Source organism: Monodelphis domestica, chromosome 1 (genome assembly GCF_027887165.1).
Source record: "Monodelphis domestica isolate mMonDom1 chromosome 1, mMonDom1.pri, whole genome shotgun sequence".
NCBI classification, from domain to species: domain Eukaryota; kingdom Metazoa; phylum Chordata; class Mammalia; order Didelphimorphia; family Didelphidae; genus Monodelphis; species Monodelphis domestica.
In genome coordinates this window covers 59701428-59823263 of record NC_077227.1, presented here as the reverse complement: position 1 = coordinate 59823263, position 121836 = coordinate 59701428, and the positions used below count along the sequence as shown (strand labels likewise).

Below are 121836 nucleotides of genomic sequence, written 5' to 3'. Positions count from 1 at the left end.
CACTTAACCCCAATTGCCTAGCCCTTGCTCCTCTTCCGTCTTAGACCTGATATTAAATCAGAAGATAAGGGTTTAGAAAAGAAAAGAAAAAGCATTGACATGAAGTGGATCCCATGTATGAGGAACAAGGGGAAACAGAGTCAAACTGGATTATGGGAAGGGAAATAATCTTTTAAAATGGCACTGTAGAGATAGGTTGGGGGTAGATTTTGAAGACCTTTAAAGGCCAGAGAAACTTTTATTCTGTCCCAAAGACATTATGGAGCTACTGAATAGAGGAATGACATGGTCAGATCTGCATGCAAAAGAAATCACTTTAGCAGCTGGGTGAAGGATGAATTGGAGGGGGAGTGACCATAAAGTAAGGAGAACAATTGGGACGTTATTGGGTTTTTTAATTGAAATTTTTATTTAATTAATTAATTTAAATTTTTCCATGGTTACATGATTCATGTTCTTTCCCTCCCCTCCTCCACCCCCCAAAGATGACACGCACAATTCCACTGGGTTTTACTTGTGTCATTGATCAAGACCTATTTCCATATTATTGATAATTGCACCAGGGCTGGGAGGTTATTGTAATAGCCTAAGAAGAGAGGTAATGAGAGCCCAACCTTAGCAGGTATTCCTCTCTCTATTCTTCCCCTCCTCCACACATCTTTGTGGCACTGCCAGGCTTCACATTCTTAATTCATAAATCTGGGCATGTCCCTTCTCTGTGCAGAATCCAGTGGCTCCCTACGTTCCATCAAATGAATTATAAATCCTTCTTTCATATATTAAAGCCTCCAAGAATCTACCATCACCCTTCCTTGTTGAGCTTAGGTCATATTCCTCCCCTTTCTATATTCTATTCTACCTTAACTGGACTATTTGCCATTCCCTATATACAGTCTGAATTTTCCTGCCTCTATTCTCCTGATTCCTTGTGTCTGAAATTCCTTTCTCTCAACCCTGACCTCTGTCATTCCTACCCATCCTGTAAGGCCCAATTCAGCCTCTACCTCCCTCGGCATAAACATGCAGCCAAAAGGACCTCAAATCCCATTTCTGCCACTTACTACCTGAGTTACCACAGGCAAGTCACTTACCCCCCTGGGGCCTGTTTTCCTCCTATATAAAATGAGAGAGTTGGACTAGATGGCCTCTAAAGTCACCTTCAGCCCCAGATCTATGATCCCAGGTCTCCAGTGGCCATTTCTAATCCTTCTGGCTCTCTTCATACTCCATCACCCATATGCCCTTCCACCTACAGCAAGGTCCTTTCCCCACAGACACCTCATTTAGCACGATTTATGCATTTATTTAGAATGTATCATTGTCTTATATTTATTGATGTCCATGTCATATCCCCCCCCCAAAACCATAAAGCACCATGAGGTCAGATACCCTGCCTTGTCCAAACTCTGCTTCATCCAGTGCTTAACAGTGTTCTGAACATACTGAGTATTTCCTATTTATTGATTTGAACCAAATTCAATATTAGAGGGCTTGATTTCCACAGGGCAGTAGAATGAAAGACATATGGCTGGTTCAGTGTGGTCTCAGGAGCTGGGGAGCAGTTGGAGAGGGGCTGGGGGCACCAATCCTTGGATGAATGAGCTCACACCACCTTCCTCTAAGGCAATCCCAGGAGGAGGGGGAAAACATCCAGCAGCGAAGAGAAGAGAAGGAGGTTGTAAATCTTTCTCCCTTCTTGGCAATGCAGAGTACAAATCCATAGATGTAAATCCTGGGCAGCTAAATAGCTGGATGTCGCGTTTAATGCTGTTGGATAGGTTCCACCTTCCCTCCTGCCATTGCACCCAGTCCCTTGGAACACGCCTCCTTAAAGGAATGCACAAGATTGATGCTTAGGCTCCTCCTGCATCCTGAGTACTTCTCAAAAGACACACAAAAGGCTCTTCTGCCGTCCTGTGGTTAGCTCCTGTCAAAGGCTTTGCTAGTGGAGAAACCTGGGTGGGATGTTTTTTTTGTGTGCTTCCTTTCAAAGTGGATGAACCAAAACATGACAGTAAAGGAAAGTAGTGAATGCTGGAGGGGATGTGGCAAAATTGGGACATTAATTCATTGTTGGTGGAGTTGTGAATTGATCCAACCATTCTGGAGGGCAATTTGGAACTATACCCAAAGGGCGCTAAAAGACTGTCTGCCCTTTGACCCAGCTATAGCACTGCTGGGTTTGTACCCCAAAGAGATAAAAGGGGAAAAGACTTGTACAAGAATATTCATAGCTGTGCTCTTTGTGGTGGCAAAAAAATTGGAAAACGAGGGGATGCCCTTCAATTGGGGAATGGCTGAACAAATTGTGGTATATGTTGGTGATGGAATACTATTGTGCTCAAAGGAATAATAAAGTGGAGGAATTCCATGGGGACTGGAATGACCTCCAGGAAGAGTGAGAGGAGAAGAACCAGGAAAACATTATACATAGAGACTGAAACACTGTGGTACAATCGAATGTAATGGACTTCTCCATTAGTGGCAATGCAGTGATCCTGCACAACCTGGAGGGATCTATGAGAAAGAACACTATCCACACCCAGAAGAAGAACTGTGGGAGTAGAAACACAGAAGAAAAACAACTGCCTGATCACATGGGTTGATGGGGATATGATTGGGGATGTAGACTGTAAATGATCAGCCTAGTGCAAACATAACAATATGGAAATAGGTTTTGATCAAGGTAACATGTAAAAGTGGAATTGCCCATCAGCTACGGGAGTGGTTGGGGGGAGGGGAGGGAAAGAGCATGAATCTTGTAACAGAAAAGAAAAGAGAAGAGAAGAGAAGAGAAGAGAAGAGAAGAGAAGAGAAGAGAAGAGAAGAGAAGAGAAGAGAAGAAAAGAAAAGAAAAGAAAAGAAAAGAAAAGAAAAGAAAAGAAAAGAAAAGAAAAGAAAAGAAAAGAAAAGAAAAGAAAGAAAAAGAACAAAGTAGATAAGCCAAAAAAGAACTAGGTAGTACAACAGAGTGACAGTAGCACTGGAGAGAAGGCAAGGGATCTAGGTTCTAGCTTTAGCTTCACCCCTGACTGGCTACAGGATGATCTTTCCAGTCTCTGACATCACTCTCCTTCCAGTTCCACCATGTTGGCCTTCTTGCTCTTTCCTCATCTACACCATACATTTCTGTGGGTTTGCTCCTAATGAACTACCCTGACCAGCAGGGTCCCACAAGGGAAGGGGCTCACCTTTGTAATGGGACCGAGGAGAGATAGGAACCGAGAACCAGGGTGGAAATGAAAGACACCGACAAATCAGTGGTTGGATAGGGCAGGCAACCCCTATGATTTTCCTTAAGGTGGAAAATGAGGATAATGAAATACAAGGTGGTTGAGGAGATTAAGATAGAGAATGCAGGCCGAGATGGTCACAGCCTCGGGGAAGGAAAGGACTTGGAGGAGAAAGAGAGAGAGAAACGGTAATCCTATCTAGGGAAAGAACCTTCCTAAAAAGAGAAAATTCCAGGGGTTGCCTTGCTTTTATTGATGAGGAGGCAGAGGGATGCCTCTAATCACGTAACAATTATATCACATATCTTAGACAATCATGATTGGGTGGTACAGTGGAGGGAACACCTTTTGGGCGTGTAGGACATAACCGCTCTTTCCCGGGCAAGTCTCCGAACATGTTAATGGACTTGTGTTGGGCAATAGGTCGCGTGATCAGGTCAAGGTTACCTTCACAAACCTTATCGGTAAAGCCTCATGCTTGGAGACATAGTAATAATACAGTCATCTATATTTCATAGATGTGAATATGCTTGGGATGCTGCAATTTCCCTACTTTCCAGCTTTCCATTAGCTGGCCCTTGTGCCTTTATTGCTCACTTTCTTTATCTTTCCCTCTTTGAATCCTTGTTTCCTTCAGAATTTTACTCCTCATTTGCACGAAGCCTTTCCTGATCCCCCAACTGCTAGCCTCCCTCCTGAACTACCTTGGATTTAACAACTTTGTACATATTTGTATTTATTAAGTTTATATTTAAGCTGTATATAAATAATTAATATTTAATTACTTACATATACTTATATTTAAGTTGTATATAAATAATCAATATTTAATTACTTATTTTATATTATATAATATTAATTACTTATATATACTTATAAAAGTCATAATAAATAAAAATAAAAATACAGATATGTATATATAAAGTATATCTTATCTATATATTTAGACAAAAAATACATTGTATATGTGTATATGTATACACATGCACCATATAATTCTTGTCTCCCCCATTCAGATGTAAGTTCTCTATAAGTATGGTTTGTCCATGCAACCTCAGTGCCTGGCAAATGGTTGAACAATTAGTAAATCCTTGATCATCGATTGATTAAATATCCATAGATAATTATAACATGAGGAAAACTGAAATGAGAGGAAATGAGGAAAGGCCCTGGTGAGGAGGTGGAACCTCATTGGAGCCTTTAGAGAGTCCAAGGACTATGAGTGGAAGGGATAAAGCATGAAGCACATTCCAGACATGGGAATTGTTTGTAAGGATGCAAGTTAGGGAATATCAAGTTGGGGGAATAGCCAATAGCCCATTTTAGCTGGAACCCAGAACTAGATAGAACTGGTGCACAGGAAAGGTAGATGTCAGACAAAATATCGAGCTAGAAATAGGGAAATAACTGAAGGTTTTCGAGCAAGAGAGTTAAGGGGTGTAAGAGTATAGAGAATGGATAAGAATTCAGTGCTTTGGGGAGGGAGTGATACCCACATCAATAGACCCAAAAGCAAGGGTAGGGGGCCATGAGAAGTAGAAGGGTATAAAAGGAATATAAAATAATCTAATGATGTTAGAATTTAGAGTACATGAAGAACCAGGCTCAGAGCCTGGAAGGAATAGACATGCAAACTCAGGTCCATTCCAAAGCTACCACTTTTGGAGGGTGGCTTATAAAATTTTAAACAATATGCATGTGTTATAATCCATCTATAGTGATCTCAAAAGGCATGGTTAGGCATGTCTACTCCTGCCCAAAATATTCCTAGAAGGGGCCCTTATACCCATGTGCACAGAGTTTCTTAGTGAGATGAAGCTCTGTCAACAAACCATCAGATCTGGTTAAATCTCTGAGAAGAAAGGACGACCTCTTGGGATGATCTGGCCTCAGCCTTTTGGGCATTTCCATGATGGCAGGGCTTGAACAAGCCTGAAGCTTGCTTGCTTTCTTTCCTTCGTTCACACTACCCCCTAGTGACAGCTCTCATTTTTCATAAGAACCCGTTGCATTTCCCTTTCCTGACGCATCACGAATTTCTGCTTGCTCTCCAAGATGCCAAGGGGATGTGACTCTGTCTTTGCCTATACTCACACCGTTCTTTGCCAGGGCGATAGGCATTGTACTTTCCCACCTCCAGAATCAGAGTCAGTAAATGTGTATTAAATGCTTACTATGTGCCAGGAACTTGTACAAAGTGCCCGGAATACAGAGAACGTCCTCCACATTTTCCCCCATCTGAAATGATCATTTGCCTCCACTGAACTCTAGCTCATCGACTCATTCAGGATCTTGCCATCATAAACCCCTTGAAAGCAGAGACTGTAATTTTTTCAGGATTTTTGGCTTCTACAGTGTGGAAACCTCCTTCACCAAGCGACCAAAATCTACAACTTAGTAGATAAGGTCAAAATTTAGAGAAGGTAAATGGACTTGCTCTTTCTCACAAAGCCTGTGTCAGGAAAATTCAGACCCAGATCCTCGTGACTACAAACCCCTACAGATAATAAAGTGGCCACACCACTTAGAATAACATGTCTTCATAACAATATTTATTGACTTTAATAATATTTCTTTTCTTATCTTTCATAGGGTTGATCTCATTTTTTTAAATGCAGCCTCAAATAAAACCTTAAAGTGCTGTATGTTGTTCAGTTGTTTTTCAGTCATGTCTGACTCTTCATGACCCTATTTGAGGTTTTCTTGGCAGTGATACTAGACTGGTTTGCCATTTCCTTCTCCAGTTCTTTGGGCAGATGAAGAAACTGAGACCGAGTGAAATGACTTGCCCAGGGTCATGCAACTAGTAAGCGTCTGAGATTAGATTTGAAATCAGAGAGAGGAGCCTTCCTGACTCCAGGTCTGACACTCTACCCATTATACCACCTAGTTAGCTATAAAATACAGCATAAGGGTATTATCATCACTATTATTATCATGTAAAGAAAATCTATGAAGTTTTTTCAGCTTTGAAAGTCCAGATGATAAGACACATTTGTGTACTTTTTAATTTTTTTTTATTCTTTCCTCCCTTCCCTGAGAGGGTAAGCAATGTGATCAAAGTTACCCATGTGCTATCTTGCAATATTTATTTCCATAGATAGCATGTTGTAGAAAAAGATACCTATCACTTTTAAAAAATCAAGTAGAAATGCAGTCATTTTTTTTCATTTGTATACTTTTAAATCCAATCTTAAGAAATCCTTCATTTTGTCATAAACAACTCAGTGGAAAGAATATTAGATTTTGAGCCAAAGGACCTGAATTTGAACTCTAGCTCTGCTTGTTTGCTATGTAACTTGACATCTTCACATCTATAAAACAAGGGGTTGGAGTTCTCTCTCCAACTTAGTCTAAGTTCCCATGATAGTGCCTGAAATATAGGATTGAAATAGACGTTCTCGGGGGCAGCTGGATGGCTCAGTGGATTGAGAGCCAGACCTATAAGATGGGAGGTCCTAGGTTCAAATATGGCCTCAGACACTTCCCAGCTGTGTGACCCTGGGCAAGTCACTTGACCCCCATTGCCTAGCCCTTACCACTCTTCTGCCTTGGAGCCAATACACAGTATTAACTCCAAGATGGAAGGTAAGGGTTTAAAAAAAATAAATAAAAATTAAAAAAAAAATAGACGTTCTCTCCCCAGGAATGTATTTGCTAGAAGCTGGGAAACGTAAGTTCTGGAGTGTCTGGCATTTGGGTGTCCTGGTACACAGGTTGTTTCAAGAAGGATCTGAATTATCACCTGCCTACATGACACTCCTTCCCCTATGGCTCAACCAGATTTCCTACAATCTGTGAGATTCTCTTTAACTTGAATCCCTTTGTAGAAATATGCCATGCAATTCTCACCCCTGGGCTAACACAGTCGTAGTTCCCCTTTCCCAGAATGTCCTTTCCTCAAAACCAATCCGACCCATTCAGTGTTCTTTTGTTGTTATTGAGTCATTTCAGTTGTGACTGAGTCTTCCTGACCTCATTGAGGGTTTTCTTGGCAAAGATCCTGGAGTGGTTTGCCATTTTCTTCTCTAGCTCATTTGACAGATGAGGAAACTGAGGCAAATAGGGTGAAGTGACATGTCTAGAGTCACCAAGCTAGTAAGTGTCTTAGGCTGGATTCAGATTCAAGAAAAGGAGTATTCCTGACTCCAACATTCTGTTCACTGTACCACCTAGCTGTCCAGATTCAAAATCTGTGGTCCCTGACTTAAGGTTAGGAAATTTCTTTTAATACCTTTTGTATCCTTGATGGCATTCTTATGCCTCCACAACCCCCAATACACCCATTTCAAGGATTCTGAAAGAAAAAAAATTCTGAAAAATATAGGTGTTAAAATCAATTTTGTTTTATTATACAATAAATATTCAACTAAGATGGTATATTTCAGTGAATCTATGATTTTATCAACTTAAACACGTCTACCCTCCCTCAGTACTCATCTTGTAATTCTTGTCCATGTAGTCTCTTAGCCCTTCAGATGATCTAAGTCATTTAGCATTCATTAAGCTATGTAAAAATGGAGGTTTGAACCCCAGACTTCAATCCCCAGAAGTCCTTGGTACTTCCCAGAATTCCCTATAATCTCACCTGAGTCCTCACCTGAGTGCGAGAACACAATTTTTATTTAAAGGGCTCTCTGCCTCCCAAGACTCTCTTCTTCAGCTTCTAAGCACACTCATCTCTCTTCCTGTACTCAGAGATTACAAGGATGTAGGCTCTGAGACATAACAGCATTTTCCCAGGACAACAAAGCCAGTAAAAGTGGTTGTATAAGCCAAAATTTGATCCCAGGTTCTGGGCCTCTAGATTCCTCCTTCTTGTCACCATCCCATGTTTTTGTCTCCATTTCATAATTACCAGCTGGAGCGCTTAGACCATCACTTTTTCTGATCATACCTATTCTAAATGTTATGCCATGGTATTATGCTGTAAGCTATTAATGCCTACGATAACAGATGAAATACTCAACATACTTTTAATTAAAACATTAGTAAACAGATGAGGCCAGCTGCATTCTTCATGGCTTAATGTACTAAAAGACAGCACCGTGTTCTCAATAACTGCTTAAGATTTAAGCGTAATTGAAACTTTTATCTGAAAATGTGTAATTTTGTGTCATAAACTTTCCAAGTCTTCACTCAAAATCATCTCCAGTTGTTTTTTTTTTAAACCATATCCCAAGTGTTAACAGGCAAACCTATTTACTTCAGTCTTCAATGCTCTCCCATTAATTGTCATCAGTCAACTATATTTTGTCAGTACATTTTATTCCTAATTTTCATCATACCCAAAATTCCTTTCCGATGTTCATTAGACTAAGGTCAAGGAAGCTAGTTTTTAGCTATGACTAATGAAAAAGATGACATGAGTTTTCATTTCCAAAAGCTAACTTACATTATTTTAAGGCTTAATTTGGAGGGGGCATGCATGATGTTGAGGGCTTTCTTTCAAGTTCTGGTGACTCTTGAATTTATTGGTAAATGCCCTAAAATGTGGTGACTGGGACGGAACACAAAACTCTAAATTTTCAATAACTTAGCCGACTGAAACTGCAAAATACCAAGAATTGTATAGTCTGTTTACTACATTAGGAACTATTTTTTGTTTGCTTTTCCTTCATATCCCAGGTGAAAATCAATTTTTTTGTAGAAAAGTTGAAACTAGGTTTTTTACATTTTTCTAATATTTTGGATGTATGGATCTTTGACAGGCATAGTTTCCCTTATCTAGAATGTCTTTTCCCCACTCTCTATCCAGTCTTTGCTATGGAGTTAGATGTCAGCCACCACTACGGAATGCTCTCTATTTGCAACTGTTAATGCTGCCAACACCAACTCTAGTCTATCAGAAAGTTACAAGGCATCAAACTTGGCTAAGAAAAACAGCTAACAGAAGGTCACCAAAGTACTCAAGGCTTGATTAAACTGTTTTTTTTTTTCCCTTTAAATCCTTACCTTCCATCTTAAAATCAATACTGTGTATTGGTTCCAAGGCAGAAGAATGGCAAGAGCAAGGCAATGGGGGTTAAGTGACTTGCACAGGGTCACACAGCTTGGAAGTGACTGAGGTCACATTGGGACCGAGCACCTCCTGTCTCTAAATCCATTGAGCCACTTAGCTGTCGCCAAACTAATGCTTTTTACTGTCTGATGTTCCATTGGTTCCAGACTTAAGATTAACCTGTATCATCTAACTTCTGCTCTAACCTTGTTTTGTACACTTTTGAATCTTTTAAATGTATTTTAGATGTATTTATGTATTTTGTATTTTTAAATGTATTATGTATAATTGGTAACATAGGCAAAATAAAGTTGAAGCTTTATTGTTCAATTGTGTCCAATTCTTGGTGATCTCATTTGGAGTTTCTTGGCAAATAATGGTTTGCCTTTTCCTTCTCCAGGTCATTTGACAAATGAAAAAAACTGAGGAAAACAGGGTGAAGTAACTGGCCCAGGTTACACAGCTAAGTCTCCGAGGCTACATTTGAATTCAGGAAGATAAATCTTCTTGAGTCAGGCCTGGCACTCTATCCACTGCACAACCTAGCTACCAAAACTTGAACAACAAAAAATTGAACAAGGAGGAATTGTATGAAAACAATATTGGTCAAAAGAACTTGAATTCTGCTATTCACTTCCACTGTGAAATATTTTCTTCTCCAATACTTTTCTAATTTTGTTATGCCGGGATTTTGGGTGAGGAAAAAACAAGAGGGAACATATAAAGAAATTCAGATTTATTGGTTGGGAAGGGTAGGAAGGAACAGGGGTTTTAGGAGTAAACTATACTAAATATCTTAAAAACTAATATCTATAAACTATCTAAACTATTTTATTAAGCTAAGCATTAAGCAATATCCAAGTCTCACACCAGGACTCCAATCAAATGCACCAGGATCTTCAGTTGGTTGGTATCCAAACAGGTCCAGAGATCTTCTTTACTGTTGCTGCCAGCAGACTGATCCAAAAGATTTCTTTTCTTCTCTTGGTCTCAGAAGAAAACCTTTTTCAAGCTTCAAACTCAAGTCCTTCCAGGAGAGAAGACAGTTGGGCATAGAATCTTTTCCAGATCCCCTGCCTCAGGCTCCCATGTGAGCCTTAGTCACATGCTCCTGTCAATCACTCATTCTGAGGCTTGCACCTCTCAATTTTTGCAAACCTTTCATCCTTTATCAAAATTTTAATTCAATTGTAAATATTTTTCCAGTCTCAACGCAGATGGTAGGTTTTTTTTTTATTTTAGAAGACAAAATTACCAATTTTTTAAAAAAATCAATGGATTTATCAAGGGCAGTCTTAAGCATGATATATGCTGGGAAAGCATGTCAGCCCTTGCCATTAAGAAACATTCTAATGGAGGAAGACAAAATGAGAGACAGAAAGAATAAACAGGTGATAACACTTTTTAGGAAATCATCATTAAATGACTTGAAGTAGTGATCCCCAACCTCAAACATCTCAATTAGTGTTACAGTAAAGAATGCTGGATTACTACTGTGAATTTCAAAACTACTCAACTCTGTTCAAACCATTCTTTAGAGGATGGGATTTGGCTATTTCCTGATCAATAATAATAGATACTTGGAATGACAGAATCAGGTCTTGGAAACTACAATCTCCACCCTACTCGGGGTAACAAGATTTAGGAAGGGCTGCAGCAAAGCTCAAGATTTAATTATTTGAGAATATGACCTTCAACAGACATGTGCAAAGGGGACAGACCTCTGGGCAGTCCTGGGTGAAGCTAGAGCCACCATTGGCACAGGTGAAACACAGGAAGTGAGGTAGAGGACAGCTGAGGAGTCTGGGGACTTCCTGTGTGGGAGAAAGGAGGTAGTTGGAGCCTGGTGCTTGGGAGTGGAGGCCCTCAGACTGTTTCTCCATTTTGGTCATGCGAGTGATAGGGACTGATCTCTTTTCTTTGCCTCAGCTATCCAAGGCCTTGGGCCTTTGACCCAGCCTAAGCAGAGTCGGTATTTAAGACCTATTCCCTTCTCTCCCCTTTCTCTCCCTCTCTAATACCTTTCTTCCTCCTGTTAGTAATTAAAAACTACATAAAAGGTTGACTGCTGACATGAGTTTTCATTTTAGGAATTACATAGCTGAATTCCTTGGCGACCTTAAATATATATCAGCCTTTTAATGTGATTTCCATATCACACTACCACTAAATCCCATGGGGATTTGAGCAAGTTCATTTGTAAAATGAGGAATTTATCTAGATTATTCTGGACCTTGAAATCAAATTCTATTTTATTAACTATTTATCTGATGGGAGGGCAGTTTTACTATATGAAAAGAGAACCCAAGATCCCAAATGGCCTTCCAAATATCTTGTGAAAATTATTTTATCTGTGAATCATGGGGAAATTCAAGTTTAAAACTGACTTAGTACATTGATGAAGACAATTCTACCTTTAATTACAGGAGGAAAATCACTTCCATACAAGCAAATTTCCATATACCTAAAACATCTTACACCACAAAATTTCTCATGTATTTTAAAACAAAAAATACTGAACACAACTGTGACCTCTGAAATCTGGCTCTACTATAAACTCCTTAAGGGCATGTATTATTTTTCATCTTGTTTCTAGTATCTAACATTTACATAGTGCAGCCACTCATATTTGCTGACCATCCATTGTTTATATCACCCCCAATTCAGGGTAGGGACTCTTATTTCCTTTATAGACTCTAAAAGTACACAAGAGTCTCAGTGAATATTTATAAAAATGTCTAAGCACACCAAACCCTTACCTTGTCTTGAAGTCAAGACAAGGTAAGGGTTTAAAAAAAAAAAGTTGGTTCCAAGGCAGAAGAGTGGTAAGGGCTAGGCAATGGGGGTTAAGTGACTTGCCCAGGGTCACACAGCTAGGAAGTGTGAGGTCAAATTTGAACCCAGGACCTCCCATCTCTAGGCCTGGCTCTCAACCCACTAAGCTACCCAGCTGCCCTCATCTAAGCACTTGACAAAACATCTGCCCTAAATTATACCTAGCTTAGATGAACACATTACAAATCTCTACCATATTGAAAAGGAAGCCAAAGGTTTATCATCCAGAAGATTTGAAAAGTTAACTGATGTTCAAACAACTTAAATGCTTTTCCAAAAGTGTGGCTAGACATAGCACTACTGGGTTTGTACCCCAAAGAGATAATAAGGAAAAAGACTTGTACAAGAATATTCATAGCTGCGCTTTGTGGTGGCCAAAAATTGGAAAATGAGGGGATGCCCTTCAATTGGGGAATGGCTGAACAAATTGTAGTATATGTTGGTGATGGAATACTATTGTGCTCAAAGGAATAATAAAGTGGAGGTATTCCATGGAGACTGAAACAACCTCCAGGAAGTGATGCAAAGTGAAAGGAGCAGAACCAAGAACATTGTACACAGAGACTGATACACTGTGGTACAATGGAATGTAATGGACTTCTCCATTAGTGGCAATGCAATGTCCCTGAACAATCTGCAGGAATCTAGGAGAAAAACACTATCCACAAGCAGAGGACAAACTGTGGGAGTAAAAACACCGAGGAAAAGCAACTGCTTGACTACAGGGGTTGAGGGGATATGACTGAGGACTCTAAATGAACACTCTAATGTAAATACCAACAACATGGAAATGGGTTCGAATCAAGAACACATGTGATACCCAGTGGAATCGCACGTCAGCTATGGGAGAGTTGGGGGGGGGAAAGAATATGATCTTTGTCTCCAATGAATAATGTTTGGAAATGATCAAATAAAATATTGCTCAAAAAATAAATGAATGAAAACAAAAGTGTGGCTAGAACTGAAATTCAAACTTAAGTACACACTAAGGTGTACTTAAAGGGAGCTAAACTCGTTTCTAATAAGCAAACCAATTTTTAAATGATACACCAGCAATAAAAAAAAACTTTTCCCCAGATGCTTAGCTCAAGAGGAACTTGAGATCCCTCCTGTCAATTACCAGTGTGGGGGAGGCAGGGTGATGCTTGCCTGCCTGCACCTCTCTTCCAGACCACCATTTCAGTAAGCTCCCTGGCTGTGCTAAATACTTCTTCCCTTCACTCCCACTCCCACCACATAGAAACTGGAATCAGACTTGCAAGCTGCCGAGCCTTTGCTCAGTTCTATAGCCATAATGGTTATCAACTGTTCATAGTTCCAGGATGGGGTGTAGATCTACCGCCACTCACCATCCCTGTAATTTTTCTGGTCCAAAGTCAATTTCCCCTGGACCTCAATCATTTGTCTCCATTAGAATATAAGCTCATTAGTAGACTTTCATTCTTTCTATTCAAATCCCCTAATACAATGATGGTGAACCAATGGCATGGGTGCCAGAGATGGGACACAATATGCTCTGAGCACATGGTCACCCTCCCCAGTTTGTTAGAGAGAGGGACTGGGATGGAATTGTTCCCCTCCCCATCTTCTCCATTTTTTTTCACATCCTCTGCCCAGCAGCAGCCCACAGGGGTAAGTTGGGTGGCCCACAGGCTGCTGAGAGCTGTAGTCACTCCCTTCACATGTGCTGAGGACATTCCTCACCTCACCCATCCCTACTGCCTCTGCCCAGCAGCCCAACACAGGGGCACTTTTCTCCCTCCCCAGTATGGGTGTAAGGAGTGGACAGGGCACTCTGTACAAAGGGGTACTACATGGGTTAGGCCAGGGGTGGGGCAAAACACTCCATCTCTAAAAGGTTTCGCATCACAGCCCTAGTGTCTGGTAGGCCCCTGCTTGCTCTTTAATTCATATCCTTGGTGCTTGGGACAATTGGCACTTTAAATGTTGACACTACTCTATCATCTTGTGAGTAAAAATTGAAAAATCATTGGTTTTAAGATTGTATTAGTTGATATCAATTGGATGTTTCTAGAAATACAGTATTCTAGACACAAACCTAATCTAATGCCTGCTTTTTACAGATGGGATATGGGTAGGAGGCACCTTTCTAAATTAATTTATGTGCTATTTTAAAGATCAACATTTGAGTTAGTAGTGTATATATTATTTGTTAGTATATCAAAATTTGTGAGAAGTAGACTAACAGATTCTACCCAATTTCAAATTATATAAAATTACCAAGCTGTCAAACAACTGAAGTTTTTACAAGGTTTATTTGTACCCTGATGAAAAAATCCATATTATCTTCACGGATAAACACCATCCATAGTGTGTGCCATTTATTCCTTCTGTAAATAAAAAGTAAAATATACTAAAGTCAGTTACTAAGATTTCAAGCTGACAATCAAATCAAATATCCATGCAAAACATGATTTATTAGTAAATCAAGAACATGGTTATTTTGGTCAATGTTCAATGTATAACAGTTAAATAAATGTTAATTTTAATAAGCTACAATCTATGGTTTTTATTTTTTAACTATAAAGGTTTAGTTTTGAATGTTAAGATCCAAAAAAAAAAAGATGCTATGATAAAAAAAATGCTATAAGGGTGCTTAAAAAAAAAACATTTCTATATCTACTTCCTAATGCACATGCTTCTCTAAACTGGCATATCAGTTACTAAAAAGACTACTCATCTAAACAAAAAGCTTGAATTATACCTGTTATGAAATCTCCAGCTCACTGAATCAGTGGCAGCAGGAGGGAGAAAGATAAAGGAAAGAAAAGTGTCATTAATAGTTACTTTCAAACTCCAAAAACAAAATGATTTGCATGTAAGTGCATGCAATCAAATACCTTAATTTTCTTTAGCTTTTCATATAGCACTCACATCAGTTAATACTTCTAGACAATGATTTTAATCTTACCACTTGTGGGAAGACAGTACCAATCACCACTCGATTCTACATAAATAGGGTAGTGATTGATCATCTCAAATGAAAGCTCATTCATTATACCTAGAAACCATGATAACCTGGACTACTAAATCCGATGCTGGTTTAGACCAAGTGCAAGTACTCTAGGCAACATTCTATGGCCAACAATACAAACTGACTTGAGGACCAGAACAATAAATTATAGCACACTGAACTTGGAGTTACATTTACATTCTCATGCAATTTCCCTTCAAAAGATTTTAACTGACATACCTAGAGGGAAAAAACAGCAAAAACAGAATTTAGCTGTTCAAGGTAAAATTCTAGGACTACTCTTTTAAAAATTGGTATAGGTGCTTTCTAAAGTCTTTCATATTGAGTTCACTAATAACTGAGTTGTCCCTGATCTCTAACTTCTCTATCAATGTAAACAAATGGACACTGATAGCAGAAATCATGTAATCTTTCTGACAAAATGTTAGCACAATTGAGCTAGCCATCTGAATGGGAAAGATAAACCAACGTGTTAAATCTTTCAATCTTATTAATTAAAGGAGCTAATTATGACTTAATGTTTTTCCATTCCTGGCTTTTATCTTTTTTGAAGAAAATGAAGCACTAGGAACTGTATTTCAAAATGCTCATTGTTCCTTATTCGATGTCACCAAGAAATTAAACACAAAGGCATCCTTAATGTTGAGGATTGTCTATAGGATTGATTTTTAAATTTTATCAACAACCAAGGATGTACAAATATTTGCCAAACTCCAACTTATATTGGAGTAAGAACACTTTCACAATAAACTTTAAAAAAAACCTTCTATGTACTAGATTTCTCTTTCCATAAGAGACACCTGAAATTAACTGGACAAGGTGAGAAAGGTTGGTAAGATACAAGAAAAAACATTATTGACAAAAAGTTGCTTTTCTATTTGGAAAGCAACTCAAAAATAATCACTATATATTTCCTTTGTGGTAGGCCACTTAAAATGTTGACAACTTAAATGGACAAAAAAATAATTCTTTAACACATTTCCCCAAGTGAAAATTAAAAAGCAGTCATCCTGAGGCACCACCCCATCCTCCACTGGATTATTCCCAAAATAACATGCATTTCAGGAACAAAGATAATCAGTTCCTATTTCTTTGGTCATTAACTGTTCTTGTTCTAAAGCATGGTATTCTGCACTACAGAATACCATACAACTCCAAAGTCCAAAGCAGACATGCAAAGCAGAAACAAAATTTAAGTGTGATGCAGTCTCTACAATCATCACGCTGTGTTCAAATTCAGTACCTGCCAGACACTTCATTTCTGATGAACAAGAAATCCAAGAAAGTATGAAAGGAAGGCAAAAGAAAAGGTTACCACTAAATGTTGCAGAAGCACTTGTTTAACCCTTTAACAACCCACCATTATCACTTGGACTTTGCTTAGGGAAATATTATAAAGCTATCAGCAAGAGACATTATGATTTCATGGGGAACTGAAAAGTAACCTAGCAAACTAAATACAAGGACTATTTCTCCAGCCCTTCTAAGGAGGTAGGCATCACGCTGATTCAAATATATTGTTTCTTGGGCAGGCAGCAATTTTAAAGACCTGATTAAGTCCTAAAGAACAAGTGCTGCCAGCCCTTGATGATCACTGCATAAACAGGACATAAATGAGGAAGGCTTTTTTGATTCAAATTTCAATATAAGTGAACCAACGTAGAATCCAAACCACCAATTTATAACGTAGCAAAGCTAAGCTACCAAAAGGCATTCTACTGTGTAGCTTCTTAAAAAATATTACCTTCTGTTATCCAGAAAAAGTAGGAGGAAAATAGTAAAAAAGATTATTCAATGAAAAAAACCCTCCCTTCTAAAATTCAATTTTTTACATTAGAGTTCTTCCCTCAATATACTCTACCTTTTTGCCAGCACCGACGTTTGCCTTTGCAGTACCCCTGACTTTCTTCATTCTGTTTTTTCGTTCCTTTCGCTGCTTTCTTGATGTCTTTTTCTTCTCATACAGACCATGCTAAGAAAAGATTAAATACCCAAATGAACATACTATCCAATAATGCTAAATAATCTGAACTGTCTACTTCCAGACAGCAAGTTCCTTAAAGGTGCTCTTATTCCATCTCACCCACAACCAGACCCCAGTCTTAGGCCAACCAGAATTCAAATACTTAAGTGTGCTTCATTCTGTGGAATGAATGCATGACTGTCCTATGGGTCACTACTTCCATTAAAAAAACCAGAATCTTGACACTCTTGGAAGTTAAAAGGAATACATAACCCCACTATTCTATGCAAAGTCATGAAATTTTACTTCGAGTATTGATACTGATCATCTAGACTTCATAACCTTCTTTGGGAGACTATCTCTAGTACCACCTGCCATTTTTATTCATCTCCTAGGTATCTTCATAACATCTGGCTAGCAAAATTATGAGACACTGATATTAAATGGTTTCTTGCATAAGGTGTGATTTTAGCTAAGATTTGAAGCCCAGAAGGCAGAAATGAAGAATTTTATAGACAAGATCAATGAAAATTTAGTTGAGACATAGTATTTGTAGAAGTTTCAACTGAATGACAATGTAGAAAGAGTTGAGATCAAGAAGAAAGGAAAGAGGCACTGACTATAATTACAGATAGCCTTCTAGAGGAGTTTAGTGGCAAGAAGATAGGTCAAATTAGTTTTTGGAGAGTGGAGATATGAGCATATTTGTAGGCAACAAGTAGTCAAGAGACAAAGAAATTGAAGATTAATGAGGGGAGATGATAGAACAGAGCAACCTGCTAGAAAAGATAGGATAGAATGGGATCACTTATGGATAGGAATTTGCCTTTACCAGGAACTCCTTTATATGGTGGAAATGTTTTGTAGTTCCACTGCCACTCAGCCAGGCTGGGGGGATGAATTGGGGGGGGGGGGAGGGGGGGGGAGGTGGACCAATTAAGTAGCTCAGTGGATAGAGCCAGGTCAAGAGACAAAGCTTCCTAGCCCATGTAGAGGTTTAAAAAATTATAATACCACTAAATCACAAAATACCTACCCTTGCAAGTCTGTGCTTTGGTTCATTTTTCTTTGCATAGTCAAGGGAATCATAAATCATGCCAAAGCCTGTTGTTTTGCCACCACCAAAATGGGTTCTGAATCCAAAGACAAAAATGACATCTGGAGTTGTTTTGTACATCTTGGCCAATTTTTCTCTAATTTCAGTCTTGGGTACTGTGGCCTTTCCAGGATGAAGAACATCTATGACCTTAAAAAGGAGTTTATTCATTAATTAGATTTTCATATAAAGTTCAGCATAAGCTATGAAGGTAACAATAAAGCCTGACTGATATTCTTACCATCTGTTTACGTTGCAGAAGTCTGTTTGTCATAAACTTCCTGGTTCTGATGGTTACAGTGTCATTCTGCAAATGTAATTTGAACAATTAAGAAAAATTAGGGAAAGTTCAATGTAATAAAAACTTCAGAATCAAGACCTAAGTTCAAGACCAATCTGACATGTGTCACACACAAATTGGCTGTGATAAAAGTTGTCAGTTAGTCTCTCAGGGCCCCATAAAAGTCTAAGAGGAAGTTAAGATTGAAGGAGTCTCCTCAGTGGGAGCTCCCAACATCAAAATCACAGACCAAACTAAAAATCTGAATGATTTCTTAGTTCTGCAGCCCAGCCCCTAGCTTTCTCCCTTCACAGATTACAGTGGAGAATGTTATTCTGAGTGGAAATTCTTTCCTAAAAGTAACATTACAAAAGCATCATCAGTAAGCTAGAATTTAAAGTGTGCTCCTTAGAATTGAGAGCATCAAGCCAATGGGGGGAGAAAAAGTTAAATCCAGTTGCCATATCATCTGGGGTCTTTGCAATAGTGTTCCATGATTTTAAAATTGTGGGACTTTCCCCTTTGAACCCATGGAGTTTCTCATATTCAAGAGTTATGGGCCATGGGGCAGCTGGTGGCTGATTGAGAAACAGGCCTAGAGATGGAAGGTTCAAAACTGGCCTCAAGACAACTACTGAGATGACCAGGGCAAGTTACTTAACCCAGCTGCACCCTTTACTGATCTTTTGCCTTAGAGATTCAATACCTTAGAGATTCAATACACAGTAGAGTGTTTCTAAGACTAAAAATAAGGGTTGGGTTTTGTTTGTTAATAGGCCCCATAAAAACTTTCAAAAAATGTGTTAAATTAAAAACCGTTTTAGATCATTAGTTCTATGACAACAGGAGTTTTTAAATTCTTTTTTAAAGGCTAGTTGCCTAGGAAGAACAAGGGAATGGAAGTATATATACATAATGTGAAAATTTACCAAAAAAATCACTTTGTATTTGCATGTCAGTACAGTAGCAAAAACAAATGAAGCGAGGCTAATTTCTTCAGGCTTTGAGATACTGACTCTCAAACACCATTCTAATGGCAGTGTACAAAGTTTAAATAAAAGAAATGCAAAATGTCTAGCCAATTGATTGCATTGCTTAGTGCGACTTACCTCCAAGGCTCTATGCTAGGCACTAAGGATACAAAAGTGGAAAATGTTTACGGTGCAGGAAGAGTAATAATAGACAGCATAACGAAATAAGCATTTATTTCACTGGGAGTCAAGAGTTCAAATCACTTTGCATTACATGTGTCCAGGAGTCCCTTCTAACTTTCAAATTCGTAGAGCAAGGGAGCCTAATGGCGCGACCAGGAATCCAAAGAAAACCCGGCCACGAGGAATTCCCTTCATATTCCCCGTGTAGCTTTTAGAATATTGCTGGCTCTAAAGGATCAGGAAAAACCCGGGTTTGGCCTCATCCAGTGGAGACAGCACGGTGCTCCCGTACCTATGCGGCAGGTATCCCATTAAAGAAGCGACTAATTGCAATTGTCATCCATGCGGAACTTTACTCCTGTTTATTCGAGACTCACTCTCACCCACCCTCGCAGAAAAGGCTGTCCCCATTTTATGCATAAAACAACTGAGGAGCGCGCACAACAGTGTAAAGACTAGGTTGAAGGCCCCGGCCTCCCTTTCCCATCCTTCCCTCCCGCTCCCTAGGCCCCAAACCAGCCCGGCCCGGCCCCGCGCCCCTTCTGCCCACAACTCGCCGCTCTTGGAGCGCGGTTCCCGGCTAGTTTCAACATCGGAGCGGACAAGAGGCTTCCAGAAGACGGGCTGAGAAGAGAGTCGAGAGCCGAGCCGAGGGATGGCGCGGATGCGAGACGGATGGCGTCTAGAACCCAGGAAGACTCACCATGGTGGCGGCCGGCTCCTCGAGCAGCAGGAGAGAGAAAGGGCCGCGAGAAGGAAGAACCAATCATATCAAAGCTCGCCCAAGGACCCCGGCGGAAAAGGAGGGTCTTGGACTTTGGGGACTTCCCATAGAACTGCCTGATTGAAAATGGCCAAAGGCAACCCCTGTTCTTCCCTCCCCGTTTCCTTTTTTGAATCCCAATGAAAGCTCCTTCCTCTTTTTTTTTCTGAGGCCAAGTTAAGGGAACACTTCCTGTCTTTATGAAGCTCCGGGGAGGTGAGGATCCCAGGCACTGAAGCTGCCCAAGATAAAGCCTGACTGAAAATGCCAAAAGCTCCGCCTCCTTAATCCCTATGAGCTCAGGTCCCTTCAATCAAACCATGTGAACTTCTCCATATATTCGCCTATTAATTTACATGATAGAGCACATCTAGATGGGGGATCTCTCCACTAATGCACAAAGCCCAGTTTTATTTATTACAGGTAGAGGGGAAGTAATATGATAATGGACCTTAAAGTGTAGGTTGGAGTCTATGCCTGTCATTCAACAGTAAAAAAGCATTAATTAAGTTTATTAACTAGAGCACTGTCAACATGGAATCTAGAAACCCCAAACTTGTAGCTTAGAGTTAATGATCCCCAATTTACTTAGCTTAAAGGTTTGACTTTGTCATAAGAAAGTTCCTCCCTGAGGGAAAGTCCTACTTCTCTGGTCTCAGACTAATACTAGACCTTAAAGTTAGTTTGGGTAGGAGTAGCTAATCCCATCAGATGTTAAATATCTCTTTTGTCCCATTGGTTTCTCCCCTTAGATCAAGGTTCTTTGCTGGGTCCTCCACTTTTGTGTCTATTGTAAAGCATCAGCCCCTCACTGTTATTCCTGTCTGGAACTCCTCACTTTCCTTTGTTACCACTATAAAGTCCCCTTCATCCTCAGCCCCATGTTTCACCTAGAAAGGTATTTAAGCTTCCCAACTTTAATGGCTCCTGGGAATTGTCCAAACTATGGTGGTTGGCTTTCCCAGGGGTCAGTGTCTAGAGCAGTGGTTCTCAACCTTTCTAATGCCATGACCCCGCAATACAGTTCCTGATGTTGCGGTGACCCCAAACCAAAAAATTATTTTGATGACTACTTCAAAACTGTAATTTTGCTACAGTTATGATTCGGGAATATAAATACCTGATATGCATTATGTATTCTCATTACCACAAATCAAATAGAATTTAAACATAGTGATTAATCACAAAAACAATATTTAATTATATGTTGAGAAATATTAATCCAGCAGGAGGCCACCTGAGCGTTGGGGCAGGAGGTAAGTCGTGCCTGGGGAGGGGGTCGGCAGATGCTGCCTTCTTCCTGTCGTCTCCCTCCAGCTCAAGCTGAGGCTTCACTTTGCTGGGGTTACTCGGCTCCGTTATCCACTCCAGGAGTTGTTCTTAACCCCTCCAGAGCCAGCGCCCAGTTGCTCTCTCTGGTTCTCTGTTTGAGTCCGGTCTCCAGGCAACAGGGTAAATCCATGCCCCTCATAGGGGAGGGTTGCTGATAGGTAACTAATATTTGTACAATATGGGGGCAGCAGGGTCCCCGTTCTTTCCGAGATCTTGCTGTAAAGTAGCTTAAAATCTCAGCAGCTAAAGCCATCAGAAATATGTATTTTCCCATGGCTTTAGGCGACCTCTGTGTTTTGGTCATTCAAACCCCCTCCAGGGTCTTGACCCACAGGTTGAGAACCGCTGGTCTAGAGCAACCAGAGTTCACTCTTCATATTCTGCATAGGTGTGTGGCAGGCAGCTCTATGTAGAGGCCTACTGTCACACTGAACCCCTTTTCCTTGATTAGAGTGATTTTTTTCTGACTGTTTAGTAATTCTGTGTTTTTCTAAGTCAAGAGCACTATGCCTGGAGCCCAGAGAACCTAGGGTCATATATGGCAGCAGACATTTACTAGCCATATGACCCTGGGCAAGTCACTTAATCCCCATTGTCCAGCCCTTAATATTCTTCTGGCTTGGAACCAATACTTGAAACAATTTTAAGACAGAAAATAAGTGTTTTGTTTTATTTTTTTAATTAACAGTTTGGTAAAAGAGCCAAAAAAATGTTTTTCAATGAAGAAAAGAACTGCTTTTTTTTTTTAATTTATTGGAAGTAGCTGGATGTTTCAGTGGATAAAGAACCAAGCCTAGAGATGGAAGGTCCTGGCTTCAAATGGGATCTCAGACACTTCCTGACTATGTGACCAGGGGCAAATCACTTAAGTCCTTACCCATCTTCTCCTTTGGAAACAATACACAGTATCAATTCTAAGACATGGTGTGGCTTTAAAAAAAAAATTATTGTGTGATAGACACTGTGCTCAATATATCCCAAGAATTCAAAGAAAGTCAAAATATAATCCTTGCCCTCAAGAAGCTCGCATTCTAGTGGGGAAGGCAAGCATGAAAATAACTGGGTATATACAAGATATATACAAAATATCAGAAAGCAACTGAAAGGAAGACCAGGAAAGGCCTTCAACAGAGGGGCAGTCTGAGTTAGGTCTTTGTTCTTTACCCAGAAAGACTAGGAAGCAGGGTGGAAAAGGGTGAGCATTCCAGGCATAGGAGCCTAGCCCATGCAAAAGAGATGGAGGACCACATCTACATCAAGAAGACCAGTGTAGCTGGATTTTAAAGGGTTTTAAAAGGGAACAAAGGATGAGAATATCCAAGAAATCCTCATTTGATCTGAGGTAAGAGGGAACCACTTGTTTATTGAGCAGGGAAATGCATGTTCAAAACTGGGCGTTAGGAATATCAGACAGAATTGTAGAAAGGGGAGAGAGAGAGAGAGAGAGAGAGAGAGAGAGAGAGAGAGAGAGAGAGAGAGAGAGAGAGAGAGAGAGAGAGAGAGAAGCTGGGGAAACAACCTTTAGAGTAAATAGAAGGGAATGGATGCTAGAAGCAACTTGGAGGTAGAATGAGCTAGCCTCAGTGATTGATTGGACAGGAAGGACAGGAGAGGGAAGAATCAAGGATGACTGAGGTTGAAAGCTTGAGTGACTAGAAGGATGGCAGTACATTCAACAGAAATAGGGAAATTCAGAAAGTAAGAAGGTTCAGTTCAGTTTTTAGAGAAAGATGATGAGTTCTGCTTTGGAGGCATAAATCAAATTCAAGAAGTGGCATGGAAATTTACTTGCTTAAGTACATATTTGTTATAGAATTTGCTTCTTTTATTCCTTTTAAAAGAAGAAAATAAATTTTTTCTTAATAAAAAATGAAGCATTTTTAAAGATGAAGTGAATGTGGAAGAATGAGGATAGAATTGGAATTTTTTAAATTGGTGCTTGAAGGAAAGGAAAAAAAGGTTTGAAACAGACAGAATGGGAAAAGGAAAAGGACCCATATACACAAAAACATTTATAGCAGTTCTTTTTGTGGTGGCAAATACTTGAACATTGAAAGGATATTCATCAAATGGGAAATGACTGAACAAGGGGATTGTTTCAAAAAAACCTGGAAAGACATATAAACTGATGCAAAGTAAAATGAGCAGAACCAGGAGAACATTGTATACAAAAAACAGCAATATTGTAATGATAATCAACTGTGAAAGCTGTTCTGATCAATACGATGATCCAAGATAATTCCAAAGAACTCATAATAAAAAATGCTATCTACCTCCAGAAAGAAAACTAGTAAATTCTGAAGACAGACTGAAGTATGTTTTTAAAATTATTTTTTTGTGGCAACATTTAATTTTATTAAAATTTTTTAAATTAAATAAATAAAAAGGTTTGCAAGACTCCACATGTATAAAATGTATCATATGGCTTGCTTTCTTAGTGGGCTGGAGGGAGGGAGAGAATTTGGAATTCAAAATTTTAAAGGACTATTAATAATAACAATCATAATCAAAATGACAACAAAGAAACAGGCATAGTACTGAACAAAATAAATCGAGACAGACCTTTGGACAACAGCTGAAATTCTGTAGCATCAATTTGTTGTGGATGAAATAACTTAATTTAATGATTTTCTCCAAGGTTACTCAGAAGCCCTAGATAGAGCAAGAGTAGGAAAGCCAGATGATAGAAGTAACTGAGGGCAACTAGGGTAGAGTTTTAAACCTGGAGTTTGGAAAACCTGACATTAGCTATGTGACTCTGGGCAAAACATTGAACCCAATTGCCTCAGTTTCCTCATCTGGAAAATGAACAGGAGAAGGAAATGGCAAACCATTCCAGTATCTTTGCCAAGAAAATCCCAAATAGGTCATGAAGGGTCAGAAAGGACTGAAATAACTGAACAACACTAAGGGATGACGGTTCACCAGTGGTTTGAAAGCTGCAAGAGGGCAATGGATTCCAGAAGACATTAAAGTGGAATATGGGGATCTGAGCTGGGTACAGAGCAAAGCAAAAACAGATTGGAAGAAATCAATTGGTGTGATAGGGTTAGGTCTTTGAAAAGGACAAAAAAATGGGAAACAAGGAATCATTTATGCCTACCCCTCCTCCTGGATCTGTGTATGTGGCGATAGGGAAAATGAGAGAAGAAAATGTTCACAAGTGGAGAAAGTTTACAAGGCATACGAGTCCTCAGCAGAAGAGCTAGGTCAGAAAGCAGATGGAACATCTGTTGCAGAGTTTGAGGATATGAGGGAGTTGGTGACTAACAGAAAGAGGAAACACAGTGGAATTCCTTGGGAGAGGGAAATGAGAAAATCAGGATGGATGGAGAGCCAAGAAGAGTAGGTAATTAATTACAGGAGGAAGGATTTGGTGATTTGAATGAGGGACAAGAATGAGACTCTGAATAATGGTGGTTAAACAGCATTTCTGTCAGAAGGTAAATGACTGGAGCACATTCTCTTAAAAGAGTTAAACCAGAGCTAAGAGCTACTCTGATCCTGAAATCCAAAGAGAAGGTAGAACCTTCCATTTTGGGAATATGCCTTAAACCTTTACCTTTTGTCTTAGAATAAATATTGTTTATGCCCTTGGGCAAGTCACTTAAGTCCCACTGCCTAGCCCTTATTGCTCTAAGCCCAAAAGGAAGGATTTATAAAAAAACAAACAAACAAAAAAACAAACAAGAAAAAAAAACAGCTATTCCAAGAGAACAGTGCCTAGTTTGCTCAGTAGACCAGAAAGCCCTTCATATACTTGATAAAAAAAGCTAATGAAGATTTTTTAATTCTAATTCAAATTCTAGTTTGCTTGAATCTTGACTTCCTAATGGAATTGGGTTCCACTTTCTTTTCTTTTTTCTGGTTTAAATTTTTTTTTTTAATTCTAGCAATAGGAATAGCCATAGGAAAGCAATGCTATGGAACCTGGAAGATCTAGGTCTGAATCCCACCCTCAGCCTTTTCCTGGCAGTGTTACTACAGGCTACTGAGAAGCTACTTCTCTAAAGGGTTTCATCAGCATGATCAATTAGTCAGTAAATTGATTGACCCAAGAATATTAGAGATAATTTGCAAAGTATTTAGTTAAACTTGGCAGGCTGGCTATTATTATCAGGAAAATGGCATAAAAATACCTATTTCTACCACAGCACAAAGATAAAATGCTTTGCTAAATTAAGATTAGATTATTTTATCTTGCTGGGTGCCAGGTATTATCAAAAGCCTTCCAATACACAAATAAGAATAAATAATTGAAAGGGCAAAGTTCTAGTATTTACAGTTTGTGAGGGAAAGTGCATTTTGAGGAGGAAACTGTCTTTTATTTTTTTAATTGTATCCCCAGCACTTGGCACTGGGCTGGCATATACTAGAAGCTCGATAAATGTTGATTGGATTGACTTGAGTTGAGTTGGTTGGCTTCCCCTTTCTCCCCTCTTGGGGTGGCTGCATCAGGAGAAGCCTGGTTTCTCAGAGAACCAGGGAGTGCTATGACTGCGCTTCCTCTGAGGCGCCACCAAGTGGCGCTGCAAAGGAGGAGCCGCCAGGTGGCCCCCAACGTCTCTCGCTCTGCTACCGGAAGAGGAAGTGGTCTCTGGGCCGTCGCCGCTACGGAAGCCGAGTTGGTTCGGTGGCTACGATGGCATCGGAGTGAGCGAGGCTGAGCCGAGCCGGATCTCCGCGTGCGGCCGACCCGCCCTCCCTACCTTCCTACCTCCCCCAGCTCCAGCATCCCCGGCCCAAGGAGTTTCCCGGAGCAGTCGCCGGGCGGCCGCCACCATGGTGAAGGAGCAGTTTCGCGAGACGGATGTGGCCAAGAAAATGTGAGGAGGGGGCGGGGACCGTAGGTCACGGTGATGGGACGGGGGTCAGAGGTTACGCCCAGAGGCGTGTCACTAGCGATCACCCCTCCCCCATTTTCTGTTACCCTTTTAGACCTCCTGGGCGCTTTCCCGCTCTGTGACCGAATGAGCCCTGGTTGGATTGCGTTATGCCCATTTTACAGATTGGGGAAATTGAGACCCAGAGGAAATACTCCCTAGCATGGGCATGGTCTCAACCGCCCCACTCCTTTGCCCTGTGAACAGCGGACCAGCCTCCCCAAAGGCTCAGGGATATAGAAAACTGCACTAGGTGCTGGCGGGGAGACCCGAGTTCGAATCCTAGCTCGGACAAGCCCTGTGCCTTAGTTTCCTCTGCTCTAAAATGGCACTAATAGTCACCGCGCCAGACCTCCCAGCGTTGTTGTCAATCAACAATCAATCTATTATCCTTATTAGGCTCCTGCTATGTTGTGTAGATCCAGTGCAGGTGTTTGTAAAGCTCCCTGGAAGTGCTTGGGGTTTGTGTGCTTGTGTCCTGACACCCTGATTTCTGATGCATGAAAATAAATACGTAGCATCACCTAGGAAACCAGGAAGCCCAAGTAGAGTTTGCCCCTGCTGGAGAATCCGCTATTGCTTCCCTTATTAGAGTTTTAGCTTTTCCAGGACAGGAACCAGATTCGATTCAAGAAGCATTTATTAAGCGCCAGCTGTGTGCCAGGCTAAGTGCTGATACCAAGAGAAGCTCACAGGCTAGTGGGTGAGACAACTTGCAGACAACTGGCACAAATATATAATAAATGGGGAAACAGGAAGAAATGAACAGAGGAGGGCTCTGGAATTAAGAGGGCCTGGGGAAGCAGGGCTTTATTTGGGTCTTGATAGAGGCCAGGAGGGTCCGTGGGGAAGCAGAGGAGAAAGGGGAGGGGACAGACTGAGGAAACCCAAGGTTTTGTTCATGGAACAGCAAGAGGCCAGTTCCCTGGATTGGGGGATTGAGAAGGGTTTTGAAGGCAGGAGGTGCTAGAGAATCACTGGAGTGAAGTGGTCTGGCCTGTACTAGGAAGATCAGTTCAGCAGCTGAGTGGAGAATGGACTGGAGACAAGGCTCCAATTTTATATTGTGCTTCAGAGTCTAGGGTCTTGCACTCAATAGAAGCGTAATAAATGCTTATTGGTTAGTTCATCTTCAGAGGCTAAAAGGGAATAGCCCAGGTCTGGCCCTTGTCCCACCCAGCTGTGCTACTGAGTCCTGATGTTTGTATATTGATCAAGTTCTGCTATTTAGCAGGCCCTTTTGAAGGCCCTTTGCTGGGAACTGGGGATACTGGGGGGCTGCGGGGTTGATGGGGGAGCTTGTACACAAAGGTAGTCATGCACATGAACAGAGACACTCTTTATGACCTCGGACAAGTCACTTACCCTCAGTTCCTCAGCTGTAAAATGCAAGTAACTGACAGCTTTACAAGACTGCTTCTAGATCCCCTGCTTCTATGACAGTTTCAGGCTCCAAGGCCTTATGATTTAGGAGGAATCGCAGTCACAGTCATCCATGTCTACACAAGTAAGCCACAGGGAGGTTAGAATAGGATAGGAGAGATCGAGTGGAGATGGCCAAGAGATCAGTGGGGAGGATGGGGGATAGGGAAGCTCCTTAGAGTAATCTCTTCCTTCAGGGAAATGAATGAATGCAGTGGGCAAAACCAAACCGTGGAGCAGTGGGGAAGAGTGCCCAAATGCTTGAAGGCAGGGACAACAAGGCACAACGTAATCATGTAATGACTACTAGTCTTGTCTGTCTTGAGCAGAGTAGGAGAAAGGGAGTGAATGGTGCCCATCACACAGCGGGAGCTCAGCTCCTGGTATCTGACCTTTGGTGCTAAATATTCAGGGGAATCTTTTGACTATTAAGATGCTTAATGTGATTTAAAGTATTCTAATTTTTTTTTTCTATAAGAGCTGCTCATGCCATTAACTATTGTAGATTGAAATATTGAACTAAGATTTTCATAATGTCCATCATCTTACTGTTTGTTGACAGATGTATCTGTTTCCTGGATTTCACTGGGGCTTGCTTTAATCATCTAAGTTAGTTGCCTTGATCAAAGAGCATTTTTGAGTAACATTTGTTTCTTATGAGAGAATTATGCAGGAATGTGTTTTTACTAGTGTCTGTCACATTGAAAATATAATTGTTATTTCACTTTTTTTTAAGTCTCCTGAAGGGAATTTGAATGTTCAGTCTCAACAAAGCATGCTTTTTTTTTTTTTGGCAAATGATTCTGATATAATTTCTCACCTCCTTTCTATTTTAGAAGCCACATCTGTTTTGGAATGAAGTCACCTGAAGAAATGCGGCAGCAGGCTCACATCCAAGTTGTTAGTAAAAATTTGTACAGTCAAGACAATCACCACTCTCCCCTACTCTATGGAGTTCTTGATCATAGGATGGTAAGACTTCCTCTCTATTCCCTGCGCTCGCTCGCTCTCTCTCTCTCTCTCTCTCTCTCTCTCTCTCTCTCTCTCACACACACACACACACACACACACACACACACACACACACGAGAGACTAAATTTGCTTAGGAAAAATGGTTAGTCCAAGTGTTTAGTGTCTCTTCGGAGAATGGCACTTGTAGTGTGAACCTCTGTCTAGTCAGTATGTGGTTAAGAATTCCACTGTCAGAACATCCTCTAGGAATTTCCCTACTCAGAATATTGCCTATCTGCTTGTTTCATAGTTGGTGTGTTGATCCCCCGGTTATCAGTAAGACTTGTATTGATTTATCTCATCTAACTACTTTCCTTGAAGCTTTGGTGGGTTCCTTTCTTGAAAATGGGCAATATTGTGTCCCTGTCACGTGTCTCATCAGCCCCTGGACTTTCCATCATGATTATAAATTTGAACCCATTTTGGAGTTGATCTTACTAAGACTGATGGTCTCTAATTCCTCATCTGAATTTCTTTTTAAGACCCAAAGACCAATATTGCTGATTTTCTGAAAATATTTCCTTCCTTTTCTTCTCTCTTGAATAAAAATCAAATGTTGTCCCTTCAAGGGCCCTGTTTGCCTTCTAAAACAGTAGAGGTCTCCCTTCATCTTCACATCACACACATACCAATTTTACTTAATATGCAAAGGGACCCTCTGAACTTCCATGGGCCATCACAGTGCAAAAATGTAGAAATTTTAATTGAGCTTAGGCTCCCTTAGGCTGGGAGGCACAGATATCATTATGGAATGTCATAGTTTTTCCATTGAATAGAGCTAGAGCAGTCATCAAAGATATTTTCATATTCTGTGCTATTGCTGGCTGTATTCTGTTGTATCTTCCATAACACCTAGTATAGTAATGAACACATTGTAATTGAATCAGTGAAAAAAATTTTTTATTAAATCCCACATGGCAAGTACTTTATATGTGGAAAAAGAAATCAATCTCTGTTTTTAAAGAGCTCACCTTCTAATGAGGAAAGACTATATATGGAACAGTTTGACTAGAGGATCAATGAAAAGGAAGTTCTAAAGGTATAGCACAAGGCAGGAGGTCAGACCCAGGATTCCTTAAGACCAAGGGGATATCTGCTCCACGGGCTGTGGAATCAAGAGAGGGCTGGCCTTCCTCATTGATGACAGAGAAGTAGATCTAAGGAGCAGAAGAGAGAGGGATAAGTTATGGAAATGTCCAGCCAAGATGGGGAAGGAAAATGGGTATATTTGATTACTATGTTAACTGACATGAGATGCATACCAGTTTTATTTTTCACTTGTCACCTTTGGTTCATATGTATCTGTGTTTTTATTCAAAGGGTACGAGTGAGAAGGATCGTCCTTGTGAAACCTGTGGGAAGAACTTAGCAGAATGTTTGGGACACTATGGATACATTGATTTGGAATTGCCATGTTTTCATGTGGGATATTTCAAAGCTGTTATAGGTGTTCTACAGGTAAATTTCTGCATATTCTGTGGCATAGGTCTCTGAGATGTAAACTCTAGAGACATTGAAAGAGTCACAAGGGATGATTAGATAAGTTTTGACTGACTACTTCTCTGTTTTTATGTTTTATACTAAGATATTCTGATAGAATTTATTATTTGAAGGATAACTTTATCTTTTGGGAAATTATATTCTATCTTTGTTTTAATTTCCTTTTGTTTTAATTTTTAAAGATGATCTGTAAAACTTGCTGCCACATTATGCTGTCCCAGGAGGAAAGAAAGCAATTTTTAGATTACCTGAAAAGGCCTGGTCTCACCTATCTCCAAAAAAGAGGACTCAAAAAGAAAATCTCTGACAAATGCAAGAAAAAAAACACTTGTCATTATTGTGGAGCTTTTAATGGTAAGTGTTCTGCATTGATTACAACTGCTCCCTCTTTTCTTTAGAATTATAACATTTTATATTTAAAGATTGCTTGTTTTAGATAAAGACCAAAATAGCAAAGCCTTCCTTTTTTTTTTTAAAGGGTTAGACTCTTACCTTCCTCCTATCTCTAGCTATCCTGGCTCTCAATCCTTTGAGTCACCTACCTACCAAAAGCCTTACTTTCAGAACTGAAACATGACTGAGAACTTTCTCAGAACATAGAGAAAATAGCATAATTCCTCACCATTTTTGTGAGGAAAATCCACTTACCAAACTTACCCAAACTTACCCAAAGTCTAATAAATACCACCCACCCCCAAGAGATGTGGGGTTGCCAAAAGCATAGGTTGTCATTTTGGTTGGTGGCTAGACCCAGGGGGAGGAGGAGACTGCTGCTATCCTTTGTTAGATATTCCTAAGGTCTCTGAGGAAGGGAACATGGCCCCAACAGCCAAGTTAGAGATGAAACAGGTAAAGGTTCCATATTAGCTAGTAAAATAGTGCAAGATAATATCACATACAATATTCCAGAATCTCAGAGTTTCAAGGGGCCTCATCCATGTCCAGTCTAGGCCATACCTAAATCAGAATCCTTTCTTCATTGTATTAGACAAATGGTCATTTTGTACTTAAAGGCCTCTAGTGAGGTAGATCCCCTCAAATTTTTGAATGCTTATAATTTATCACCCTTCTAGTTGGCCTCCTTGACAGCCTTCACTTTTATCAGTCTTTCTTTAGCTGAGATCCAGAGCTGATCCCCATACTCCTCCAAAGCGATACAGAGAGGGGCTATCTCCTCCTTATTCTTCTCTTAAGGCACCCCAAGAAACACAGTGGGCTTTTTGACTACCAAAACACATTATTGATTGACAAGGAACTTGCAGTTCACCAAAACCCTCAGATCCTTCCCAAACAAACTGCATTCCCTCAGTTTTCTGCCTTCACTTGTGAAGTAGAATTTTGGAGCCCAAGTTTAAGATTTTTGTATTCCATTTCATCTTGCTGCCTTTGACCCTCAGCTCCAGCTTGTGGAGGTCTTGTTGAATCCTGACTCTGCCATCTGATGTCTTAGCTTTTCAACCTGTTTGCTGTCCTCTTCAGAGCTGTTCATTTTGCTATCTGAGATGTTATCAAGTCTTTAATAAAAATGTTTAGTAGAATAAAGCCATAAGAATTCTGTGCACTAGAAACCTCCTTTCAAATTTACACCAAACTACTCTTTGAGACTAGTCATTGAGCTAATTTTAAATCAAGCATATAGTCATCTAGCCTAACTCTCTGCCTTCTCTTCTTAAAAGGTAGCTACTCTTTCTGGTTTCCAGATTGGTGAATATCTGTGGGCACTTTCTTCTTTTCCTTTCCTTATTTTTTTTTCAGTGAGCAAAAACTGTTTTCTTTCTCCTCCCTACCCCTAATTGAAAGGAGAAAAGCTAAATGCTTGTAACAGATATGGATAGTTAAGCAAAACAAACTCTCACATTGGCCATGTCCCCAAAACATGCCTTCATCTATGCCCTAAGACTATCACCTTTGAGGAAGTGGGTAGTGTTTCATCCTCTAGAATTGTGGTTGCCATCAACTTGATCAAAATTCTTTACTTTATTTTTACAGTGATTTTTTCTGTATAAATTGTTCTCCTGGGTTCACTTCACTCTGCATCAGTTCATCTGAGTCTTCCCAGGTTTCTCTGAAACTGTCTCCTTTATCATGTCTTACAGTACAATGATCAATTATTATAGATCCACATTCCACAATTCATTCAGCCAATTGATGGACACCCCTTCAGTTTCCAGTTACTTGCCACCACAAATATTCTTATACTTATAGGGTCTTTTCTTCTTTGTCTCTTTTGTGATGTAGACCTAGCAACAGATTGTCAAGTCAAAGGACATGCATAATATGATAGTTTTGGGGACATTGTTCCAGAATCCTCTCCAGAATGGCTGGCCTAGGTCACAGCTCTGCCAGCAGTGAGTGAAAGTACTTGTTTTCCCACAGAACCTCCAACATCTATCTTTTCCTTGTTCATCATGTATGCCAATCTCATGGGTGCCAGGTGAACCCCACAGTTGCTTTAATTCTAGCTTTGTTGTAGGATTTCAGATCTGGTACTATTAGGCCCTCCATCCTTCCCACTTTTTTAAATTATTTCCCCTAATTTCCTGACCTCTTTCTATCTCTTCCTGCTTTGTTGTTAACATACAGAAAGGTGGATATATTTTGTATCTTCAACTTCCTTGAAAATAATCATTGGATGAGTTAATTCCCTTTTCCTTTGAAAGCCCTTTTGATTAGGTTTTCATAACCGCAACATGTACATCTTCCCCAGCCTTTGTTAATTAAGTACAGTCTGTTCTTGGTTCAGGAATGTTACTCATTTTTTAACATATTTCCCAGTAATTAGGCTCCTACTTGTAGGGAGCTAACTTCTTTGACAAATGTTCACTTCCTAGATCCACTTTTGTCCTATTCATCCTTTGCCTTGACGAAAATACTACTCAAATCCCATTTTGCCCAAGACTATCATCTTTGACTGCCCTGTCTAGGTTTCTTCTAGCAGTATCAGAAGGTAGTAGTTGTCTAGCTGGATAGACCTCTTCTCTGGAGAGAAATTAGGCAACAGCCTCAGTGCCCTTTATCAGGGGAGTACCCAGGCTGCCTTTCTCCTCTGTGACCTCTCAGCTGCCTGGCCCTTCTCCAAAGGGCACTTTGCTTCCTCCCTGCATCTAAAAGGCTACCTCTCCCCTCCCCCCTCTTTTTTTTTTAATTTCTTACCTTCTGTCTTAGAATCAATACTGTGTATTCGTTCCAAGGCAGAAGAGCGGTAAGAAATAGGCAATAGGAGTTAAGGACTTGCCCAGGGTCACATAGCTGGGAAGTGTCTGAGGCCCAATTTGAACATAGGGCCTCCCATCTCTAGAACTGGCTTTCTGAATCACTGAATAACCCACCTGCATCCTAAAGGACCTTCTTCAGAAATAACCTCAGGTTTATTTTGGAGTTTCACTTATGTCAATACCTTTCCATTGTTCTTGGTGATCCCAAGTCGTGTTTCCACACTGGCTCTTAAAAGTTCCTCTGCTTTATCTTCCTCCCTCCTCTCCCCCCAAAGCATGGCCTCTCCTTATACTGGTGACTTTAGATGTGGAAAGATGCTTTTCATATTCCTTTGACTTCTCCTCAGGGAGGCCAATCAGCAGTCATTTGGACCTGGCTTCTAGAAATACCAGTGGTGCACACTTGCTCTTCATCACCTCATGATTCTTCTTGGGCTCCCTTGTCACTCACTGTTAGGAAAGCACTAGACTGCTTGAAAGTGGTATCTGCAGATGCCTTCACCCTCAGGTGACGGCATCTTCTTGTCTTACCTGCTTTGGTCTTCTGACAAGGTCTTGTTGGGTCCCTAAAAAGCTGACAGCTAAGGAAAGGAGTATCACTAATAGTCAGCTATAATATGCAGTAGCTACATGGTGAGTGTATTTGTTGTGAAGGAAATACTGGGGAAGGTATCAAGAAGCAACATTTTTTACTGCCTTGGAGGGACACATTCCTATTTTAGGTTTTTAAAAAGATGACTAAGAATGCAGCTAGTGAGGTGAGGGAGAGAGATCTTTCCAGACTTGGGGGACAAGCAGGAAATATGGGTTGTTAATAGTACAGTTGGATAGATTTGAGCCAGTTGAACTACCATAGCAAAAGTATTAATAAATGGATTAAAAAGTGTAGTATCCAAAAAACGGAAAGTAATAAATAGTCCCTCTGTTCTTTGTCTTGTCAGGACATGAATCCTATGTTGAATTTTTAAATGTCCAGGATAATGTCATATGAATAATATTAGAACTAAATAGGGATGTTTATGAAAATATAACCTGGAGATTAAAATTGGAGTGGAGACAGGGTGGAATAGATGTCCTCAAATATTTGAAAGAGTGTTATCCACAGGAGGGATTAGACTTATTCTTTGAGAATTCATTAAGACTCATAGGTAAAGGTTACAAGAAAGTTTATTTTGGCCGAGTAAAAGGAAGAACTTTCCTACAATTAGAGCTCTCAGAAAGTGAAGTAGACAACCTTGAAAGCAAATACTTAGGGTAGATATTCCTCAAGAATATCTCTATAGTGGAATGAGAGCCAGACCTAGAGACCAGAGACCCTAGGTTCAAATCTGGCCTCAGACACTTCCTACCTGTGTGACCCTGGGCAAGTCACTTAACCCCCATTGCCTAGCCCTTACTATTCTGCCTTGGACCCAATACATAGTATTCATTCTAAGGTGGAAGGTAAAGGTTTAAAATATATATATATATATATATATATATATATATATATATATCACCACCGTCACTTTGAACTCTGCAATTCTATTATTTCTGTCATAAGACTCACTGACTTCACCTTTGCAGTTGTTGGGTTTGGGAACTTTATTTCATTCATTTGTTTATTTTCATAAAAATGTAAAGACTTTAACTGTCAAAATCAAACTTCTTCCCAAGTTTTCTGGTTACCTGTTTTATATTCATGACTTATTTGATGAATAATGTGAGAATAGCAAACAAATCTGCACATGAATGCAGGTACTAAATGTATTTTCTCCAAGGTTCCATTTTAATCAGTTTCTTATTTGCCACCTATGGTGAAATTACATTGTCTAAATTAGTATGATAACCACTCAGATTCTTCACTTATTATTCAAGGTTTCTCTAACAGTATAGCCTTTAATATAATTTGACCTTTGATCATTGAAACATTTTGATATTTTTATTTTTTTTCCTTTTATTATTCATGTGAATTCAGCCAGAAAAGCACAACTTAATAGAGTTTTAAAAAACAAAATTCATTTTGTAGGCACTGTGAAGAAATGTGGCTTGTTGAAGATAATTCATGAGAAGTACAAAACCAATAAAAAAGTAGTGGATCCTGTCGTATCCAATTTCCTTCAGTCATTTGAAACCGCCATTGAATATAACAAAGAAGTTGAGCCCCTCCTAGGGAGGGCACAGGTGAGCCTGGTGCTGCAGCACTGTCTTGGGATGTGAGCATCTAGAGCATCTTTTGATGTCCCAATGTCTTACTCGCTGATACTTGGGCAGTGAGTAAGAACGTTAAATGAATTTATTCTCTAACTAGTGTATTTAGTACTTCGTAGAGAATAGGCTGAGGACAAGGGTGAAGTGGAAGATAGAGACTGGGCCATGGAGTCAGAAGGCCTTCAGTGTCTCTTAGAGAGTCCCATGGTCTCTCAATGCCAAGGCAAGGTTCTTTGAAGACTCTGAGTTGCTGATGGTTTCAGTGGAAGAACTTTCCACATAGAACATTCTAAAACCAATGAAATCTCAGACTGAACCCTCTTGTGAACTGTCCCAGTTGCCATCATGCACTCCTGTTCCCACCCCCTTTATTTTCTATTCCTTTCTGATAAGGATGCTACTGAATAAGGTGTTTATAACTTAGCAACCTTGGAGCACATAATTCACAGGTTTCAACAGAAAAAGTAAGGTTCCCTCAGATATAGAGAGTTTTACTCTAGAGCAGTGAAGTGTTTGTCATTGCCTCATACCAGCATCTGGAGAGGGTCTATATGCATTTTACTCTGGGCCAGACAGACTTTTTGTTACAAGCCTTTAGAACTTGAGGGAACAACAGAGAGTATCTAGACCAGTGGTGGCAAACCTTTTAGAGACTGAGTGCCCAAACTGTATGGGGTGGGGAGGGGAAAAGCCCTGCCCGGTATCTGTCTGACTTTCTAATAATGAACTCTGGTGAATTCTGTGCTGGGGTGATGGCACATGTACCCACAGAGAGGACTCTGAGTGCACCCTCTGGTATGTGTGCCATAGGTTCACCACCATGGTTCTAGCCCATTCCTCTCATGAAGTTGTGGGCCACAGGAGCAAAGAGATTTGTCTTAATTATTTCCTCTTTGCCAGGTTCCAGAATGGGTAAGCAACAGGGCTGTGATCTGAATCCATGTTCCATCATCCTTTCCAAAATCATCTCAGGACATTTTCTTTCCTCGTCAAATGAATCTTTCTAAAATAGCCCATAACTTTTGTGACTCCTAGGCTTAAGCAAGAACAGTAGGGCTCTATTGCCTAATTTATCAAATTTATAATCCCTTTCCTTTTAAAGTGCTCTGTAATCTAGCTTTCCCCTTATACCCTTCTGTCCCCTTATTCCAAACACAGACCTGCCTTTCTAGTCAGTCTCCCTTGAGTGCCATGTCAACTCTTCCCTCTTTGGCTTTGCTTAAACAAAAACTCATGTCCTTCAGTCTCAGATTCTTGCTTTCCTTCCCTTTGCCAGTCAGATTCCCACCCCTCCTTTAGTCATACCTTTTTGACCAGATTGAAAGGTCTTAAAAGACAGAGACTATATCTTCTGTCCTGTTCACATACTCTCTAGCTCCTGGCACTGTCCCAGGTATATATGCGGTACTTTCAAAAACACTTGTAATGGATGAATTTGCCTTTCCTTACTTAATGGATTCTGTGAGAGGGATATCATTTCACCACAGCTCTGTGACTGATGTGATAGTACTTAATATTGAGCAACATTATAAGTTCATCAACTTCTCTGTGAAAGGATAAGTAACTGTTTTCTCCATGCTACAAGACTGAGAAGATTAAGCTTGATAGAAAACTTTGAACTCCTTGAAGAAATGTTCCATACAGAGGTATCATTATCACCCTGATATTAGTTAAATTTATCCAGTAAACATTTAGATATGTCTTGAAGCCTATACTCAACACTAATTCCCTATTTTTCTATCCATTATGCTCATATCCTAAATGTACAAATATATGGTCTATTCACAGTATTGCATACTTCACTGGATTAAAAACTACATCTACTTCTTTTGCTTCTTTCTCCCTGTACTGTGTCTAGTATTTGGTTCTATTTCTAGTAGACACTCTAAATATTTTCACATCATTAAACCAAGACCCCAAAGTTCATATATCATAAATATCTTCTCCCTCACAGTCATATATTTATAGAAAACAAAAAGTGGAATATTTTTCACAGTCTAAGACATATTTCTGAGACTATGGTCACATGATGATTTGTGAAGCTGTTACACCTTAAAATAAGTTCTCATTGCTTTCCAAAAAAAATTTATAATTTGCAACTTAGTACTTTCTAATTAGGGAAGCTCACATCTAGTTTCTTACTGATTTTTTTTTCTTTAAATAAGTGATATAAGAGATGGATAAGAGAAGAAATGAAGTAGTCAGAGTTGAGAGGCTGTGGCATATTGGTTGATACAGGTGCTTCTGATAATTGCCCCTTAACACATGTTCATTTTTCTTTTGTAGGAAAATTTGAATCCCTTGGTAGTCTTGAACTTATTTAAAAGAATCCCAGCTGAAGATATTCCTCTCCTTCTAATGAACCCAGAAGCAGGGAAACCTTCTGACTTGATTCTCACACGCCTTTTGGTGCCTCCTTTGTGCATCAGGCCCTCTGTTGTGAGCGATCTGAAGTCTGGCACAAATGAAGACGACTTGACCATGAAACTGACAGAAATCATCTTCCTTAATGATGTTATCAAAAAGGTTTGTGCTGCACATTTGTATTCAGAGAGAGAGAGAGTGTGTGTTCCTGTGTTACTTGAACAATCTGGCAGGATTAGAACATGTTTATTTAACACTAGAAATTACTGTACTTTTTTTTTAACCCCTACCTTTGCTCTCAGTATCTATTCTAAGACAAAAGAGCAAGGGTTAGGCAATCAGGGTAAAGTGATTCACCCAGGGGAGCACAGCTAGGAAGTTTCTGAGATAAGAAACCAAGCGTTCTATCCACTGTGGGCCCTGAAATCATTGTACTTTTACTTAAGCTCTTCTGATTTTTAGCATCGGATATCAGGTGCCAAAACACAAATGATCATGGAAGATTGGGACTTCCTGCAGCTCCAATGTGCCCTCTACATCAATAGTGAACTCTCAGGTATACCTCTCAATATGGCACCCAAGAAATGGACCAGAGGTTTTGTTCAGCGTTTGAAAGGAAAGCAGGGTAGGTCTTATTTTTTCTTCTCTTTCCCAGTTCGATAACATGTACATTTATTATGAGCTTGCCATGTGTCAGGCACCAAGCAGGGAATTCAAATCCAAATAAAAAAGGCAATCCCGCAGGGGCAGCTGAGTGGCTCAGTGGATTGAGAATTAGGCCTAGAGATGGGAGGTCCTAGGTTCAAATCTGACCTCAAGCACTTCCCAACTGTGTGACCCTGGGCAAGTCACTTAACCCCCGGTGCCTAACCCTTACCACTCTTCTGCCTTGGAGCCAATATACAGTATTGACTCCAAGATGGAAGCTAAGGGTTTAAAAAAAAAGAAAAAAGGCAATCCCTACTCTCAAGGAACTTATATCCAAATAGGGGAAGGCATCACCTCTAAGGGAATTGGAAAATGGCGAGTGGTAGTGTCGTAGGTACCTGGGCAAGGCATGGTGACTGGGGAGCTAGTGTTATAGTCCAGAGCAAAGAGTGGAACTAAGAGGGGCAGAGGCATTTGCAGGAAATGTAAGCTGTTGGAGAAGTGGTAGTACAGCACTTTTAGTTCTGGGTGGGGGACCAAGTCTGGGAACTAGGAGAATGTAAGTGCTTTATTAAATAGTATTTGCCATTTCTATAAGAGCCAGGTTGGATATGTGAACATATACCAGATAGTAATTATAGTTGGAAAAAAAGAAACTACTACATAAACTTGAGCCTTTCCTCTATTTTTATTTAAGGTCGTTTTAGAGGAAATCTCTCTGGAAAAAGAGTAGACTTTTCTGGCAGGACAGTCATCTCACCTGACCCCAATCTCCGAATAGATGAAGTAGCCGTGCCAGTTCATGTGGCCAAAATATTAACTTTTCCTGAGAAGGTGAGTGCTGTCAAACTACTTACTTCACTTGTTTTTCTTTTAAAAAGTCATTCACTGTTTTGTGCTTAAGGGAAATATCTGGTGGGTTTCAGAATGACATGTATTATTGTTAACTCTATATTATGGTCATAATAGAGTACTTTTAATAATGAACTAAATAATATCTGTGGAATAATCCTGGGAAAATGTAATGCACTTCTTCCCTGGTGGTTCACAATTAGCCCCAGACCTAGAAACATGTTTGAAAGAGCCTACTAAGAATCCTTATCACTTAGTTCTCCATTAAAATTGCTAGGGTTTTCTTTGGTACCAGTCTTCATGTCATGCAAAAAAAAAAAATTGAATTTGTGATGCTGGAGCCATGCATTTAATACTTTTTAGTAAGAAATATATTGTAAAGATTAAAATTTAGGGGAGATGGGGAGACTGAGGCAGGTAGAAATTAGTTTCTCTCTGCAAGGAGTATTATATTTTTTTAGAGGTTTATTGGAAGATTAAGGATTAAAGAAAATACAGGGTAAGAAACACGTGTCCAGGCCATAGAGTGGCCTAGACACAACCTCACCTACATTATGAAAAAAAGCCAGGCCTGCCCCAAAACGGAAGTCCAAGAGCGAGAAAAGAGCCCTCAAAAGCCTTTGAATCAGCTTAAATACCTTCTCGATCTCGGCCCAGGTGAGATTACAAGGCATTCTGGGGAAGTGGAGCAAAGGCTTGTGGGGATTGTAGTCCTGTATTCAAGTCTATTTTTTACAATATACAATAAACTTTTCACTAGACAACTTGGCCCACTTTTCAACGAGTTCAGGTAGTGAACTGCCTGGGGGATTCTTTTTTTTCTAATTATTATTTCCTTAGACCATTCATAAAAAAAAACTCAGAATTTCTTTGTTTCCCCCCACGTTGTCCTTCAGGTAAATAAAGCGAACATTAATTTTATGAGGAAACTTGTTAGAAATGGTCCTGAAGTTCACCCAGGAGCCAACTTCATTCAGCAACGACACATGCAAATGAAAAGGTACTGCCTTTTGGATTAGATTTTTCTGCCTTTTGATGGCTAAAGTTTTATAACTGAAGTGTTATAATATTCAGCCATAGAACTTAATTTTAGAAATTGGAATTTTCCATTTCCTCATTGGGTCTCATGAAATTTGTGCTATATTTGCACTTAAGAATTTTTTAATATTGAAATATGATGTTAGTGCTTTATTTGCCCTGTGACAAAAAGTGTAACATTTACCATCTTTGGCCTTTGAATATATATATGTAGCTCAGTTATTCATTTGTGAATTTTTTTTTTAATTCAAACAGTGAAAATATAATAGTGTACTACCAGTACACAAAAGCTAATTCTTCTGAATTCTTATATAGTCAGAGCATGTTTCATTTGCTTTGCTTTTCCAAAGTGGGTGCACTCCAGGCTACTTGTACTTTCCTCTTGGTAGACTTCATATGCAAAAAAAATCAAGGGATAGGCCATTCTTGGTTCTCTCTTAAGCTTTGATATTGTGGGGGGAAAGGGTCTTTCTCAGAAATCTTGATTTTTGTCCCAAGGTTTCTAAAGTATGGAAATCGGGAGAAGATGGCTCAGGAGCTCAAGTTTGGTGACATCGTAGAGAGACATCTCATAGATGGTGACGTTGTGTTATTTAATCGGCAGCCATCACTACACAAATTGAGCATCATGGCTCACTTAGTGAGTATAGGGTTACTCTCAATTTTCTTTTCATTGGAATCTCAACACATTTTCAAAACTTTTCCCTTCCCTTCCCTCTTAGTTTTCTGAAGCTTCAGTTTCTCTTCAGTTCTGTGAATCTTGACAGCACAGTGTTATTTTTAGGCCGTAAATACAGAGACTAGTTAAAAAATGTAATTGGAATGATCTCATGGACCAAAGGGCACAAAGAAACTATGTATGAAATACCAGAAAATTTACTTTACTTCCTGAAATTTTTAAATTTTAATAAGCTCAGAAGCCATGGTTCTTGAAATGATTTCTCTTAGTACTCCATTAACTAAGGCATTGGCTTCCTTATTTATTATAATTGGTTTCAGAATGACAGTGGTAATTTTTTAAAAAAGATTTAAAGGGGAAAATTTAAAGTGCAACTTTTAATTCATAAGATATTCACAAACTCTTATGTCTTCGAAGAAGTTAAATTTATAAACTGCACATATTCTGTAAAGGGTTGCATAAGCAGCCTTTTAAAGCCTTTGGGGGAGAATTGGGTTTTTGAAGTAGATGATACAAAACCACAAAAAAACAGTTTTAATATATGTGTAGACTTATGGTTTAGTGGGTGGGGTGGGGCTGTTGGGATTTTTAAAAACCCTTACCTTACATCATAGAATAAAATGTGTATTAGTTCTAAGGCAGAAGAGTAGCAAGGGCTAGGCAATGGGGCAATGGGGGTTAAGTGACAGGGTCTCATAGCTAGGAAGTGTCCGAGTCAGATTTGAACCCAGGACCTTCTTTTCTCCAGACCTGGCTTTCTATCCACAGAGCCACCTACCTGCCCCCCAGGGTGGAAGTGTTTTAATTTTTTTGTGAGCATTTCAATTATCATACCAAATAATGGCAAATTCACATTCTATTTGAATTTAATAGACTTCCTTAGACCTTGAAAATTGTTATTGGGAATTGTGGTTTAATGGGAAGAAAGCTAGATTTGGAATAGGAGGATCCAAGTTTGTGCTTCTCACTCCTCATGTGTCTTGGAGCAATGCCAGGTCAAGCTCTTTGAGTGAACCTCCATCTCCTGTAAATCTCCTGTATCACTGTAAAGTGATAGGAGTTGGACTAAATGAACTTCCAGGTCCATTCCAGCTTTGAACTTTTATTAGAGTTCTACAAATGAAAATGTTATCTAACTAACCTCTGTGACTTCATAAAATAGCCAGAAATCCAATTCTGAGAGCAAAGCATCCCATTTTTTAGGAAATCATTTGAAGATGAACTCATTTAGTCCAAAAGAAAAATATCATTCACACAGAACCTCCTTTCTTTTTTGTAGGCAAGAGTAAAACCACACCGAACCTTCAGATTTAATGAATGTGTCTGTACACCCTACAATGCTGATTTTGATGGAGATGAAATGAACCTTCATTTGCCTCAAACTGAAGAAGCTAAAGCAGAGGCTCTTGTTCTGATGGGGGTAAATGGATGCCAATATTTGTCCAGAAGTGAAGGGATGAAGAGTAGGGCATCTTACCTGGAAGACCATGACTTTTTGGCATGGACTCCTTGAAAGGTTTTCTTTGGAAGCAGACATTAATCCAGGGGATCCACATAGTTTCTCTTCCTACTTTACCTATTAATTGGTTTTAACCTTTAATTCTCCTCATTTCTTCTCCCTATGTAAAATTGGTTGGTTATTTTCATTGTAAACCATGGCCCACACTTGGTTAGGATTTGGAGGTTTATCAGAAATAGCGTTCTTCTTCCTCACCACCATCATTACAGATGGATTTCTCCAAGAAAATATAGCAAAATGGCAATAAAGATAATAAAACCTAAATTTTTCTTTGTTGTAGTTCAGATCTATGATTTTATTGAGATAGGAATTCCTAGTGAGAAAACTCTCTCCCAGTGTAGATCATCTACTCATAGTCTTAAGAGACTTACCTGGGACTCTTAAGAGGTTAAGTCATTTGCCCAGAGTCACAGTCACACACCCACATCTTCCTTTCTGATGCTGGCTCTTTGTCTGTTGGGCTGTGCCTACTGCCTCTCCTCATTTGTATATCTTCATTTATAGAGTATTATTAGGGAATAAGATGTCCCATATGAATTAACTCTCCATATAACTTAAATATGTTCTTCTAACCTCTAATATTGTTTTATTTGAATTGTTAGAACTTATTCTACAATACATTCTTTGCTTCTCTGCCTTCTAAAAGAATCTACTATGATAAGAACTTTTTTGATGATAGTTTAATTACATTGTCATTGAGCATTATTTATTATCTAGTGATGCCCTCAGAAGTCATTAATGTATATAGATTTTTTTAAACCTTCACAAAATGGCTCCAACCTATGAAGGTGTTTAGTTCTTAAGCCTTTTTTTCCTAGTGTTAACTGCTTCCTCCTCTCTGCCCTTTGTTACCCTATGCACTTGCCTTTAACAGCACCCTCTTATCCTGTCATGTTCTGAACTTTTAGTCGCACTTTCCCACTAATGGACATTACATGATTCTAACTGACTGCTTCTCATTCACTGTGGTTTGGAGAATGAAATAATTAAGCTTGTTAGTCTTGTGTATAAAAAGAATTAAGTAGACTCTGAGTGAAGACCTTAGGGACTTGTCTATGTTTAAAAAGCACATCATGTCTTTGTGTTCGCTTTTGGAGTTCTTAGTGGCGGCCTAACCCCAACCCAAATTAAGGTTAGAGGCAAATGGACCTTGAGATAAACGAGCTAGATAGGCGTTACTATTTGGAAAACTGGACATTTACTGTGCTTTTCCAATAGGGAATGTAACATGGATTTTAAGCAATTCCAGTAACTAAGACTGATGCCTTTGTTGCAGGAATATTCCTTGCTAACAGTACTGTAGATAGCAGTATTTCATTATTCAAAGAATTGATTTGGGGGGATGTTGCCTAAGGAGTAGATGACAAGTAGTTAAGCAATATGGGAAAAAGAAAGTGTTCCTTTTGTAAACCCTTTGAGGAATTGTTGCAGATGATTCTAACATTGGGTGAATTATGATGTGCTTGATCTTTGACTCTTTTAGACAAAAGCAAACCTGGTAACACCAAGAAATGGGGAACCACTCATTGCTGCTATTCAGGATTTCTTAACAGGTGTGTCAGGTGCAGTACATTTGGGGAAGAAGGGGGAACTATACCTAAGCATGTGATATTGTAAGCTGTTCAAAGGGATTCATTTTTGTAAAAACTATTTTCAAAATAATAAGAGCCACCAAATGTTTGAGCTAAAACAAACCATACAGATTATTCTCATTCCCTCATTTTACAGACTGGGAAACTGGCCAAGAGAGGGAAAGTGATTTGCCCAGTGTCACAAAACTAGAGAATGGGTGAACTGCTGCTGAAACCCAAGTCCTATGACTCCTGCTTGAGTGTCTTAGTGGTAGGAATAGTTATTAAGTATATCCAGAAACAATCTTTGCTAAAGTTTTGCATTTGTTTTTCTTCACTTATTAGGAAAGTATTTCATAAAATGTAAAGTAGAGGCAGCTTGGTGGCTCAGTGGATTGAGAGCCCAAGCCTAGAAATGGCAAGTCCTAGGTTCAAATCTGTCTTCAGATTCTTCCTAGCTGTGTGACTCTGGGCAAGTCACTTAACTCCCATTGCTTAGCTCTTACCACTCTTCTGCCTTAGAACCAGTACACATTTTACTCTAAGATGGAAGATACGGGTTTAAAAAAAAAATACATATATATATATATATATATATAAATAGGGGGCAGCTGGGTAGCACAGTGGATTGAGAACCAGTCCTAGAGACGGGAGGTCCTAGGTTCAAATCTGGCTTCAGCCACTTCCCAGATGTGTGACCCTGGGCAAGTCACTTGACCCCCATTGCCTAGCCCTTACCACTCTTCTGCCTTGGAGCCAATATACAGTATTGACTCCAAGACGGAAGGTAAGGGTTTATAAAAAAAAAAAAAATATATATATATATATATATATATATATATATATATATATATATATATATATAAAAATGAAATGAAATGTAAAGCACCACATAAATATCAGCTGTTAATTAGTAGGTTTATCAGTACAGATGCCTCCAGCATTTTTTCTTTTAATCACTTCCAAAATTTATCTTTAAATATGATCAGTGTGGGTTGCTTTGGGGTTGTTGTTGGTTTTTGTTTTTTTGCTAACTACTATCTTTTATATTTTAAATTCTTCTAGGTGCCTATCTTCTTACATCTTTTATATTTTAAATTCTTCTAGGTGCCTATCTTCTTACACTTAAAGATACTTTCTTTGATCGAGCTAAAGCTTGTCAGATCATTGCTTCCATTCTAGTTGGCAAGGATGAGAAGATTAAAGTTCGCCTTCCACCCCCAACAATTCTAAAGGTTGGTTTCTAGAACTGTTGACTCTTGTATGCATTTATTGTTAGATTGTATATAGCCTAAACCTGTAAAGTAGATCTGAGCTGAGCTGTAACTGAGGGATTTAAACTTGAAGCCAACTTGACTGGTGTAATAAATTCATGATTACTTTATTTGACAAATGTGATAAACTCTTTAAGTCGATGATTCTTTATCCTGATGTTTCCTATTTTCAGCCTGTTACCCTGTGGACTGGGAAACAAGTCTTCAGTCTCATCCTTCAGCCCAGTGATGAGAATCCTGTGAGAGCCAACCTTCGAACAAAGGGCAAGCAGTACTGCGGCCGTGGAGAGGATCTCTGTGTTAATGACTCCTGTGAGTTAAGCTAACACTTGCATTTTAATATGCACAGACTAGGGAGGGGAAAGGGTCAGTGTTCTTTCATTTAGAAAATTAGTTTGAAAGGGAGATATTTGAAAGTTTTTCTGAGTCCTTAGACATTTTTTTTTTGCATTCCTGCTGTTAGACCACCATCCTGCAAATCTTAGAGAAGACTACCGAATTACATCTCACAGTTAATGTATTTTCCACAAAATACACAATTGTCATAAACATCAACAACTTCTTAATGCTCACCCACCTATAGTCTGGAATTGACAGGACAGTATAGTTTATAATATTTGTGTTTAATAGTTTTTTGTTATTGCCTAAAAACAGAAATTGACAAAGATTACTCTGTGTTTTCCCATGATTTTCATGGACTTTAGTTCAAATGAAATTATAAACCTTAAAAGTAAGGCTTGAGCTCAAGGTGCATATTGTTAGCACACATGACTAATTAAAAAGAAAAAGAGGACTAGGAAGAATCCTGGGTTTGGAGTCAGGATCTGGATTTTAAATCTGCTTATTACATGTATGGCCTGTGTCTCTGGGAGTCATTTTCTTCGACTGTAAGATGGAGGTGTAATAGAGTCTATAAAGCAGCTGCCATAGAAATGAAGAAAACTTGAGTCAAAATCTGCCATAGTATAGTTTCAGTCTGAAATGGCAACTGGATTATAAACATGGTGGTGTTGCCAATGTAATCCAGAGAATCAAAAATCATGCTGGTCATTTTGCTATAGAGGATGTCATATACCCAGAATCCAATAATGGCTGCAAGTACATCTGCTCCACAGACTATTTGCTTAAACATTTTTTCTGCTTTTTCTTAGGGATTGTAAAGTTCAGTCTTTTAGGGTGCCAATCTGTAATAGATGATATTTTGAGGGTATATTTGATGGATACTAGATAACTAATGGATCAGATAATTATCTTCTTTTTGCCTAACCTCCTCCCTTTTGTACCTCCCTCTTCAGAAGCCTTTCAGCCTCCCGTCCCCCTTTCTTCAGTCTTCTTCAAGTCACTCAGTGGGAGCTGTGAGGTTTCAATGAAATAGTTCTTAATCTTCTTTGTCAAGTAAGGGTTTATTGGGGAAAACAGGAAAGGTGGAAGATAAGGTAAGAGGGTTGGAGGTTTCCCTATTGTCTACAGTGAGTCTTAGAGAAATGGCAATTCAGTCACTAGCATGAAACAGAACCAGTCAGAAAGAGATATAAGGATTACTGTTCTTCTTCCTTCAAATCAGCCAGGCCACCTCCAGCTTGATTATCCCAAGTCCCAGAGATAAACCCAGCTTCTTCCTTCACATCAGCCAGAAAGCCAAAGACCTAGAAAAAGTCCAGCCGTTGGACTCCAAACTGCTTTTCCTGGTCACATTCCAAAATGGAATCTTCATTTGACTGACAGATGACCCATCTCCAGCTTCAGTCCTTTGCATACATTTTCTTATAATTTCTCTCTTCTCACCCTACACCAAGATAAATTCAAAATGGGTGAATGACTTGAACATAAAGAAGGAAACTATAAGAAAATTAGGTGAACACAGAATAGTATACATGTCAGACCTTTGGGAAGGGAAAGACTTCAAAACCAAGCAAGAATTAGAAAGAGTTACAAAATGCAAAATAAATAATCTGGATTACATCAAATTAAAAAGTTTTTGTACAAACAAAACCAATGTAACCAAAATCAAAAGGGTAGCAACAAATTGGGAAACAATCTTCATAAAAACCTCTGACAAAGGTTTAATTACTCAAATTTATAAAGAGCTACATCAATTGTACAAAAAATCAAGCCATTCTCCAATTGACAAATGGGCAAGGGACATGAACAGGCAGTTCGCAGCCAAAGAAATCAAAACTATTAATAAGCACATGAAAAAGTGCTCTACATTTCTTATAATCAGAGAGATGCAAATCAAAACAACTCTGAGTTTTCACCTCACACCTAGCAGATTGGCTAACATGACAGCTATGGAAAGTAATGAATGCTGGAGGGGATGTGGCAAAGTAGGGACATTAATTCATTGCTGGTGGAGTTGTGAATTGATCCAACCATTCTGGAGGGCAATTTGGAACTATGCCCAAAGGGCGATAAAAGACTGTCTGCCCTTTGATCCAGCCATAGCACTGCTGGGTTTGTACCCCAAAGAGATAATAAGGAAAAAGACTTGTAGAAGAATATTCATAGCTGTGCTCTTTGTGGTGGCCAAAAATTGGAAAACGAGGGGATGCCCGTCAATTGGGGAATGGCTGAACAAATTGTGGTATATGTTGGTGATGGAATACTATTGTGCTCAAAGGAATAATAAAGTGGAGGAGTTCCATGGTGACTGGAACAACCTCCAGGAAGTGATGCAGAGCGAAAGGAGCAGAACCAAAAAAACATTGTACACAGAGACTGATACATTGTGGTACAATTGAAGGTGATGGACTTCTCCATTAGTATCAATGCAATGTCCCTGAACAATCTGCAGGGATCTAAAAAAAATACTACCCACAAGCAGAGGATAAACTGTGGGAGTAAAAACACCGATGAAAAGCAACTGCTTGACTATAGGGTTGGAGGGGATAAGACTGAGGAGAGACTCTAAATGAACACTATAATGCAAATTCCAACAACAGGGAAATGGGTTCGAGTCAAGAACACATGTGATAACCAGTGGAATTGTGTGTCGGCTATGGGAGAGGGAAAGGTGGGGGGGGGAGGAAAAGAAAATGATCTTTGTGTTTCCCGTGAATAATGTATGGAAACGACCAAATAAAATAATGTTTAAAAAAATTTAAAAAAATAATTTCTCTCTTCTCCACAGAGGGTTAAACAAGATGTCTCACTCTAAATCCATTATTCTCTGTGGCCTTCTTCATTAAAGCCACATTCTGCTTTTTCCAGGATTTGAATTTCAGGATTTTTCCAAGGATTTGAATTTCATGTCCTGGAAGGTTGTCTGAGAGTCACCTGCCCTCTCCTCGTTTTAAAGTAATAATTAATATTTTGAAGGCTCCTGGAGAAATCACACTGTGTGATCTTTGAAATGTTGGACTCTCTCCTTATCTGTTTGTAGTTCCTTTTTCCAAGGTTGGACAGTAGAATTGCTTTTAGTTTTTAACAAACTGGTCAGACCATAAAATCCTTTTCTTCCTCCCCACCCCAAAGACAACCTCTGAGAACACTCTGGTCTTCTTGCAGATGTGACCATCCAGAACAGTGAATTAATGAGTGGCAGCATGGACAAAGGAACTTTAGGATCAGGATCCAAGAATAACATCTTTTACATTTTGCTGAGAGATTGGGGGCAGACTGAAGCTGCCGATGCAATGTCCCGGCTCGCGAGGCTGGCACCTGTTTATCTGTGTGAGTATTTAAAAATTCCTCATAGGAATCAATGTGAATAACAAATAATTCACACATTAAACCTTCACACTGGAAAGCTAAACAAAGTGACAAATGGAAAGCTGCCATGCTCACAGTTTTAGTAGTGTTGCTTTCTTCAAAAGTGAATTTGGATAAATTATTCTTGTCTATCACTAGAATCAGCTGAACATTCACTTATTTCCCTCTAAATTTGGATTTACCTTTTTTAAAATTGCAAGATATTTGGTGAATTGATGACTGCATAGTATTCAATAAATAAGATTCATGGCATCTTTACCATCTTTTCTGCACTGTAGCTAACCGAGGCTTCTCGATTGGGATTGGTGATGTCACACCAGGTCAGGGACTGCTTAAGGCCAAGTATGAATTACTGAATGCTGGCTACAAAAAATGCGATGAATATATTGAGGCCTTGAATACAGGCAAACTGCAGCAGCAGCCTGGGTGCACTGCAGAGGAGACATTAGAGGTAAGTGGGTTGAGGATTCATCTCTGCTTCTATTTGGTACATTGTAGACCTCTGATTAGTGAATGTAGTGGCTAGGAAGGAGGTCTTTTAGGTTAATGATTCTGAAGAGACATGGTACAACCAAAGAAGCACTGTTCTCCAGTGGTCATTAGACCTGGATTCTAGTCCTAACTCTCAGTTATAGCTTTGGGCTATTCACTTTACCTGTTAAAGATCTCAATTTCCTGATGTGGACAAAGGGAACTAAATTTATTTCTAAGTTAGGATTTATGTCCCTTCAGTTTCTAACATCCAAGGTCAAGAGACCTTAGATATTTGTTCATTTGGCCACTTGGTATTGCTTATGTTTCATCTGAGTTTGGGTGGGGGGGGTCCATTCTGAAATTCTTTCTTAGCATTTGTGGTCCATCTTCAGCTTGGACACATCAGCTTATCATGACTGTAGAAGCAGACACTACTGCTTTTGGAAATGGACAGTTTTTGAAAGACTGGAAAACAACCTGTTTTTTCTAATCACATTACCAGCTATCACCTAGATTTGGTTAACTGGCAGGTGTTAACATTCTGATGAAATGTTCTTTAAATATAGCATAGCTTTTGGTTTTCCTCTCTCCCTCCCCCCTTTTCGGACAATATTTTACACTAGAAAAGCACTTGATGGCTTCCACTGTGGAAGAATTTCCCCAAATCACAAATACTTGATTAATTCATCTTAATTGTCCATTTCTGGAGCATATTTATGCACTAGATATCCACTAGATCTTTTTTAAAGGTTGGATTAAAATATATAGAGATAATTCACTGTTTCAGTTTGGTTTCTGTAAAGGTCAGTTTTAGAATTTTTCACACTCATAGCTTATATGTTATACCCAATATCCATAGCTTAGTGTTATATCCAAATCCATATGTGTCTCTTTTTGTGGAAATCCTAGGCTTTAATCCTTAAGGAACTCTCTGTAATCCGAGACCATGCTGGCAGTGCTTGCCTCCGAGAGCTGGATAAAAGCAACAGCCCCCTGATCATGGCCCTTTGTGGTTCAAAAGGTAAGTCCACCAGGAAAAGGGCTTCTTGGCAATTCTCTTGAAGTGATTCCCATTTTTGGTGCTTTACAGTTTGAAGACAAAATATACAACTTTCTTAAGTATTAATTTTTAAGAATGGAGTAGGGGAAGATTAGCTACTTTGCTTGTAAGGAATTTAAGATAATATCCAAGTATTACTGTAGTTATAAGTATTAAAAAAGTCTCTTTAAACAAAATTTTGCTCAGAAACCTGAAGGTGGTGTATCTTTTTTAAAATTCAATTTTATTTTCCATTCTGAATTCTCTTCCTCCTTTCCCTCCCCTACCCACTGAGAAAATAAGAAAAACAAAGCCCATTACAAATATTTATTGTCATGCAAAAGAAATTCCTGCATTAGTCATTTCCCCTCCAAAATTTTTTTAATTTGCTTCATTTTCCCCTCTCAGTCTGTCAGCTATCTGGAAGTGAATAGCATGTTTCATCATGAGACCTTTGGAATTATGATTGGTCGTTGTGTCAATCAGAGTTACAAACTTTCAGAGTTGTTTTTCTTTTTCATTATTGGTGACTTTTTTATAAATTGTCCTCCTGGTTCTGCTCACTTCTCTTTGCACCAGCTCCCTTTGCACCCAGTTTTCTCAGAAACCATCCCTTGCATCATTTGTAGCACAAGAGTATTCCATCACAATCAAAACCACAACTTGTTCAGCCATTCCCCAGTTGATGGACACCTTCTCAGTTTCTAGTTTTTTTGTCATCATAAAAAGATCGACTATTAATATTTTTCTAGTGAGCCCTTTTCTCCTTTTATTTCTTTGAGTATAATAATATCAAATAACTGTCTCAGTTGGGCTAAAGGATATTCATAGTGTTGATAGCTTTTTGCACATAGTTCCAAATCTGCAGATATATCTTAACTTTAACTTGAGTGTTTTTAAAAATACAGAATTAAAATATCTTTTTTAATCAGAGATTACCTAGGCTTCATATTGGATTCCTAACTTGTTTTCTCTAGGTTCTTTCATTAATATATCACAAATGATTGCTTGTGTGGGACAGCAAGCCATCAGTGGTTCTCGAGTGCCAGATGGTTTTGAGAATAGGTCCTTACCTCACTTTGAGAAGCATTCCAAGGTAAGCATGAATAGACCAGCTGAGGTTCAAGAAAACCCATCAGGAACTTAGACTGAGGTCTGTGATAGGTGACAGTGGTTTAAATATATCAGCTATTCATAAGTTCTGTTCCTAGCCATAAATCTGATAGGTTATGTGTTCCCTCTCCTGTCTCTAGGCCTGGCTCTCAATCTACTGAGCTACCCAGCTGCCCCCACCCTGTTCTTTTAATTTGCTAATATCATCTCCATTTATACCTAGCTCATGTATCCCTTTTGGTCTTATCTTGGTAAATAGTGTAAGATAATTGGTCTGTACCTAGTTTCTGCCAGACTGCTTTCTAGTTTTCCCAACAACTTTTACCAAATAGTGAATTCTTATCCCAAAAGCTTAGACCTTTACTTTTGTCAAACACAAGATTACTATAAACTTTTACTACTATTTGTTGTGTCCATTGTTCCACTGATCTACTTTTCCATTTCTTAGCCAGTACCAAATACTTTTGATGCAAAAAAAAACCAAACCCACAAAATTTTATGCATTTCCAAGTTTCTAAATTTTTTCCTTGTGGTCTACTGGCCTTCATATATTGCCTGTGTTTTCTGCCAAAGTCCCCCCAAATCAATCTATCCAAATAGCAGTGGGAAAAGTCATGATACAGAAGGAGTACTTGTATTCACAATTATAAACCTTAGAAGGGGAATTTGGAATATTGGTAACTAAGCTTGGCTGAGAATCAGGAGACCCGAGTTCTAGTCTTGGGTATGTCACTAACTGTGGGACATTGGGTAAAATCTGTTTATGAGCCTCAGTTTCTTCATCTACAAAATGAGAGGGTTCATGTGAGTTTGAGCTGGAATGAACATTGCAAAGCATCTGTTCTGTCTCCCTTAATCAGAGAGGAGGGGAGTGGCAGAAGCACCTGGACTCCAGGCCTCTGACTATAAGTTAGGTCTTTTTCCCTGCTCTTAGAGTATCTCCTGGACAATATTGAAGGTCTCTTCCAATGCCAAAATTCTGTGTTTGTGTTTCTCTTTATTTCTTTTTCTCCTCTTCTTTATAGCTTCCAGCTGCCAAGGGTTTTGTTGCGAACAGCTTTTATTCTGGTTTAACACCAACGGAGTTTTTTTTCCATACAATGGCTGGCCGGGAAGGGCTAGTTGATACTGCTGTCAAGACAGCTGAGACGGGATACATGCAGGTAACTGGAAAAAGGACAGATCCTTCAAGCATTTGTGTATCTACCATGTGTGCGCCAATTTGTCTAGTCTTGGCTTATAAAAGAAAATTTGTTAGCGCAGTAGGTCCTTTAATACCAACTGTTTCATCCAGACTGATGGGGATCAGGCGTGATGCAAACACAAGGGCATAGGAACAGTGTGTGGCCAGCCTCCAGCCACCCTCCACACAGCAACTAAATGAACAGCTTGGGCTATAAGCTCTTTGAGTCCCCTCCAGGATGCATCCTGTTCCAGTGGGACAAACCTCTCATGGGAGAGTGAGAGATTTGTGCAAGTCAGGCTGTGTGTTCTAACAAAGCAGACATCTGATCAGCAGAGCCTGACAGCAGAGCCTGAGCTTAAGGGACTTACCGAGAGAGCAGTCTCCTTAAACCCTGCTTGCTTGGGTGTTCTGCAGATATCTTGTTTTTACTGCATTGATGTTTCACAGAGTATCCGCATATCCTGACCTCCTCCAAGAGAACCTTCCTTTAAAACAAAGAATGTAAGAGATGACAAAAGAGTTCAGAAAAAGGAGACCACCTAGGAACAGTCTGGTGTGCTGTGTGTCATTCTAACTCCACATTCCTCTACCCTGCAGAGAAACAGCTCAAGGTTCTTCTTGGGGACAGTTTGGTCATTGTTGGTGTCTGTTGCTCTGTTACTTTTTTTTCCCCAAAAGCCTTCCATTTTTTGACAGAAGGGCAAGAGCTAGGCAAATGGGGTGAAGTGACTTGCCCAGGGCCACACAGCCAGGAAGCGTCTGAAGCCAGATTGGAACCTAGGTTCTCCTTTCTCCAGACCTGGCTATCCCATCATTGTGTTTCAGTATTCTTCGTTGTTGTGCTTCCTGTTTATATTGCTATTGTGTGGGTTGTTCTTTCTGAGCTTATGTTAGCTCCTGTAAGCCTCTCCATGTTTTGATCTCATGCATTTTCTTATTGCACAGTCCTGTTCCATTGCATAGTCATGCCACTTGTAACAGTTAAAATTTAGGGGAGACGGGGAGACTGAGGCAGGTAGAAATTAGTTTCTCTCTGCAAGGAGTACTATATTTTTTAGAGGTTTATTGAAGATTAAGGATTAAAGAAAATACAGAATAAGAAACACGTGTCCAGGCCATAGAGTGGCCTAGACACAACCTCACCTACATTATGAAAAAAACCAGGCCTGCCCCAAAACGGAAGTCCAAGAGTCCCTCAAAAGCCTTTGAATCAGCTTAAATACCTTCTCGATCTCGGCCCAGGTGAGATTACAAGGCATTCTGGGGAAGTGGAGCAAAGGCTTGTGGGGATTGTAGTCCTGTATTTGAGTCTATTTTTTACACACTGAAAATAATTTTTAGGAAATTGTTCCTAGTTTTGATGCTGGTTGGATCTGACAGAACCCTGAGGGGCTATGAAATGTATTTGCTACTGTTGCATTAATGTTTTTTTTTTATCATTACCTCTTTGATGTAGAAAAGGTACATTTCTAAGAGCAATGTGTCAGTGTACAACAAATGAATTCTAGTACATGATTTTTTTTATCCTGAAGTTTCCTGGCAATAGTTGCTGTATGCTTTTCCAAATACAATACTGTCCCTATTCTCCTCTTCTGTCCCCAAAAAGGGCCCTAGTCCCAGTCCTTGGTAATTCATGTAGGAGCATACAAGAGATCTGGCTCAACTTTTTTATTGTTTATTTTTTTATTAATGCAAAACCATTGCATTAATTTAAAACCTAGAAAATGAAGCAAAGTTCAGGCTGGCTCAGACAGAACTCTGGGCTTAAGGAGTGCATTCCAAAATTTGTCATCTCCATACACCTTTGCAAACCTAGAGTAATATAGGTTGTGGCATATTTGAAATCTCAACATGTCCATAGTGAGAACTCTTCTTGTTGCCTCTAATTTGGGGAGGTTGGAGACACTTCAATGCATTTGCCAAGAACAGCCTGTTTATTCTGTGAGTGGATATGTGATTGGGATATTGTGAAATTTTGAATGAATTCACTTTAGAAACAAATATTTCTTTCATAACAGCTGTGTTCTTGTTCTTCTTCCCCCTTTCTTTAGAGAAGGCTTGTGAAATCCCTCGAAGATCTCTGCTCACAATATGATCTAACTGTCCGAAGCTCTACTGGTGATATTATTCAATTTATTTATGGTGGAGATGGTTTGGATCCTGCAGCGATGGAGGGGAAAGATGAGCCCTTGGAGTTCAAAAGAGTCCTTGATAACATCAAAGTAAGATTTCACACTACCTGTGGAGTTGGAGCTGGGATTTGGAGCAAGAACAAAGCTTTAACATGCAGGTGCTGATATAGAGCAAAGAGCAACTAGGTGAAAAACTTAGTGCCTGACCATTCCATTGGGATTTTCTGTCATGCTCTTTTGAGGCACGAGTTCAGATTTTGTCAAAAATAGATTTTATCCATGTGAATTACACTTAGCACTTGCCTAGAACCACTGACAATTTGTTAAAAGTCAGTTGCAAAAACAAAATCCTCTTATGAATTGGGGAGCTAGCTGGTTTAAAAGAATAATGGCTGTGTAAACTTTTAGGTCTGTGTAAGCTGGCAGGCTAATTTTCTTGTTTCTCTGTGAAATTTTCTTTCATTTAATGCTACTCCTGTTTTATTCCCTTTTAATATTGAGGCAGTCTTCCCATGCCAGAGTGAACCAGCCCTCAGTAAAAACGAATTGGTGCTAACAACCGAATCAATCATGAAGAGAAATGAGTTCCTCTGCTGCCAGGAAAGCTTTCTTCAGGTAAATGCAATTTTGGATGCTGTGGTTTTCCCAAACATGACTGTCATTCAGAAATTCTTTAGTCGAGAACACTAATAGGTAGATTTTGGGGTTTTTTTCCCTTTTAAATATTTATATATTTGTCCTTTGTCAAATATTCATGAATGTCTGGTTTACCAGGGCAGAGTTTTTCTATCCAACATCAATTATTTCATCTCTTGGCTTTTTTTTGTTTATAACTTTCACTTAAGCTATAAATGTTCTTGAATTATTTCCTTTACCAATTAGAGAAAAATGCTGCAAGTAAAACAAATGACTTAAAAAGCCCTTTGACTCTTCCCTTTTTTCTTTGAGTAATTCTGCATCCAAAGGAATCTGTAGGCCCCTCCTTATGGGATGACTATCTTTATGACTATGCTATGCATTCATAACACTGACTAGCCTCATTTTTTCCAGATGTTACCTATACACAGAAAGATGTTACCTTGAGATGTTACCTTCTGTTCTTATTACATCGATATGCTCCAAAACATAAAATAACAAGGATCTCCTTGTAAAGAGTTTTTTTCTTACCTTATATGCAATCAACTCAAATAATGACATGGGACCAGCAGGCAAGTGGATGTTCAAAGTACAGTGATACATAGCTCAAAAACTCACACCTCTCTGTAAACTAAGAACATACACAGAGTGGTAAATCTTAACAGATAATGTCTCCTTTTGATTTCACTGATTAGTGGTAGGGTGGAAGAAGAAAAGGAAATTCTCCTGAATTCTGAAGGAGTGTAAAACCAGGAGCATTTCCTAGCCTTTGCCAGTGGATCTAGCTCACACTTGCAAATTATAGTTGCACTATCACATTAGTTTCTCTCATCTTTCTAGTTACTTTTTTCTATTTGTCCTTAAAGACATTAACCCAGACTGGTTATAAAGCACATAGTGAAGTAATGCTATTAGCATGCTTTTTTTATTTTTAAGAACAATGTATTAACTTGGGAGCTATAATTATTTACAAGAAATTGAAATTTAATTGATTTCTCTACTGTTTTTTATGCTTTCTTTGGAATCTGGGAAATCTGATTTACTTTTCTCTCTTTGGTCTTGATTGCTTTCTTATTTTTGGAAAGAATTGATGAGATTTTCTGTTAAAGCTAACATTGAGGGGCAGCTATGTGACTCTCAGAAAGAGAGAGCTGGGTCTGGAGATGGGAGGTCTTGGGTTTAAATCTGGCCTTGGACACTTCCTAGTTGTGTGACCCTGGGCAAATAGCTTAACCCTGATTACCTAGCCCTTACCACTTTTCTTCTTTGGAACCAACCCAAGTGTTGATTCTAAGACAGAAGGTAAAGTTTAAATTAAAAAAAAAAAAGATAATGTTGAATTAGTCGAATGCCATGAGTTCCTGGTCTGGCCAGGTCATCCCTGTTTGACAAGACATCTTCCAGTCCTGCCCAGTGTTACCAGGGCTTTTGCATGGGCTGACAGCATGGGCCTAGTGAAGATCGTATCTAGTCACATTGGCAATCTTCTGGCTGCCTCAAAGTCCTCTCATTGATTTAGCTACTTCAACCAACATGTTTCTGGTTTCATTGCACAGATCTCAAACTCTTTTTTTCTAGAAATTTGTTCCTTTTAACAGATTTATTAGGAATATATCCATTTAGGTAGTCATCAAAAGTCTTTGTTTCTGTTGTCAATGCCTTGCCTGTTAAAAATACAGTATATGTGCTCTGTTTCCTTATAGGTGAAATAAAACGTGCTCCATTTTACCTTGTTTCTCATTTCCACCCCCAACATGGGCACCCAGCTCTCATTCAGCACCTAGAGAGCCCCTTCAGGAAACTGATACAGAAAAATCCCTCCAAACCCTTAAATAGACTTGGTACAAAGACCACCTGAGGGAAGATGAAAGGTCATCAATACCAGTTTCTCGACAGTGTCACCAGGGAGAAAGGCCTGTTGAATGGGAGGAGAAGCCAAGTATTTACCTTGTCCCAGCTTGTAATTCAGTGAGAATAATTAAGCTTATTCCAATTCAAACAAGTTTCAAATGGGGAGGAAAGGAAGGGGATGTTGTTCTTCTCAAATTTTATACTGACTAGCAAACATAATAACTTTAAAGATGTGTACTTTAATGATGATTAAAAGGAGCCTTTCCACGGTTTGGATTTGTTTGAGTGGGGTTCTGAAAAGATGGTGCCTTTCTGAAAGGTAGGCCCCCTCTTATGTGTTACAACCCTGCAGAGGAAGTAGGTATAAAGCTAGCTCTGGGTTTGTAATATTTAAATTGGCTTCTAATAAAGTCAGCTTCAGTGACCAAAACAGGAAGCAGTAGCCACCATCAATGTCAATATGAAATCACTTTATTTTTCTATATTAAAAGAAACATTAAAATGTTAAGTTTATAGAATAGATGGTTTAGTTTGTACTTCTTTATGGCTAATCTTCCACTGAGAACATTGGCCCTAATGAGCCTGACCTGTGTACACATCTAAGAAAGCAGAAGGGGTAGTCACAGTTGTGAAGCTGTGACATTCTCCCAGGGCAAATTTCCAAACTATCTGAAAAATTCATTTGTATAATTAATATATTGCTTGCCTTCTCAAGGATTGGAGGAGGGGTGGGAAAGAGGATGAGGATATGGACCTCAAATTTTTTTTTATTAAAAATTTTTTTTCAAAATTATAATTAGGAAATCTTCAACAATATAAGTAAAAATATATTTAAAGAACAAAAAAGACATTTCTAGCAGCACAGCCATAGCTGTGTAGTCATAACATGGAAGAAATTGTCAATGGTTTTTAGAAGATGGTAAATACATGTTTAAGACAACATCGAGGCCAGGTTTGTCTCAACAGGCATTTATTGCTGCTCTGTGCTGCTAGGCTCATAAAACAGGACTGTTCAGTATGGTTTGGAATTGACAGATTTTCTTTAAAAACTTGACTAATACATTCCACTTAAGTTGATTCTTTAAGGACCTGTGGTTTTCAGAATGTTTTGGTTACTCCCTCTACCAATGCAGATCACAGCTCCTCAGTGACTTATGAGATAATCACCTTGTGGCACCCGGCACTGAGGAAACTTATAGCCAAGGGCATTGCAGTGCTCCTAAGATAGACTTGGAGTTTCTCACCATACCTGTTTGTGTAGCCTTTCTGCCTCTGTGGCACCCCAAGACTATTGTTCCACTGGCAAAGCCTTTGAGAACCCAGGATCACCTATGCACTACAAAAAAAAAAGAAATCAATAAAGAAAGTCTTCCATAGAGATTGCCTATCATAGTTACTTTTCACCCTTCAAAAATGGCTTTGGAAATCACTTTGTAGTAAAAACATTGGCCTTAAATCACATCTTTCATTAAATTCATAACTACATAGTATATATTAGAGTGAAATTGAAATAGTTTCCCAAATTATTGGAAAACATGCTATTTGATATTTGTTATTCATACCATTTTAATTCTGATTTTCTAGGAAATAAAAAAATTTATTAAAATTGTTTCTGAGAAGATCAAGAAAACCAGAGATAAATATGGCATCAATGACAATGGAACAACAGAGGTAATGTCTTGTCTTGACAGTTTAGTCAGTTGTTTTTTTAAGTGTGTTGCTCCTATTTCAAGTTCTCCTTCTGATTTTTATTCTTGTAGCCACGTGTTTTGTACCAATTGGATCGGATCACTCCTACCCAGATAGAAAAGTTTCTTGAGACCTGTAGAGACAAATACATGAGGTAAGATGACTGGTTCTGTTTTAAGTAAGGAGATAATTAATTTAGAAGCATCTTGATGTCAGTGCCGATCCACAGAGTCTGAGTTGGAAGAAAGGCCTTACCTTAGAAGCCATGAATCCAGACTTTTTACTTGGCTAAGAACACTGCAGTATCTCCTGCATGATTTTAATGTGTTGCTGTATTAATTAAAAAAGAAATAGGAGAGTGTAATGTAAGGGTTAAAATTAATGGCTTGACTAAAATATGAGAGAATATGGTCACTGAAATTATAACTCAAGTCAAAAATGACTTAGCTTTATTTACAAAATAGAAGGATAGAGTAAAGTAGAGAAATGTGAAAGAGGGTAGAGTAAGAAGTCTAGCTAATCACCCTAAATGTTTCTCCTCTGGAAACTAATCTCTCTAGAAGCCAGGAAAAAGAGTCAGCTTTTCACTCACCCAGGTCCACACTGAGGAAGATGATCTTCCACCAGTCTCCAACAGCCTCAAAATAGCTAGAAAAATTCACTCACAGGAAGTTGTAGCCACTTTTAAAGACCCTTTTCGTCACTTCCTGTGACTTCCCCCTACTTTATGGGGACCAATTGCAGTCTATAACTTTGCCACGGATTGCAGGGGCAGGTGGGCAGTCAGTCCTTTCTGAGTTGTCGCCTACTTTAGCATGTGGGTTATGGACTTCCCCCACTTAGACGTTAAGTATTGGCTTTTGCTGATTAATTCAAATGTAGACAAAGGGAAAGTTAATCCTTTCTTCACAGTAGCTGGTTCAGTGGATAGGGAGCTGAACCTGCAAATGGGAAGTCCTAGATTTAGATCTGACCTCAGACACTTCCTAGCTATGTGACTCTGGACAAGTCACTTAAACATTTACTGCTCTTCTGCCTTGGAACTAATACTTAGTATTAATTCTAAAACAGAAAGTAAAGGGTAGTAGTTCCAATTTCTATTGAGCTTGACTTCCCTGGCCTAGAATCAGCCAAAGGTAGGAGGTGAAACAGAAAAGAGTAGTGTCCTGAAAACCAAAGCAAAGATGGAGGATGAGAGGATGGTCATCAGTGTCCAATGCAACAGTGTGAGAAGGATGAGAACTGAGAAAAAATTACCACCTTTGGCAGTTAAGACATGACGAGTAACTTCAGAGAGAGTAGCAACATATTCAAAAGGCAGATCCCCTCCCCTCTGAGGCAGCCCAATCCATTTCTATGCATCTGGAACTCTTGGAAAGTTTTTCCTTATCTGAAGTTAGAGTCAGCCCCAGGTCCTTTAAAGTATTTGAAGATAGCTCTCATGTTCTCATGTCTGCACCTCCCAACTCTTCTCTTTTCCAGGGTCAACCCTGCCAGTCCCTTCAACCAATTACGCTCCTGACAACTTGGCCCTGCTCTGTTCCAATATTATTACATCCTTTCACACACACACACACACACACACACACACACACACACACACACACACACACACCCTCATGTGCTACAGTCTGACATTGTATTCTTCTGCCTTTCCTCCCAAGACAGTGCCATCTTCTAGCTCCTACCTTCTCAAAGTCTAAATGTTTTTCCTCCCAATCTCTAACTCTTTGAACCTCCAGCCTCCTTTAAGACTCAGCCCCTTCTCTCCCTGCCTCTTGCTCTCCCCTCCTCCATATTTCTCTTGGATAGACTTATCCAGACTTAATATATTTGTCTCTCCCATTAATAGGAATGCCATCTTCTTGACAGTAGAAATTGTTTTTGCTTTTTCTTTGTATTCCCAGCACTTAACAGAGTCTGGCACATGGTGAACACTTCATAATCGGCATTTTGCTGATTGATCAGGTGATGGCTAACATTTGGATGCTGGTTATTAGAGGGGTGATATAAATATTTATTTCACCAGTCTTGTTCCCTTCCTCTGGATGCCCCTCAGCTTAGTATTCTTCCTCAGAGTTGACAACAAGAACTGAACATGATGCCCCAAATGCAGTCTGAATTCCACCTCATTACACACCTCAGCCTGCTCTCTCTGAGTTACCAGTCATAGTTTAATGGCCAAAGGTAATGGTCTTTTCCTCAGTCCCTCTTCCTGTTGGACTGGACACTTTTGACCACCCTAACATCTTCTATATTTGTTCAGGGTTTGGGAGACATTCCTCTCTGCTGGTTCACTTCCTACCTATATAATCACCCTTTTTCAGCCTCTTTGGCCAGTAATATCAAGCTCAAATAGTGTTATGTTGGGATTTGGGGTGAGGAAAGAACAAGAGGGAACATATAGTTAAGATTTATTGGTTGGGAAGGGGAGAAAGGAACAGGGATTTAGGAGAAACATACTTGTTATCTAAAATTTAATATCTACAAACTATTTAAACTATCTTATTAAGCTAAACAGTAAAATCCCCAATAGCCAAGTCTCACACCTGGAGTCCAATCAAATGGGCCAGGATCTTTAGTTGGTTAGTCTATCTTCAATCTTCTTGATTCAAAGTTGCCAGCAGCCAGATCCAAAAGATTTCTTTCCTTCTTGGTCTTGGGAGAAAGCCTTTCTAAGCCTCAACCTCAGGTCCTTCCTGGAGAGTGATCTGAAGAAGTCCGTTGGGCATAGAATCTTTCCCAGATCTCAAGCCTCAGGCTCCCATGTGACCCTTAGTCACATACTCCTGTCAATCACTCCCTCTGATGTTTGCATCTCTCAGTTTCTGCAAACCATTCATTCTTTATCACAGTAGGGACTGCAACCCTGTACCTGGGACTCCTGTGGGACTTGGAAAATTGTGTTTGTGTGTGTGTGTGTATACACAAATTTATATATTATTTTATATGATTTTTATAAGTATGTATGTATGCATATATATAAACTCTACATACATATTGTAATTAATATATCAACACATTGAATTCAGAAGGAAATATATATATATATATATATATATTTTTTTTTTTTTTAAACCGTTCTGTGTTGGAATCAACACTGTATTGATTCCAAGGTAGAAGAGTGGTAAGGGCTAGACAATGGGGGTTAAGTGACTTGCCCAGGGTCACACATCTAGGAAATGTCAGATTTGAACCTATGACCTCCCATCTCTAGGTCTGGCTCTCAATCTACTGAGCTTCCAGGCTCTCCCCTCTCAGGATAATTTTAATTGGAACACCCAACACCTTGCAGCCAAAACCATTTTCTTTCAACACAAACATGAACTCCCTAACCCAGTGGCCTTCCTCTAAATGCAAATAAACATTTCTTTGTTTAGCTTTTAAAGCCCTGTACCATGTGACCTGTGACAAGGAAATCACTTTTAAAAGACTGATATATATTAATTTAAGGTCGCCAAGGAATTCAGCTATGTAATTCCTAAATGAAAACTCAAGTCAGCCGTCAACCTTTTATGGAGTTTTAATTACAAACAGGAGGAAGAAAGGAATTAGAGATAGAGAGATAGAGGTAGAGAGAAAGGGGAGAGAAGGGAATAGGGCTTAATTACCCCTTCTGTTTAGGCTGGGCCAAAAGGCCCAAGCCCTTAGATAGCGGGGGCAAAGAAAGGAGATCAGTCCCTATTACTCACGTGACCAAAATGGAGAAACAGTCCCAGAGCCCCCACCTTCAGCTTCCTTCAGAGCAAGCTTCTCAGAGCACACTGCAACCACTCCGACAAACTCCTAAAACACCACCCTTTGAGTCTTCAGATCCCTCTCTCTTTAAGGAAACCATCCAAGTTGCCTCCCCTCAGTTCTCACATCTACCAATCACTGTCCATCAATTTCCCTGTGCCAATGGAGGCTCTAGCTTAACCCAGGACTGCCCAGAGGTCTCTGGCTTTGCACATGTCTGTTGAAGGTCATATTTTCAAATAATTAAATCTTTGATCCTTTGCTACAGCCCTTCCTAAATCCTGTTAACCTGAGTAGGGTAGAGATTGGAATAATTAAATTTTGATCTATGCTGCAGCCCTTTCTCAATCCTGTTAGGACTGAGTAGGGTGGAGATTGATTCCAAGTATCTCCATTGTATCAATTCCAAAATCAATCATGACTCAAAGAAATTCCTGTTCTATGCTTAAGCATAGGTCAAAGTCCTTTCCATTGTTCAGCAAAAGGTTTCTGTCCTAAAGTAATCTTAAGAAGGGAGGAGGGGGAAACTCTCATGCCAATGGGGTTCACATTCCAATAGCCAAGACCCACTATCAATAGGAAATTTTTCAAGTATGAAATTTCCCATTGGTGAAATTTCCAACATTTATAAGTCTAAGAAATTTTGAGGTTTACATACCTCTGCTTCATTAGATAGTATTCTATATCCTGCATTGATCACTCCTTTCAAACTGGCTGTCTCTCTTTTCTTCATGTAATCACATCTACTGATTCCATACCCTTGCAATGGCCATTCCCTGTGCTTGGACTTAATTCCCTCCTTAATTCTGCCTCAGAGTATACCTTTCTTCCTTTAAGATGCAGCACAGGAACTCTCTCAGGCTATTTTGAATTTATCTACTTTTTATGTATTTATATTTTATATTTGTGCAGGATTTTTATGTATACTTGTCACCTTTTAGAATTTAAAAATAGGGACTCTTTTTGTTCATATCACCAGGGCCTAACACAGTGCCTGGTATAGTAAATGTTTAATAAAATGCATACTAATTGATTGGCCAGGGCAGAATACAATGAAAGAGTCACCTTGCTCATTGTAGACACCTTTCCCCTGAATATTAGCTTATCATATTAACTTTTTTAACTGTAATAAAATATGATTGATTCATATATAGTTCTGTTTACAAATCCACCAGCTCTTTTTTTTTCAGTTGACCTATATAATCATTGCCTACTATACTTTATATTTAAAATTTTTTCCATTAAATTTCATATTATTAGATAGGGCCCATCATCCTTACTTGCCAGGGATCTTTTTAGATTCTGACATTCATGTCTAATATCTTAATCATAACAGTGTGCCCACTACAGATTGGATGAGAATGCCATCTCTGTCCTTGTACAAGTCATTGAAAATAATATCAAATAAACAGTATAAAGCTAAGAACAGATTTCTCAGACACTCTACTAGGTTTTTCCAACCTAGTAGTTAGCAACTTAACTGAATAAAATTACTCTTTTGGCCTGATCATTGTTTATTTAGAAGGTCATAGCAAAACTTTTGTTTCACAAACTATTTTTCTTCCCTTATTTTTGTCCCAGGGCTTCATTACGTTTCTCCAAAATTTGGATATTAGAAATGAAAGATAGATAATTTCTATCTCTTGTGGAATATGTAATTTAGTTGGTACTATACAAGGAATATGTATAATTTGCTGAAACAAAATATATCAGCATAAATCGTTTAGAAGTCAGGTGCATTCTGTATACGCAAAAATATATCACAACTTTTTGTATTCTCTAGGGGTGTCCATCAACTATGAAATCACTGAATGCATTGATACTATTTTGCTCTAAGAAATTAAGAAATACGATTTCAGAGAAACCTTAAACGCCTTGTATGAATTGATACAGAGTAAAGTGAGAAGAACCAGGAGAATAATTTCTATGATAGCAACAACATTGTATGGCAAACAACTTTGAAGTTGTTTTTTAAAAGCTGAACTTTAAAAACTCTAATTCTTAATGACTTAACAGTCTCTAAGCATCTTTGTTAAGGTGTGATACCTCCCAGCAGAGAGGAGATGAACTCAAGGGGCAGGCAGAGAGAACTGACCCAACTAGTGTGAGAATTTGTCTGTCTTGCCAATGCATATTTGTCTCAGGGGTTTGATTTTCCCTTTATTTCCCTTAATGGTGGGAAGGAAAGAAAGTAAATTATTATGAATTGAAATTTTAAGAAATCAATGTCAGGATATCATGAAGATATATCATGAAGGATATCATCAGTTGATTGGGTTTTCCTAAAATGTTTTATTGAGACCTGATTTAAACATGACAATCATTTCCTGAGGTGTCACCCCTTCCTCATACCAAACTGCTTTTGTACTTTAAAAAAAAAATAGCTAAGCAAAGCTGACCAAGAAAATGATCCAGTCTAATAGTACATCTGTCCTTTTGCTCCCTACCAGGAGGATGGAAATCTATTTCATCATCTATTCTTGATCTATTCAGCCAAGATTAGTCCTTGCAGTTCCTTTGAGTTGAGCGGCCTTTTGTGATTATTTTCATTTATAACATTATAGTCATGGTGAATATGATTCTTCTGTTTCCAGTTTCTTCACCCTATATCTGTTCATACAGATCTTCCCATTTTTTTTAGAAGTTCTCATGTCTGGCATTTCTTAAAGTGTAGGAGTGTCATGATTTCCTTTTGCAGTTCAGCCATTCTCTAGAGACTAGGAAGATTGCAGGTAAATTGTGTGTGTGTGTGTGAAATAAATAAATTTTTAAAAATAGAGAATAGGTAGGTAGATATCTATTACCTTTGTGTAATTTTGTGGCTCTATTTCCACATTCAGAAGATAGAGATATATATCTGACTCATGTTTGCTCTACTTGCCAGAAACCTTACCAAAGTGATCTGTCAAAACTAGATTTTTTTAAGCTTAGAAGCTATTCCCCCAGAGCCTCATAACCTTTCAGTTGCTACAGATTAAGGTGTGTATCTGATTTAGTTTCAGGACAGCATAAGAAAGATGTCATCCTAGTGTGCTGTCCCATCATTCTGGAGTCTTCACATGCCATGCCTATGCCCAGCCTCATCCTCTATTGCAGGTGCACCACCTGGCCCATTACTGTCTCCTTCTTGACCCTCTTAGATAGAAATCTGAGCTTTTCTGCTGTATCTGAAGTGAGAAGGCTATCCCAGGAGGCAAGAAGGTTCTCCCAGGAGGCATTTGAGCAGCATGTTCTTTTCTTGACTGGCATTTCCATGTTTTTTCTGCCTGTATCTTTTCTGCAGAGCACAGATGGAGCCTGGTTCTGCAGTAGGCGCACTCTGTGCTCAGAGCATTGGTGAGCCTGGCACACAGATGACCCTGAAGACCTTCCACTTTGCAGGGGTTGCCTCCATGAACATCACTCTAGGAGTGCCCCGTATCAAAGAAATCATCAATGCTTCCAAAGCCATCAGGTGCTTCATTTGTTTCTTTGCTTCCTTAGTGTACGATCTGACTCAACGGGAAAGTCTGAATTTATGTATCTTCATCCCTAGTTTTCACAAGAGAGCCTGAGAGACCTCAGAGGCCCCAAGAATGTGAATAAATGACACTGCTGGAGGGGACAGTCTATCAGGAATCCCCTGGAGCCCTTTAAAATGCTACCTTATCTTGACCAAAGACACATGTAAAACCCAGTGGAATTGTGCATCAGATATGGGAGGGGATTGGGGAGAGGGAAGGGAAGGGAAAGAACATGTTTTTTGTAATCCTGGAAAAATGCTCTAAATCAATTAAACAAAAATTTTAAAATAAAATAAAATGCTACCTTACCCTTAAGGTGGTACCTGGGTGTGACCAATCTTCTTGTTGGTGAACACAGGATCTAGGGCCTAGGCTGTCACCCTCACTCCTGGCTCTCCCGCTTCGTTGGTCTGGAAGCAGGCCTGACTTCTAATCCCTCCTCAGACACCTGCTAGTTGGACACTGACCCTCCTGGGCTTTCATAAAATGAACAGTTTTCCTCCACAATCCCTAAGGGCCTTTTAAATCTTCAGTCTTGTGATTATCTGATTATTTTTCAGTTGCCTTTGTGTCAAAATGCAGTTTAAAAAATGTGAGTTGCCAGCTGGAGAAGAGGTCCTCAAGGGAGCCTCCTTTTCCAGAGGAAGTCTTTTGGTTTTGCTTCACTTAATACCCACTGAAAAAGTGGCAGATGTGAGCACTGGTCCTTATCTACTGGTGCAAGAATTCCTCAAGGCCCCTGGCCAGGTGAGAGGTAGGGAAGGATCACCAAGATAGATGCCTTCCAGCCAGGGCTGCAGAATAGCGCCAGGCACTCCCATTTACTCCCATCCTTACTTACATCCTTACCCCTAGCCTGGTGCAGCCACTGACAGAGTCCTGCCTGAGCTGTAAGTGCAAGTCCCTGTGCTATGTAGAAGGAATCAGGTCTTTTCGGTCTTACCTACCTAGTTTGACTTGTGGAGGCTGGGGCACACTGCCCTTGAAAATAACAAGCATAGAAAGCAAAGCCCGTTTTTTTCTTAATAACTGAATGATATTTTTCCGTTTTTACTATAGCACTCCAATCATCACAGCCCAACTAGACCAGGATGATGATGCTGACTATGCCCGGCTTGTAAAAGGACGAATTGAGAAAACTCTCTTGGGAGAGGTAGGAAGAAATTCTCCATTGCACTGATCCATTTCTACAAGGAGTCTAAGAGCCATTGCAATTAATTTACTGTTCTGTGGCCTTCACCCTAATGTATTGCCTAAAAAAGCAACTAGGATATATAATAAATAACCCTTAGTAATTAAAGATGTTAACATGTAACTTTTTGATGCCGCAGATTTCTGAATACATCGAAGAAGTATTTCTTCCTGATGATTGTTTTATTCTTGTCAAGCTGTCATTGGAACGAATTAGACTTCTGAGACTAGAAGTAAGTCTTTCCTCATGAAGCTCTGAATGAGTAAGTACTTTCTGGGATTTAAGGCAAAGACAAGAACTAGATGGACCCTCAGGAGGTTCTTTTCCACTAATTGAACATAGTCCAAGTCCAAGAAGGTACAGGATCATATCGGGAAGGAGAGAGTGCCAACTCTGGGGGACCTGGACCTGGTGAAGGAAGTGGCTCTGATCTAAGCCCTGAAAGAGGCAAAGTTCTGTGAAGCAAGGCTGAAGAGGACCTGTTTTCCAGGCCTGGAGGACCTTCAGGGATAAGATAGAAGCATGCAGTTAAGAAATTGGCTAAGAGGTAGGGTAGGTGAAAGGGAGTAAGAGTAAAGTGCTCTGGAATCAAGAAACAGATAGAAATCCTGCCTAAGAGACAGCTAAATGGTACACTGGGTGGATCACTAGATTTGGATTCAGAAAGACTAAATCTAGTCTTAGACAATGCTTGTGTGACCTTGGGCAAGTCATTAAACCTCAGTTTGCCAAAATGTAAAAGAAAATAACAATATCTCTCATGATTGTGAGGACCAAATGAGGTAATCTATAAAGCACTGAGCACAGTACCTGGCACATAGTGGGCACCTAATAAGTCCTTGTTTCCTTCCTCCCTCCCCTCTCTTCTTCCCTCCTATCCTCCCTTAGACTTTCTAGTCATGTGTCCCAGAGCAAGTCAGAGCCTCAGCTTCCTCATCTATAAAATGAAAATATCCTTAGACTGCCTGCCTCACCTATACAGTTGTGAGCCTTTTATTTCTTTAGGTTAGCATATTAATATTTTAGCCTAAGTCCTGCTTATGATAAATGAGAATAAAAATTAATTTGATCTGTATAAATCAGAAGACAGGTTTAGTCAGCAGGACATAGGCTAAAATTGTGGACATCTTTGCTTCTGATGAAATGGATACTCTATTTCCATTCTCTTATTCTAAAAATGTGTTCTGAAAGTGGTGAACTGATGTTGCTGGTGATGAAGGAGGAATTAATTTTATGCTGTAGACTTCCTTATGCCAGTAGGATTCTGACTTACCTTTCCTTGGAAGTGCCTTCCATTTCTCATTCTCATCTGGTTCAAATCCTTCTCAATTTGGTCAGTAGGCCTCTGGGTCACTCTATCCTTTCTCAAAGAATTCATTATGTGATTCAGTCTTTTAGCCCCTGCTTCCATACTTAAGGCATAAAGAGATATGCTGATATGCTTTCAGATATACTGTGCTCCCTTGTGGCCTACCTTTCGTTCTAACTCATTAACTCACAGAAGTGGTCAGATCTTAACATCTTGCCATCATCACTAATTGTTTTTCTTCCATAATTCCATAATTTTGAACTCAGAAATCCCTCTCTCATTCATCTCATAGCATCAGTCACAGAATCAGACCCAGAAGAGACTTTTAAGATCTCTTAGCCCTGAAATCCCAGATCTAGTCTCTATGTGCTTTTAAGACTCCCAGATCCACTGCTTTTACGGTGAAGAAACTTGGAGGTTAGGATTGGCCTATAGGTTATAAATATCAAGGGAAGAATTCACACCCAGACCTCTGATCTTGTGTTCTTCTCATCACATCACTCTGCCATCCCATTTGGGGAGAACATTTGTTCTTTTAATTTTAGCAGTATTTTTCTCAATAATAATAATGTCTCCTTCTGCCTCATTCCTCCCTCCAAAACTTGATGAAGAAACTCAGTTTCTTCATCAACTCCTGTTCTCCCATTCTTTCACTTCTGCCATGCTCTAGCTTCAGTTTCTTTTCTTCACTCTTTTGACCCTGGTTTACCAGATCAGTTATGTGTAGTCCTTCTCTCCTGAAATTTTTGTACCCTTGTTCTGGTATCTTTCTCATTTTTTTTGCCAGGCTCTGCTGGAAGAAGTCACATCACTCTGCTGCTAGATACACTACAAATCTATGTTATTGAATCTCAAATGGGTCCTCACTACCATGTGGAAAACTTAATTTTTCATTGATTAACTCCATCTCCTCCCCTCAAAAGCTATTTCAGATCTTTTTTGAGTCTCCCAATACCTTCCTTACCCTTTCTTTCTCAGCAGATCTGCTTTACTGAGGAAAAAAAAAGTCCTCTTCCATACTATTCTTCATCTCTACAAAACCCCTTGGTACCTTTATTCACCTCTTCTTTACTTCTCAATCTGAGGAAGGAAGAAATGGGCCTTTTCCTTCCCTTCCACTACTTATAACTCCCTTCTCACCTTCTCCAAAAGTTTGACCTTATGACTATTTCCCATCAGCCCTCATCTTCAGTCTCCCCTTCATTCCCTGTTTTCTCCACTACTCACAAATACTCAGATCTCCTCCATCCTTAAATCTTCACTGGCCTTCCGCCTCTTCAGGCTTTCATCCAACATTTCTCTTTTCACTATCCAGCTATTAGAAAGGAAGCCCTAGCTGTCCTTGCTGCCTGCCTTTCCTTACCTCCTATCCATTTCTTTCAAATTGGACATGTTGCTCTATCTTTGCCCAAGGTAGTAGCAAAATCTTACCAGCTCAGCCCAAGGGCGTCTTGTCAGTTCTCAACCTCCTTGATTGCTCTAGTTTCTGATTCTTTGGCCATCCTTCTTGGGCACTTTCTTCCTTTGGCATCCATTACACCTTCTCAGAGAAGATAAGGGAAGGAATAGTAAAGGAAGACCTAGGGATAGGGAGGGAGCAGCGATAAAGAACATTCTCTTATTCTCAATCTCCTTCATTTGAATTATCCTCTGCCCATTTACTTCTCTTCCTGTGGGTATGGCTTAGCTCCCAATTGGGTCTTTTGTCTTCTCTCTTGAGATCTTCTCAACTCCCTTGGATTCAAGTAAGTTGTTTATGCAGATGACTTCTGGCCTTGATCTCTCTAGAATTCGATTCATATATCAGCTGCCCAGTAAATGTATCTCCTATATGTCCTCTAGCCATTTAGATTCAGCTTGAATAAAACTAATTAACAGGGATTTACAAATAAAAGTACCAGGCAGTGTGCTGATGCAAAAACAATGAAACTATCTCTGTTCTCAAGGAGTTTACACCCTAATGGGAGAGACAACCAGCACATATATACACAAGGTACAGTTAAAGAAGAAGGCCTCAAGGAAATAGGAAGTTCAAGAAGAAGGGCAGTGCATAAGCCACATCTAAAAGGAAGAGAGGGACTCTGGAAGAAAGAAATCCACAGTCAGCCAGTGCAGAAGGTTGGAGACAAGAGATGAGGGCTTATGTGAGGGACAGGAAGAGGGTTCATTTGGCCAGGTAGCAGAAAGAAGGGAGGATAGTGGAAGGTATGATAAGACTGGAAAGGTAAGATTGGGACCTAGTTTTCTAGGCTTTTAGAGCCTAACGGGAGTTTCTTATATTTTGTCCTAGAGGCAGTAGGGAGCTCTTGGAACCTCCTGAGGAGAAGAATGTCATCATCTTCTCTTCACTTATGGCCAGTTACTTTGGCAGTTGTGTGGAAGATGAACTGGGATAGAGAAAGTCTTGGAGTACTTAGCTTCTCCAATAAACCTCCTCCTACAAATTCTCCCTCTTTCTTTTCAGAGGACTCCCATCTTCCCTATTACCCCTGTTCACAGCTTTAAAGCCATCCTTAAGTCCTTTCCCTATCAGTCAGTTGCCAAGTTATATCTCCTCTGCCTCCCTAGCATCTCCCACATTTGTCTGGCCCCTTCTCTTCACCTATTTAGCAACAACCTTAGTGCAGCTCCTCAACTACTGCAATAACCACAGAACTGCTCTCATTCTAGTCTTAGCCCTCTCCCGTTCATCCCCTTTATAGCCACCCAGAAAAATAAAGGTTGGTCCTGTGACTTCTCTACTCAAGAAACTGTGAGTCACCTCCCACTGCCTGTATACCAAAGTACCAGTTTCTTCTCTTGACATGTGAGACATTTCACATCTTCATTTCCTCCTGTCCCTCTTCTCCAAGTCTGCATTCCAGCCACAGTGAACCACCAGCTATTCTTATGTATTACTCTTCTTCTCCTGCCTTTGGGCTCTGGTCTCAAAAGTCCTGTCTTTCTTTTGGGCTCATAGCAGTCATCACCTCCCCAGCTGTTAATGCTGTCTCCCTCCTTAATTAGCATGGCCCATCACTTAGTTACACAGATATTGTCTCTTGGCCTAAGAATGTTTAGCTTCATGAGGCCAGAGGCAGGCTTGTTTTCATCTTCCTATTCCCAGCACATGACACAGAGTCTTTCTGGGAATAGGAATAGAGACTAGATCTGGGATTTCAGGGCTAAGAGAGAACTCTCCTTGTCACTGCAGGACAGCACCTGCTCCCTAGTTTCTAGTGTTGGAAAGTTACCAAGAGGGTGGTCTGAAGTCACAGCTTTTGGGGCACAGGTGGGATCTGATGCCTCCTAGATTTGCTGACTATGGGGCCATCCCTCAATCTTCTATGCCCCATTAAGTGGTAGATCTTTAATAAATGTTTGGGGAGAAATCCGAGAGCCAGTTATCCAATTTATGACTTATCTAAGCTCCTTGTTTCTTTTCCTCATTTCTTTTTCTGCTTGTCTTGTGGTTTTTCTAAGAGATAGAGCAGGGAGAAGTACAAATCAGCCTAACAGTGTATTTATTAGCAGCTCTGAGATCCTCCACTTAAAAGGGAAGTGGTTGACCTCTTGGGTAAAATGGGGTTTGGAGATATCTCAGCCTTATTTCAAATAACCTATAGTTAACACTAATAATTTTATTGGCTACAATGGGATGCACGAGCTAATGGAATGGAGATCATTTGCAAAGCCACAGCTGCTTCTCTTGGCATGAAAGATGCTGTCAGAACTTTGTTTCTATTCCATTCTCATGTGCTATGTCATAGGTGAATGCTGAAACTGTGCGTTACTCCATTTGCACATCAAAACTTCGCGTAAAGCCTGGAGATGTGGCTGTCCATGGGGAGGCTGTACTCTGTGTTACCCCAAGAGAGAATAGCAAGAGCTCCATGTACTATGTGCTGCAGTTTCTGAAAGAAGATTTGCCAAAGGTGAGACCCCAGCCCTGGGCCCTTCCTGCCTGTCCTGTCTCAGATGTTTTTATGTAAAAGAGCACAAAGGACTCCCTGGTAAGAGACCCAGCTGTTCTCTCTGCCAGACACAGTCTCATCTAGAGACTGAAAAGCATCTCAGCCCTTCTATTCTGTCTGCATGCAGGTTGTGGTACAAGGTATCCCAGAGGTGGCAAGAGCTGTGATACACATTGATGAGCAGAGTGGAAAGGAGAAGTACAAGCTGCTGGTGGAAGGTGACAACCTCAGAGCTGTCATGGCAACTCACGGCGTCCAAGGCACCAAGACAACATCAAATAATACATATGAGGTACACACAGCTAACTCCTCTCATCCTCAGCATGTGGTGGCTTCCCCTTTACTGCCCTAGGAGCCTTGATCAGAGGGTTCTCCACACATGCCATTCACAAAAACTCAGAGATCTTCATCTCTGCCTTCTTGGTTTTGCTGTCTGTGTACCTTCAGTGCTTTAATGGAATGGTGGGTTTATTGTGTAGGTGCAACCTCTGGCCGCTCATATCCCTTCATCATCCTCCCTCTTGTGGACATCATCTTCTAATTTTCCACATACTGTCTGCACTAGTGACTAATATTTACTGGAATTCATCCCCCCCATCAAAAGGCAAAGTGTATATTTTTAAATTGGACCACAATTTGCTCAGACCACTTAATGATCTGATTGCCACTTCATGATAGACTCTTAACATTTAGAGCTGGAGTTTAAGATGGGGCATTGACGAGCTAAACTTTATTCATGAAGGGCAAACAGTGCTGCAGGGCTTAGAAACTCAGTCAGACAAAAGTCATTTTAATAAACTGAGGCTGGTTAACTGTAGGATATAAAACTTAGTTGTAGGCTATAGAAGATATCTTCAAGAGTATGAAAGGCTGTCATGTGAAAGAGGTATCAGAATTCTTCTAGGTCTCCAAAGGTTGAACCAAGCCCCAAATAAGTGGAAATGACAGATAGACCATTGCTCAGTAGGAGGAAGTTTTCTAAAAGTCAAAGCTGGGTAAAAATGGTATGCACAAGACTGTGAAGGTGTGAATTCCCATCACAAGGGGAGGGTCTCCCATGAGCTGAGATGAATCATGCTTTAGAGAGTGTTGGGCTAGAGGACCATTAAGCTCCCTCCCAACTCTTGTATTCTAACTCTGTGACTTCTTTTGTTTTCTTCTGTGACTTATTCTAAAGGAAGAACATGAGTGGTCATTGTACAGAAATGGGCTCACTGCTTTTCTTCATCTTTGACATTCCTAGGTAGAGAAAACTCTGGGCATTGAAGCTGCACGATCTACTATTATTAATGAAATCCAGTACACAATGGTCAACCATGGTATGAGCATTGATAGGAGACACGTCATGCTGCTTTCAGATTTAATGACCTACAAGGTTTGTAAGGAAGGTCTTTTTCAATTGGCAGAGGGCAGATAGGGGTTTCACTTCTGAAAATATTGGGTCAAATTGACCTTAAAGCAAAAATATTGTCAGTGAATTCTTGGTGTAAAAATCATGATCTCTTTTGATAGAAAACCTCTCTCTCTCTGTCTCTCTCTCTGTCTCTGTCTCTGTCTGTCTCTGTCTCTGTCTCTCTCTCTCTCTCTCTCTCTCTCTCTCTCTCTCTCCCTCCCTCTCCCTCTCTCCCTCTCTCCCTTTTCCCCCTTTCTCCCTTAATTTCCTTCTCTCTATATTAATTAAAATCTCCATAATTCCCAGCTGACTTGGGTATTTTATTATTTGGGAAGCATCTCTGGCAACCAATTATTTAGATTTAAGTCAAAACACTAAATTTATCTTTACACTTTGCAGAAGAATCTGCCCTGAAAACTTGTCATAACTGCTCACATTTCTTTTCAGTTGGGATAACGAACTTAATCATTGGTATCTATCATTAAAGATTTTTTTTCAACGTTAGAAACTTTAGACTGATGTGTAGTAGGAAAAGACATCTTAGATTGAGACTATAAATTTGTTTCCAAGTTACTCCTGACTGACCATCTGCTGTTGGAGCAAGTAATGAAGAGAAGGTTTGTTATTGAGTGTTTGTGTATTTTGAAAATCCCAGAGCTCTAATTTCCACTTCCTCTCCTATAGGGTGAAGTTCTGGGCATTACTAGATTTGGCCTGGCCAAAATGAAGGAAAGTGTGCTTATGCTTGCTTCCTTTGAAAAGACTGCTGACCATCTCTTTGATGCCGCCTACTTTGGGCAGAAGGATTCTGTGTGCGGTAGGTATTTAAGAAGTGCCATTAGGTGCTTTTCTTTTTAATGTTCTTTACAACCCTTTTCAGTCATTGTGGAGGTTTGGGAGGGAGGACACTGTTATAAAATCAGAGCCACGGACCATATAATTAGAGTTGGAGGGTCTTTTGGGCTCCTAAAGCCCAATTGGTTCCTCTTCCTGTATGTCTTTGAAAATCTGTGGAGTTATTAAAAAATTATTGATTGAAAAGTTTTTGGGGTCTATGCTCCAACAGAACTGAGGCCAAACTGAAAAGAATTCAGGCAGTGGATTATAGGAACTTCTGTGACTCTTAAATTACAACCCAGCAGATATAGCAGATATAGACTAAATGAACATCCTAGTACAGACATCAACAACATGGAAATAGGTTCTGTTCAAGGACACATGTAATGCCCAGTGGAATTGCACATTGGCTCTGGGAAGGGCAGAGGGGAGGGGAGGGAGGGAAAGAATATGATTCTTGTAACCAAGGAATAATGTTCTAAATTGACTAAATAAAATTTAAAAAAAATTACAACCCAGCACAGTCATATTGGACTAACACTGTGATTTTCCTGAGACAGCGATTTGGGGGGATGTTGTGAGGAAAAGAAAAAGGAGAGAGACTAAGAGAGAACCCTTCTGCACATCTGTGGATTTTGTTGTCTATTTTGTTTTCTAATTAAACCAAAGATCATCAAGTCGGATTAATGTTCATGTTTCCTCCTTTGTTACAGCTGCTTAGCTAAATGTTATTGCTGTCAGTAAAATAGCCAGATGCCAAAGTAGGGTCACTACTTTAAAAAGACAAAAGTGAGACAGAATGCCAAACATTTTCCCTGCATAGAGGCTTTGTTACTAAAAAATGATAATACACAAGTCAACTCCCAGATTCCAGGGTTGGAATGAACGAAGACTTAATATCTTGTTGAAAATATTAGGTTTATACCAAATCAGAGCCTACTTCCTGCTGGAAATCATGGCTTGTTTTATGGCATCAGTTATGTCCTGTTGGGGAGCAATGAGCCACCAAGAGATTGGACGTGCCCACCTTAGTACCCCCAAGGCAAGTGGGAAAGCTAAGGCAAGTCACTGATAGGATACTGTATTTGAGATGGTCAGTCCATTTTTCACAGTCTGTGATTGCCTTTAATCCTTCTTACCCTTTAGAATTCAAAAGAGCACTCCTCTCTGGTCCTGTGCCACTACCAAAGAGCTTAACATTCCACCTTGAGGACCAAGTGCCACATGTACATAAATTATTAGATATATGATAATTTCAGATGAAACAACACTTAACTCAGGAAACCAGGAAAATCTTTTGAGGAAGTGGGCACATGAACTGAGCCTTAAAAGAACCTGGTAGTTGTATAGATTGAGGTGAGGAGGCCAAACCTTCTAGCTCTGTGGAGGTAGGAGATGGAATGCCAAGTCCATGAAGTAGCATGTAGGCTACCTGGCCTGGACCATAGAACACTGAATGGAATAGCCAGGGTGTAAGTCAGCCCAGAAGGATTGGTTTCAGTGGTACCAAGTGGTGAAAAGCTTTAACATTTAAGTCGATGAGTCTGTCTCTTATCCTAGATGCAGTAGGAGACCACTCCAAGTTAACAGAAGACAGGGTTCTGCTTGTGTTTTAGGAAGATGCTTTGGGCAGCTTTGTGAGGTCTGGATAAGGGAAGTGAGAGTGCATGAGCTGGGATTCCAAGGCAGAAGGTTTTTGCAATGGACCAAGGGAGAGGATTAGAACACTCTCAGTACAGCCTTAATCAAGGGATATAAGGGAATGACATGAGGTAGACTGTGGAGGTAGAATCAACAAAACTTATTGGATATCAGGAGAAGAAAGAGCAAAGGATGACTGACATTGTGGAGTCTTAACAAAAGCAAAGAAGTTGGAGGGAGAAAGAAAGTGAATTCATGTTTTGGACACATCAGGTTTGAGAGGTCTATAGGACATCCAGAAGAAGGTAATTGTGTGGCTGGGGTTTGGCCAAAAGACAAGCTAAAATCAGTCGTCTGCATAGAGATCTGTCATTGAACCCATGTAAACTGATGAGCAACTTGGAAAGAGGGTGAGGAGAAAAGAGTTCAGCTTAGGGTCTCCGGGAAGGATCACTGCTGGAGCAACTGAGCACAGGTGACTTGAGAGGGAAGCAGTCAAGCAAGAAAAGAGGAAATCCAGTAGAGAGCAGTGTCCAGAAAATGCAGGGAGTAGAGAGCATCTAGGAGCAGTCAGTATTGTTGAAAGATCCTGAAAGTCCAAGAAGGCTAAGAAAAGGTCATTGGATTTAGCAATTAAGAGAGTATTTATATTGAAGAGAGCTGTTTCAGTTGAGTGATGAGAGCCAGGAAACCATATTGTATCATTTCTTCACATCCAAGTCCCCATTAAGTGAGTGATGAATTTCCCTGGTATGGTCACATGTATTCAAATATAATTATGGCAGAAGTGGTAACTAATTCCAACCCTTTGGAAATATGCAATATAAAGTCTAATTAATCATGCAATCACTTCCAAGAAATTCACTATTCGTGCTAATAAAGAGCTTGGCAGTGAAAGAAAAAGGAAGGGTAGAGGGACCTGGGCTTGCATACAGGCAGCAGGAAAGGAGCTAGTAAATAGGGACTGGGGACCAGTAAGTAGAGAGGCAGCTCCCAGGGGGGGATGAAGAAGGATGGGATCAAGGACACAAGTATGGGGACTGACTTTAGCAAGGAGAAAGTTCCACTACTTCATCACAACCAGAAGCAAAAGAGAAAAGAATGGGGTCCTTAGTATAGATTTCAGAATTCATAGCCTTTTCTGAGGAAATCTTAAAAGAGCTTGTTTAGAGGAAGGAGGAAACAGGAATGAGAAGCAAAGAGGGAAAAGATGGGAGAGAGAAGGAAAGGAGAGATGAAAGGGATGCTGACAGCAGTCCTCCTGGCATCTGGACCAGGATGTGGAAGGCCAGAGATAGAAGTGAAAGGCATTCCTGGGCTGTTGGCCAAAGGGTCCATTGTCCCTAATCCTTGATCTCTGCCCCTGATTGTAGCCCTCTGACCTTTTGCCTTGACAAAAGCACAATCTCACCCTCCCAAAGTAGAGGCCAGAACCTAATCGATTTATAAGTCTAGAAGCCACAAGGAATTGTCTTCCTAAATCAGCCATTCTTGGAGAAGCAGCACTCTCTTCTCTCAGCCCCTTCCTTCTTTCCTTCCTCCCTCATGAGTTTCTCATTTCACCTGTGTATGTTAGATGCACAGGTGCTGATCATAGTCTTTATTTTTTGTGAACCAGACTTGTCTTTTCTTTGGTGGATGCAGAAACTCCTTCAATCAACACTAATCAGCAAATGCTTCGCAATTTGTAGTCTTAGAGAGATCAGCCATTTTGCCCAGGGTCTCATGGCCAGCCAGTACCAAAGGCTGTCTGTCTCTGAATGCAGTTTTAATTAGGAAAGTGCTCCTTGGGTTTGGCCTAAGGTATTGTGTGTGCTCTTTCTTTAGTAGTAAAGGAGCAGGGCTCAACAGGTCCAAAGTCCATATACTACAAGAACCTTGGGGGTTTACTTCCATCAAAGGATCTGGGTTCAAAGAGCAATGTTCTGCAAGCACATTGTCTTCTGAAAGCATTTATAAGACATTTTTGCTAGCTGAGTTCTCAAAGGCAAAAGCCCCGCTGAATGCCATTGGTCTGGCAGCCCCTCAAGGAGCCATCTAATTTGGACACAGATGGAAGAGCAGAACTTTCTGGTCTGTCTCAGTTGCCAGCAAATATCCAGGTTCATGGGGTAGAACCAAACTGACCCTGAAGGCTCCCACACTCATTTGAGCCCAGGTACATCTTGGAGTAAGAACATAATATTGATAGACTTCCTATGCATACAGAGCAGGAGCAGTGTGGAAGCCCTCCAAAGGACATTGCAAGTAACTGATTCTGTATGGGGAAGACTGAAACACTTCTTGATTCTCTTCTTTATTAGTTTGTTTTCATCACCATCAAAACATCGTGTTGTATCCACTCACTGGGTCATAGATGGAGCCCAGGACAGGAAACAAAAGATGTAGATTCTCCTCTCAGCACTGTCAGTGGTGTACTTGGTAGCGTTAAGCAAGTCATTGACAATCTTGGCTTCAGCTTTCTAATCTCTGGTGGTGACTTTTGAATCCCGTTCCAGATCTACTATCCTCTTATAACAAAGCTCCTGATTTTAGGTAAAAAATGTTTTCATGGAGATTGGTTTATCTCCAACTGACTTTTAGGGTCTAACCTAAAATATCAGGGGTCAGATCCATTGTTGAAAACGTAAATTTGGAAGGCTTTTGAACCTCTACCCTTGTTTGTTTTAGGTGTTTCTGAGTGCATTATCATGGGAATCCCAATGAACATTGGAACTGGACTCTTCAAGCTGCTGCATAAAGCCGACAGGGACCCAAACCCTCCCAGAAGGCCACTCATCTTCGATACAAATGAATTTCATATTCCTCTCGTCACATAGCATATGCTAGAGAGTGGAGCAGAGACAGTCCTGACCTCGAGCTCCCTTTCTGTGCCACCCATATAGAAAGGAAGGAGCTTGGAGGCTGTTGCCATGTTAAGACAGTATTGTCCTCCCCAGAGCCAAGCAGAGAGCTGCCTGATGTCAACAATGACAGGATGTGTGCACTGAGGAGCAGCTCCTCACAGACACTGGATTTCAGCAGATCATTTTGGGGACTTGAAACATGCCAACATTTTTGAGAGCCAATGACCTGGAAACTCACTGCTCTGAAGAACCTGCTCTTTTGAGGTCTCTTTCTTTGGGCATCTCAATGCCTGGTCCTTCCCATCCTAATTCTAGTAGACATTTGCCATAAAGTCTGTAAAGTCTTATTTGAGGACCTGTTAGACATGCCACTTGGTTTTCTTTATGGCAAGCCTCTCCTCTAATGATGTCCATAGTTCTTAGCTCAAAACGTCTTCCTGCTGGTGCTGTAGATGTCAAGTAACCAAAGCAGCCACTGCCAGAGGGACCCTTCTCCAGCCTTTTGTTTCTTTGGATGGAGGGATTTCCCAATGGGATATACTTGGGTAAAAATAATTATTGTTATTTATTTGATTGGTTTCGAGGGTTCAGTTTTTTTTGGAGGGTTTGGTTTTTGAGTACAAGGAACTACAAAACCAGGATTGAAGTAGTACTGGAAAAACTGGTTAAAGAGACTGCAGTATAGGCTCTATAACAGAGCTTGGATTTTCTGGAAACGTGGAGTTGCTCATGGGAACCTTTTGCTGCCCCAGAAGGACCTAGGTTTACTCTTCTCCCCTTCTCCCACTTAGCATTGCCCCTGGCCACAAGGTGTTTTGAGTGACTCCCACTTGAAGCAGATGACCCTTCAGACTCTCAGAAAGGTCTTTGCAGAGTTCAGGACCTTTGGAGGTAGAGACTAGGCCCTTTGGGGGAACTTTTGTGTACCAAGAACAGGAAATCAAGGCACAATAGGTAGACTATTCCCCTGCTGGCTTTCCTGCTCTCCTGAGCTGACTGTAGCACAAGTCAGGAAAATAGGAGGGAAAACTTTGATCCAACCAAGGTGAACCCTTGGAAAGGAAAGGCCAATAGCCTGTTGGCTATTGAGAAGTTGTCCCAAAGAAAGAGGTCTGGGGAAGGGAAAATTCAGAGAAAAAGCACTGGCTTTTTTTTTTTTCTTAAAAAGAAAGTTTCATTTCTTGATATGAAAATGACTAGTTTTATCAAGCTCACAAATTAAATATTATAGGTTAAATTAAATGTTTAAATAGTGAAGTATATGTATACATGTATTATATTTCTCACCATGGAGTTAGACATATCCCTGAAAGTATGCTTATGCCTTTGGATGTATAAACAGAGTTGCTTAGTGGGGACAGGGCAGTTTGGGGGTCACAAAGTCCTAGATCTAAGTCTCACTTTAACACATAATGCTGTATGACAAAGGATGAGTCATCTAACTTTCCAATATCCCCAGGCAACTGCCTATTACTGTAAATGAAAGAATTGCCAAATCTGATTGGGAGAAGGAGCTACCATGTTGGTAGTTTCTCACACTGATAAAATCACCAGTCTAAGCCACCAGAAAGCAGTGTATCTGAACACAGGCAGATGTACATCCATGCATAGACATAGGTGGGTGGTTTGGATGGATGGGGGTGGGGGTGGGGGGGAGCATGCATGGGATTTGGAGACAAGGTCAGGCATCAAATCCTGGCTTTGCCTGTCTAACTTTGAGGGAATCCCATTTCTCTCGGCCTTCACTTCCTCCCCTAAAAAGGAAGGGACTAAACTAGATATTTAGGCCTCCTCGCTCTAAGCCCTGTGATCCTTTGTGAGAGAAGCAGTCTTGCCTTGGAGGGGTTAGAGGGGGCCACCCCAAGAGAGGGAGGCAAGAAAGGGGAGTGGTGACATACCACATTTGGCAGCATCAGGCTTCTTGTGGAGGGGGTGGGGGGTATGTAAATGTACTGTTACAAGAAGTACACATCAGGGCTTTGTACAAATGAAGCAGCAGGGTACCCCAGGAAAACCCATTCTTAATCATCTGCTTAGATTGCTGCACAATGACTGCATAATTGCTAGTGGAGTTTTCAAGGCTTTTGAGGGGGTTTTGTGCCATATATGAAAGAAGGGTAAGTAGCCTGCCATCAAGAGAGGAGACTGGATTTTGCTCCAGGAGACAATGTGTTCTTTGTACAGAATTTGCTCATTAAGACTGGCAAAGAGCCAGAGAGAAGAAGTGAAAAATGGAGATGGCAGCAGCTCAGCCCCTCCCTCCCTAGAACCTTCTGTGCGGGCCCCTCCTTTGTTCTTCCCTGAAGAGATGTGTCTCATACCCCAGAAATATGCCCCAAGGTCCAATGCCCTCCCCATGGCAGGGCCTCAGGACCATCCTTGAAGCCAGAGCTTTGGCCAGGGCTACAGGGCACAGTCTTCCCCATTTTCTCCCATAATCTTTTATGTGAGGGGGAAGGGGCTGAGACCTATCTATGAAATTACTTGATTTGATGTTAAGTATCTTAAAGGTCACAGGCATTTGGATAGGTAAGAAAAATGGAAGACCAAAAGGTCCAGGGAAAATCTAGGGAAGGCCCAAAGAATTGTAGGGTTGAATGGTCAGACCTGAGTATAGTTTGGGGGGGGGGAGGGTATTGTGGGAGGCCTTAAGAAATGCTTAATAAAAATTAAAGAATCATAGAGGTAAGAAGCAGAAGGAATGGATATTTGAAATCATCTTGTCCAGCCTTATTTTTCAGGCAAGGAAAGCCTGTTGATGCTAAATAACATGTGCAAAATGACAGGAAGTAAATGACCACACAAGGTTTTGAAATCCATCCCTTTCAGTCTGAATTTAGTATTCTTTTCACTGTGTACCATGCTAGTTCTGTAGATTCCCATAATTATTTAAAAGTTGAATATATTGAGTTAGCTCTTCCCTACATGCAGCTGAAAAGAAATGGGATTATGAATTCCTAGCATGAGTTGAAATTGTTTCTTGTCAGTGAAATGATCAGATTAAAATTTCTATTACAAAAGTTTTCCCAAATCTGCCATTTCATCCTTTGAACTTTCTCAGAAACTTAGAGGATGACCATCTAGTGTGAATTTTTAACATTCGGCTCAACTATTTTTGTGATTAAGACAACTTTAACCAAGTGTTAGTTTGATTCAAACATTAGCCAGTGGACATTGGATTGGGAGTGACCTGTACCTATTGATCAATCCTGTTCTCAGGAAAAGAAAAGATGCCCATTAATTGTATGCCAATGGTTGATAAAGTGGAGGGAGAATTATTTTGTTGCTGTAAAGAAAATTATAAAAACCAGTCAAAGGTTTCAAATCGGCCAATCTGCTGAGTTTACCTTAGGTCAGTGATGGCAAACCTTTTAGAGACCAAGTACCCAAACTGCAGCCCTCATGCCACATGGGATACTCTGGCCTTACCCCAGACAGGGAAGGGAGGAAGTGTTCCCACTGGGCTGCTGGACAAAGGGGTGGAGAATGGGAGAAATATCTTCAGGTGCACATGGAGAAGGGAAGGAAGCAGTCCCCTCTGGCACACTCCAGCACAAGTGCCATAGGTTTACCAGCATGGCCTTGGTCAACTAGCTGGGGCTGGCAAAAAATGCTTCTAGTTTCTAGGTTAAATATAGAGCTCTCATTTGAGTTCTAGAGGTGTCAGCCTTTACCTTTCCTGTTTGTCCTGTAGAATGAGGAATTTCCAGTAATATATTTCTGTGAATAATAAAGTGACTTTACATTGCAAATCAAGAAAGGTATTTTAATTGGCTACTCAGGATTGAGAGCTGTAAGACTATTATAATTATGATCAATGAATGTAGTCTAGACAGTGATAGAAGCCAGGATATAATATGGAACTCTTAATTTAGAAAATTATTCTTGTTTGCATGCTTTAACACAAAAACAACTAGAAAATAGGGACTGAATGGCATGTAGCCTTCAATCAGCTCCATTCAGAAGACAAGAAATATGGGAATATAATGAGACCCGAGACTCCTTACTAGGGGCTATCACAGTGTTGGTAGCCCTGGCTTCCTCTCCTTTTTTTTTTTTTAAACCCATAACTTCCATCTTAGAATCAGTACTGTGTATTGGTTCCAAAGCAGAAGAGCAATAAGAGCTAGTAAGGGATAGGGTGTTAAATGACTTGCCCAGGGTCACCTAGCTAGGAATTTCTCCCCCTTTCTTGCCCTAAAGCACCACTCTGAATTGAACAAGAAGCCCTAGTTTGAAAAGTCTTTTAATGTCTCCATTCCTCAATTTATCTCATCCATCAAGGCTCAAAAATGCTAAGACTAAATGGACAATCAAACTCAATGATTACAGGCAGACACTTAAAATTCCTTCATCTACAATTGTCCTGAACTATTAACCCAAGACAAGCCTCACAACAACATGTCTACCTATTCTGAAATCAGAAAATTGTGACGTGCTGCAGGGGAGCTTCTCAGTGCATTTTGTGTGCACAGTTTTTTACTTTAAAGTTTTATTTTCTCCCAGATGTGACTATTGTGAAAATTGAGTGGAGCATTTGCTTTTGTGCAACCTTAGGTCAAAATTAAATGTGAATTCTATTTCATGTATTCTATACTGGACCAAATAGTTTTAAATTTCTGGAATTATTTGAAGGAAAAGAAATGCTCTAAATTCCATCTCACATTAAAGTATATTTATTCTTGAGAAGTGATTCTTTATTCAGTCCTTTGCCCTTTCAATATGCTTTCATATGAGTGAATTAAGAGTAATTACTTGTTTTCTTTTAAACTCTACTGCTTTATAAAGTACTGTGGGATTGGAAATGGGGAGAAATCATGTTGAATCTTTGAATATAAATTGTCAGAGTTAAAATGATGATGCTTTGCTTCTATTTCAGGGTTTCTGGGTTTCCATTGATTGTTTCTGACTGAACTTGGCATTTCATGAAGATCATTTTTATTTATGAGTGTCTTCCATTTTTGGTAGCCCTTTAATGCTCTAAAAAGAGAGAACAAAGCATGGGGCCTTTACACACCCTTTTTAAAATTAAATTTTCTTTTTTTCAGTGAACAGAAGTAGGCTTTTCCCTCTACAACCCCCATATTGTAGGGAAGAAAATCTCTAATGAATATGCATAGTTAAGCAAAGTCCTGCACTGGTCATGTCTCATTCCTTGATAGGAACCAGATTGCCATGAGTTTTAGAACAGGAGGAAGGGGATGTAAATTACACTAATTCAAAATTCTGAAATAAGGAACATCACCGTGTATGTGTGTGTATGTCCACAAAGTCAATTACTTTAGGAAGATTCTATGAATCAAATGTTTTCTGTCTCATTAAGATAAGTCCATTTTTCCATGGTGCCTGACTGAAAGTAGACTACATATAGCACAGTAGAGTATTTACTGGGAGCATTTCATAAGAGCCCAACCCTTTTCTAGTGACTCAGGAGGATGCAAGGAGGTAAGACAGTGGGGTATCCACTCTGCTCAGTCTGGCACCCAAACCTAGACCTGTATTTCTAAAACATCTAACCTTTCATATATGTGTAACAATAGATGTTACAAAATTGTCCGATTTTTTATATTTGTGTGTCATGAGGATTCTGAGATACCACCTCAAACCTATCAGAATGAACATTATGACAATAAAGGAAAATGATAAATTTGGAAAAGTTGGAAAGGATGTGTCAAAATTGGAACACTAATGCATGGCTGGTGGAGCTGCAAACTTATCCAAACATTCTGGAGGGCAATTTGGAACTATACCAAAAGGGCTATAAAACTGTGGATACCCTTTGATCCAGTAATACCACTACTGCATCTGTATCCCAAAGGGATATATATATATTTTTTTTTTTTGTGGTGACAAAGAATTGGAAACTAAAGGGATGTTCATCCATTGGGAAATGGCTAAACAAATTGGAATATGATGGTGGTGGAATATTATTGTGCTGTGATGAACAGGATGATTTAAAAAAGAACTGAAAGACCTGCATGAACTGATGCAAAATGAAATAAAGCAGAATCAGGAGAACACTGTACACAGTAACAGCATTATCATACAATGATCAGCTGTGAAAGACTTAGCTACTAACAACAATACAATGATCCAGGAAAATTCTGAGGGACTTAGGACAAAGGATGCTCTCCACCTCCAGAGAAAGAACTGTTGGAATCAGAATGCAGATGAAAGCATATAATTTTTCACCTATTTATTTGGGTATATGTTTGGGGGGGTTTGGTTTTATAAGATTATATACTTATAAAAATGAATAATATAGAACTATGTTTTCCATGACAATACATGTATATCCCAGATTGAATTGCTTGCCAGGTCTGAGAGGAAGGATGGAAGGAGGGAGGGAGACAATCATATTTGGATCATATAACTTTGGAAACTTATGTGGACATTTGTTATATATAATTTGTAAAAAAAAATTAAAAATAAGTGTTGTGAGGGAATGGAATTCGGAGCTTTTACACAAAATTTCACAGAGATGGGCAGAGATGAACTGAGTGGATGGGATTTGAATAGGAAGAGAGGAGGGGCAAAGGCACTGGAGAGGGAAAAGGTAAAGGAAAACAATGAGAAGATAAATGGAGGATGGTGAGAGGAGGCTGAATGAGGTAGAATCATTTGAACAACTAAAAGAAATGGTGGTAGTTGTTGGCCTTCATCATTGAAGAGGACCAAAATGGCGCCACTGGCAATGTCTTTCGACTCTTGTATAAATTGGACTTAAGTGAGGCAGGGTTGCAAAGTTTCAGCCTCCTGCCTCCCAGAGTCATCAAAGTCCAGTGGCGAAGCTCCAGAAGTGGGGAGTGAAGAAAAGAGGGACACAATTTGAATCATGTAACTCTGGGAAACTTAGTGGAAATGTGTTCTTACAATCAAAAATAAATAAATAGTTTAAAAGTCCAACGGCAAGACAGAAGTCAGGACGACCACTGGTGATGGCCCAGGATGCAGCGAATGACCTTGACTTCTTCCATGTCTAACCAGACTCTAAGCATTCCACAAAGCCAAATCCATAACCCAGTCCGCTGCAGTCCCCTCCTCAGGGAGAAGGCAGGACAGCCCCAGGGGTCACGCGGGACAGGTCTGGGCGGCTCTCCTTGATGGCGCCCCCATCAGTACCAGGATCAATCCGGGGACTCGAGGCTGTTAATGGCTGGTGACAGTCTAATGACAGGCTGCCCCTGGGAAGCTCCATTTCAAAAGAGGACGTTCCAAGCTCTAAATACACTAATGGGCTTCCATGCCCACTGGCAGACTTCGGAGAGCCTCGCTGGGATTTAATAATGCGGTTGAAAGAACGGCAGTTGCCTAGGACGCGTCCGTCAGGATTCTAGACCCAGCTTTACCCCTACCTCCGCTGCGCGGCCTCGTCCGACCTCCCGCGAGAAACACGAAATCTCGGTGAGCCTCGGTTTCTCCTCTGTGAAACGAGAGGGTTGAATGAATGGGCGTGCCAAGCTCCACCCATCTCTGGTCAGTCTACAGGCAGAGCGTTAGAGCTCAGAAGCCTTCCAGCCCGCACTTGAGAGAGAAGCTGGAAGCCCAAACGGATGTGGTGATCCTCCCGTCCAGGGCTACGTCCCACCAGAGTCCAGCGATTCTTCCGTTGCCTCTTTGTGGGCCAATGTACGAATGCGCGCGCTTTTCCCTTCCTGGAAGGGGTCGGGGATGACATCGTGCGTCATCCCCCACGCCAAGGGAAGACGGTTCAGCGGTTTGAGGGTCAGTCTTGGAGTCAGAATTCAAATGACTCCTCGGACACAGACTGGTTCTGTGAGCCTGGGCAGCTCAGCACTCCATCCATCTTCCAAGCAACGAAGGCTATACGTTGTTTTTTTAAGACAATTTAATTTAATTCGTTTATTAATTAATAATACATTTATTATATATCAATTTTACTTGAATATTTATTATAAATAAGTTAAGTTAATTAAATAAATTAATAGTGATTTAAGACAATTTAATTATTTCTTGGAATCACTTCTAAGTATATACTATGTATTATAACCTATGGGACATGATGTGATATATGGACACACACCTTTCTCTAGCCAGGGCTGTTTCCCACATGGTGGTGTCATGAAGGGAGGCAGAAGAGACATCTTTTTTTTTTCCTCCCTTAAAAACCTTTGCCTTCCATCTTAGAATCAATACTGGGTATTAGTTCTGAGGCAGAAGAGCAGTAAGGGCTGGGCCATGGGGCTGAAGTGACTTGTTGAGGGTCACACAGCTAGGAAGTATCTGAAATCAGATTTGAACCCAGAATAGCAGGTCTTTAGGCCTGGCTCTTATCCACCAAGCCACCCAGCTGCCCTTTGATGATCTGAATTGGTAGAAGGCATTTCCTGGAGGGACATTTCCTAAACCAAAGAAATCTCAAGTTGGCAAAATAAAAAAAGACCCAGTTGTGACTTTGCCCAGCTACACTGAAGTGGCAAGACTAATAGGCCACTCAGTCTATCTCTTACTCCTAAGAGGAGACCAGGGCCTTGGGCTCCAGTCCAGCCTCCTCAACACTACACCCGGAGAGCCAAGGGTGGTTTATTATGTATTTTATTATCATTTATTTATATATTATATGTATATATTATCATTATATAATTATTTATGTAGTATTACAGGGTGATTTAGTTATTTTATTATCATTTGTTTATATTTATATAATCATTTCTTATCACAGGGTGATTTATTATTACTTTTATTATCATTTATATATCATATATTATAATTATTCATATAATTATTTATTATCACCAGATGATTTATTATTTATTTTATTATCATTTATATATTATCTATCATAATTATTTATATAATTATTTATGTATTATTACAGGATAGTTTATTTAGTTATTTTATTATCATTTATTTCTATATATTTATTTATATATAATCATTTATTATCACAGGGTAATTTATTATTTATTTTATTAGCATTTATTTATATATTATATATTATCATATAATTATTAATTATTGCAGGGTAATTTATTTTTTATTTTATTTGTTTTATTGTCATTTATTTATATTATATATATATATATATAATCATTATTTTTATAATTATTTATTATCAAAGGGTGATTTATTTACTTAAAGGTCTCATAAAAAATCACTCTTGTCTCCCTGGAGACCTAAAGTGTTGCCATGGAGACCCTGGTATAAAGCATCACCATGGAGACTCCTTAGAAACCCTATCTAGGAAATCATTTCCAGGTGGGCTGGGGTTTCTGAAGGGAACAGGATAAATAGGAAGGGAGGCCCCCCTGAAGTCTCTGAGCTGAACTTCCTTCGTGTGGGAGGGGAAAAGAAGAAATAAGGAAACAGGGAGGATGGAGGAGCCAAAGGGGAATGAGATGTGTTCCACAAGTTCGGGACTTCCAAAGTTTGGAGCTCTGACTAGAAGGATCCCAAGGAGGCACTTTACTTCGGTGGGCCTCTGTTTGCCTATAAAGAACTGCGTTTGGCCTAGATGATCACTGAGTCTTGTTCCAGCTCTGATGTTCAGATCATTGACTTAAAAAATAAAATTGTCCCTCTGAGATTCTGTGAGTTTTCTTGAATATTGCTGTGTCTTCAAGGAGTCTGGAAGACTCTGGCCAGGCTAAGCTCAGGGAATTACCTTTAAGAACCTTTTCCCTCTGTACCTCGGCACACGCTTGTTTAGCCCAGGAGGAAGGCAGGGACGTTGGGCGCTCTGGCTTGGATCACTGTCAATGTTCAGCTGTGACCTGTGGCTCCCAGCTTACTTCTAAGAGCCCAGGGCCCTCAAAGGCCTCTTTCCCTAGATGCTCTGAGCACCTGGGCCCCAGACTCCTGAAAAGGAGGAACTGAGGCCGAAGGAACCCAAAACTGTCCTTTCTGATATTATCCAGGCTCTCTTGCCCAGGACTGGGCCGAGGGTTCCTGGGTGTGATGAAGGCCCATCAGCCATCAGTTGAAGGAACACAGTAATGATGCCCTTCCTTCCTTCCTTCCTTCCTTCCTTCCTTCCTTCCTTCCTTCCTTCCTTCCTTCCTTCCTTCCTTCCTTCCTTCCTTCCTTCCTTCCTTCCTTCCTTCCTTCCTTCCTTCCTTCCTTCCTCCCTCCCTCCCTCCCTCCCTCCCTCCCTCCCTCCCTCCCTCCCTCCCTCTCTCTCTCTCTCTCTCTCTCTCTCTCTCTCTCTCTCTCTCTCTCTCTCTCTTTCTTTCTTTCTTTCTTTCTTTCTTTCTTTCTTTCTTTCTTTCTTTCTTTCTTTCTTTCTTTCTTTCTTTCTTTCTTTCTTTCTTTCTTTCTTTCTTTCTTTCTTTCTTTCTTTCTTCTTTTTAAAACTCTTACCTTATATATTGGCTCCAAGGCAGAAGAGTGGTAAGGGCTAGGCAATGGGGGTGAAGTGACTTGCCCAGGGTCACCTAGCTAGGAAGTATCTGAGGCCAGATTTGAACCATCTCTCTGTCTGACTCAATCCACAGAGCCACCTTGCTGCCACCTTGTAATTGTGTCTTGATATTACTTTTGATTTCTACTTTTGATTTCAGTATCTAGATGGATAGAGTACTCCTAGAGACCCTGAGAAAATCATTTCTGACTGCCTGGTTTCCTCATCTGTTAAATAGGGTAATAATACCCCAGGGTTATCGTGAGGATAAAATGAAATAATATTTGTAAAGTCCTTTACGACCTCAAAGTCCTATAAACACTATTGTTATTTTATTTTCAGAGAGCTCAAAGCACTCTTTTTTTTTTAAACCCTTACCTTCCATCTTGGAGTCAATACTGTGTATTGACTCCAAGGCAGAAGAGTGGTAAGGGCGGAGTCAAGTGACTTGCCCAGGGTCACACAGCTGGGAAGTGTCTGAGGTCATATTTGAACCTAGGACCTCCCATCTCTAGGACTGGCTCTCAATCCACTGAGATACCCAGCTGTCCCCTCAAAGCACTCTTGCAGAGATGTGTTTGGTATTCATCATCTTAGTTCTTTACAATTTTTATTATTTATTTTCAACATTCATTTTTAAAATTTTGGGGCTCTGAATTTTCTCCCTTCCTCCTCTCCCACTTTTCTTGTCTTTCTCAATGGGGAGGGGAGGAAGGGATAGAATTCAGAGCTCAAAAAAATGAATGTTGAAAATAAAGAATAAAAATTATATCTATGAAATCATGTCATTTTGCTTCTGCAGCCCCCACTGGCTTTCATTTCCCCAGTACTGTTCCATGGGCTGCTTCATTTCCCCTGTGCTTTCCTCCTCTACTCTAATCCCCAGCTTTCAAACCCTTCCCTCCTCTTTAATTATGACCCTTTTGTTGCCCTCTGCTCAGATCCAATTTAAGGAGACAGAGCTTGGGGAAGGAAATTGCCTCTATAAAGATTTGGTTTTCCTTTTGTAGCCGTGGGCATCACGGAAACATCTGCTTTTTCAGACTGAGACACTTTTTAAAAAGACTTTACTCTGCCTTAGAATTAATACTAAGCAGCTATTCTAAGACAGAAGAGCAGGAAAGTCTAGGCAATGGGGGGTTAAGTGACTTGCCCAGAAGAATCATCTGAAGCCAGATTTGAACCCGTAAATGTTCTTGGTCATCTATAAAAGGAATGTTCTGGACCACTAACTGAGGGACATGAGCTTTAATGGGAACACTATCAAACGGTGCCATTCATGAATTCTTTCATCAACCCTCCTCCCTTCCTCTCCCCAGCCCCAGGCACTCCTCCTATAATCAATCACAAGCTGGAATTCCCATCCAAGTTTACTGGTCATTTTTGTGGCCAAGGTGGAGGGACCCAACGTCAACATGCTGCCTGGCCAGAGACTGGCCTCTCCATTCTACCTGCAGCAAGAGCTCTCTCTTAGCATTATACTCCCCGTGGCAGAGACAATTGGCAGCTGAAAACAAGATGGACTCGGGACCTTTCTCTTGGCATCTTTTTTTGCAGTGCCCATTTATGTGGTCAGTGATATAGAAGTATATGTTTATGTTTTTATATATATATAAATATATATTATATATATATATATATATATATATATATATATATATAAAGTTAAGCTTCTGAACTTGGATCTGAATTCTCCTCTTTTTCCTTCCCCCATTCCCATTTAAACAACAACAAAAATAACCCCAGCCTCTTTTCTCTTTTCCAAACCTCTCTAAATAATTTACCAACAAGAGCATGAAGGAAGTCAACCGATGTCAATCGCTTGGCTGAATGGTGAGATGGGTATTAGACCTGCCATGGCTGCCATTAATTAGCAAACCCCTTGCTCCTCTTCTACTCTATCTGGGAGTCCACTTGAGTTCCATGATGTCTTCTTAGCCTCTGTATCCAACGGTCATTTATAATCAATCAATCTTGGGGTTTAAATTTATGGTTGGATATTTATTGATTAATTATAATTTTTTAATTGGCGACCACATTCTCTTCTATTTAATCCAACCATAAATTGAATCTTGACACAGTTACACATTTATGAGATGCCTCATCCAAATTTGTTCTAGTGGCCATCACCAGTTGTCCTTCCTTTTGTCTTGGCACTTGTCTTGGATGACTCAGGAAGAGAGAATGAAGCTGATATCTTTGTATAAGACTGCCTCACTTCAATCCAATTCACATTTAAGTTAAGACATAACCCAGTCATGACATTGGTCCCTTCCAAAAACAAAGGACAAGGACAGCTACATAGCACAGTGGATAGAGCGCTGGACCTGAGGTCAGGAGGACCTAGATTCGAGTCTGGCCTTAGTCACTTTCTAGCTGTGTGACCCTGGGCAAGTCACTTAACCCCCATTGCCTAGCCTTCATCGAAGGGGAAGACGCCAATATCTCTAGTGCAGCAAGGTAGATATAGAGACACAGTGGAGACAGCCAATGCGTCTCTTGTCAGCTTCTTCCCAGAGTCTTTTCCTTCAGCAGCCTGAAGTGAGGTTAGAATTGTCCATCTTCCCTCATTGTTGGAAGCCAGAAGCATCCAAAGCCCAAAGAGAAGTGAAGAGCCTAGAGAACTCTCTTCTCGTCCTCTCTCCATAACTCTGTTCCACCTGCCATGTAGGTTGGGCCAATGACAAGAGAGTCCCATGCCAATAGCCTTTGGGACTGGAATTACATGTCTTCTATACATACAGAACTATCACTCTGGAGCCTCCCCACTAGACCTCCTACGATCCTGCAATCTGGTTCTTTTTTTTAACCCTTCCTTTCTATAGGATCCACCAGCAGCTCCTATATAATGAACCTGTGGGGGGTGACCTGAGAAGGAAACTGAAGGCTAGAGGACTGTGGATGTAAGAAAAATAAGGCGGTCAGAGGAAGAGACGCAGGAATAAATGTAGTCTGAGCCCAGCCCAGGCACTGTGGCTGTCAATGCCCAGCCCAGGAATTTGCTAGTCCTTTGCGCTAGTCCTTTGGATTGCCCCTTTCCATACAATGAACATTAAGGGATCTGACCATTTGTCCAGTAAATGAATATATAGGATACAATATCAATACATCAATCATACTTCCAAGATGCTAACATGCCTGGTATGCTACACTTTCCATCTTAGAATCAATACTGTGTATTGGCTCCAAGGCAGAAGAGTGGTGAGGACTAGGCAATGGGGGACAAGTGACTTGCCCAGGGTCACACAGGAAGTGTCTGAGACCATATTTGAACCCAGAACCTCTCATCTCTGGGGCTGTATCTCTATCCATGGAGGCACCCAGCTGCCCCCAACAGCACTTTTTGTAGTAGCAAAGAACTGGAAACAAAATTGATGTCCATAGATCAAGGAATGGCTAAACAAATTGCTTTGCGAGAATGGAATAAAATAGTCCTATGCTATAAAAATGATGAATATGATGAATACAGAGAAGATTTATGCAAATGAATATAGAGTGAAGAGCCAAGAAAACAATATATACAGTGACTACAACTTGTTAAGGTAAAGAATCACACTATTGAATAATTGAAAGGGAATGTTGCCAAATTGCAAAGAACAAGCATGGCCCCAGAAAAGAGACGCGACACAACACCTCCCCTGCTTCCTTTGCAGAGGTGGCAGATCCACAGAGTGGAACATTGCATATATTTTCAGATTTCCTTTGTATGTATTGATCAGTCTTGATGATTCTTTTCTTTTTCCTTTTTTTCTGCTCTTCAAAAAAATTCTTGGTTGTACAGAGACACATATAACAATTATAGGAATACATATAACAAATATATTACAATATAAAAATTCTATTTGTTACATAGCTCTCTGGGAAAGGGCAGGGAAAGAGGCAAAGGGAGAAATTTAGGTGATGTAAGCCTCAAATATATAAAGAAAAACATATCAAAATACACAAGATTGCAATTAATCAGTAATTCTAACAAGCAGATACAATCAGATTTTGTTATGGAATCAAGCAGGAATGAAAACTGGGATGTCGCATTTTAAATGATTATGGGAGCTTACAAGTATGTTTCACACCCAGCCTGTCCCTTTGAATGCACCCCTGAAGTTACCCAGCTGTCAAAGGAGAGCTAAAAGCTTCTTGAGAGGATTGCAGGCCATTCTATCAGCCACCAGGACACTACTAACCAAGGCACAGACAGTTGCTGGGCACCATGTTTGATAAGTAAGATGATGGGTAAGGGAGAGACTAGATGGAGGGGGCCAAGGAATGGCAAACATGAAAGAGGCGGGTAAGTGCCAGAGAATGGGTGATTGGTGGGGGGTGAGTGTGCCCTCGTGCCCATGTTCATGGGTGTTGGGGAGAAGTGTGGTTAGCCAGAATCCAGAACATGGGTCATCCCTGAACAAATTGGATGAAGGTGGGACATTGCAGTTGTGGGGTGAGGGACACTGAACACCCAATGGGTAGCATGAGAATACTGGATGCTAGCACAGGAGGAGGGAAAGACACTGAGGATAAGGCAGTCTTCAAACCAAAAAAGCAGAATTTTGAGTACCACCCCCAAGAAGTTTTCCCCAACCACTACAGCCATGTGGCTTCTCTGAAGCTCCATTTTTACTAGTTCTTTTTTGTCAAACCTGGGCATTATTAAAGTGCCTTTGAATGGCACATAGGTTGTGGGTTCCCTGGCATTGGACAGGGAAAAGGTTCTGAGACCTCAGAGGTCATTTAGTCCAACGTCCTTATTTTACAGATAATGAAAGTGACTTGTCCCAGGTCACACAGACTGTTGGAAATGGGATTTGAACCCAGGTCCTTTGATTCCAGGACCAGTAGCCTTTCTACCACACCACTGTACCATTGCCCAGTTGTAAGGGGTTGCAATAGAGGGCATTTATGCATCAGTTTGGTGTGGGAGTATAATTTGAAAAACTCTGAGCTTTCTTTGGGCTCAGATTCTAAGATTCCTAAATCAATCAGGCAATTCCTTCCTTCCTTCCTTCCTTCCTTCCTTCCTTCCTTCCTTCCTTCCTTCCTTCCTTCCTTCCTTCCTTCCTTCCTTCCTTCCTTCCTTCCCTCCTTCCTTCCCTCCTTCCTTCCCTCCTTCCTTCCTTCCTTCCTTCCTTCCTTCCTTCCTTCCTTCCTTCCTTCCTTCCTTCCTTCCTTCCTTCCCTCCTTCCTTCCCTCCTCCTTCCTTCCTTCCTTCCTTCCTTCCTTCCTTCCTTCCTTCCTTCCTTCCTTCCTTCCTTCCTTCCTTCCTTCCTTCCTTCCTTCCTTCCTTCCTTCCTTCCTTCCCTCCTTCCTTCCTTCCTTCCTTCCTTTCTTCTTCCTTCCTTCCTTCCTTCCTTCCTTCCTTCCTTCCTTCCTTCCTTCCTTCCTTCTTTCCTTCCTTCCTTCCTTCCTTCCTTCCTTCCCTCCTTCCTTCCCTCCTTCCTTCCTTCCCTCCTTCCTTCCCTCCTTCCTTCCCTCCCTCCCTCCTTCCTTCCTTCCTTCCCTCCTTCCTTCCTTCCTTCCTTCCTTCCTTCCTTCCTTCCTTCCTTCCTTCCTTCCTTCCTTCCTTCCTTCCTTCCCTCCTTCCTTCCTTCCTTCCTTCCTTCCTTCCTTCCTTCCTTCCTTCCCTCCTTCCTTCCCTCCTTCCTTCCCTCCTTCCTTCCTTCCTTCCTTCCTTCCTTCCTTCCTTCCTTCCTTCCTTCCTTCCTTCCTTCCTTCCTTCCTTCCTTCCTTCCTTCCTTCCTTCCCTCCTTCCCTCCTCTCAAATTCAAGTTGATTGATGATACTTGTTTTCTATATCACAGTCACTACTTTATATACCACCCTGCCCTCACCCATATCTTCCCCATAACTTAAAAAAATCAGCACAAAGATGACACCTGCCATTCCAGGTTATTTTCTTTGCCTAGAGTTCCCACTTTTCCAAGAAAAGAAGAGAGGAGAATCAGGGAAGAGGATTTCTTGAGCCTGAGGAACCTTCCCAGCCTCCCTAACATCCTATTACTTGGGCAGCTGCCCATTCTGGTAGAGTTAAACATTAGTGTGGTGGGCTGTCTTGTGCCTGGTCCAAGGTTTGAGAGGAGACCCAAGTAATGATTCTCCTTGATCCCCTTGAACCTCTCCTCAAATAAAGTGTTGTCCTCTGGAGGTCTCTGAATAAAATGCTAGAATAAATACAAGGAGGCCAGGGAGCTGGAGGCATAAATCAGAGCAGGCCAGCAAAGCCCAGAGCAGCTTCATGGCTTTTTTCTTGGCATTTAAGCTTTTCTCTCAAACCTCCTCCCTCTTCCCCCACCTTATCTTTCAAATACACGGCCAGTCAGCTCAGGCAATTGACCTGCACAGACCACATGCTTTATGCTAAGATGCTGGGGAGAAAGGAAGGTATTAAGGAGAGATTTAAGGAGAAGAAATGACTCATAACTATTGTGCATCTGCTGCACATATCACTGAATTACAAAGAAATTGACTGACGACTTAACTATTTTCAAGTCTGTGTTAAAAATAAATGCCAGCAATGAGGTAAAGGAAGATAGCCCAGTGCCTGGCACATAGTAATAAATGCTCTCTCGCTCTCTCTCTCTCTCTCTCTCTCTCTCTCTCTCTCTCTCTCTCTCTCTCTCTCTCTGTCTCTCTCTGTCTCTCTCTGTCTCTCTCTCTCTGTCTCTGTCTGTCTCTCTCTCTCTGTCTCTCTCTGTCTCTCTGTCTCTGTCTCTGTCTGTCTGTCTGTCTCTCTCTGTCTCTCTGTCTCTGTCTCTCTCTCTTTCCATTAAAACTCAAACTTTCCATCTTAGAATCAATGCTAAATATGGGTTCCAAGGCAGAAGAGAGGTAAAGGCTAGACAAACAGGCTTATGTGACTTGCCCAGGGTCACAAAGCTCAGAAGTGTCTGAAGCTAGATTTGAACCCAAGACTTCCTATCTCTAGACCTGGGTCTCAATCTACTGAGCCATCCAGCTACCCCCTAGACAATCACTTAAAATTCCTTCCAGTCCTCTATTCCATGAATCTATTGGCTTTCACATTGGTGATCTGGCTTCCATCTAAGTCTCTGCAAGTTTCCATTGAGCAACATGGTAGATTCCTTCAATGGGAAGGTCCTAGAAGAAAAGAAACAAGGGAATCCTTTGATTTGTGGCATTGGATACTCTCTCCTTGCCTCCTGCTTCTCCAAGTCAAGGTGACTCTGCTTGAAGGGCTCCATTAAGCCTCGATCTGGGAAACAATGTCTTTTCCCAGCATTTTTCAGGGAAGCCAAGATCCCAGGTGGGATTGTGTTGCCCATGTGAGAGGGGCTCAAGGCTCTGTCCTCAGTGGCTCCAATTAGAAGTTGTTCTGGATGAGAAAGAGACTAAACAGGTTTAGCCCTTACTAGATCATGTAAGCTCCTAGGCACCCCCTATCCCTATTTTAGCAGTAGTATATAACAATCCAGGGAGAAGTCAGGGGGCAAGTTTTCTCCCTCTTTTTGCTGGATGCTTTGTGCTTTTGGATAAGAAGATTTTTCTCCTGTCTCTGGTGCCTGGGGTTCTCTGTTGCACGTGATGGAATCAAGTGCGCTGACCGGAATAATGGGATTTTGGTGAATCTTTCTCTCTGGAGAAAGGAGAAAAAACAAAGTAAGTCTTGAAGATGGTGGCTGGCTGACAATGGGGACTAAGCTAGGCAAGGACCACAGGAGAGAACAAGGTAACTAGGCATGACTCAATAATGCTGTGCTAGAGCTTTAAAAAGAGTGTAGGAACAATGCTACCAATTTATTGTCAAGGACTGAAGGAGCATCATTTTCTCACTTTCCTCTGAGATCGCACATTTCTAGAGTGCTTTGGAGCTATTAACTGCTGCTAAGAAAGCAGATTATTAACATTTATGTAGATCTTTAAGGAAACAAAGCCCTTTAATATCTCACATTTGGTTTAAGGCTTACAAAGCACTTTCTTCTTTCTCCATAACCCTAGGAAATAGGTGGTCCAAATGCTATTATTTACAGGTGAAGAAACTGAGGCTCTTCACGATGGAGTGATTTGCCATGATTACTTTGCCACCAAGGACATTTCTAAGGTTTGATTTGAACTCAAGTTCCTCAAAGCTAATTCTAGCCCTTTACATCATTCTTACTTATTATCACTCTGTCCCAGTGCCTGTTTTCTTCTCCAACCCATTTTATGCTTGGGAACTAGAAATAAGGTGTTGTGGATGCTATTAAGTAATAATAGTCTACTTAGCCTGTCCTGAGGCAGCTAACCATTCCTAGCACTCAATTTTTTGGTACCTCCCTTTTGCCAAAACACCAAAACAGATTAATTAGGTCCTGGGGGAGGGGAAATACACAGACAAGTCATGGTTATCCCATCCAAACCCAAGAGGTGGATTCTTTGGCAAACTCATTATCAGATAAAGGGGAAGGGCAGAGGCAAGACCCCCGAGAATTTGTGGGCCAAGGGATCTTGGATGCAGTTCAACTGCAAAATGAGATCAGATTTTACTGTAGTTAAAAGACACAATAATAGTTGTCTTACCTAATTAGAGACAACTGGCTAGACTCAGATCAGCAGCCCTAGAGGAATCCTGATGCTGCTTCTTATAGAATGAGTTGGTGACTTTCAATGGGAGAGACGTGTGTGTGTGTGTGTGTGTGTGTGTGTGTGTGTGTGTATGTGGGGGTGACACACATCATCTGATGAGAATACATCTCAGCTATGTTATCCCCAAAAGTCACTCTTGCACCATCTTTGTGTGTGGTGTCGTTTTTTCAATTCCAATGTATTCATTTTATTTTTTTAATTACACAACATATGTTTTCTGAAATTATAAGATCCAAATTGTCTCCCTCTCTCCCTTCCTTCCTCCCTCCTCGAGATGATAAGCAATTTGGTCTGGATTATTATCAGGGTATTATCATGCAAAATTATTTTCATATTGGTCATTGTTGTAAGAGAGAACTCATGTAAAACCAAAATCCCTACATAAAAACATAAATAAACCAATGGGAAAGACAGTATGTTTTCATCTGCATTCTGACTCCAGCAGTTCTTTCTCTGGAGGTGGAGAGCATTCTTTGTCAAGTCCTTCAGAATTGTCCTGGACCATTGCATTGCTGAGAGTAGCTAAGCCTTTCACAGTTGATCTTTGTAAATTCCAAACATAATTTTTAGCATTTCTTTGTAGTTTTTAGTCAAGATCTTTGTAAATTCCAAACATAATTTTTAGTCATTTCTTTATAGTTTTTAGTCAAGATCTTTGTAAATTCCAAACATAATTTTTAGCATTTCTTTGTAGTTTTTAGTCAAGATCTTTGTAAATTCCAAACATAATTTTTAGTCATTTCTTTATAGTTTTTAGTCAAGATCTTTGTAAATTCCAAACATAATTTTTAGTCATTTCTTTGTAGTTTTTAGTCAAGATCTTTGTAAATTCCAAACATAATTTTTAGTCATTTCTTTGTAGTTTTTAGTCAAGATCTTTGTAAATTCCAAACATAATTTTTAGTCATTTCTTTGTAGTTTTTAGTCAAGATCTTTGTAAATTCCAAACATAATTTTTAGTCATTTCTTTGTAGTTTTTAGTCAAGATCTTTGTAAATTCCAAATATAGTTTTTAGTCATTTCTCTTGCTCATAAATCAAAAAAGCTCAGGGCTAGAAGGAACATCAATCTGACCATACCCCAAACCTAAACTTTATTTTTAAAAAGATCTTATTTTTCTTAATTACACAAAATCACAATGTTCAACATACATTTTCTGAAATGATAAGATCCAAATCGTCTCCCTCTCTCCCTGGTAAGTGGTTATCCAGCTCTTAAGGCTCTCCAGTGACAAGGATGCGGACTGGAGTTCCCCATCTCCAAATCTAGCTGTTTTCCCGCTGCACCCTGTTCGTCCCCCCCAAAACCAAGGCTGATCCCTCTGCTGTCTGGCAGCCCATTAAATTCATGAAAGCATCTGTCCTATCATCTCTAAGACATTTTTTTCCTACACACGAAACTTCTCCAGTTCTTTCAACCAATTTTCATATGCCATAATTAAATGGAGTTGGAGATTCCTCACCACCCTGGTTGATAACATGCTCCAGGATGCCAATATCCTTTCTAAACTACCCAGCATTCCAGAGGAGGTCTGCCCAGGCCAGGCACAGGGGGGCTTTTATCTCCCAAGTTCTGGACTCTCTGGTTCCATTAAGAGCGGAAACCCTGGACTTGACTTTTACTCAATGGCTGTCAGATCTTTTCCTTCATTCAACAATTTAATTCAACTCAGTAAACCCAGGAGTTTTGTGGAGAGCCCTAAAATGTAAAAGGTTACAATAAAGAACACCTGCATTCATTCAGCTGCTTACACACGCCTGATTAAAAGCATCTTCTTAGCAATGGGAAGCCATCAGCCCATCCTCATTGTTAATAACACTCCTCGGTAAGCTGCCATAGTAACTAATTCCTTTTTTCACTTGACAGATTTTTTTTCTCATATTGTTCTTTGTATTTTTTTTTCATATCATGAAATTCAGGTTTTTTTTTTATTAGTACATTTTCATACCTTTTTTTTTTTAAACTTTACATAGTTTAGTACAAGAAAGAAGGATGGAGGAGTCTGGGATGGAGATTCCCTTAGGGAAGGGAGAGGAAACCAGGGATTAGGCTAGAAAGATAGAGGGTTAGGGATCTTTTACTGAGAGACCCCTTTCTCTTCCAAGTGTAGAAGGAAGATGAGGTGGTTTCCTAGGCTTTCCCTTAGGAGAGATTAAGCAGCATCTTAATTATATTCTAATTGACACCAAACATGTATCTTTCCCCATATTTTGTTATGTTGACCATCTGTCTGTTTCCTTGAAGTTACTAGCAATACAAACCCTTCGAAAATCTAATAAGATCTACATGCTTGCTTCAAGTCAAGGTGGTCTAGGGGAAAGTACAATGACCTGGAAGGGGGAAAACATTGGTTCTAATTCTTCTCCTGCCATTAATTTGCTGTGTGACCTTGGGCAAATCATTTCTCTAAGCACCAGTTATGTCTTCTCTAAAAAGAGAATGGCTTCAGGGGCAGCTGGGTAGCTTAGTGGATTGAGAGTCAGGCCTAGAGAAGGGAGGTCCTGAGTTCAAATTTGGCCTCAGACACTTCCCAGCTATGTGACCCTGGACAAGTCACTTAACTCCCAGTGCCTAGCTCTTACCACTTTTCTGCCTTGGAGCCAATTCACAGCATTGATTCCAAGACGGAAGGTAAGGGTTAAAAAAAAGAGAGAGAGAGAATGGCTTCAATTAGATAATCTCAAAGGATTCCTTCCCATTCTGTTAAGGACTTTTAGCAAATATTGTTGTTCCTACTTTGATTTCCAAGGAGACTAATGACATCACAGACTGATGTCTTGACTTGCTCACGAACTGAATTTAAGTGAGGCAGAGCTGCACAAAGTCATCAACCTCACTCTCTTTTCCAGAGTCATCCAAGTCCAGTGGCAAGACAAAAGTCTAGACAACTGGTTAGGACCCTGGGATGTAAACACTTATTGAGGGAATGAGTGGCTAATGTTCTCTAATTAGGAGCTGGGAGGTGGCACCTTGGTCTTCACTGGACAAAGGAGAGAAAACCCAGGTGAAAGAATGGGAGAACCAATAGATAGCCTAGCCCAGGGAGTTCTCAAAAAAAAAAAAAGACAAGTCACCCAGAAACCCAAAAGAGATCTCAGGAATCCCCCAGGAATGTTTACTCCTTTCCTTTCATTAAAGTCTAGTTTTCAAATCACTCATTCATTTATCTTATGCAATTTTCATTAATATCCTTGTGACGTGGGTGATGAAGTAGGTATTCCCATTTGATAAATGAATAAAACAGACAAAAATAAATTCTGCTGCCAGAGGTGGGGCAGGGAGAGATCAGGGACTCTGGAAAAGCCTTTTCTCCCCAGTCTAAAAATATCACATTTGGGCAACGTCTACCTATTCTACAAGTCAAGCCAACCCCAGGAGTTCATGGCTTCATTTGGAATTGTTGGTGTTTGTGATGCTCCAGTCTTGTAACTGAAATGTTTTTAAACTGTGGGAACATCCTTCTGAAACTACTTCTTTTTTTTCTTAATTACATAGTAGGCAGAGCTGAATTGTTCTCCTGTGAGAAAATAAAGCTTTGCTTTTGTTCAGTTTTGTCAGCTGTTTTCTTCTCCTGCCTGAATGCTTCACGTGGAATGGAGAAGTCCTCTTCAGTGAGAATAAAGGTTTCTTCTAAAAGGGATCCTACTGGATAGATACCCTTACTGACCCTCAGGCTAGTAAATGGGATCTCCACCACCTCAAAATGCTCTGGAATCATGTCGTCTCTACTCTATGCCCAGTCCTCTCTTTTTTTTTTTAATTGAAAATTTGTATTTAATTAATTAATTTAGAATATTTTCCCATGGTTACATGATTCATGTTCTTTCCCTCCCCTCCTCCCAACCCCAGATGGGACCTATTCTTCTTAACATTCTGTTTTTAAAAAAAATAAAAGAGAGACAAGACCATGAACCCCAGTAAGTGTAGATGAGAAATATCCAAGATGCTATTGGAATATCGAAATAGAATAATTCCCAAGACAGATAATATAAATTTGGGTTAGTTAGATCAGGGAGGATTAGTGTAGCCTGTGAAACACAGGAGAAGCAGTTCCTTGCGAAACCTGGGAGTTTATTTAGGTGGATTTAGAATCCCTTAGAATTATTGAACCAGGGGGCAGCCGGGTAGCTCAGTGGATTGAGAGCCAGGCCTAGAGACGGGAGGTCCTAGGTTCAAATCTGGCCTCAGACACTTCCCAACTGTGTGACCCTGGGCAAGTCACTTGACCCCCATTGCCTAGCCCTTACCACTCTTCTGCTTTGGAGCCAATACACAGTATTGACTCCAAAATGGAAGGTAAGGGTTTAAAAAAAAAAAAGAATTATTGAACCTATATACAAATTTCAATCTCAAGTCTAGACTAAAATATCATTAACCTCTACAATCAACCACATAGGAATAGAATTATTGCCTCACATTCACACATTAAGAAAGTTACCTACATTCATTACATGGAAAAAAAAATCTCACTTGCACACATGAGGATGGCACAAACATCCTATATAAAGTTTCACTCACATGCATCAAACTATTCACTCTTACATGCACGCACATGTTAATCTTACACACATGCATGATCCTGTAGTTCCGGATACCTGAGATCATCTTTCAAGGTGAGACGACAGGCAATTATGTATCCTGTAAAGGAGAAGGCACCCTGGACCTGTGACAAACTTCAAGCAATACCAAAGGATGGAATATATATAGACAATTGGAAAGAACTTTGAATCAAAGACATTATGGGAAATGAACTTTGGGGAAATGGGTCATGTAAGATTAATTGCTGATCATATTAACTTCACCTATAGGGAAGTACATATACATATACATTGGAATAAATATGCATCCACTACAACATAACTAGAACATGAACAAATTTCACATTGACATTAGCGGCTGTGCCGTAAATAAGGACAACCCATAAATTGTATATCTATAAATAAATATCTACTACCTGAATGTATATATGTATTTAAATACATGTGACATATGTAAATGTGTACAAAAAATAGCAGACATATATATATATGTATATACATATATGCACATATATATATATATGATGATCTGTTCCTGTAATTTAGATAGAAAGGAGAGTTAAAATATTGACTGTTAATAGACAGAGACAGAGTAGTTTAGGATGGAAAAGGGAATATTGTAACTAGAGAGGTAACATAAGGACAGAATAAATCAGATTTCATTTAGATACAAGTTAATATATATGTATATATATACCTACAAATGTTATGAATTATTACATTGTGATTAGCATTATATAAGGCATAGGAAACTTCAATTTTACTTAAGATTTAAATTTTATATTGATTGCTATAGGAATGACTTTTGTATTAAGAAATTGTTATGTTGTAAAAATTTTGTTGACACATAATCCTAACCCTCTTCCCACAACTCAGTCTTAGCATAAGATAGGAATTTAGATTAGCAAATAGACAGATTAGGATGAGATTTATTATTTTGGAAGGGGAGAGGTTAGATGGGAACAATAAGTAGCATAGATAGATTAGAATAGACATAAAAGATAAGTGACTGGCGTGGGCCAGGGTGGCACCACGTGAACAACAGGAAATAGAGGATTTGTGATAGCGGCTGGAACTAAAGAAAAAGTGCCAGACTGAAGCGTATATGAAATTGATCACCTCAACGGGGGTGGGGCCCCAGGAGTGAATTTCCAGAGGAGAAAAGACTCTGGCTTGGAGAAGAGTGAGCGTCTCTCCGAGATGTGGAATAGAGAAGGTAGACAAAGACTTTCTCCCAAGGGTTATCCATTTTTCCTGCTGGTGACTGGAAATCTTACCCCCTAACACTTCCCAATTGAAGGGACTTTCTGAGGAGAAACTGAGAAGGCTTTACTTCAACTCCTGTTGCCCAGGGGTGAGTCAACCTGATTTTCTCTCAGGGAGTTCAGGCTGCCAAGGCCTGAGTTCCCCCCAAACTCGAGGAGGGAGGAAAAGGATTTAGATAGAGACAGGGACCCCCTTTTCCCACTTTCCTTTTCCCATTCATCCCTGCCCATTATTCCTTTTGTATTACCTGATGGAGTTAACATTAAAAATTATATTTTCCCCAAGCTGAGTGTGAGTGAATGGATCTAGGGGAGACCTTTGGGTCACAAGTAGTGGAGCGGGGACAAGAGGGACAAGAGCGAATTGGGGAGAGCAGCTTTAGTTAAGGAGGGAAGGCAGAAGGGGGAAAAATCTTCAAACCCCCTCTCCTCTCTCTGAGCCAACTCATTACATCTTCTGTCTCCCCTGAACCCTGCTTTGTGGAAAGGGGGGGGTTCTCCTCTCTTTCCCTTCCTCTCTATACCTTGGGGTCCAAGCCTCCTTCCTAGGGTACATTCCCTTCTCTCTTTTATTTTTTTAAAACAATCACCAACAGATACCACAATTTGTTCAGTCACTCCCCAATCAAAGGGCATCCCCTCATTTTCCAATTTTTTTGCCACCACAAAGAGCAAGGCTATGAATATTTTTGTACAAGTCTTTTCCCTTATGATCCCTTTGGGGTATAAACCCAGCAGTGGTATACCAGCCCTCTATTTCTTAACTAAGCTTTTTAAAATCAGATTCAAGACCAATCACAAAGTCTGCAGGTAAGGGTAACTGAATGAGAGGTGGTCATGCCATTTTTCCTAACTCATTCCTAAATGACTTAGTAACCACATAATCTTATAGTTAATTACTCAAAACTTGTTATTTGTTATTTTATTATTTATTATTTTATAATATTATAATGCCATGTAATAAAATATTCATTATTTTATATTGGTTCTGGATCTGATAAAACTGAAAAATCCAAAATGATACATAATAAAAACACATTAATATTTGACCTAGATGCTTTGGAATGAATTTGTTTTTAGTGAGTAAAGAAGAATTTTGGTTCCTAGGGTGAGAAGGAGAAAATAATTCAAAGGTTACCAGCTTCACAAATTTCAACCAGACTTTTAAAATTTTGCTCCTACATTGATTTATGTGGAAACCAGACAGCATTATTGGGTTTGAGAAGAATCTCCTAACCCTAACTTTACCAGTACATTTATAGTTTTGCCAAGTAGAGGCTCTACTGTGATTCAAGGGGGAAGTAACAAAAAGGTAGGATATGAGTTAATGGGAATTTAAGAAAAGAATTTAAATTGAAAGAAAACAAATTCAAAAGATAGACTTAAAATGCCAAACTAAAGGTTTCTTTATCCAGCTGGCTAAGTGTGGCTGGCTGGGGTCTGCATCATGAAAGAGCTAACATCCAACAGATGGCAGCAGAGAGCAGTAGCATTTTGGCAAAGATGGATAAAAAAAAAACCCAGCAGAAAATTATTTAATGTGAAGAAAAACAGAGGGGAGCATGATCTCAACAGAGAAAGTTGGAGGCCTTGTAATATTGAAAAGATGGATTGTACTGGTCATGCACATGCCCTTCCATTTAGGGTCTTTGGCCATATATTTCCTATATGTGTGACCTATCTATGTTTCCTAATCATATATATTCCCATGAAATTGTCTTTTGCTCTGTATGATTGTTCTAGAAAAGAAACTTCATCAATAGAGGCATCTTAGATGATTTTTAGTAGATACTGAACCATAAAATAGCTTGAATGGGTAGCTTTATGGGAGTTTGAAGAGCTATACTTATGTTTAAATATCACAATAGTTGACATTTATATATTCTCTTTTTCAGAGGAGTAAACTGAAATTCAGAGATTCAGTGTATATATAAGTGATTTGTCCAGGGTCACACAGCTAGGAAGTGTCTACATCCAGATTTGAACCCAGGACCTCTCATCTCCAGGCCTAGTTGAGGATAGCTATTCTTTTTTTTTGGGGGGGGGGAGTAAAGATAACTTTAATTTTTATTTAATTGATTAATTAAGAGAAATTTTCCATGGTTTCATGATTCATGTTCTTTCCCTACCCTCCTCCCACCACCACCCCCCAGCCAACACACAATTCCTTTGGGTTTTACATGTATCATTGATCAAGACCTATTTCCATATTATTCATATTTGCACTAGGATGATTGTTTAGAGTTTATATCCCCAATCATATTTCCTTCAACTCATGTGATCAAGCAATAGTTTTTCTTCTGTGTTTCTGCTCCCACAGTTCTTTCTTGGGATGTGGATAGCATCTTTCTCATAAGTCCCTCAGAATTGTCCTGGATCATTGCATTGCTGCTAGTAGAGAAGTCCATTATGTTCATTTGTATCACAGTGTATCCATCTCCATATATAATGTTCTCCTGGTTCTGCTCCTCTTACTTTGCATCACTTCCTGGAGGTTGTTCCAGTCTCCATGGAATTCCTCCACTTTATTATTCCTTTGAGCACAATAGTATTCCATCACCAACATATACCACAATTTGTTCAGCCATTCCCCAATTGAAGGGCATCCCCTCATTTTCCAATTTTTTGTCACCACAAAGAGCGCAGCTATGAATATTTTTGTACAAGTCTTTTTTAAGGCTAGCTATCCTTAAGAGAGTACTTTGCACCAGACTGAGAAGTCTGGTGAATCTTCAGCATAAAGTGGCTAGGAGGGCAGAACTAAATAAGTGTAAGGAAGTAGTAATAAAAAGTTTTCTGTATGTGTTTATGTGAGAACCTCTTCTGTTTCTGAGCTAGACTCTACGCTTCCCAAAGGCATAAACTATGTTTCTGCCTTTGTAGGTCTTCTTCTTCTACCATGCCTGGTATAGCACTAGATCCTTGGTAGAAATTTGATTCATGGTATTGATTGATCAGTGTCTGATGAAAACCTGAAGGTTGTCCTCTGAGGAGTCATTAAAACTGAAATCAGTTGTTATTCTTGAGGACAAAAAAAAAATCCATAAACTAGGAAATTGGGTTTGAGTTCTAATCTCTGGAAGAAGTTTTATATAGCACTCACTACAATGCCAAACCCTATGCTCAACGATTTTGAAATGTTATCTTATTTTACAGAGAAACCAGAAACTCCTCCTTATTCCAGGTTATCGGGGAGAAAATGTTCCTTGAGATAATGAAAGAAGCGCCTAAAAGATAAAACATAGCTTTCCAAAAAGGACTTTTAAAAAAGGAAACAATTTGAAGAGGCTGAGACCTAACCTTCATTACGATGTAAGAAGAAAAGAAGAAAGAAGAACCATTAAACCTTCTGAATGAAATAATAGAAATGGAGCCTCTGAAGATAAAGCAATTTTTCCAGTTAAAAGGAATTATGGGGAGGGTTCACAGAAGCCAGAAGGGAAGAGTTCATTAGGGGGCAACTCAGTGGCTCAGTGGATAGAGAGCCAGCCTCTGATATGAGAAGTCCTGGGTTCAAATGTGATCTCAGACACTTCCTCACTGTATGACCCTCCGTAAGTCATTTAAACCCAATTGCCTAGCCCTTTCCAATCTTCTGCCATTGAAACTGATACTTAGCATTGATTTTAAGACAGAAGGTAAGGGTTTCTTTAAAAAGGAGCTCCTAATAGGGATGAGATGTGATGTTTGGTGACTGTCTACTGTAGAGTAGTGAGATGCCATTTGTTGATATGCCATGAACAATAGGGAGGTATTCTGTCTTCCCAAGTTGAGACTCTGGGATAAGATACTCTGGATTTTTCAGCATTTTTAATATGTTAGTCATTTTAAAGTCTTTTTTATAAGGCTTTGCCAGAAATATTTGTTTTCCTAATTCCATTGATTTTGCTCATGCAAAAGTTGTTGTTTTTTTAAATTTTGTACAACTAAATCACACAATTATCCTTTTAAAATCTTCTCTTGCTCTTGTTTGGGTAAGAATTCTCCCTTTTGTCATAGCTTTGAAAGATACCTAATCCTAATTCTCTTCTTTTTCTTTTTTATGGTACAACCTTCAATATTCAGTCCTGTATCCATTTTGATCTTATTGAGTTATCTGATATAAGTTAGTGGTCTAAACACAATTTCTGGCATATCCCCAGAACTAGAAAAGCTGAACACCACTACCAACTTCTTGAGAATTCCCATGGAGACAATTGATATCTAGAAGAAACCTGTAAAGCATTGCTAATGACTGCAAAGTTCTAAGCAAGAAATTGAAGTCATTAAGGACAAAAATGGCATTTTGGAAATCAATGTTGCTCAATTGAAGATGGATTTTAGAAATAGGTTGGTTAAGAAGATGGTGTCTGAGGAGAGGATTTGAATATTTAGTTTATGGGCATAAGGTATAGCAATGGTGAACTCTTGGAGAGAGATGAAGTACATATGAGAGCAAGAAAAAAATAACTTTCCCCCAAACTCTTATAATTCTGATCAAGGATTTGAAAGGGAAAACAGAAAGAGAAAATATCCATATTTATATACCAAATCTGATAATACAGAGAGTTATATCATGACATGGAAAGAATAGTAGAAGATGATCAATAATTTTCAGAGATCAGTCAGTCAATGAACATTCTTCAAGGAGCTACTACCAAGAACTATACGATCACAACTACAAAGCACTTGTCATACAAAGAAAGTCAGATCTAAACAATTGGAAAACCTTCAATTACTCATGGATAGAGTCGAGCCAATATAATCAAAATTTAAAAATAAAAATGACAATTCTATCTGAACTAATTGACCTATTCAATACCATACCAAACAGACTACCCCAAAATTATTTCATTGAGCTAGAAAAAAAGTAATAAAACTCATTTGAAAGAAGAAAAGGCCAAGAATATCATGGGAATTAAAGAAAAAAAAAACATGAAGGAAGGTGATTTAGCTGTAACCAGATATTAAACTGTACTATAAAGCAGCAACCAACAAAATAATCTGGTACTGCCTAAAAAATAGAGTAGTGCATCAGTGTAATAGATTAGGGACTCAATATGCAGTAGTAAATGATCATAGTAACATAGGACTTTACAAATCTAAAGATTCAAGTTTTGGAAGAATTCACTATTTGACAAAAATTGCTGGGAAAACTAGAAAAGATTATGGCAGAATCTAGGCATAGAACAACGTCATGACACATACCAAAATAAAGTCAAAATGGATACATGATTTAGAAATAAAAGGTAAAACTGTAAATAAATTAGAGGAGCACAGAGTATTTTACCTGTCAGATCTATAGTTAAGGGAAGAATTTATGTCCAAACAAGACATTGAGAATATTATGAGAATAATTTAAAAAATAATCTCAAAAAATTGAGAATATTTTAATTTAATGGAGTCAAAAAATAGATAACTTTGACTCCATTAAATTAAAAGGTTTTTGTATAAACAAACCAAGCACAGAATATTTTACCTGTCAGATCTATAGTTAAGGGAAGAATTTATGTCCAAACAAGACATTGAGAATATTATGAGAATAATTTAAAAAATAATCTCAAAAAATTGAGAATATTTTAATTTAATGGAGTCAAAAAATAGATAACTTGGACTCCATTAAATTAAAAGGTTTTTGTACAAACAAACCAATGCAATCAAGATAAGAAGAGAAACAACAATTGAGAAAAAATATTTTTATAACAACTATCTCCCTCGTTTCCCAAATATGAAGAGAACTGAGTCAAATGTATTAGAATACAAAGCATTCTCTAATTGAAATAGGTCATTTGGCCATCTCAGATGAAGAAATTAAAACTATCTTTAGTCATATGACAAAATGCTTCAAATAACTATTAATTAGAGAAATGCAACTTAAAACAACTCTGAGACATTACCTCAGACCTATCAGACTGGCTAATATGACAAAATTGAAAATAATAAATGTTGGAGTAGTTGTGGAAAAATTTGCCTACTAATACACTGTTGGTGGAGCTGTGAAATGAAACAACCATTCTAAAGAACAATTAGGAACCATGCTCAAAGGGTCATAAAACTTTGAACACACTTTGATCCAGCAAAATTCTTACTAGGTCTGTATCCCAAAGAGGTCAAACATAGGGTGAAAGGATTTGTACAAAAAAATATTTATAGTGGTTCTTTTTTGCAACGGCAAAGAGTTAGAAACTGAAGGGATGTCCATCATTTGGGGAATGATTGAACCAATTGTGGCATATGATTATAAAGAAATAACAAACAAGATCACAACAAAAACCTGGAAAGACATATGAAGTGAGGCAAAGAGAAATGAGAGAACAAGGAGAACCTCATAATGTATGATGATCAACTGTGAATACTTAACAATTATCAACAAGACAATTCCAAGAGAGTCATCATGAAAAAGGCTATCCACTGCTGTCGAAGGAACTGACAAGTCTGAATGCAGAATGAAGCGTACCAGTCTTCACTTGTATTTCCTCCATAATTTTTTTCCAGTGTAAGCAATATGTGTCTTCTTTCACAACATGATGAACATGGAAATATATATTGTATGATAACACAAATACAACTATATCATATTATCTGCTTTTTTAGGGAGGGTTAGGAGAGACCAGGATGGCAAAATATCAAGAAATTATTATTTAAAATTGTATCGATGTAATCTGGAAGAAGAAAAAAAAACTTTAGGCTAGGAACAGTGCTAAACACTATTCAAGAAGACAATTTCCAAGAAGGACAGGAATAAAACCTCTGACTTTAGATGTTTTCCCAGAGAATTGGTAGTAGACTTTTGTGACTGGAAGAGTCTTATGGAAGGCTATAACAGATTAGATAAAATAACTAATGGGGCAACATTGTATATACCAAGAAGATAAGCTTGTGTGATGAAATTTGTGTGATGAAATCCAAGGACCAGAGGGGAAAAACAGAGAAGACTGCATTTTGGTGAGAATCTGTTGAGGGAGAATCAATAGTATTATATTCATGGGAGTGTACAACAGACTTATTGATCATAAAAAAGAGAGAGAATTGACAAGTTTATAATAAAATACTGAAGGACCTCGGATGTCCTTGTCTGCTGGAAGTTTGTGTGCTATAAGCAAAGCAATGACTTATTCTTGGTTAACTTTAAAGGCAACACAAACCTATAAAAAAGTAGAGGGAGTGATGAAAATCGCAATTTGAGATCATGCGTCAGATCAATAAGGCAAAACTTAATTCCAAAGAAGAAATGATGAGAAACTGAATAAGCTCTAAATCTGTGAATTTATAATCCTTGGAAAGTGATTGTTCATTCTTAGGGTTAGTGATAGAGGAGGAGAGATTAGAATATGGTCCAAAATTCCCCTTAAATATTGGGAAAGAGGATTTAAAAGAGGTCAGAGAAAGAATAAAGTTCTGTGGACATTGTTCCAAGAGGGATGGGAAACTCTCAAAGATGAAACTTTGATGACAAACAATTCCAATGGAAGAAAAGGTGGATCAATTTTTTTTTAATTAGAAAAAAAAGAAAAGGAGGATTTATATTAAAAGCTAGATGTATATTTACAAGAAACTAGATTAAATGTAAAGGAAGTAGGGAGAAGCTTCCATTCCAGAAAGGAATGGAATAACCAGGATGCAATCCATGTAAACCAACAGATGGTTCTCTGAGCTCAAGCTGTTCAAGTTTTCTTTCTCTTAGTAGATCCTTGCAAGAACTATCCTCTTTAAGTCTTGAGTCTCCTCGACGTTCCCCTGAATATGTGCAGTTAGGATTTACCTAACTCCCTGTGCCTTCCATTTTATCCTATTAGCATCCTAGCACAGGTTCATTCCAGGTTAGTTAGTCTAAGGGATATGAATACATTCCCAACAACACAAATAATAACTTAGATGTTCACCCCTATCCCACTGAAACCCTAATCTCCTTTCTTTATAAACAGAATTCATTTTATTGAAGTAGATAAAAAAAAAGTAAAGGGAATTCGGAGAAAGAGGGCTATAATTGGGCAATGTTGCAAACCTCAATTCCCCAGGATTCTTTTAAAAGTGAAAATGAATTGAATAGCATAGTTGGATGGCTCAGTGACTAGAGAGCCAGACCTAGAGACAGGAAGGTGGTCCTGGGTTCAAATTTGACCTCAGATACTTCCTAGATGTTTGACTTTGGGCAAGTTGCTTAACACCAAGTTGCCTAGCCATTACCACTCTTCTGCCATACAACCAATCTATTCTAAGATAGAAGATGGGCTTTTTAAAAAATGAATTGAATATGTTGGCTTCAAAACCCCTCAAATGGGATATTTTGCTGCTCCCTGTTAGACTGTAAGCTTCTTGAGGGTAGGGGTTGTTTTTGTATTTCCTTTGGTGCTTGTTGTTGTTAGCTCTTTGTTTTTGGAAAAAGATCAATTGCATCATGATAAATGATGTGCCAACTTGCCTGTGAATTGGATTTTAATGAGGCAGAATTGGTAGTCTCAGACAAAATTGTTAGTCTCATTCTTTCTTCTAGTCATCACAGTCTAGTGGCAAGACAAAAGTCAGGATGGCTGACGATGTCCCGGGATGCATTGGATGACGTTGGCCTCTTCAGTGTCTACCCGAGCTCTAAATACTCCACAGTGCCCATTTCAGCTCCCTTCATGGAGTGGGAACAAATTGTTCTCTTTGGCCCATTCGCCCATGCTTTCGGTAGACATCTCCCTAATTCACCCATGAGTTTGAGACCTGTGAGTTACCCTCCACCTGATTTAGAAGGGTTTGAAGCCTGCTGGGTATCCTTAACCTGGTCTTGATCATCTGTCCAGACAGTTCTATAGGAGTGTGGCTGCTGCACATGCTACAGCTTCTTGGAGCCACAAGTGAGAGCTGGGTGACAAATGGACACCAAGAGGTGGGGGAACAACCCTGAACACCCCATAGCATAGTAGGATTCACTATGCTGATCTCAGTTTCCTGTATCCTAGGTTCTCTACTTTCACAACAGGAACAGACACAGCCAAAATCTATTTGTAGAGGAGTGTTTTCAACCCTGTCTCACAGCTTTCTGGTTGGGAAGTCAGGTGAAAGCTCTTTACCTCTGACTTTTCCTCCTGACTGTTCTCCACATCTTAACCACTGTCTAGCAAAACTGGCCTGTCACAGGAAACTTTGACTAGCTGGGATCACAGCATCTGGCATATTTTTCATTTGTCCTCTCTGGTGTCTTCCATTGTCTTCCTGGAAAGTACAGCTCAGCTCTTTTTCAAATATCACCCTCATAGTGTAACAACCTAAGGCCATTGCCTTTATGTTACATGCCTGGGGCAATTCGCTCTGTTCTTCCTGCTTTTATCTGGTGCCAAGAGAAGTCAGGAAAAGGCAGAAGAGGAAAAAAGAATCCAATATCTTATCCAATCGGGGTTACAGAATTCAAAAAGACATGTAAAGGAAACAGAAAAAACAGATAGATAAAAGGATAAATGCAGAAGAGTGTCACAGACATAGTCATGTAAGAGTGAACAGGCTGGTGGGGAATTATAAAGATAACATAAAAGTATGTGTGAGGGCTGTTGTTTTAGCTGCCTTAGGGGTATGGGAATGATCAAAGAATTTTGTGGGAATCAGGAACCCTAAAATGTTTAGAGCTGTCTAGCCAAATTAGTATCCTTTTATTAGCCACCTCTGAACTGGGAGGCACTGTGCTAGACACTGGGGCTACAAAGTCAGAAATAAAACAATTAGTCTCTGCCCTCAAGGAGTTTATATTCTATGAACTATTAGGACTTGAGAAGGGCTAATGGTGGTGTAGAGGTTTCTAGTCCCAGGCAACATGAGGCTACAGCCCTCTCCTGACTCTAGCAGTATCCAAGTCAGAGCAAAGGGGACAGCGGAGAGTTAGACTGAGAGTAGATACATCATGTACATAAGCTTCTTCTTTATTTTTACTTTAATTTTATTTTTTCCTCAATTACATATAAACAAAAAATTTTAACATTTGTTTTTTTTTAAATTTTGAGTTCCAAATTCTCTCCCTCTCATCCTTCCCTCTTTCCTTCAGAAAATAAACAATTTCATATAGATTATATATGTGTAGCCATTCAATACATTTTCATATTAACCATGTTGCAAAAGAAAATCCAGATTAAAAAACTCAAGAATAATAAAGAAAGTTTAAAAAGTATGTTTCAATCTGTACTCAGATTCCATCAGTTCTCTTTCTGGAGCTAACTAGCATTTTTCATCATATCTTTTTGAATGTTCTTAGATTGTGGTATGGCTAAAAATACTTAAGTCACAAGCACGTATTATGAAACAATATTGCTGTTACTTTGTGTAATGTTCTCCCGGTTCTTCTCATTTTGCATATCATCAGTTCATGTAAGTCTTCCCAGGATTTTCTGAAAGCATCCTGCTCATCATTTCTTATAACACAATAATACTCCATAACAATCATATATCACAATCTGTTCAGCCATTCCCTGGCTGATAGCCATTTTTTCTATTTCTAATTCTTTGCCATCACAAAATAAACTGCTATGAATATTTTTTGGCATATATATATCCTTTTTCTTTTCCTTTTATCTTTTCAGGGTATTTATTGTCTTAGTCATGGTGTTGCTAGATCAAAGGATATGCAGTTTTATAGTCTTTGGGATATAGTTCCAAATTATTCTCCAGAATAGTTGGATCAGTTCACAACTCCACCAACAATGCAATAGTGTCCCTATTTCTCATCATTTACAAATGCTTCTAGTGATGGTAACCTTCAGCATGTTGTAGGGATGGTTTGTGAACCTCCCCTACTTGATGTGAAGTAAGGATGTCTTTGCTTTTGGTTGATTATATTTAAAACTAGGCAAGGGGAGAGTCAATCCCATCTTCACAATGTGTAACCAGGGGACCAACCCCATTGTAAAGTCATTTAGAAAAATAAAGGGCTGTTCATGAGGCAATATACTGTGGAAACTCAGGATAGCACCCCCCCAAAAAAAAACCCATGGCTTAAAAACTTCATCAATTTATTGCAAAAATAAACAACTATGGGATTGATGGGGATATGATTGGAGTTGTAGACTCTAAATGATCACTCTGTTACAAATGTTAATAATAAGGAAATAGGTTTTGATCAACAATACATATAAAACCTAGTGGAATTGCTCTTTGGCTACGGGTATGAAAAGGAAAACAATCAAACTTTGGCATTTCTGCCACTGAGGTGGAACAGATAGCAGTTGAAATGTTGGAGTGAAGAGATTGACAGTGAAGTTAGTTGGAGGGGGGAGGGGGACTTGGAGAGTGATAGTTGCTCTTGAGTTACTCTTTCTTGGCCCTCAGAATGGAAAGAGCATTCCCTCTCTGTCTCTGGATAGAAGTACCTCTATTCCTGGATTTTTCCTAACATGTGCTCTACCTGGATTCCTGTGATCATGTCATTGAACAAAGGAATTTAAGGGGAGCGGTTTGAACTGTAGCCCTGGTCTTTAAGGGCATTAGTCTAAAGAGACAGGCCCAACCAGCTCTGAAAGTCAGAACCTTTTCTTCCTCTTGCTGTCACTGCTAAAGACTTTAAACTTAAGAAAGCTAGCACAGATATAGCATAGACAGGAATTAAAAAAAAACAAAACCCTTCCCCAGTCTGTGAGGCCTGGCCTCAGTTTAAAAGCTAAGAAAGACTCAAACCCACTCTGTGGCAAAGTATAGGACAATCCCTACTCCCTTTACCCTCATACCTTCCCAATCTAAACTTGTTATTAAATTCATTTTTAGTTAAATAATGCAGTCAGATATCTTTAAAAGGGTGAAGGGACCCTGAAGGGAGTAAAGGTTTTTTAGGGGAGAAGGTTCTTTGTAACCTCAAGCACCCCAAATCTTGAGATGTTCATCCATACCTCTCACCCCTTTCGCCAATGATATATCTGTCTGCAGAGTATTTTCTAACATGGGTGGGGGGCAGGGACGGGAGGAGGTTGGGAAAAAACATGAATCATGTAGCCATGGAAAAAATTTAAAATTAATTAAATAAATAAATGAAAACAGCCATGCATAGGCAGGGTGTTTGGATAGTGGCTTAGCAGGTTTTATGTATCCACATGGGCTTGTCTACATATGGTTCAGAGGGAAGTATGAATAGATGTCTCTAGAAACTCCTCTGCCTACCTTTCTCCCACAGAGACTTGGATTTTGCTAATGATGGAGCATAAGCAGGAACAACAAAAGACTTGAACCCTGGAATGTATGTTTTCTGAATTTGTACTTTCTCTCTTACCTTATAAATCAATCCTAGGGAATTCTCTCTTGATCTTGAATGGGAAAAGGATAAGTGTGTGTATGTGTGTGTACAATATTAAGGAGTGAAAAGAGGAAGTGAAAAAACAAACCAATGAGTACTAGAAAAGGCTATCAGGAGATGGTGATAATGGTCCCAGGGAATTAGACTTTTAATACTATATATCTTTTATTTTAAAGATACAAATAGGTAGGCTCAAAGGACATTAGGTAAGGTCTAGGTAAATAGGTAAGGGAGCTGGAGACCTTGCATTGAATGTTAAAGATCAGGGAAGTTGTACCGAGTGCAAGAGACCTTGTCAAAGATGTCTCCAGGATCTGAGACCTCAGACCCAAGGGGCATCCTTTAAATAAAGGGGAATACAAAAAGTTCAGGGCAGCTGGTCATGCCATTAAATGAACACATGAACTAGTTGGGGAGATAAAATATACTCCAAGGGAAAGGTTATTAACAATACTAGACAGTGTATGGTTATTTGCTAAAGGAGTTTGGTGGTCTGTGATATAGGAGTTAAAAGAGAATCCCATGAGATGATCCAAAGGGGCTGAGTGATTTAGAAAGTTTTCATGGAGAAGGTGTGCCTTTAAGGATAGGTAGACTTGACCGAGGTGAAGTAGAGGGCAGAAGGCTTTTTCAGTAGGGGGAAATTGTGTGAATAAAAGCATAAACAGAAAAGTAGAAGATCTATTTGGGGCTCTGGGGGTGGGGTGGGGAGGGATTGAATTGTCTTAAGCATGGGACTGATACAGTGAAAGAGGTGTTTGAGAAATGTTCATTTGGCAGAGATGTGCATGAAACCCAGCTCCTGTGCCTGTTGAAGCGGGATAGACCTCTGAGTGGTCCCTACAAATCCAAACTGGTTAAGGTAGAGAGACTTAGTCCTTAAAAACAAATCTTTTCACTCATCTGATTTCTTCCACTAAGTCCTCCTCCAGGGTTTTCCTTCAGTGGCATGGAATTTAATATGGGGCTCTCAAAGGTTATGCTGGTGGAGTGCCATTTCCAGCAGATTTCAATAGAAACCAATGACATAACTATGCTTTTGTTATCTGACGACCAAAATGGAAGAAACTCATTGCCAAACAGTGAGGAACAAGAGGATGAATATTGGTTTGGGCCACAGCAATTCAGAGAGACACTCTTCTGTTCAGAGGTTGTAATCTACCATCTGTGTGAGCAGGGAGATTGGCCCCATTGATGAAATCAAAGAACTCTGGACATTTAAAGTGAAAGAAACTAAGGATCAGAGGTGGGAAACTGCCATTTGCTAAGATTAAACTGGCAGTCCCACAGCAGTAAACCCTCTACACTCAAGAGAGCCTGAAAAGTGTGTAAAGCACATTTTTGTAAATTGAAACCTGTATTCAATGTCCTGGGGGAGGAGGACAGAGGGAAGGGAAATCTCACAATTTTTGGGGACCTCCTTGGTAATTCCTTTTGTTATATAAATCACCACCCCTTTATCATATCTTTTTGCTAAGTGGGAATTTTCTTTTCTTCCTTTCCTCCTTTCCTCCTTTCCTCCTTTCCTCTTTCCTTCCTTTTCTTTCTTTCTTTCTTTCTTTCTTTCTTTCTTTCTTTCTTTCTTTCTTTCTTTCTTTCTTTCTTTCTTTCTTTCTTTCTTTCTTTCTTTCTTTCTTTCTTTCTTTCTTTCTTTCTTTCTTTCTTTCTTTCTTTCTTTCTTTCTTTCTTTCTTTCTTTCTTTCTTTCTTTCTTTCTTTCTTTCTTTCTTTCTTTCTTTCTTTCTTTCTTTCTCTCTCTCTCTCCCTTCCTTCCTTCCTTTCTCTCTCTCTCTCTCTCTCTCTCTCCCTCCCTCCCTCCCTTCCTTTCTTCCTTCCTTCCTTCCTTCCTTCCTTCCTTCCTTCCTTCCTTTCTTTCTTTCTTTCTTTCTTTCTTTCTTTCTTTCTTTCTTTCTTTCTTTCTTTCTTTCTTTCTTTCTTTCTTTCTTTCTTTCTTTCTTTCTTTCTTTCTTTCTTTCTTTCTTTCTTTCTTTCTTTCTTTCTTTCTTTCTTTCTTTCTTTCTTTCTTTCTTTCTTTCTTTCTTTCTTTCTTCTTCCTTTCTCTTTTTCCCATGATTACATGATTCATATTCTTCCCCCCCCATAGCTGTGTAAAAAAATATCATTATTTAAATTGCAAAGTTTAAACTCCTTTTGAGAAGAATTTTAGGTAAAGAAAATGCTGCCTCTCTGAATCCAGAACTGAACTGTTGGAGAAGCCACCATGAAGAAGCCTCCAGACCACAAGCTGCACAAAATTGAACTTTGGGTGTGGTTGATTGAACATTTATTTGTATGTATACTTTCATGCCAAAGGGGACTGCCCCCTAACTGGCTTTTTGTCAATGCGTTCAGCAATTATTGTTTTTTTTTCTTATCATCAAATTATTGTAATCTTTAAATTGATTATGTTTTTATGATCCTTTAGGGAAGGACTTCTTCCCAGAGGATCAAACGGAGGAATGTAAAATTGAGATTTGAACTCTGGACTTCAATCCCCACAAGCCCTTGCTCCATTTCCCCAAAATGCCTTGTAATCTCATGGGAATTCTGAGGTGGGCTGAGATTGAGAAAGGATTTAAGCTGGTAGAAAAGGTTTTTGGGTCTCTTTTGGATTTCCATTTTGGAACAGATGCATCTCTTCCGTGATGTGAGGTTATCTGGCCTAGGCCTCTGGCCTAGGCACATGTTTTTTCTTATTCTGTATTTTCTTTTCCTTTAATAAACCTCTAAAAAATATAATACTCCTTGCAGAGAGAAACTAATTTCTACCTGCCTCAGTCTCCCTAAATTTTAATCTTTACAGCTGATGCACAATTTCACTGGGTTTTACTTGCGTCACTGATCAAGACTAGGAAATTTCTGAAGTCAAACCCAGGACCTCCTGTCTCTAGACCTGACTCTATCCACTGAGTCACCTTGCTACCCCCAAGTTTAAATAATCATCATCATAATGTTACATTTATTATAAAATTATAGATAGAAAGGACCTTCCAGATCAATGAATGCAACCATTGCATTTTATATGTGATGAAAAAGAGTTCCAGAGAGGTTAAATTTCTTGCCCAGGGACATATAGTTGATAATTGTTTGAGGTGGGATTCAAATCCAAGTCTTCATTACTCCTTGGCCTCTATTGAACTTGATGATTTAAAAATACAAAAACAGGATTCTGAACTGTGAGGTTTATAGTCTTGTTACTTAACTTTTGAAAAATGGAGGTGTTCTGCTAGACAATCCCTAAGGTGCCTTAGCTGTAATGATTTATATCTCTTCTATTTATACTTATACGTCATAGTTTCCTTACTCCTCCCCAGGGGCTTTACATTTTTAAGCTTGATCTCGCACTGTTTCCTATTTAAATAATTTCAGGAGTCACACAGGAAGGAGTGGGAGGGGTATTTCAGGGGTAAAATTCTTCCAAGCATCCCCTACGTATGCCTTTGCAAGAAACCCGCCCCAATTATCTCAATAGATGCAGAAAAAGCCTTTGATAAAATACAACACCCATTCCTACTAAAAACACTAGAAAGCATAGGAATAGAAGGGTCATTCCTAAAAATAATAAACAGTATATATCTAAAACCATCAGCTAATATCATCTGCAATGGGGATAAACTAAACCCATTCCCATTAAGATCAGGAGTGAAACAAGGATGCCCATTATCACCTCTATTATTTGACATTGTATTAGAAACACTAGCAGTAGCAATTAGAGAAGAAAAAGAAATTGAAGGCATCAAAATAGGCAAGGAGGAGACCAAGTTATCACTCTTTGCAGATGACATGATGGTCTACTTAAAGAATCCTAGAGACTCAACCAAAAAGCTAATTGAAATAATCAACAACTTTAGCAAAGTTGCAGGATACAAAATAAACCCACTTAAGTCATCAGCATTTCTATATAATTCCAACACAGCTCAGCAGCAAGAACTAGAAAGAGAAATCCCATTCAAAATTACCCAAGACAAAATAAAATACTTAGGAATCTATCTCCCGAGACAAACACAGGATCTATATGAACACAACTACAAAACACTTTCCACACAACTAAAACTAGACTTGAACAATTGGAAGAACATTAACTGCTCATGGGTAGGACGAGCCAATATAATAAAAATGACCATCCTACCCAAACTCATCTATCTATTTAGTGCCATACCCATGGAACTTCCAAAAATTTTTTTACTGATTTAGAAAAAAACATAACAAAGTTCATTTGGAAGAACAAAAGATCAAGGATATCCAGGGAATTAATGAAAAAAAACACAAAGGAAGGGGGTCTTGCAGTCCCAGATCTCAGACTATATTATAAAGCAGCGGTCATCAAAACAATTTGGTACTGGCTAAGAGACAGAAAGGAGGATCAGTGGAATAGACTGGGGGCAAGCAACCTCAGCAAGACAGTATATGACAAACCCAAAGATCCCAGCTTTTGGGACAAAAATCCACTATTTCATAAAAACTGTTGGGAAAATTGGAGGACAGTGTGGGAAAGATTAGGCTTAGATCAACACCTCACACCCTACACCAAGATAAATTCAAAATGGATGAATGACTTGGACATAAAGAAGGAAACTATAAGAAAATTAGGCGAACACAGAATAGTATACATGTCAGACCTTTGGGAAGGGAAATACTTCAAAACCAAGCAAGAATTAGAAAGAGTTACAAAATGCAAAATAAATAATCTGGATTACATCAAATTAAAAAGTTTTTGTACAAACAAAACCAATGTAACCAAAATCAGAAGGGTAGCAACAAATTGGGAAACAATCTTCATAAAAACCTCTGACAAGGGTTTAATTA

The 121836-nt window shown here is 39.6% G+C and overlaps 2 protein-coding genes and 1 long non-coding RNA gene across 11 annotated transcripts; 1 reads left to right on the top strand and 2 right to left on the bottom strand.

The window, feature by feature from the left end:
- Positions 1 to 14326: 14326 nt before the first annotated feature.
- RPS24 (ribosomal protein S24) lies at positions 14327 to 20367 on the bottom strand. Of its 6 annotated transcripts, XM_007478460.2 has the most exons (7): positions 20115 to 20342; positions 18365 to 18430; positions 18064 to 18273; positions 16926 to 17036; positions 16308 to 16325; positions 14795 to 14816; positions 14327 to 14420 (listed from the first exon to the last, which is right to left on the bottom strand). In XM_007478460.2, exons 1-5 carry the CDS (start codon positions 20325 to 20327, stop codon positions 16320 to 16322), a joined length of 606 nt encoding a protein of 201 aa, XP_007478522.2. In that variant the 5' UTR covers positions 20328 to 20342; the 3' UTR covers positions 14327 to 14420; positions 14795 to 14816; positions 16308 to 16319. The 6 variants fall into 6 exon arrangements, with proteins under 6 accessions (XP_007478522.2, XP_007478523.2, XP_007478524.1 ...); XM_007478461.2 differs by lacking the exon at positions 16308 to 16325; XM_007478462.3 differs by lacking the exons at positions 14795 to 14816; positions 16308 to 16325 and having other exon boundaries at positions 20261 to 20362.
- Positions 20368 to 26237: 5870 nt separating this feature from the next.
- Positions 26238 to 84751, top strand: POLR3A (RNA polymerase III subunit A). Of its 2 annotated transcripts, none has more exons than XM_001364725.5 (31): positions 26238 to 26478; positions 28794 to 28929; positions 30290 to 30427; positions 30652 to 30823; positions 35693 to 35847; positions 38161 to 38400; positions 38701 to 38863; positions 39584 to 39720; positions 40635 to 40738; positions 41275 to 41416; positions 42735 to 42875; positions 44458 to 44527; positions 45653 to 45780; positions 45993 to 46131; positions 49327 to 49491; positions 49809 to 49981; positions 50914 to 51025; positions 52021 to 52139; positions 53182 to 53319; positions 55394 to 55564; positions 55976 to 56089; positions 59546 to 59632; positions 59722 to 59804; positions 66672 to 66842; positions 67951 to 68044; positions 68223 to 68315; positions 73142 to 73306; positions 73473 to 73637; positions 74589 to 74720; positions 75423 to 75555; positions 79887 to 84751. In XM_001364725.5, the coding sequence occupies exons 1-31, from the start codon at positions 26435 to 26437 to the stop codon at positions 80033 to 80035; spliced, it is 4173 nt and encodes a 1390-aa protein (XP_001364762.1). In that variant the 5' UTR covers positions 26238 to 26434; the 3' UTR covers positions 80036 to 84751. The 2 variants fall into 2 exon arrangements, with proteins under 2 accessions (XP_001364762.1, XP_007478520.1); XM_007478458.3 differs by lacking the exon at positions 26238 to 26478 and adding an exon at positions 27903 to 28042.
- On the bottom strand, positions 54996 to 62581 carry LOC103099205 (uncharacterized). Of its 3 annotated transcripts, none has more exons than XR_008912294.1 (5): positions 62200 to 62581; positions 59906 to 60591; positions 59211 to 59783; positions 56642 to 56741; positions 54996 to 55581 (listed from the first exon to the last, which is right to left on the bottom strand). It is a non-coding gene; the product is annotated as an uncharacterized LOC103099205 (long non-coding RNA). The 3 variants fall into 3 exon arrangements; XR_008912293.1 differs by having other exon boundaries at positions 59906 to 59980; positions 62200 to 62575; XR_008912292.1 differs by lacking the exon at positions 59906 to 60591 and having other exon boundaries at positions 59211 to 59297; positions 62200 to 62551.
- Positions 84752 to 121836: the final 37085 nt, after the last annotated feature.

What these genes read in the sequence shown, in the direction of transcription:
- RPS24 (XM_056799689.1), bottom strand. Translation starts at nt 20,327, where the DNA reads ATGATTGGTTCTTCCTTCTCGCGGCCCTTTCTCTCTCCTGCTGCTCGA. An exon ending in GGAACCGCGCTCCAAGAGCG is followed by an intron (nt 18,431 to 20,114) that starts GCGAGTTGTGGG and finishes TTACATTTGCAG; the next exon opens with AATGACACTGTAACCATCAG. An exon ending in TTCTGCAACGTAAACAGATG is followed by an intron (nt 18,274 to 18,364) that starts GTAAGAATATCA and finishes CTCCTTTTTAAG; the next exon opens with GTCATAGATGTTCTTCATCC.
- POLR3A (XM_001364725.5), top strand. Translation starts at nt 26,435, where the DNA reads ATGGTGAAGGAGCAGTTTCGCGAGACGGATGTGGCCAAGAAAAT. An exon ending in AGGCTCTTGTTCTGATGGGG is followed by an intron (nt 42,876 to 44,457) that starts GTAAATGGATGC and finishes TGACTCTTTTAG; the next exon opens with ACAAAAGCAAACCTGGTAAC. An exon ending in ATGACAATGGAACAACAGAG is followed by an intron (nt 59,633 to 59,721) that starts GTAATGTCTTGT and finishes TTATTCTTGTAG; the next exon opens with CCACGTGTTTTGTACCAATT.